Genomic DNA, 144,179 nt, shown 5'->3' with positions numbered 1-144,179 from the left:
GCTTCCAATCCAAACTACTTTACACAGCAAAAGTATCCCTCATAATAGATGGTGAAAGAAAAACTTTCCATGACAAAACTCAGCTTTACAATTATATGAACACAAAACCAAACCTACAGAGAGTATTTCAGGAAATTCTCCACACAGAAGAATCAAATAACCAACCTCAAATACCGACAAGAAGTAGATCACAATAACCAAACTCAGATTAGGCACAAAAAACTTCAAAGCCCATGAAAACACCAACACATATCTACCATCACAATATGGCAGGGATCAAATCAAATCTCACAGTCATTACCCTAAATATTAATGGCCTTAATTCACCCATCAAGAGACACAAGCTAATAGGATGAATCAGAAAATTAGACCCCTCAATCTGTTGTCTTCAAGAAACCCACCTCACCACTAAAGACACACACCTTCTCAGGGTGAAAGGATGGAAAATGATATTCCAAGCAAATGGGAACAAAAAAAACAAGCAGGCATTAATATCAGATAAAGTAGACTTCAAACCAAAAATAATCAAAAAAGACAAAGAAGGCCACTTCCTACTTATCAAGGGAATGATCCATTAAGAGGATATCATAATCATAAACCTTTATGCACCAAACACAGGGGCACCATAGTTCATAAAACCAAACCTACTTGACAATAAAACAGAAATAACCACCAACACTATCATAGTTGGGGACTTCAATACGCCATTATCAGTAATAGGCAGATCATCCAAACATAAATTCAGCAGGGAACAAAACCATAGATCACTTAGACCTAATGGACATCTACAGAACATTCCATCCCAAATCCAAAGACTACACATTCTTCTCAGGAGCCTGTGGAACATTCTCTAAAATAGATCATATGCTCAGTCACAAAGCTTGCCTCCATATATTTAGGAAGATTAACATAATTCCCTGCATGATATCAGATAAAAATGCTATATGGCTAGAAATTTACAACAAAAGACCCACCAAGAGTCCCATCAGCTCCTGGAAACTGAACAGCACACTTTTTAATAATAAATGGGTAGTGGATGAAATAAAAATTGAAATTGCAAAATTTCTAGAAATGAATGACGATGAGAACACATCGTACCAAAACTTATAGGACACAATGAAGGTGGTCCTCAGGAGAAAATTCATAGCACTAAATGCCTTCATAACAATGACAGAGAGATCCTAAATCAATAACATAGCCGTCCACCTAAAGGCACTGGAAAATCAAGGAGAATCCAACCCAAAAAGCTCCAGATGGAAAGAAATAATTAAGATCAGAGCAGAAATTAATGAATTGGAAACTAAGAAAACAATTAAGTAAATTGACATAACAAAGAGATGGTTCTTTGAAAAAATAAACCAGATTGACAAACCCCTGGCCAATTTTATCAAGAAAAAAAAAGAAACACTTTAAATTAACAAAATTTGAAATAAAAAAGGACAGATCACAACAGACATAAGTGAAATTGGGAGAATCAACAGGACGTATTTTAAAAACCTCTACTCAACAAAACTGGATAATATAGGGGAAATGGGCGGGCGTGGTGGAGCACGCCTTTAATCCCAGCACTTGGGAGGCAGAGGTAGGAGGATCGCTGTGAGTTCAAGGCCACCCTGAGACTACAGAGTTAATTCCAGGTCAGCCTGGACCAGAGTGAGACCCTACCTCAAAAAAAAAAAAAAAAATAGAGGAAATGGGTAAATTTCTGGACACATACCATCTACCAAACCTAAACTCGAAGCAGATTAATCTCATAAACAAACCAATCACACTCATCAAGATTGAAAAGGTAATTAAAAAAAACCTCCCCCAAAAGAAGAGTCTAGGACCAGATGACTTCTCAACTGGATTCTATCAAACCTTCATGGACAAACTCAAATCAATCTTTCTCAAACTATCCCACACAATTGGGGAATAGGGAAAGCTCCCCAACTCCTTCTATGAAGCTAGTATCATGCTAATTCCAAAACCAGGCAGAGATGCCACAAGAAAAGAAAACTACTGGCCTATTTCCCTGATGAACTTAGATGCAAAGATCCTAATCAAAATCCTCACAAACTGAATCCAACAACACATCAAAAGCATTATTCACCTTGATCAAATGGGATTCATCCCAGGAACACAGGAGTAGTTCATCATATGGAAATCTGTCAATGTAATATGCCATATAAACAAAGTTAAACGCAAAAACCACACGATCATTTCAATAGATGCAGAAAAGGCCTTTGACAAAATATAACATCACTTCATTATCAAAACATTGGAGAGAATTGGCATGGTTGGTTCATTTCTTAACATAATAAAGGCTATACACAAAGCTCCTAAAGCCCAAATAATATTTAATGGAGAGAGACTGGAAGAATTCCCATTGAGATCAGGAACAAGAGAGGGGTGTCCACCCTCACCTCTGCTCTTCAATATAGTACTGGAAGTCCTAGGTCAAGCAATACGAGAGGAGAAAGAAATAAAAGGGATACAACTTGGAAAGAAAGAAGTTAAGTTAGCTCTATTAGCTGACGAAATAATTCTATATGTGAGAGACCTGAGAGACTCCATCCCAAAACTCTTGAAGGTGATTAACTTCTTTAGCAAATTAGCAGGATACAAAATCAATGCACAAAAATCAGTAGCCTTTCTACATGCAAATGACAAAGATACAAAGAAAGAAATAAAGGACATGGTCCCATTTTCAATAGCAACCACCACCACAACAAAAAATACCTTGGAATAACGTTAACCAAGGAAGTGAAAGATCTATACAATGAAAGCATAAAAACACTCAAAAAAGACATTACATTGAGGAGGACTTGAGAAAATGGAAAGACCTTCCATGTTCCTGGATAGGCAGAAGTAACATTGTGAAAATTGGCAATCCTACCAAAGGCAATATACAGATTTAATGCAATTCAAATAAAAATCCCAACATTGTTCTTCATGGGGATAGAAAAAATGATCTCAAAATTTATATGGAAAGGCAGAAGGCCTCGGATATCCAAGCATACCCTCAGCAAAAGAAATACCTCTGAAGGCATCACCATACATGATCTAAAGCTATATTACAAAGCCATAGTAATAAAAACAGCACGGTGCTGGCATAAAAACAGGAGTATGGAGCCCGGCAGGCCCACGAGGCGGCAGCGGCTTAGGGGGTGCAGCCGCGGGGCTGTGGCGGGGCACTCGGCGGTGGCCCGGAGTGTCCCGTAGGTCTGGACACGGCGAAGACACGCGGGTGCATTTGAGCCGGGACCGGGGTCCCCTGCGCGCTCTCTGCCCACAGAAATGAGCCATCAGACTGCTACAGCATTACCCACTAGCAATTCTCAGTGTCCACCATCCCAGAGGGTGCCTGCTCTGACTGGCACAACTGCATCCAACAATGACTTGGCAAGTCTTTTTGAGTGTCCCGTCTGCTTTGACTATGTGTTGCCACCCATCCTTCAATGTCACAGTGGCCATCTTGTTTGCAGCAACTGTCGCCCCAAAACTCACGTGTTGTCCAACTTTCCCGGGGCCCATTGGGATCCATTCGCAACTTGGCTATGGAGAAAGTGGCTCATTCAGTACTTTTCCCTTGTAAATACTCCTCTTCTGGATGTGAAATAACTCTTACCACACACAGAAAAAGCAGACCACGAAGAGCTGTGTGAGTTTAGGCCTTATTCCTGCCCATGCCCTGGTGCTTCCTGTAAATGGCAAGGCTCTTTGGATGCTGTCATGCCCCACCTGATGCATCAGCACAAATCCATTACCACTCTACAGGGGGAAGACATAGTTTTCCTCGCTACAGACATTAATCTTCCTGGTGCTGTTTACTGGGTGATGATGCAGTCTTGCTTTGGCTTTCATTTCATGTTAGTCTTGGAGAAACAATTAAAGTACTTTGGTCACCAGCAGTTCTTCGCAAGTGTACAGCTGATAGGAACCCGCAAGCAAGCTGAAAATTTTGCTTATGGACCTGAGCTAAATGGTCATAGGCGGCGATTGACTTGGGAAGCGACTCCTCGATCGATTCACGAGGGAATTGCTACAGCCATTATGAATAGTGACTGCCTAGTCTTTGACACCAACATTGCACAGCTCTTTGCAGAAAATGGCAACTTAGGCATCAATGTAACTATTTCCATGTGTTGAAATGGCAATCAAACATTTCTGGCCAGTGTTTAAAACTTGCAGTCAAGGGCTGGAGAGATGGCTTAGCGGTTAAGCGTTTGCCTGTGAAGCCTAAGGACCCTGGTTCGAGGCTTGGTTCCCCAGGTCCCACGTTAGCCAGATGCACAAGGGGGCGCACGCGTCTGGAGTTCGTTTGCAGAGGCTGGAAGCCCTGGCGCGCCCATTCTCTCTCTCTCCCTCTATCTGTCTTTCTCTCTGTGTCTGTCTCTCAAATAAAAAAATGTGATCAATTTCACACAGAATAAAGCACCATCTGCTTGCCAACCTAAAACTCTTGGTAGGTAGAAGCTAGACACATGAAGGTAAAAGAAAAGAAAGGCTGTTAAATACAGGAAACAGTTGCATGTAGTAACACTAATATATTTAAAAATAATTCAACAGTAAACCACTGGAAAAAAAAAATATATATATATACACCCAAGAGGGGCATCTTTTGTATTAAGAAAGGAAGCATTGTAAAATATTTCTGAACTTTGTGTTTGTTGTAGGTTGATTGTATTGTTGGAAATAATTTTTCTTTTTGGCATGTATGCGTGTATATGTGTGTGTTTGGTTTTTTCCCCTTAACTGACAAGCCATCTGCATGGTCGTGGACCACGGCTCTCCCCTTTGTGAGTCCATACTTAGTGCTGCTGTGTTTTTCTCTTGTGTGTATTTGCTAATTTTTATTCTAGTTTTTCATTAAATAAATTTGATTTTCTTTTCTGTAAAAAAACAAAAAACAAACAAACAAAAAAACAAACAGCAAAAAAAAAAAAACAAACAGGAGTATAGACCAATGGAATAGAATTGAGGACTGGGACTTTGGGTCAAGCAACCTCAGCTCCTTGATTTTTTTTTTTTTTTTTTTTTTTGGTTTTTCAAGGTAGGGTCTCACACTAGCTCAGGCTGAACCAGAACTATGTAGTCTCAGGGTGGCCTCAAACTCTCAGTGATCCTCCTACCTCTGCCTCCCAAATGCTGGAATTAAAGGCGTGCACCACCATACCTGGCAGCTACTTGATATTTGACAAAGGCCCTAACAATATGAGCTGGGCAAAAGACAGCATCTTTATCAAATGGTGATGGAGAAACTGGATAGCCATATGCAGGAAATTGAAACTTGATGCACACATCTTGCCATGCACAGCACTCAAGTCCAAATAGTCAAAGACCTCAATATAAGACCAGAAACTCAGCTACTACTGGAAGAAAATATAGGAGGAACTTTCCACGATATAGGAATGGAAAAAGACTTCCTAAACAAAACCCCAGTAACACAGGATGTTAAACAATCAATTAACCAATGGGATCACATGAAGCTGAAGAGTTTCTTAACAGACAAACATACAATAAGCAAAGCCAATTGATTACCCACAGAATGGGAGAAAATATTTGCTGAATATCCAATGGACAGAGGCCTAATCTCTAGAATCTTATCTCTTAAAAAAAATAAAGGTTATCCCATTTATCTGGTGCTAACTTTACTCTCCGTTGGAGAATCTGCTTCTCTTTATCAGATAGATGCAGATCCTAAGAAGAAAACCACCCCATCATACTTTAAAAATCCCCTCCCCCACAGCTGAAACTAAGAATAACTGGTGAAACAAGCAAGGGTGCTGCTTTCTTGGTGAACCTGGTACCAGCACAGGGCTAAAGGAGATAGACACAGAGAACAATAAACTCCTACCAAACCAGATATCCAGAAACACAGAGGCTCCCAAGACCTCATCACTGAAGCAGACCCAAAATGAACCCAGTATGGCTTAGGGAAGTTTGTGGAAGAGGGGGCGGAAAGAATGTCAGAGCCACATGTTGGGTCATGATATGCAGTGACATTTCGTCCTACCCATAACTGAAGGCTAACTCCACAACGCATGACCCATATATCTCAAGAGGGGCGGGGGTGGGGGAAGGACAGGGAGGAGGCGAACAATGGTACCAACTTGACTGTATTCACTGAGTACAAAACTAACCAATAAAAAATTAAAAAAAAAACAAACTATGCTGAGATTCCATTTCACTCATGTCAGATTGGTTGCCATCAAGAAAACAAATGACCATAAATGCTGGCAAGAATGCATAAAAAGAGGAACCCTTCTACACGGTTGGTGGGAATGCAATCTGGTTCAGCCATTGTGGAAATCAGTGTGGAGGTTCTTGAGACAGCTAAAAATAGATCTACCAAATGACCCAGCTATGTCATTCCTAGTCATATATCCTAAGGACTCATCTCACTACCTTAGAGATACTTGCTCAACCCTGTTTGTTGCCACTCTATTCACAATGAAATGTGCAGGAAAATGGAAAAATCTGGAAAGGACTATGCTTAGTGAGGTAACCCAGGTCCAGACAGCCAAACGTCACATGTTCTCTCTCATACATGGATTCTAGCTAGAAATGATTGGACTTCTGTGTGAGTAGTAGCCAGTAAGCTAGAAAGGAGATATAAAGGGAATAGAGAGGGAGGGAGGGGGGACGTAATAGGATGGCATTGCATATATGTAAGTAGAAGAACAGATTAATGGGGGCAAAAAGACCTAAGTGAGGTCAGGGTAAGAGATTGAGTAAAGGAAAGGTAGAGGGAGGGCTAATCAAAATCTAAGAGGATATAAATAAGTCATATGGGGCTGGAGAGATGGCTTAGTGGTTAAGCACTTGCCTGTGAAGCCTAAGGACCCTGGTTTGAAGCTCGATTTCCCAGGACCCACGTTAGCCAGATGCACAAGGGGGCGCATGCATCTGGAGTTCGTTTGCAGTGGCTGGAGGCCCTGGTGCACCCATTCTCTCTCTGTCTCTATCTGCCTCTTTCTCTGTATGTCACTCTCAAATAAATAAATAAAAATAAACAAAAAAAATTTTTTTAAAAATAAGTCATATGAAAACCTACTTTTTTTGACAACTGGACACCCAGGAGCCATAGATTATTACTAGAAAATTTTCAGTGCTAGGAATGGGATACCTTCCACTGAGTTGTTGGCCAGGAAGGTCCATGATACCCCCAAAATATTACTGGACATTGCCAAGGTCCTTGGTTTCCCACCAGGAATAGATCGTAAGACCCTATTGCTGAAGATTTCACGTATTTGGGCTGCAAGGTCACTGAGAAATCCTGCTGGAGCTGAACTGAAAACCTACCTCATGTAGATCAGCTGACAGAAAGCTGAAAAAACCATGCTGCATGCAGTTCAATGGGAGAGAGAGAAATCACCAGTGGAGATACTCAACAGTGGACACTGCAAGTCTTAAATTTGGCCATCCAGGCCAAATGAGCAAATGGGTGCAATATTGGCACGTCTCTTATAGGGGAAACCAACTGCCCTCTACTTTGACTGGAGGCCCACTCTATGGGAGGGAATATATCTGTGATACTGAAAACCTAAAACAGGGGTAGTTATGAGCCCTAGGGGTGTAATGTCTGCTGGTATATGGCTAAATGTATATACTATGCTCATCAAACTGCCCCGTAAGCACTTCTATTAATGTTCATACCCATATATTAATGTTACTCTCACTTTTGTTTAGAGAAGCTTCGCTTTTCAGATAGCAGTCACCTTGGGATGACTCAGAAGCCATCATGGTGCTGAGAAGAAGTGACAGAGGAGTGCTCAGCACTGAATATCTCTATCACACCTTCTAAGGCTCAGGGTCCACTGTGGAAGAGGTGGCAGAAAGAATGTAAGAGCCAAAGGAAGGGTAGGACCTCTTGCAATGTGTTCCTCCAGACACAAAATGGCCTGGATATCCATGACCTCACAGTGCCTGACACTACCTACACAAGACCATCATAATAGGAAGAATAGATCATGACATCAAAATAAAACAGAGACTGATTGAGGGGGGAGGGAATGATGGAGAGTGGAGTTTCAAAGGCAAAATGGGGGGAGGGAGGACATTACCATGGGTGCTTATCTGTAATTATAGAAGTTGTCAATTAAAAAAAGGGAAAAAAAATTTAAAAATGAACAAAAGATTGTAGCTGAATACCTTAAGTGCTTGCTTTTTGCCCAGTGACCAGATAAACTAGAACTATCTGCATTGTCTATGCAGTGTGTTTTTTATAATTTTTTAAATTTTTACCTAAATATATCTCTTTTTGGTAATGAAAAACTTGTATTTTAAAGAAGTCTTGTTTTTCTCAATAAACCTTTAAAGGTTTTAAAATTGTTTCATATCTGACCAAGTTGAGAGTTTTGAGAACTTCATTTTTAATTGGCAATAAAAGTTTACAACTTGCAGCCAGGCATGATGGCACACACCTTCAATCCCAGCACTTGGGAGGCAGAGGTAGGAGGATTGCTGTGAGTGCGAGGTCACCCTGAGACTTTGTAGTGAATTCCTGGTCAGCCTGGGCGACAGCAAGACCCTACCTTGAAAAACCAAAGGGAATAAAAAAGTTTACAACTTGATTTTTTTAAAGAAAAGTCAACAAGCTGCAAGCATCTGTTAATAAAGGTCTTAAATAATGTAGAAAGACAGAGAGGAAGAAAGAAAAAGAAAGACAGAAAGAAAGAAAGAAAGAAAGAAAGAAAGAAAGAAAGAAAGAAAGAAAGAAAGAGAAAGAGAAAGAGAAAGGAAGGAAAAAAGAAGGAAAAAGAAACAATTCCACTCAAGTCTAGCTTAGTGAACCAGTGAGTTTATTGGGGTTACTTATGGGAGCATAAGTGAGGGGTTACTTACATGGTTGACTCAAAGGCAGATACATCATTGAAAAGTCCATGACAACATGAATGACAAATCACGAAAGTTGCATCCCTAATATCTCTGTACAACTTACAGCCAGCCAATAAGAGTCTCCCCTCTCCTTAGCAAGTGTTACTACTTACCTAACCTTAGGACAGAACCTTGTGAATCCAGTAATCTTCAAGAGCTTTCTGGACCTTATAAGCCTTGTTTACTTCTTATGAAAATCTTATGCACCTCCCTTCTCCCTCCAGGAGGGAACATGATACCCTGAAATCTCATGTTTTGAGTGCTCGGTCCCCAAATAGTGATGCTATTTGAGAGTGTGTGAAAAATTTTCAGGAGGTGAAAGGAGGTGATCACTGGGGGCAGGTCCTAGCGGATACAGTAGTATTCCTGGCCTCGCTCTCTGCTTTCTGGCACACCATGACATTGAACGGAGCTGCTCTGCCATGTTGGACTCCAGCCATGATGGACTGAACCCTCTGAACACATGAGCCAAAATAATTCTCCCCTATGTTGTTTCCATCAGGAATTTTGTCAGAAATGAGGAAAAAAAAATCTAATATAACGCTTATGATAGTAAGGAATATGTGTAATATAGCAAGTGAGCCAATGCCTTTTGTTTCCTTGCTCTTATGAAGTTTCTGACTCTCACCAGCCAAATCAATGCCCCACTCAGGAATTTTGCCACTAGTCCGAGTTTCCCCTTCTCATTGCTGAAATTGTCCCTCTTCACATGAAGGGAAAGAAGAGAACCGTGTATTGACCATCTAGTCTGTTTTAGGCCCATTTGAATACACCTTAAATATGGACAGTGATATTTCAGCTAAAGACTTAAGACTGTAAGAAACATGCTTAATGTCACACAGCCCGGTGTGCTAGAGCACTTTATGCCTTACCTTACTGTTTCCCAATACCAGTTACCAGTAACATGCCCTTTAACTTCTCTTCTACAGACCACCAAATGCCCTGATGATTCCTGATATCCTCAGGGTTATTCTTAGAACTCTCCTGAACAACCTTCAGTTTGTCAATGTCTCTCTCAAAATTCAACTTAAGACATGCTCAGCTTGCTGCCCGGCATGCCTTGGACATCATTGTTCCTGCTTAGCACATTTCATTGACTCTAGAGTGCAGAGACCAGTCACACCACTGCCCAGGGCTGATCTTAGTGTAGCTGCAACCCCAGCTCTTCTTCGTATGAGCTGGCTTCCCGTCAGATTCGACCTGTCATTTACCTATGCCATTGGCTCTCTCAAGTCTCCATGGCTAGACTCTTCTTGTGCGGTGGCATATTGGCTGCGTCTTTACCTGCAGACTACCTGGGAAATTTAAGAGTGTGTCTAGTGTTGTCACTGGTTAGAATGTTGAACTTTCTAAGACTGAGAGCAGAACCTTGAGCCAGCGCACCAGGCTGTCCACAGGGGCTTGCTAATCCATGAATTCATTTCCTTGAGATACAATTATCTAACCAGCTGTGGTTCCAATGAGCTATTCTTAACCCCATGTTTCTCTTTATCCTTCACAGCCTATATAATAAAAGACCTTTCAAAACACCTTAACGACATTTGTTTAAAACATTCTATTTCCATATGGGTTTGGTGGAACAGTTTTTCCAGTGGAATAATGTCAAATAGGGTTCTTTGCCATAGGATTTCTCAGAACTTTTAGTGTTCTGATGGGACCTGGGCTCTCTAAGAGATGGTATGTTAGCTGCTCGCACCTGAAGTGGAGTTTTGTGTGTGTTTGGGGGGAGGCTTTATGTATGTTATTTTGTCTTTAATTTTTATTTTTAGTGGGATTTGTACTGAGATTTGCTCATTTATAATATACTTTTTGCCTCCTAATATGATAATACTATATGAAAACGGCACTATATTAGCTTTGCATTACTTTTCATTGTTATTTGAGACAGAATCTCATGTATCCCAAGCTAGCTTTGAACTCACTATGTAACCAATGCTGTGCTTACATTCCTGATCCTCCTGCCTCCATCTCCCAGGTGCTGAAATTACAGGTGTGGCCCCATGCCTCATTCAAGTTACTTGTTCTTAATGAATTAAGCAATGCCAGTGATGAAGTATTTCTTTTGTAAGGATCATTCTAGAGCACCCTTTGATAATCTGCTCTAGAATTCACTGTGGATCAAGGCCAAGCATACTGTTCTACACTTTCCAAAATGTTCTTTGACCCACCTTTCTGCTAATGTAACACTTGTTTCTCTGGACTTAAGCCACATCACCTCTGAGGCATGCCATGACAGTTTCTGCTCAGGAGCCCAAGGAGGTGTTTTCAGTGAGATTAGGTGACAACTCACTTGGTGTCAGTGAAGGGAACAGAGTGTGACAGAGGAGGCCCCAGTGTATTTATAAGGGATTAAAACAGATCAGAATGTCTAGAGGCAGAGATGCTGGGAGAAAATTATAGGAGAATACTCAGGCCTGAGCTTGACACAGGTCCTGTAATGGAGTAGACAGCAGACGGGGGGTGTAGTTCAGTTGCTTGCACACTTACCTACCTGTATGAGGCCCTGGCTCCACTTTTCAGCCCAGAGAAGAAACAAAAAAGCCTGACAGTCACCGGAGGATCTGTGGTAGGAAAGATACCATGGCATTGAAATTCCCTCAAACAGTGGACACCCTTTCTTCTGTTGCCCTTCTTTTTAAAATTTTTTTTTGTTTATTTTTATTTATTTATTTGAGATGACAGACAGAGAAAGAGGCAGAGAGAGACAGAGAGGGAGGGAGGTAGAGATTGGGCATGCAAGGGCTTCTAGCCACTGCAAACGAACTCCAGACACATGCGCCCCCTTGTGCATCTGGCTAACGTGGGACCTGGGGAATCGAGCCTCAAACCGGGGTCCTTAGGCTTCACAGGCAAACGCTTAACCGCTAAGCCATATGGCTCTCCAGCCCTGCTGTCCCTTCTTGACATTATATATATACATACTATCCAAGTACCTTACTTAGCACTTGTGTTTTATGTTCTCCTGTCCTGATTACCCTCTAACTACCATGGATCACCTCATGTTTGGGTAATTTCCAATGCTCTACTTGCCAGAATTTCTGTCATTCTTCTGTATACATCAGTGGTAATTAATCTTCATTATCAACTTCATTAGATTTAGAATCATCATGGAAACATACTTCGAGGAATGTCTATGAGAGTATTTTTCCTGCAAGGTTCAACAGCAGGGTAAATCTGCTCCGATAATGATGGGTGGCACACTATTCTGTGGGCTTGGGTCCTGAACTGAAAAAAGGAGCAAGTGAGCTGAGCACTGGCATTCATGCTCTTCTTACTGACTATGGACACCATGTGACCTGCAGCTACTCTTTCCCTACTGTGGCGGTCAGTACCCTCCCACTGTATGCCAAAACAAGCCCTCAATCCCTTACATTGCTTCCTGTCAAATATTTGGTCAGCAAAAACATAACTAAGATGGCATCTTTAACTGTGTGCGCTACATTTTTGCATATGACCTTTAACGCTCTGAGCTATGAAGGAGAGTGGAACTGGGTTCTGAAGATGAGAAATATGCAGGTTGAGGAAGAGAAAAAGAAGTTTGCTTGAAGGACAGTGTGTTTTCTTGGGGGCAAATAGGTCTAGCCACCAAACTGCCAGCTAAATATGTTTATGTGCAGATCTTATTGCTACTCCCACTTTTAGAGAAGTTTCTCTTATCAGATATAATAGCTACTGGGAAGACTCACAACTCATCGAAGTATTGAGAAGAGACAGTTCCGCAATAAGTGGGACATCTTTATGACACCCTCCAAGGCTCAGGGACCACTGCAGAAGAGGTGGCAGAAAGAATGTAAAAGCCAAAGAAAGAGCGCTTTGGAACACTGTCTTTCAGACATTAAGTGGCCATTGCATTCATGACCTCACAGTAGCTGACACTATGTAAGACCTTCATGAGATGAAGAGGAGAGAAGATATCGAAATAGAAGAGGGATTAGTGGGAAAGAGTTCAGTGGACAGAGAATAAGGGCAGAAGGACAAAAGAAGGTGGAAGGAGAGGTTATGATCCGGGTACACAGTGTATACGAATGGAGGTTGCCAAAAACATTAAAAAACTAAACCAAATTAAAAAAATCAGAAAGGGCAATGTGATAGTTAATATAGTCAACTTGATTGGATTTGAAGTAACCTAGGAGGCAAATCCTTAGGTGTATATGTGAAGGAGTTTCTAGGTTATGATAATCGAGGTGGGAAAACCTGTCCTATTTGTGGGTGGAACCATTCCATGAGTTGAGATCTTAGGTCGAACAAAAGGGGGAGGGATGCGCCCATCAAATTTCCTCCTACACATTTATGTTTATGCCCAGATTAGTCCCGCTCTCAGCTTTGGTCAGAGAAACTTCTATTTGTGTTGGCAATGAATACTGGGAAGACTCAAAACTCATCAAAGTACTTGGAAATAATTAACTGTTGAGTTCTCAGAGCTGACTGAGACATCTCTATCACATCCTCGAATGCTAAGAATGGAAGAGCCAGAGGAATGGGAGGTGTGCTTTGGAATACGGTCTTCTGAACATGAAGCGGCTGGTGCACTTACGACCTCACAGTGATTGTCATTACCTGCACAACATTGGGCACACCAACATTGCATCATGGATGATAGAGGAGGGCAAAAAAAAAAAAAAAAAGACATCAAACTAGAAGACAGACTGGTTGGAAAGAAGAAGGGGCTCACTGGAAAGGTGATAGTAGAGGCAGAAAGGGCAAGAAAACGTAAGGGGGGAGATTAGGATCAAAATCAATTACATACATGTACAAACTTTTCAGTAAAAAGTATTTTTTAAGGAGAGAGCAAGCTGAGCACCAGCAACCTGTTGCTTTCTGCTCCTGCCCCATGCCTTCCCTGCCACGGTGGGCTGTAACCTCAACCTGTGAGCACGAGTCAATGCTTCCTTCACTAGGTTGCTTCTCGTCAGGTCGTAGGAATAAGGAAAGTAAGACAGATAGCGTCCCCATATGCACCAGCAACAGTCATATCTCCTTGAGAGCAAATGTGGTCCACAGGGCAGGAACTCAGAGTAGAGATCAGAGTGGCCTCTGGGGCCCTGGCCAAGTCATTTAACCTCTCTGGACCTCAGCGTCTTGACCTAGGAAATCGAGAGTTTCAACTATAGAGTGACCCCGAGCCCCCTCTTCCTGCAAACTTCTCCACCGATCCTTCTTTCCAATATCCCTGTGAGCTATGACACACAGGGCTTTTTCACCATCTGGGCCACCACCTCCTCCTTAAGCCATCAGTGAGTCAGAAAGTGGACAGCAGGCAGCATCTGGGAGCAACTTGCTCTGGGTGGGAAAGGGGGTGACAATGTGTGATGCTGTTTCATTTCCTCTGCCATCTTTTAATACAGCCTAGCCTTCTGGCTCCCATCAGCAGGAGGGGTTGGGAGGTGATTACAGAGCTGCAGTCTTACCGAATGGAGGACTGGCTTCTCCCTGTGGCCAAATGAGTGGCTTGTGTTTGGCTCCATTAACCCCAGAGAGTGGAGAAGCACAGACACTCACTAATTAAAAGATGCTGCTGCACGTGGCAGGAGCTTTCTATAGGAAGTACATTCCCCACCTCCCCCCCCCCCAATATATTTATTTACAGGAAAATATTCAACTCAATGGTCCATCATTGCCTGTCTAGAAAGCTTGTGGTGAGCAGATGCAAGAGGGAAGAAGAACATTTGCGTTTGAAAGCAAAAATAGCTCCCCAAACTAAACTCGTCCCAGCAGGAGAGAGTTAGCAAGATGAAAGATAATTAGTTCAGTTTGGGGACAACCACCAATGGAAGCGCCTTTTCTTTCTACTTCTTATTAAAGCGGTGAGCAGCCTTGCAAGACATAGGAGACCATCTTCCCTAGATAGGGAGCAGATGGGACCCCCTTGGCAGCCCAGGCCCTGAGGCTTAGCAAAGACTCAGAACTCCCAGCAACACCATCCCCATCTAAAAGCCAGACAGGTTATAGGTGCCACCAGGAAGGAAGGAAGTGCGATGGCAGCAGGAACTCCTTTTTCAACTGCCAGATCTGATGACATGAATCCTACCACTTCCCCAGGGCAAGGACCCATAAAACTGGGGGCTGGAGGCCGGGGAGAGTACACAGTGGCAGAAGACTTCAGCTCTGTGTTAGGAGTGCCTACTGGGCACACGCCTCCGCCAGCAAGGCGTCGACCAGAGATGGAGGCCATGAGCTGCAGGCAGGGACTCAAGGCCCTGCCTCTTTCCTTTGAAGGCAGTCCTTATAGGAATCTCTTGAATGGATCAGGTTGGTCCTGCCAGAGGTGAGTACCAAGACTCCAAAGGAAGGGTCCTCTTGAGAAAAGAGGGTGCTTAGGTGGCAAATTGGGTTCCATAAGCAACAAGGATCCCATTATATTAGCTAGACTGTGCACTTCCCACCTCCCTAGCTGTTTGTGTTTAGAGGGTGACTTGCAGGGATGGTGCCACCTAGCTACCCAACTAAGACACCACCACCGTAGGCTGGGGCTGGCAAAAAAAAGTGCATTGGCAGAATAGACCATCTCTCACTACCCCTGGCTGAATCAGTGATGTGGAGCACCTGAATCAGGGTGTGGCCTGATTTTGATAGACTAGCCAGTTTTCTGGCCCTGGGGGAAATTAATTCTTAGTATCCTTTAGGAAATTCGGGGGGATTAGAGCGCCTGGAGCATGTGTGTGTGTGTTTGGGGGGATGGGGTGCTATATTTCCTCCTGATAATGGCGTCTTGGGACTTGAGCAATTAATTGGAAAAATACGAGATGTGGCTTGCTTGAACTCCCAGGCAGGTGAAGCGAGTTATACTGGTTTACTGGTTATATTAGAGGGGGGGTTTCTGTAAAGTTAATGAAGCCAGCTCTTGAAAGTCTCGTCCCCATGCATGGGCTCTTTCAAGACTCCAAAGGTAGCTTAGCAACCAGGCCACACAGCTTTAGCTTCTTGTGAAATATTAAGCCTAAGAGCTTTTTACACACAATTTTTTAGAAAAGTCCTATAGGATTGTGAACTCCAAATAGAGGCCTCACAAAACTTGGAAGTTTTGAGTTACATCCATGAACTGGCATTGAAGGGAGATAATCAGAGCCTTCTTTAGGATCTTGCAAAAATACCAAAGCAGGTATTGGGGGAGTAGAGTGGAGTCTTTGGGACTTGCCCCCAGCCTGAATGCCTGGGATCTAAAAGTGGTCGTCCATGACACATGGTCATTGCACTCATGAGCTCATGGCAGCTGTGGTTACCTGCACAAGACTGGGCCCACCAGCATCCCAGCATGGATGAGGGAGGGGCTCATCAGGCCTCCATCACTTCCTGAAGAGCTATTGACAGTTAATGGCTACTGGAGGAGCCCCGTCATTTCCTTCCGTGGTGTGGCCAATGGTAAATTGCCCTCAGTAAATAACACCCCACCCATGTTCATGCAAGCAACCCTAATTAAACCCACTGGGTTACTTAAAAAAAAGACATTAAAGTAGAAAGGGAACCACTTGGGAAGTTAGAAAGATGCGGTTCAGAGAAAGGGTACAAGAGAAAGCAGTGAGGGGTGGATATAATCAAAATAGATTACATATGAAATTGTCAAATAAAAATAAAAGTTAAAGAAAGGGGGAAAGTGGCCCTCAGTTATTTTCTTTATAGAATGGACAGTTTGAGAAGCTTAGAAGTATTTTCTGATTAACAATTTAAGTAAAGGGTATCAGGTTCCACTGTTTTGTGGAAACAAAACAGCCCTGTGAAATCCTAGATGTGAGCTCCAGCATGTGGAGGGCAGAGGATACCCTCAAGAATAGGTCCCCAGCTTCCATCTTTTGCTGAGGCAGGCTGTCTCTGGTTTACAGCTGCCTCCCAAGCTTTGGCATTCTGCTGTCTCCACCTCCTCTCTAGGTGAACTGGGATTACAGATGCTTGCTTATGTGTCCAGTTGGATGTGGGTTCTAGGGACCTGCACTCAGGTACTCACAGCTGCACAGCAAACGCTTTGCCCGGAGCCATCTCCCAGGCCTCCAGATGCTCTGAAGATACTTATTACATCTTCTAAATCCCACAAGGTAGGTGTTAATCACTTCCCCTTATAAAAGTGGACACTGAGGCACAGAAGTACAATAACTGACCCCAAGTCCTGTGAGTGATAGAGCAGGAGAGGAGTCAAGGAAGTCTGGTGTGTGAACCAGAATTCTTACACTTCTGTCACCTACCAGATAGAGGGATCAATAGTCACGTTCTAGAATTAATGGCTGAATCACCACTTCAAATCTGCTATTTCTCCATCTGTACTATGGGTCAGCTTCAACTAGGCTTTTTTGAGGAATCAGACGATCCCTGGAAATCAGCTGGATATTCAAGAATTTTTCTAAATCTAGATGCAGTTAACTTTGTAACAATATTTTTCAATCAAGGGCCAGAATAAGATAAACGGGGGAAACCAAGGCAATGAATAATACCAATTTCTGTTTTTTTCCTTGGGCCACATCTATGATATGCACTTTGGGTGAGGGTTCATGATGGTGGGCCTCTCTGAGGAAGAATACCAGGAGTTGCACTGATATCTTTGTATTAAACCTCAAAGGTAATTCTGCTCTTCATAGCAATGTTGTCTGAAAACCCAGGGCCACCACAGGTTTATGTAACAACACATTCTGGAATAGCCATTTTTTTAATGTTTTATATTTATTTGAGAAAAGGGCAGATAAAGAGAGAGGCACATAGAGAAAGAATGGGCATGCCAGGGCCTCCAGCCACTGCAAACGAACTCCAGATGCATGTACCACCTGTGCATCTGGCTTACATGGGTACTAGAGAACGAACCTGGGTCCTTTGGCTTCACAAGCAAGCTCCTTAACCATTGTCACCTCTTCAGCCCTAGGACAGCCATTTCTCCAGAACTTTGATTCTGTCATTTTACTTTCTAAGTTTAATGTACAAACCAAATAACAAGATTGACATATACATTTTCTACTGCTGCCATTGTGGGACTTAACTCTTCCTTCTGTTGAAATGTCTTAGATGAACACAAACAGTATTAACACACAGTATTAAACAAGGGATGCCTAGCTAAGGTGATCTCTGGGCAACTAACAGATGTACAACTACTCTGACATTTTTGGAAACCACAATGCTCCACTCTTTCATGCCTTATGTGGGTCTGGGTTCCCCACACTCAAGCTGAGGCTAACATTTTACGATCCAAATGTGGTCCAAAGAAAACAACAGGAAGACACAAAGAGCAAGTGTGTGAGAGAATAGTTGCTTGTGAGATGTATTTCTGTGGGTGGACACATTTGTGATTTTAAGCATCATATTCACACGCACACCATGCACACCGCCACCCCGTCAGCATACTTACTGACCACACCAAGAAAAACACTTGCCTGCTGACTTTAATAGCTGCTTTGCCCGGCATGGGCTTTTATAACAGTAGCTTGGGAACTTCGAGCCCTGTATGTTTTCTCAGCTTTCCATCACTTTGAACTGGGCTGAGGAGGGGGTGAAGGAGGAAAATGCTCCAGTACAGTGATACCAGCGCTGGCTTCTGTGGTCTGAGGATTCCAGAAGCAGGAATTCAATGGGGTGACCAGTGGCTCCTTCCCCTTCAGCTGGCCAGGGCCTGCTGGTGCCCAGCTTGTGGAAACTGAAGCCAGAGCTGACCCACCACAGGAATGAAAACTTCAGGACAACTTTGTGGCTGTCTTTCCTGCTTACAGCAGCAATAAGTATGCTCCCGAAGCAGAATCCTGCCCAGTAAGAGAGAAGGAAATCCAAAAGTCACCTGTCAAACCTCCTCCTGGGAAGTAGAAATTGGAGGGTGGGTAAGTGTGAACAACTAGAGGTTGCTTTGGAGCAAACAGGCAGGCTGAAGAGTGTGTTGGAATCTCAGTGTCACCTGCTGTCCTGTCCCCCTCTGTGAAGAGTGGTGTTTCAAAGTGTTTGGCTAGTGAGTCATCCCAGAAATGCTATTTTTCATTGTGGCAAAACATTGTATCTCAGCAGGACTTTCTGTTGTTATCTGTTCTCCCTAAAAATATGAGGAGGGGAGCTCCTTAGAAATTAAAGCCATATGCATCCCATATTAAAAAAATAACCCACCCAGGCCATTACATTATTGCTGACCATAGGAATTTGGTATTTATAATTTACATTCTTTCCCATACTTGCTGTTTTTCAGAAGTGAAGAGCAGGACTTTATGGCCTCACCAGATTGTAAATCACATTCCTGAGGGCAGAGGGAGCTGCTACTGGGGGGTGGGGGGGGGTGGCGAAGAGTCGCCTTGGACAGTTTGCAGCATGCATCAACCTTGGAGGAAAAGAACCCTAATGGACAGCCCAGGATGCTGTGTCTAGGGATGGCATCCCATCTCAGTTTAGGCCACAAACACAAAGAAATAGAAAAGTCCAATGACTGAACACTCATCAGCAAGACAGAAAAGACAGCTAACACCCCTCATTCCCTCCATCAAGCACAACCACCCCCCCATGGAGCCAAGATTTGGGGAGTGGCTTGGCAGTCTGGCCATCTCTAATGAAGGTAGCCCCTGAGCTCTGAGTCTCCTTGCAAGGCATAGAGGGAAACAAAAGCATGTGACTCTCTCAAGGAGCTGCTGGCTCGCTCACCATTCAGCTGCACAGGATGTGGGTAGGGACATAAAGACTGTGGCCTTGCCATGGGGATAAGTCCCATGCACAAGCATCAAGTGCAGGAATGTGGAGGAGGCTCAATGAGTACCTAGGGTAAAGTGCTCAGCCTCCCTATACCCCATGATCCTGGAAAATTTGGGACACCATTAAATTCACAAAGCTTAACGAACATGCTTAGGTGCGAGGATCTAGGACTCCTTTTCCCCTCAAATTAAGATGCCACTCAGGCACTTAGCTCACTAGCAAAGCAAGCCTTGTGCTCTGAAGGGTGCTAGAAAGATTATGGTGAGGGTAGGCCAAGTGGGGATTCTGAGAGCCATGTCCTAGGGTATTTCAATGTCATAGCTTCTGAATACGTTTGGAAGACTTGTTCTCTGTGGCCCTAGAAAACTCATGCCCTGGCCCCTAGTCTGGGTATTTTCAGTGAGAGATGGTGGAGGATCCTAAACACTATGAAAGCCAGTGATCTTAATCTGCCATCTACACCCACTCACTACCTCATCTGCCCATGATGTACCTAGCAGTCAGACGGGGGGGGGGGGGGGGTTGGGGGGGTGGGGGGGTGTGAGAGCAAGCCAGGCAGTCCTTTGTTAGGATGGTGGGCCAAGTCAGGGTCACATGCACATTCGCAAGTCTGAAGCACTGTGTCACCCCACCTGCAGCTTGATCCCATCATTAAAGCTATTGTGTGCATACTTCAGATGCGAAGATGCAGTCTTTGGTGTGAGATTTTAAGAAATCATCTTCTTTCAAAGGCAGACAACCCTCATTTCTTGTGGTTTGTAAACCCCCAGAGTTCCTTTGACTCAGCACCCAGAAAGTTGGAGACTCCCTGCTCTGGAACATAGGTGTCTGATCAGAAACATCAGGCTGGGAGGAAACCTTCCTGCCATCCCACGGTACCATCGCCGTTCAAGATAAGTAGGCCCTCAGCAGCTGACATCTTCAGAACGTTCCAGTAACAAAGCAGATGCAGTTACTAGCACAAGCACCCAAGTACAAGCCCAAGTCCAGAACAGCTGCAGAGGCTGGGGAGCTGGCTGACTCAGGGTGTGCAATCAAAGCCCACAGGCAAATTCTATCTTCTGAATGATGGTACTGTCCTTAGTGGGCATTGAAAGGGAGTGGATTTGCCCATGCCCTTCTGTCTGCTCTAAGGGGGCACTGATTCTGGAAACTTAGAAGTCTCCTTTAGCAGGATTCTTGGAAGAAAGCTTGCCTGTTACCCATCTCTTCAGACAACTAGCTGCACTTAACGTAGGGACAGCTTTCAACTACAATACTGAGGTGCCAGAGTGTCACAAGCTATAAGCTGAGCTGAGCCATGGGATGTGTTTGTGGGTCATGATCCTTTTACAAACTTTTGAATGGTGTCAGACTATGGTACCAATTGTCCTCATAGGTCAGGCAGCTTCAGACTTCTACCCACAAGCCAGGTGAGGCGGTATACACCAGAAATCCCAACATGTATGAGGATGACACAGAAGGATTACTATGAGTTCAAGGGCAGTCTGGGATATATAGCATAGTATGTTTAAAAAAAAAAAAAAAGAAATTCTACTCAGTACCCTGCAATATCAAGGTAGATTAAAGTCTCAAATGAAATTTCTGAAATGGAATAAAGGCATTTTTTGTAGTGGACATCAGACACAAGGAAAATTTTTACAACTTAGCATATCTACAAACTAAGCAGTTCAAGTCCAAGTATTTTCCCCTTTCTTTTGTAGATAGCAATAAGACTTCCATCAAATTCGTATGTGGGAAGAACAAGGGGCTAGGCCCCTTGTTTCCTGCAGGAAGGGAGAGAGGGGCATAAAAGGATAATGGGGAAGAGGATATCATCAAAACACATTATACATAGTTATGAAAAAGTCATCATGAAACCCATTACTTTATACAATTAATATATGATAATGAAATTCTTTTAAATTCAGAGGTAGCCAAAGTAAAAAAAGCCATATTTATTTATTGCATCAAATTTCAAAGTCTGACTAAAAAGTATTGCAATCTTTACCTGAGACAGTCCTACCATTGGAGTAGAAATAAGGGAACTGCGAAAATCTAGTAATTCCGGATCAGCAGTAAGACTGCAGCCTACCAGTCTCAATCATTCCAATGCCGCGCTGCAAAGAACCAAACCTCAATATAACTGCAGGAGCGTGCACGCACACAGAAAGAGGGGTTCTACTAGGTGATGGAATGCTATAAACCGAGGTCTTGGCCCTCTTTACATCTTGATTTCCATCAGACAGATGGGAAATACATTGAGCACTCCAACAGTCCACCTGTGGGATTTCTAGTTACTATAACACCCACCTGGTAAATATCACGGTGGAAGTGGGAATTCCACAGCGGTCATGGGACACAATCTAATGCAAGTTCAACCCTCAGTTCAAAATGGTTTTCAAGGACAACATTCTTCTTTTTCACTCTGTGTTAAACCTTCCTTCCTGTGTCCAACCTCCATCCCTCCTGGTGACCCTCTGAATGTGTCTAAATTCAATCCAAAACAGTAGAAGTCAGATTCGAAAAGGTGAGCCTTGACAAAAACAGGCATCATTTCTCAGGATGCTCCGAAGGACGTGGCTTCCAAGGAAGGACCAATATGACTGGATCTGATGCGTTTGTTAACCAATGTCAATTTTCGTGAACTCGACCTCCAAGCTTACCAGGAGCAGTGCCAGCGACGACTGCAGTGTTCAGGATGGCTGCATTATCAACATGCTTAATGCGTCAGTGAAACGTCTGAGCCTGAGTAGGACAGCAGCTTGGCCAAGGCGTCTACGAATGGTAAAAGAGACACAGGAAAAGCGGAGAGGGCCCGCAGCCCCCAAGAATGACAAAAAGGGAAGAGCACCCGACAGTTCAGTGTGACTGAAGGAGAAAAATGCATAAAACACTCATTGTCCTTTATGCCTTAAACAATGCGTCTTTAACGACAGCGATTTGCTGACCCGGGACCTGAGGAAATTTGCAATCAGATCCTTTGCTGAAGGATGACCCTGACACATACATTCTATTTCCATCCACGTGAGGGCCACATCCCTAGCAACAGGCCACGCCCAGCGGTGTGGTTTAGAGGAGGAGCCGCAGCCTTGGGCTCCGGCCAGCTGCATAGAAAGTGCTGGTCTTGTAACCACTGCAGTCAAGAGTGCTTACTCAAAGGGGAAAGAGAAAGCTGGTACGCAAAGGAAGCGCATGGAAAGTGTCTAAGGACTTTTCCTAGCCGTTTCTTAGGAAGCCACAGGGAAAAATTGCCTCACATAAGCTTTGGTTTTTGTACGTGCCACAGTGAAGTCAAATTCACCACAGGGACACATTTCTGGAAAAAGGACACGTGCCTCCTCAAAGGAACTAGGCTATCCATCAGAGGTGTCTGCAGCACCAGGCCCAGCTCTCCTAGAAAACAGAATTGGAAGCCCTCAGTGGCATGCCCCGATGCCCCGGGTGCAAGGAAGGGCAGAAGAGACACATGGGGGGGTACACGTCCTTGGGGGAGGGGTGGTCAGAAAGCAACATGCACACAATGAGACAACAAACTCACCTGCCTAAAAGTAAAGCGGTGTTTATAAAGTGTAACTCTGTTCAAAAAAAGCCTATTGGTAAGATGGTAAATAAATCAAGACAAAGGCTGAAGCTCACTAGTAGAGCTCTTGTCCAACCCGCAATGGGGCCCTGGGTTCAATTCCAGCACTGCAAAAGGAAGGGGGTGGGGAGACAGGCAACCTATGCAGCCTCTTTTCAACATTGTCAAGGGACCCTGCAGTCACTGCTCAGCTTCCCAGACCGTGTGGGAAACTTGGGGCTGTGGCCCGTCCCAGGCCCCCAGCGTGGGCCAGTGGCCACTGGGCTCCCCTGTCCCCGTCCCTACCGGGTCTGGCTGTGGCAGCAAGTCTGTGGGTGGCTCTGAACCAAGTGGTCACCCAGATTGCAAGCAGCAGCGACCCTGACTTTGCATAATTCATTAACCCCTTCACCTGGGATCTCTCACAGAAAAAGAAAGACGTAACCTTCCCATGGTTAAAAGATTTCCTTAAAGGGAACAAAGACACAGAAACCATTGTGCTCTGTGAAATGAGGGGAAGGATTGTTTTCAGATTGGTTATATCTGTAAACTAATCAACCAAGTACAGGCCACTTGTTAGAGAAAGAAAATCTAACTGGGTAACCATGACCACAGTGAAAGATAATGGCTTTATTGTTCATTTCCTGCAGTCCAGCTTCGAAGGTTAAGAACTAGGACATATGTATTCGTAAGCCCTTTAAAAATATTGTTTTCTCTTTTCTCCTCACCATGTAGTATGCACATACACACATATATTATCCTAAAGTTACTTGAAAAGTACAGATTTGCTTGCAAACAATGGAAATACCAATAAAATACAACGAGACAGGCATTCTAACAGAAAGCCTTGATGGGCTTGCATATGAATTGTTTTATTGAAAACGGGAATCCATGAGAGGTGGTGGACTAGGAGAACATTCTAGACGCTAGTGCATGGCACGGGCAGGTGTAAGTTAATACTCACCAGCACCTCGTGTGGCGGAAGGACAGGAGCACACATGTAAAAGGCACCTGGCAGGGGAGGAGCCGCGGAGTCCAGGCCCCTCTACAGGGTTGCTTCTGTGCTCTGTGGATAGGTCTGGACAAATGACATTTAGAATGGAACAAAAAAGGTTCCATCTGAAACCCAGGAGGTTCTGGCGCTGGCAGCCAGCCTTCCCCAAGCTTCTGTTCATCTGCCACAAGGCTGGAGGACCTGAAGAGGGGCTCAGGATGCTAAGTGGAAACACAGAAGTCGCCCTTCCCCACCCTAGTTTTACTAGGGGGAACCCTTCTCCAATTTCAGCAGTGGATTTGGATTCTGGAGACGTTTAAGCTTTCTGCCTTGAAAGCAACGGCAAAGACAGGAGAAGTGGCCTGAACTTAATCACACCAATCAAATGGAAAGACAGATTCATTAAAAAAAAAAAAACCAAAAAAAAAAAAAAAAAAAACCAAAGAAACGATGAGCCATCCGTTGACCATCTGGTTGAGGCCACCAAGACATTTGCGTTGCATCCACAAGACACACAGGCACACAGCTGTAAACAGCTACCTTGTCCTCCCAATATACTGTATTGCTACTGGCAACCACATGCCAAGTGCTGAAGTTAGGAGACACCCCAAGTTGGCAAAGGACCCCAGGCAATGAATGGTCTGCCTGTTGTGACCAGGTCTATGGGAAACAAGACTTATATTCTCAAAATCACCACCCGCCCCAGAGTTCCCTCCGCTCCTTCTGCTTGCACTGCGCATGTGCACACGTGTTCTGTTTCCCTGGCAGCCGTAGGCACACTATGGAACATCTGGGATTAAGTAGGGTCTTTCATTTCTTCCCAACGCCATTGGTGACTTTAGACTTGGAATGTCGGTTCCTTCTTCTGGAAGAATGGCTTTCATTGTTGCTTGAATGCTTGGGTGGGCTGTCTTCAGAACCTGGCCAGAGGAAGTGAAAAGATATCACCTGGGTTCCAGGCTGGCTCCTGGGATCTGTGGCTATCTTCCTTTCCAACCTCCCCAGGCTGCCTGCTAAGCCCGCTCTTCTCTGATACTTGCTCTCCCTCTAGTGGCCCCACTAAGAAATTAAGGCCAGGCGCACAGAAACCCAGACACAAAGACCTCAGGAGCACACACCACAGCCCCTTAAGACTGGGTCCTGAGCTGCCCGACACCTGCATTGTGGAAGGAAAACTGTGGTCATAGTAATGGGGACCACGCATAAGTGGAAGCGCAAATGGGATCAAAGCACAATCGGGGACAAGTGAAACAGAAACCCACGTGTGCATGTCTTATGCTTGCAAGTAGAGTACAGTTTCCCTTTACACACGCTGAGGTGCTATACAGTTGAAGCTATTGACTAAGATTGACAGCTTGATGGGTAAAGCCCCTGCTCCCCATTAAGTGATCGCCCTAAGGTCACACAGCTGCACTGCCTGGCTCTTTCCTCTGATGGAGTCTGGGGAAAATCCACAGCCCAGTGCCTAAGTCAAAGCTTTCTCTGTCACAAAGCTCAGGACCCATGCTGCATGAAGTCTCCACTGAAGGCAGCCACCCGACCCATTCACACAAGAAACCAAGATCCAGAGCTCTGTCTCCACTGTAAGCACCACCTGCCCCTCTCCAAAAGATGCTGTCGGGACTCTGAGGGCCTTTTCCTTTATTATCCCCTATGGTAAATATCTGCACCACTCCCAAACTTATTATCATCAGAGAACCCAGAGGTATCCAGAACTGACCCCTAAGAGGATGGCCCTAAATAAGGCAGGGCTGTCCATGCATGTCAGTCAGCATTCTGCTACAGACTGTCTCCACAGGGGGGTCAGGAACTCAGCAGGCTTCACGGCAGCATCTTCTCAGGGAGATCTCTAAGCACAGCTCCTAGAACAACTCACGTGTTCTCTACACGGCTCAAGCTCTGTCACTCACCGTTTCCTCCCTTCAGCCATGTCTCAGTTGGCTCAAAAGAAATGAAGAGCCCTTAGTGTCAGGACTCCACAAGGATTTTTTTAAATTTATTTTTATTTATTTATTTGAGAGTGACCGACAGAGAGAAAGAGGCAGAGAGCGAGAGAGAGAATATGGACGCGCCAGGGCTTCCAGCCTCTGCAAACGAACTCCAGATGCGTGCACCTCCTTGTGCATCTGGCTAACGTGGGTCCTGGAGAATCGAGCCTCAAACCGGGGTCCCTAGGCTTCACAGGCAAGCGCTTAACCACTAAGCCATCTCTCCAGCCCTTAAATATTTTTTTAAGATTTATTTATTGATTGATTAAAGACAGAGTGAGCAGTGGAAGGGGAAGAGAGAGGGTGAGAATGGGTGCACCAGGGCCTCCAGCCACTGCAAATGAACTCCAGATGTGTGTGCCCCTTGTGCATCTGGCTTACATGGGACTTGGAGAATTGAATCTGGGTCCTTAGACTTCGCAGGCAAGTGCCTTAACTGCTCCAGCCCTAAAATATTTTCACTTATTTATTTATTTATTAAAGTTAGAGAGAGAGAGGGAGGGAGAGAGGGAGAGAATGGGTGTGCCAGGGCTTCTAGCCATTGCAAACAAACTCCATATGCATGTGCCACCTTGTGCATCTGGCTTATATGGGACCTGGAGAATTGAACCTGGATCCTTAGACTTCGCAGGCAAGAACCTTAACTGCTAAGCCATCTCTCCAGCCCTCACAATTTTTAATGATTTCAAATAACCTAGTGGTCTCAAACGGTTCTGGGTTCCCAGAGAGACTGACACAGGGTACCTGTCACATTCCTCTTGCCCCCCAGAATAAATCCATTAAACTGATCCATCTCTTCAAAAAGACTTTCCCTCTGGGCACACGTTGTCTTCACCCCTTTTCATACACAATGAAAGCCAAGAGGGAGCACATTCCTGCAAAGGTGCCATATCACATTCCTGCCTGAGGAAAAGGGGGGCCCTGCCCGGAGCCTCTTGCCACAAAGCCAGGGTCGCGGCTGTTTCTGCAAGCCTGTGTTCCTCAGAAGTGGTGGCAGACACAGTGTGTCTAGGACAATTCTACATCCTCATCACCAATACGGACCCCAAATATCCTCAGTGGGCAGTAAAAAGACAAAGATACCTTTTGTACCTTTTCCATGATGCCAGGAGATCTCTGGGCTGTACGTGCCATCCTCACACTCCGAGTAGGTCTAGGGAGAGAGACAGGTTTAGCTGGGGAACATCAGGCCATTCCTGAAAGGACTGGCAGAACAGACAAAGGATCCCAGACTGAGCTCATCCCCAGTGAGGCCCACAGCCTCATGCCCACGCTTCTCAGCTCGAAAAACCAAGGCTCTTTGGTGAGGCTGTACCAAACCAACCTTCTAGAAAGAACCCTTTAGTTCCTGAGACGAAAAGTGTGAACAGTGCCAGGACTGGGAGGAAGCATGAACAAGGGCCTGGGTTTGACCCCCAGGGCCACCCTGCATCCCCCACCTCAGGCACAAATCAAAAGGCGCCACTATTTTTATTTAAAAACAAGAGTACAACCCATGATCCCAGGACTGCTCTTTTCTCTACCTTCACCCTCCTATTTCCTACTGGGCAGACATCCTGTAGGTGGAGAGCCCAGGCCAGGACACATAAAGAGGTGTAAAACAGGGCTGTAAGGCAGCCTCAAGAATGCATCCAAGGCTTTCCCACTTATAATTTAAAAAAAAAAAAGCAAAAACATGCATTTAAGATTATTTTTACCTCCTTGCAAAGGGAAGATAAAAACACAGACTAGGCTGGGTATAAGCAGAGCCAGTAAGTGAGAGGACATGAGTCCTGGAACAGTTAAGTTCCTACAGGGTCAAGCCTGACAATGTTCCCAGAGGCCACTGAGCCACCTGCCTCCCAGAATGCGCTGGCTACCCCTCCAAGTACGGGCCGTGACTTTGAATGAAGACCATGTCTGCCTCTTTGTCTACCTTTTCCCGATGACCACAGTGCTCTGCGTACCAAACCATGCCATACAGGCACAAGAACGTGGTGAAGGCCTGAAAGACAAAACACACACACAAAGCCATGTTACAAATGATGACGCACAAGAGGACGCTCGGGATTCGGAAGATGGTTCAGCACATTTTCTGTCATCCACCTTCAGGATACAGGTTACCTTTTAAGTGGCTGGGCATGACAGAAATGGGGCAACCTAGAGAGGAACAGTGCTAAGGGGCGGAGCAGAACACACTCAAAGCTTGAGAGACAAGATGGGCTATGGTAGGACCAGAGTTCGTGACTTGTGTGGTTCTACTGTCAGCATGCAAGATCATCCTGGCAGGGTCAGGGGGCGAAGCTCCTCATCAGTTTTACTGGTTCAGTTCAAAAGGACACTTAAGACTGTATATTTCTAACTCTCATGGTCCACCCTCTCCACCCCACCCCCCTTCCCGCAGACAGGCCAACTCAGTGTGGGCAAAAGGATTTCTGAGTGAAAAAAAGTTTCACTCAGCCTGGTGACAATGATACCTGAGAGCTCAGGGGACAAACACCCCTGTGGACTGATGGACCTTGACAGGACACTGGTGTCCTTCCTTGACCTAGCTTTTTAGGACCCCGCCCTGACCCCTGCTCTCGATGATTTTGTAGACAGGGAAACAAAGAGGGAGAAAATACTTTGGAAGACCTTGCATGAAATGTCCAAGTACACCCAGAGAGGCAGGTAACCTCCACTTTGTCCCTGACTGTCCGCCATGTATCATGACGTCCAATTCAAGGAAAGAAGGGGAAATCCAGTCAGCCCTCTCCTCTCCTCTCCTAAGTTTCACATTCTCAGTTACTGAATACATATGCTTTTTATTTCTCATGGTAGTTCCCTAAATAATAGTCTAACAACTATTTATATTTTATTAGGCATATGGATCTACAGATGAGTTAAACTATGCAGGAGGACTACACAGATTGTGTGCATTTACAATTCTTTTTATGGAGGGATTTGAAGATTAGTGGGTTTGGATATCCCAAGGAGGAGGAGGGCTCCTGTAACCTATATATACCCCATAGATTTTGAAGGACTATAGAAGAATCCAAATTCCAAAATGTATTACAACATTGAAATTTAGGCAAAGTTCCTGGTCTCCCAGACTGAGCAGTGAAGGAGAGAGCAAGGGAGGAGAGAGGCAGGTCCAGCCCGAGTCCAGAGTCTCAGGCTTTGGAGACACGTGCGCTGAGCCGTCCCCACCAAACAGGCTCTGTCTCTCTCACGGAGTTTCCTGGGGACACCTGCACGCCCGTCATCTCATCCCACCCACGGGGGCAGGTGTGAAACTGTGGTGGGACCTTCTCTTCCCGAGGAAATACTTTCAGTTCTCCCCGAGAATCCGAGTTGTGGATCATTTCAGGAATGCCCAGGTCACCTTTTGCATTTTACAGAAGAGAAGAGAAGCTCAGAGAGTTGGATGCCTTCCAGGGATGCAGGCAGTGTGAAGTAAAACAGGGGCCAGAACACGAGGCTCTAAATACCTTGGGTCCCAGTTTTGGGGGTGACTATCAACATATACAGTTTTATATCTGTCCATGTTTCTAACTCTGTCTGTCCAAGCACTCCTGTAGCCAAAGAGAAAGAAAAGCATTGGAGCCGCAGGCGATGGCAGCCATGTCTGCTCTGCACAGCACCCAGTCTGGAACGTGAGCAAAGACAGTGTGGCCTGCAGCCTAGCTCTGGTCAGTCCTCTTATGTCGGCATCGTTTGCTAAGTGTCTGCTTGGTGCTCACTGTCCCGCTGAGTTCCCAAACAGAAGAGTCCCACCCAGTGTTTGAGCTGGCCGTGCCTCTCCATACTAAGGAAGTGGGGATAGAGGCATGGTGGAGACAGACATGGAACATAAGAAGTGATGATTAATTTTATATTAAACCCATATGCAAACAAGCGCATGTTTCTACATAAAAGGGTTTTAGAAGGAGAACTTCATAGTCCCTCCCATCAAAAAACTAGGCAGTCAAGCTGGGGGTGTGTGGCGCATGCCTTTAATTCCTGCACTCAGGAGGCAGAGGTAGGAGGATTGCCCTGAGTTCAAGGCCACCCTGAGACTACATAGTGAATTCCCGGTCAGCCTGGGCTAGAGCAAGATCCTACCTTGATGAATGAAGATTTACAGTTTAACACTGAAAATAAATTCTAGCCCCTAGCATATATTCAATACTTTAACATTTTTGTGGCATGGAAAGAGCAGAGACAAGCAGAAATGTGCTGTGTGTAAGCTTCCACACGTGTCAGGTCTTTTACCAAAGCACATGGGTCCATCCGAGCTTAATGCTCCTAAACCAGGCTGGGAAAAAATGAGTGTCTCCAGTAGTCTGTCATTGCAAATTTTAACCACCAGAGGGCAGGCGTGCAGGCTTTCTTTCTTTCCCAGCTCCAAGCCAAGGAGGGCAGGCAGCAAGCAGCTGGGGCTCCCTCCAGCAGCAACAGTAGGCAAAGGGGACAAGCGAAGCTGGCAGGTGGCAGGTGGCAGGCGACAGGTGCTTATCATCATGATTGCCACACAAAGGGCCTGCTGTGGTTGTCAAATCTACCACTTTATCTAGGTACAAGAGGCCTATTTTACACCATCCCAGGAGACAAAGGCTTGTAATTTATGGGTTTGCAATCACGCCAGTGGAAATGCAGGCAAGTACCCACTTAAAATGTCTAGGACTGGACTTAAAATAGCAATGGCACAGATTCTGTTTAAAGAGAATTGGGGGAAGGAGAACACAAACTCTGTGAGATGAGGGCCAGGTGGCCTGCGACCATGGGTGTGGTGGCTGTGAGCAGCCAGCACCCAGCTTGGCCTCTTCAGCATGGTTCAGTACGCATATTAAAATGTACCATGACTGATCGGAGCACTGCATTAGCTGGAACTCGAGAGCCTTGCTTCCACGGTCATCGTAAGCTCTGTGCCCATTCTCGTGCCAAGCAAGAGGAATGATAAGGGGCTTTGTTTCTCTGAGTAGTGTGGGAGGCCCAGTGTACCTTACTGCTCCTCTACCCTACCGAATAATGACAACTTAGGGAGGGTTAGCAGCCTTGCTCTGTAAATATGGGCCATGATATGAAAATGTGAGGATCTTGTTTCCATTCTGTTTTAGTTGGGAAACGTGTGAGGCAGTGGGTTCTTACTATAATCTGGGTCTTTGCTGTCCCTCAGGGATGACTGCTTGTCCTGGTCCTCAGCTTGGCAGGGAGACCTTGGGGAAGGTCCTGGGTTACTGAGGAGGCGATCTTGACGGGGACACATCCTGCCCAGCAAAGTAAACAGGCTTTACCCTATCATGTCCTGACCCCACGGAGGCATACCTCACCGCAGGACATCCAAAAGCCACGATGGTCGCGGCTGAAAGCTCTGAAATTGTAATCCAAAATAAACGTTTTCAATTCACATTGATGACCCCGGGTATTTGTTATAGTAACAGAAAGCCGCTCAATCTAGTGGCCTCTTTAAGACAAGTCCTTTCCTCATCTCTCTTCCCCAGTCATGTTAATCAGGGATTCTGAACAGTTTCTCTCCTCTTGGCACAGCTGCTCCCGTGTCCCCAGACTGTTATTACAACAAACCAGGAGCCCTCGAGATGCCTGCAGGTGAACTTCTTGACAACTGCAGCCAACACTGTTCTGTGGAGTTGACGGCTCACGAACAGGGCGTATTCTAGTCCAAACCTGAGGCGTTCATGCCACGAGCAACTATGAGAAGATGGCATACATCTGCCATACTCCTCCCCAGCCTACTCTTTCTTCTACTCCTACCAGGATGGGAAAATACAACTCTATGTTTTACATAAAAAGGAGGCAATGACTCCCTGTTCTTGTTCAGGATCAAAAAGAATAGAACAGAACCAAGTGTCTTGGTGCCACCGTGATTTCTAACATGTGGTCCTAAAACCAGACACTATGAAAAGCAAGAAGACACCTTAAAAATACAAACTTCAGAGGGGCCAAAAGAGAAGAACCTGAGTTTGATTAAAGCCTCAAGATCCAACCTAAAAAAATCCAGAGAGGAAAGAAATATATTAAATTACAGGACAAGATGAAGTGGAACGATCATATGAAAATTCACGGGACAAAAGCTGGTAGACTGCAAGGAAGGGTGAGGTAGGGGCAGGCGGAAACAAACAAACAAAACCAACTACGTATGAGGAGTGGACAGTGATTCAAACAAATTGTTGTAAATATGAAGTTTAAAGAACAATATAGTAGTTAGGAAGATGCTCATAGACAATCATTGGAAGCCTGCCCACCTGTGGTAGTTCGAACATCTGCCTCCCTCCCCCATAGACTCTGGTGTTTTATTAAAGCTTATAACTTGGGTCTCTAGATGCCTGGCTAGAGGTGGAGTCACTGGTTCTGAGGGTAGAACCAAGCGTCCAACTGAGTGATGTGTTTGGGGACACAAAGGTATGCAGAGAGGTATGAGTTCTGGGGGTCCTGCTTTCTGCTTTTTGGTGCTTGCTGGCTACTGGTGGTTTTTCTCTGCTTGCATCGGTGAAAGGGAGCCAGTTTCTTCTATGATGGGACTTCCTCTGGATCTGTAAGCTTGAAATAAATCCTTTCCTCCCTTAAACTGTGCCTGGTTTGGGTGGTCATCCCAGCAATGTGAAACTGATTGCAACACCACCTTTCTGAGTTCAAAGTCAAAAAGCATAACTTTTCTTTTCTTTTGCTTCTTTGGAGGTGGCTGAAATCCTCATAAGCATGCTTTGTCCTGAAAATTTGAGGCTTTTCACCCTTTTTCTTTGATAATGCTCCTTTGCCTTAAAAAACTTTTAAAATAAAAGCATCCAGATGTGATGGCAAACATCTGTAACCCCAGCACTCAGGAGACACCCAGGCAGGAGGATTCCCGTAAGCCTGAAGACAGCTTGGGCTACATAGTGCGGCCAGATTCTTCAAAACAACAATAACAAAAGAGCAAAAATCTGTAATTTGAGCACGGGTCTCATATTTGATATTAAAGAATTACTGTTAATTCTTTTTCAGATGTGATAATAGAATAGTGACTGGAAAAAAAATAGAATAGTGACTGGATTTTGCATAAATAAATAAAATAGCATTCTTATTTTCTTTCAGAAATGCAACTAAAATATCAAAGGCAGAACTGCTTCAAAATAATCTGGGGTAGGGCTAAAAGAAGCAAGACTGAAGGCCAGGCAGAGTGGCGCATGCCTAAATTAATCCCAGCACTTGGAGACCAAGATACTGGCCAAGATAGGAGAATCACTGTGAATTTGAGGCCATCCTGAGACCATATAGTGAGTTCCAGGTCAGCCTGGGCTACAGTGAGACCCCACCTCAAAAAAAAAAAGAAAAAGAAAAAAAGAGTCCTTGGTTTCTCAGGAGTAACAGATGGTGAGACTCTATTGCTAAAGACTTCATATGTGTGGGCAGCAAGATCATTAAAAAATCAAGCTGGTGCTAAGCTGAAAACCTTCTCCCTGTAGAGTAGCCAGCTGAAAGCTGGACAAAGCTGCACTGTATGCCACCTTATGGGAGACAAATCATCAGTGCTGAAAACAGTGGACACTGGATGCTTCAAGTTTCGCCATACAGGCCAAATAACTGAATGGGTGCAATAGTGTCATGTCTATTCTGTGGCAAACCAACTGCTCTCTAATTGGACTGGAGGCCCGCTCTATGGGAGATAACACATGCCTGGTACTGAAAACCTAATCAAAAGCCTATGGTGGGGGAGATCATGTGCCTTAGGGGTATAAAGCCTGCTCTTGTCTGGCTAAATGCATATATTATTCTCACTAAACTGCCCTGAAAGCACTACACTTAATGTTCATGTTCATATATTAATGCTACTCTCACTTCTGGTTAGAGAAGCTTCTCTTTTCAGATGGCAGTGACCACTAGGCATACATAGTGCTGAGAAGACGTGACAGAGGAGTGTCCAGCACTGAAACATCTCTATCACACCCTCCAAGGCTCAGGGTCCATTGCAGAAGAAGTGGCAGAAAGAATATAAGAGCCAAAGGAAGGGCACCACTCCTTACAATGCAACTGCCCAGACTGAAATTGGCCTTGATATCCATGACCTCGCAGACCTTCATAATAAGAGAAAAAGATAATGACATCAAAATAATAGAGACTAATGTAGAGAGGGAGGGATATGATGGAGAGCTGAGTTGTGAAGGGGAAAGTGGAGGAGGAGAGGGAAATATCATGGTCTGTTGTCTGTAAGTATAGAAGTTGTCAATAAAAAAAATTTTTAAAAAGTTGTGCAAAACAGCTGGGTGTTAGCCGGGTGTGGTGGTGCACGCCTTTATTCCCAGCACTTGGAGGGGGCAGAGGTAGGAGGATCACCATGAGTTCAAGGCCACTCTGAGATTACATAGTGAATTCCAGGTTAGCCTGAACTACAGTGAGACTCTACCTCTGGGGAAAAAACAAACACACAAACAAAAACCTGGGTGTGGTAGCTCATGCCTTTAATCCCAGACTTGGGAGGCAGAGGTAGGCGGATCACTTTGAGTTTAAGGCCACCCTGAGACTACACAGTGAATTCCAGATCAGTCTGGGCTAGAGTGAGACTCTACCTTGAAGAACTAAGAAAGAGAGAGAAAGAGAGAGGGAGGGAGGGAGAAAGAAGAAAAAAAGAACAAAAGAACAAAGGAAGGAAAGAAGGAAGACTGGCTAGGAGATGATCATGCTGAAACTGGATGACAAGTATCAGGCATCATCTATTCTCTCAACTCTTCAATATGGTTAAAACCTTCTATAGTTATTTAGAAAAGCCCAAATTAATTTTCTAGACCAAGTAAAGTGAAGAATCTTGCACTTAAATGTAAAATTAGAATTTTTCCTTAAAACAGGACCTTTCAACCAGATTCAGAAGAGCGGTCACAAAGCGCTTAAACTGGAAAGACCTTATTTCATCTTACGAGGTAAGAGGAAAGGACAAGGTCCAGGGTGTTGGAGCCGTGGAGTTGCATAAGTTTGGCCCATAGGGCAAACTATCCATGGTCTGGTTACTTAAAAATCTATGCTCCCTGTCCGCACCCCCACTCTCTATATTAACCTGCATACAGTAGCACGTGTTACAATGGATAGGGCATGGTGACAGGGTGAAGGAAGAGGGGACAGTGACGGTCGTTGGTGTCCGTTTCTGGTGGTCTTTAAAACACAGACTCCCAGAAGTGAACACGTGCTGGGCACCTGCTGAGGGCAGCTGTCTGGAACCAGCCAAGTGGACCCTTTTCAGATGCTGTTATTGCTTGTGATTTATTCTGGAACTTTTACATTGGTGGTCCAGCTTAGGTTATCATTAGATGCCTGTCCGTGAATTACTAAGGAAAACTTGCACATAACACAATTTCTCTTTTGTGTCTTGGTTTTCTAAGACACAGATGGGGTATCTGGTATTTTTGGGTGTGAGAGTTAACGACTTACCACACAGAGAAGCCACAGTACAACATAGAGTATTTGGGTCTTAGAGAAGAGATCTTGTCCAAATTTTATGCAAACGATAGCTTCCAGAAAACCAATGACCCTAAGGAGAGAGAGTAAGGGGTTACAAGTTAGTTCGTTTTATAAGACAACATAGGGTACCAGAAATATGTATTGACTCAAACAGCTAAATGTCCACAAGATTTCTGCTCTAGACACTGGTAGTAGGTACCCTACAAAATGGCATTGTTCTACCTCAATGCACTTTCTCCGGAAATAATATTTTCCACTTTATCTTTTCTCTCAGTCTAAAAATCTCTCACACAGATTTTCATCACCAACTCAGAGCCTCTCTAACCATCTGGAGTGAATGCTCACAACACCCTCAGGACTCTTTCAGGACAGGAATTCCAGCCCTGGTCCAAGGTGTCTCAGTCTTCGGGTCTGACTGGCTGCTGGCCGACCCCCCCCCCCCCATGACATGACCACAGCCCTCAGTGCGTGTAAAAGCCCTCCAAGGGTGGGCTTCAATTAACTTGAAGGCATCAACTTCATTCCCTCCTAGCCCGTCAAGGATTTCTACATTCAATATCTTGGTTTTATTGATAATATAAATCCTTTATTCCCTCTTAAACTGCAAATAATCTTGCTAGATACAAAAATGGCAACACATAAAAACACTTTGTTTTCCTCCTATAATTAAAATATCAAAGAAAAACTTGACCCTTTGTTAGGTTCTGGGGGTGAAGGTAAGAATGGCAAGAATAGATGAGATGGAGGTTACGCCGTTAGCCCCAGATTCCCAAAGACACCAGAAGAAAACAGATTTCGGATGACTCCACTTCAGAGGTTCCGTGCTCAGGATGGAATCCAGACATTTAGATTTGTGAGCTCCAACAGGTAGTCTTAAAAAAGGCCTCAGTCTCCCTGCCCACTAACAGACACAAGACTCACAGCCACGTTCAAACACAGAGCTGCTTCTAAGCAAAAGAATATGGAATTAGACCCACTTTAACAAAACAGAAAATTGACAGTGTTTCCTTAGTGATCTCTTCATAGAGCTTGGAACTGTCTTTTCCTATGGCTACAACCAAAGTTTAAAGATAGCTAGTTCAACTAACTAAAGACTACTTCTCCCAGGTCCCATCACAAAGCTTATAATGTGTGATCAAGTATCATTTACCCAGGAATTCATAGGTGGCTTTTCCACTCCAGTTCTCAAGTCCAGACAGTGACTCAACACTAGAGAGGAGTTAAACTTTTGTAACCTGAGCTTGCAGAGAACTAGGAAGGGTGAATCTCTGGCTAGGACTTTCTGAACTCCAGCAATGGGGGACCAAGTCCAGACACAAATGTGACTACCTCTATGTAAGCCATGCAGAACATCTTGAGTTTATTATGAAATATCTCTGGCTATTCAATTAGATTTCAGTCTTTTTGCAAATGCAGTGTCATGGTATAGGTGGAAAATGTCCTGTCAGCAGGAGCATGTGTGTAACCCCTTGGTCCCCAGCTGGTGGCGCCATTGCAGGTGCCTGTACAACCTCTAGGAGGCAGGCTTGGGCTAGGGGGAGACCCCTGGGGGCAGGCTTCCCTGTGTACAGAGCCCAGCCACATTCTGGTCTCCAGAGCGGTGAGCAAACAGTCTTGTGCTCTTGCCACCATGACTTCCCGGCCACACCAGTACGAGCTGCATCTTCTAAGCCAAGCCAGAAGAAATCCCTCCTTCCCTAAGTTGTTTTGTTGGACCTCTGGTCGCAGTGACGAGAAAAGTAACTAAACACACGGCAACCGATCAACTATGGATGGTGAGGAAGGCATTTTCCACTGCGACTTAGTACACACCCATACCCACACACGATACCCCCCCACACAATTTACACTGCTTTTTGTGCAGGTACATACACCATTGGAACAGAATCTTCAGAAGATAATTTGCAACTTTTCTTAAAATAAAAATTCCAGGTGGCTATTGTTTTCAACTAAGCTCCAGTCCCAGGTCCCAAGAGACTGTGCTAAAAGTAAAAATGGAATCAGCCATGATAAAGTTCTACATCACCCAATTAAAGCCAAGCTATTTATCTGATCTTAATGTGCCAAACAGGCCAGTTTCAGTTGCATAATGATTTACTTAGTCCTACAGAAAAGGAAACGTGAAGTAACTTGAGGTGAACAATGAAGTATTTTTCTATTGTCCTAGCTCCTTGTCACCATTTGAAAGGAGAGTAACTTTGAAATGACCAATCTGCTTTCTGTTGTTTCCAAGTTCTTCAGCTCTTTAAAACCAATCAATGCTCCTCAGCTTATTGAAACATTTATCCCATTGTACAGAATGAAATGCTTCCCAATTCTAGAAAATAAGGCCAATTAAGATTCTAATGTGATCAGCATTTGCAGTGCTGACCAGACTCCACTCCATTGGCTTCATGACACTGGAAGATTTCTCTTTAGACAGTGCTTCTGAACCAGTAACTTAAGGATGGTTTGCTCCTAGGTGCTTGCGGGTCTTGGCAAGTTGTTGTCTGTGAATGTGGTCAGGTCAGTGAGACCATGACAGCTGAAGACAGACTAGGAGGAGGAAACGGAGCTGGCTGTGGAATCCTCTGGGCATGGAGTGTCAGGTGGAGGTCTTGGCAGGAGCCGGAAGTAAAAGGTGAAGAGTCAAATGGGAGTCAGGGTAATTCGGGTCTTGAGGGCTCGGCTTGTAATGTGAGGGAGCTCTACGGAGTTTGGAGCGCAGGGTTTAACATAATAGAGTTTACATTTTTTTTTTCATATGTGTGTGCACATGTGTCTATGTGTGAGTGCACATGCATGTGGAGACCAGAAGTTCATGGCTGAGTATCTTTCCAGCCTGGTTTTTGAGACAGGATCTTTCACTGAACCTAAAGGTGACTAGCCAGTGAGTCCTAAGGATTTTCTGGTCTGGGCCTCCCTTGTACAGATAGATTACAAGCAAGTTCTACCAAGACTGGCTCTTATGTGGGTGTTGGGAATCTGAACTCACGACCTCATGCTTGCCTGTACAGTAAGCACTTTACCCAGAGCCACTCATCTCTTCAGCCCCTGGGTTACCATTTTTCAAAGGGTCATTCTGGTGGCTGGATCAAACTGTGCTGAGAAGGGAAGAATGGATACCAGGAGGCTACTGCTGCAGTCTAGATGTGAGTGTAATGGGAGTTTTGGGGCTCCCTGCCAATACACCAAATTTATTGTACCCTGAATTCTTGTCTAATGAATTTAAAGAATTAAAATCTGTAGACCAGAGGATAAGACTTAAGAGACTTTATTAGATGAAGAGAAGGAAAGAGAAAGAAAGTACAAGAGCTCATGCCATGTGGAAGGTGGCGGTGGGGGGCGGGTGGAGAGCCCACCTGGAAGTACCCCCTCCCATCTCAGCCCAGCCAGACCAAGATGGGGCGGGGGGCGGGGCGGAGTGGGGGGCTTAGCAAAACAAGGACCTGGAAGTTCAGGAGAGATGAACAGCCACAAAAGAGACCTTGCCCACTGAGTAAGCATCTCTTTATAATTTTATTGTGCTGGGCTTTACCCTCAGATGCAGGTGAGCCTGAGAGAAAAAGAGAGAGAGAGAGAGAGGGAGAGAGAGAGAGAGAGAGAGAGAGAGAGAGGGGGGGGGCGGGCGGGCAGGCGCTGGTCTGGGCTCAGAAAGGGGCTGGCACACCTGGGTGGGGGTGAGAGAGACAGCTGACTGGATCAGACACTGAATTTTCAGGCAGTGTCATATGTTTGTGATTCCCTCTTGTGGGCCCTCTCTCCTGATTCATTTCCCCTAATGAGGCCCTGCAGGAGGTGGTGAGATGGAATGGGTGGGGAGCACAACCACAGGATTCCATTTAAATGCCAGCCACTGTCCCCAACCCACTGGAGGAAATCCTAATTAGCAGCAACCTTCTAGAAGGTTAATATGACTTTCTTACCAAGATCCAAATCGCAGTTAGTTTGGGTTGAACCCAAAAGTTTGGGCACAGTGGGAGCCTGTAAAAAGACAGACAGGGCTTACTTCTACTGACCTCCTCAGCCCCAGGGGGGGAGCCTCCTTCTCTACACAGCTCCAAGACAAGTCCCAGGACTCAGTTTAAATTTAAATATCTGTGATCTTTCCCCAGTTTGGGGGAGGTGGTGGAATTAGAGTCTGATGGATCTCAGCCAGAGGCCCCTTTGATGCCTGCAGCCAGCCTGATCTTGATTTAGCAAGGTTTATAAGGCTCAGGAACACAGGAGCTGCCTGAGACGCTCCGCCTGGGGCAGGCACTAGAGATCCCTCCTCCTCAGTCCTGGTCTGCTGACTCACTCAGCTTGGCCTCTTTCACAGCTAGCAAAGGGGTGAAAAAAATGACAGTTAATGCAGGAGTTCCTCAGCATGAGGTGGTATGCAGGGTTATTACTGAAACTGAGACACAAACACTCTAGGGCTGGGTGGAAGCCAACCCCTGGCAGCAGGCAAGAAGGGGTTTTCAGTGTGCCAACCAAACCTGCTCGTGGAGTCAGGAAAACACAGCAATGCTACAGCCTTCGGGGCCACCTACCTGAGCCTCACAGTGTCCCAGAGGCAAAAGAACCATTCCTCAGAGGACAAGCCCAAAGCCAGCCTCCCATAGTGGAAATGAGATGTGTATTCTGGAAATGCCAGTCAGGGAGTTCCCTGAGGCTCAGAAGCAGGCTTCCAGTTTGGATTGGGATGAGCTGCTTGGAAGAAGTAAAACCTGTGCCGATCCTTACTAGACAGAAAACTCCAAGTGTGCTCCAGAACTCCCTGACACTCCAGGGGACCCCAGGGGAAGAGGGGACTGAGGATCCTGCCTTTATGTATCTGTTAGAGGTTGGAACGAACTGCTCTTTGGGAATGAATTTGCTGCTAAGATCATCTGTGTGACTACGGAGAGTTCTCAAGGTGGTGTGGCGTGTTCTTGAGCCAGCAAGCAGGGAGCGGCAGGTTAAGCAGGATGAACAACCAGAGGGATCTGGGAAGGGAAAGCTGACGGGGTAAAGAGGAAGACAGCACTGAGTGGTTCTTGGGGCCCAGGACAAAGGCAGGGTGGATGGAACCTGGAGGAGAGGCAAGGTTGAGTAAGACCATGGCTGGTCAGCAAGACAGCAGTACAGATTTGATGAGATGATGCCTGCCTGTCTCCCCTTCCCCCATGTCTGTTCCCAGCAGTTTCCGGGAAGGGAGACCACCTCTCTTCCAGCGGCGTCTGTCCCTCAAGTCGTCTGGGGCTATGAATCTGAGAATGTATGAGGGGGAGGTGAGTGGGTGGAATGGGAAGCTAGCAAAGGAAACTGGGAAAAGTAGGAGGTTATCCCAGACAGAGTTCATTGATGGAAAAGAACAGTCTCCATTAGCAGACACCGTGGGGAAGATTCCAGAAAGGAGGGTGGTTTAGAGCCCATTTTGGAGGATCAGCAGCAGGGTAGACATTGATTTATTTATGGTGAGAAGTGGCAAGAGTAGGGTTGGGGTGACATGGTAAGGTAAGGCAGGATCCAGCTCTGGACCTCACGCAGAGAGAAGTGGAGGCTCTCCTAGGGAGAAGGGTCTGTCCTGACAAAGCTCAGCCACTTTCCAGGAGCAAGTGACAACACATGTTTGCTTTTTCAACTGGCCTAACACTCTCTTCTTCTTCTTTTTTTTTTTTTTTTGAGGTAGGGTCTCAATCTGGTCCAGGGTGACCTGGAATTCACTATGTAGTCTCAGGGTGGCCCGAACTCATGGCGATCCTCCTACCTCTGCCTCCCGAGTGCTGGGATTAACGGCGTGCGCCACCACGCCCAGCTCAGCCTGGTCTTTATAATGAGTTCAGGACAACCTGAGTTACATAGTGACACTCTTACTTTTTTTTTTAAAAAAGCTAAGATCTGTTTCAGTTGTTCAGTCATCTGTAGTTAAGTAAGCAAGCAACCAAGAAACATTTGAAGAGTTAATTTCTTTTTTAACCCAACAAAAACAAATTGTTTCTTTCAAGACAAAAATATGGAAAGCAACAGGAAATAAAACTCAGGTGGTGGCCCTGCTTGCCTTTCATCCTACCCCACCCACCTCAGAAAAGACAAAATGTCCCTACACAGTTGATGTTCACACTGTTCCTTTCTCCACACCTTGCAAAGCCTGAGGTCATTCCTAAATGAGTGAAAAGAAAGCCAGACAGCAGTGGTCAGTTATCAAAGAGAGTCAAGTGCTCTTGGCTTTGATCAGAGGGGAGATAACGTTGGGGCAGGTGGGGGGGATAGGGACAGGGCAGGAGAGAAGGGGGAGTCTTGCGGTCGAGGCTTCTGTTTAGGGTAGACGGACCTCATAGGAGATGGCTGTCGCATCCACACACAGGTGTCCTTGCCTCAGACTTCTCAACAAGGATTGGTTCTTTTTCAGCATAGCCCTGTTTTCACAAGACTCACGAATCCGGTATCACTGTTCTGGGAGTTTGCAGTTCTCAACAGCGTAACAGGTAAGCCAAATGTCTCCCCTTTTCCTTTCAATTTATCCTAGTCACTGATTAGGCCCGGCTTTCTAGAACAGTGCTTTCTACCATTCTTAGTCCCAAACTTTACTGGTTCTCCCACAAGAGGATGATACTCTGGGGTGTTCAATTGGAAGTAAGCTGTCACGTTGACCCCCTCTGATCCACATCTCCTTTTCTGAAACTAAGAACTCGATGAGGTTCTGTGAAGCCGATCTGGGGAACAGTAAAGCCTTTCTGAGCACTTTTCAACTTGAAAGAAAAAGCACCATGGAAGGATCCTGTAAGTGAGAGAGAAGCGCTCAAGGCCGGAAAGGGTCTCATTCTTGGACAAACTAAGAACAGGACGCGTCCCTCACTTCTAGGGCATGGAACACATGAGATGGGGGACCTCCTGAATCTGCCCAGTCCATTAGGGAACCAGATCACACATCAAGGACCTCAGGAAATCTCATCCACCTTATCACTCTTGAAGCTGCAATCACCTGGGTAGGAAAACTGGCTTACACCACAGAACTTATGAGAAACAAGGGACAGTGGCCCTTTGTCTTCTGGGGGTGGGGCATGACTTCAGTATCAACATTTTCTGTCCTTAAAAGCCATAGGTAACCCCTCAGAAGCTGGATAAGAGCTCACATATACAGATACACAGAAAAAATGAGATGAAGGAAGGGAATGGAAGACCATCTAATCATGCCCCAGGCCAGCCACGGGGGTGGGTTTTCCTTTCTGAATGTCAGTTTCATCCGTGTATACATTACTTTTTAACCATTGGAAGTAGTTATTTCCCCTCAGCTGTGCGGATTCTTTAAATTTCCTCTATATTGTCATATTCAAATTAGAACCTAGATTAGGTCTTAATTATAGGCTACCTCAGGGATCAGCTTCCTGTACATATTTGCTGGAATTCTGGGTGCAAAATAAGATGGCAAATTGTTGGTGTTTAAGCCAAAGAATGACTTACCTGAAACATTGAAGGGTGGCTCACACACAGTGGGGAGCAGATGAAGGCAAGGGGCCGTGATTTCACATCAGATAAATAACAATTAAGACACAGCATTTGTATCCACAACAGGGCAATAAACTGTAACCATGTGCCTGTGTTAATTCTCTGAATAATAAAATTATTCTTTGATATATAATAAGTTTTTTTTCAAGAGCTCCTCCTGATGTCAAAGTAACATGAAGTGTGGCTAAGCCCATAACATTATGATGTCCCTAAATCAAAAAATGTTCAGAAGACATTTGACTATTCCATATTCTATGTACTTTATTTCATAAAACAAGGTCTAAGAGCTCTGGGTGGGAAATATCTTCTCATTTCTTAATCTTTTTGTTTGTTTGTTTGTTTTTTGAGGTAGGGCCTCACTCTAGTTCAGGCTGACCTGGAATTTACTCTGTAGTCTTAGGGTGGCCTCGAAATTACGGTGATCCTCCTACCTCTGCTTCCCGAGTGCTGGGATTAAAGGCATGCGCCACCATGCCTAGCAATCTCTTTTTTTTTTTTTTTTTTTTTTTAATAAGAGTAGCTGCTATTCCTTCTTTCTATAATCTCCCAAGTAACTTTTCTTAACTTCAATTACAGAAGAGAATGCTAAAAATTAGAGATATGTTAAAACAAACAAAAATGTAGCAAACCACATTCAACTGCTTTTATGGGAAATTACACTGAAAAGCAGTTAATAAGAAATATCCAAAGAAATTTTGGGGTGTGTGTGTATTCATGTGTATGTGGGCATGTGTGTGTGTGCATCTGGAGTCAGAGAATAAGCTCAGGCACCATTCTTAGGAATTTTGCCCTCCTTCTTTGACACAGGTTCTCCTATTGGCCAGGAGCTCATCAATTAGTCTAGACGAGCTGGCCAGCGGGCCAAGGACATCCTCACTCTCATAAAGCAAGCACTTTACCCCCTGAGCCATCTCCCTATCCCCACTAGACATTTTTTAAACCCCTGTAGTAACAGATACTCACCCAAACACCCAGCACTGTGTCCCTACACGTTTGCACTGTGTGTCGGTGAGGTAAGCATAGTATTGTCTGAAAGAACAGAATTGGAAGTCACTGAGTGCTTCTGGAAGATCAACAAGTCCACACGTTATGAAATCACTTAGACGAGGAGAGACAAAAACTGTCCCGCCTTGCTCACTGTACTCCAGCTGCCCAGTCTAGTTCTACTCAAGGGAAGACTAAGCATGTGCTATTGAACATTCCCGAAAGTGATCAGGATTCTGGTGGGATGGGAGTGAGCAGAGCTTTAAGAACTGCCCCTGAGGCCAGGGGGGCCTTGATTCAGTGCTACTCCCATGTTTTTGAGCAAGACAACGGGGGGGGGGGGGGGGGGGGGGGGGGCTGAGCCAGCCTCCAGAAGACGCACTCCAGGCTTCTCCAACTGCCTCCTCTGGCACCCTCAGGACACAGCATGCTCATGGTAATCATGCAAATAATGTACACATTCTTGGCTCTCAGAAACTGGAATGGTACCCCAGCTGCACTCATGGGCGCTGCATGGCGTGGCTTTGAAAGCAGCTGACAAGATCAGCAGAGGGTGTTGAAATGCTGAGCAGTTTGGGCCAAAAGAAATAGAACATGACCATTTACATTTTCCAGTTGCCACAGAAAGATTAAAAAATACAGATAAAGAAACACTTTAATAAGGTGAGCAATATTTAAATTAATATTAAAATGCCAAGATGAGGTCATTTATTTTGCTTTTGCACGGACTCTTTGAAATCTGGATTGGTATGTACTTGTGCAGTACATCTCACAGTGGCCTGCCCACATTTTTACTGCTCAATAGCCACATGTTGTGAGTGGCTGCCAAAGAACATAGTATGGCTTGGAGTCTTAAAATTACCCCTGAACTCAACCCACAGAGGGAACATCTAACATCTGGTCCATTCCAGGGTGCCAGGGTCCCTGGGGGATTTGAGCAAAGCTATGGTAAAGGCAAATAATGTATGCGCACTGATTTTTACATTAAAGTCTGGGGGATTCATGGAAGCCTAAGACTTTTCCGTACGCTATGCTTACCTCAGAGTCCCCAGTGAAGAATCTGAAGCATGCAGGCTTTGCTTTCTCCCCACATACATTTTCACTGCCTGTCTGCTTTTACCAATCAACTATGTGACCTTCTTGCTGCCCTCATCCCCTCAGGTAACACTCTACATTACCAAAACAATGTTTACTCAGTGCCTCTGTAAATCAGATGCATGTGACAGGCTCATCAAAAAGGGAGAAACATCTGGGCGTGGTGGTGCACTACTTTAATCCCAGCACTTGGGAGGCAGAGGTAGGAGGATCTCTGTGAGTTCAAGGCCACCCTGAGTCTACACAGTGAACTTCAGGTCATCAGGGCTAGAGTGAGACCCTACCTTGAAAAACCAAAAACCAAAACCAAACCAAAAAAAAAAAAAGGAGAAACAGAGATGACAGAGATGTGCTGATATATCACAATTTAGCCTGAAGCCTTTTTTGGGGGGTGGGCCTGGCATTTATTAACTGAGATGGTTGAATTAAAATATATGACAGCACATCTATCTTTCCAAGTCTTGTCAAAGAGTGCAAATGCAAAGAAAGTGGCCAATTTTTAAACACCATATCTATCTATATCTCTATCTATCTATCTATCTATCTATCTATCTATCTATCTATATTTTTTCCTAAAGAGGAGAGATAAGGGCTGGAGAGATAACATAGCATTTAAAGCATTTGCTTGCAACACCTAAAGACCCATGTTCAACTCTTTAGATCCCACGTAAGCCAGATACACAAGGAGACAAAAGGTCACACAAGATGGTGCACATGTCTGGAGTTTGATTACAGTGGCTGGAGGTCCTAGCATATATATATATATGTATGTGTGTATATATGTATGTGCGTATACATATATATATATATATATACATATATATATATATATATATATATATATATATATACACATACACACACACACATACATGGCCAGTCTGTTGGGTTTGCCTTAACTCATGGTGATCCTCCCAACTCTGCCTTCTGAGGGCTAGGATTAAAGGTGTGGGCCACCATGCCTGGTTATTGCCTCAAAAAATAAAATGAAATTTAAATAAAATTTAAAAAGAGGAGAGATGAGCACACACCTTCAATCCCAGCACTCGGGAGGCAGAGGTAGGAGTATTGCCATGAGTTTGAGGCCACCCTAAGACTACATAGTGAATTCTAGGTCAGCCTGGACTATGGAGAGATCCTACTTTGAAAAAAAAAAAAAAAAAGACAAGAGTCACTTTGTTATGTCATGTAATCATATGTATGCATTCTTGTATACTGTACAGGAATCCATAGGGTTTGACAAAACTTTGGAGCTCTCTAGAGTGGAAGACATTTACTTCTCCTGGGGCGTCTACTTCTATTCACCCTAGAGAAAGAGAGGGCAACAACAGGCCAAGATAATGATTCCACCTGTCTAAACTGGTGAACCAGTGAGTTTAATGGAGGTGACTGACAAGCGTGGCTTGCTGGGAGAAGGTTACTTATAGGAACCTGGTCTCTGACCAAGGTGAATATCCACTTTCCTTGGGAGAGGAGTCCCTCTACTTATGTGGCTTATATACATAATAAAAATAAGGAGCTGGTGGCCTCTGAAAAGCTAACAACTCCTTCAACCACAAAGTTTATATTTGTCTTCTTGGCAGATCTTTGGTGTGGCTACTAATCTAGGGTTGTACTTCATATGAGTTATAAAACATAAATGTCATTTCTAGGGCTAGAGAGATGGATTAGTGGTTAAAGCACATGCCCATGAAGCCTAAGGACCCAGGTTTGATTCTCCAGGTCCCACGTAAGCCAGATGCATATGGTGGTGCATGCGTCTGGGATTCGTGTGCAGTGGCTACAGGCCCTGGTGCATCCATTCTCTCTCTTTCCCTCTCTGTCTCTAATAAATAAATCTGTAAAAAAAAAAAAATCTTAAAAAAAATCACTTCTAAATAGGTAAACTGAAGCCAGTGACAATGATCCTCTTTGAACTGCCCTAGTGAGCCCCCCCCCCAGTGCAGTGAGTAACAGCCCTCGGCACAAGCTGATGCGGAAGAATGCTGGCATGAACACCCAAACTTACCACCGCTGCCTGGAGGAGGTCTCAGTAAGGTCTCATTTTAATAATAAAGCTGGGCTGGAGAGATGGCCTAGTGGTCAAGGCACTTGCCTGTGAAGCCTAAGGACCTAGGTTTGATTCCCCAGTATCCATGTAAGCCAGATGCACAAAGTGGTACATGTGTCTGGAGCTCATTTGCAATAGCTAGAAGCCCCAGTGTACCCTTCTCTCGCTCTATCTGCCTTTTTCTCTCTCTCTCAAATAAATAAATGAGGGCTGGAGAGATGGCTTAGTGGTTAAGGCACTTTTCTGCAAAGTCAAAAGACCCAGGTTTGATTCCCCAGAACCCAGTAAGCCAGATGTACAAAGTGGAACATACATCTGAAGTTTGTTTGCAGTAGTTGGAGGCCCTAGTGCACCCATTCTCTCTCTTTCTCTGCCTCTTTATCTCTCTCTGTGTCTCTCAAATACATAAATAAAAACAACATAAATAAATGTAATTTTTAATTAATTAATTAATTTTTAAAATTTTAATTTATTATTTTTTTCCGAGGTAGGGTTTTACTGTAGCTCAGGCTGACCTGGAATTCATTATGCAGTCTTAGGGTAGCCTTGACTTCATAGTGATCCTCCTACCCCTGCCTCCCAAGTGCTGGCATTAAAGGCATGCACCACCACGCCTGGCTTAAATAAACTTAATTTTAAAAAGAAATTAATTAATAATAACATCACTCATGATTTCAATTCCACCATAAACTCTCCCATACTTCCTGATAATCTCATTTTAAGAAATCTCAGTGTCACCTATAGTAATTTACTTAAAACAGGATGTGAGAGAAACCAGCAGCAAGACTGTACAGGGGTTTGAAAACACTACACAGCACTGCAGGCACAGGCTGATTTGATTATTCACTGTCTTTTCCTCAGCCCCCCCTACTGTCTCGAGGTCTCTGCATACATAACTCTTTAGGAGCGTATGTTCACAGAACAATCGCTAGCTGCTATGACCGCTCTTGTGCTATGGCTATGGCTCCTTAGGGAAGATGACATGAAGTAGGCTAATGTCCTCATACGGCAGTCAGGCTGTACAGTACCTCACTGTGGGAGCCGTGATGCAACCAATGAAGAGAATTCTACACCAGCTTAAGGGATGGCTGGCCTGGAACACAAAGATGTGCTTCAAGAAGAAGGTATTCAACTCTGTCAGCTAGAAAGAGGAGGAGAGATGAATCACTTTGGCTGTGTGGTGCTAATCATAAGCATACATTCTTTAAATAGGCATTCTAGAGCTAAAAATAACCAGGATGTCAAAGATTCCCAGAAAACACATGAGGTCTCCCAAAGATTGAGTCCCAAACTAGTAACAGTCTGTACAACATGAGCACTGACCAATTGGAGGCTCAGGGGGAGGAGCTGGGGTGGTGGGCGGGCCATGCAAGAATCCCAGTCACCAGCTCTTGGTCACATTTCCTGCTTTGCATTAATGTCCCTTGGCTGATGGACGCGATCTGCTGTGACAGTAGGAAGAGGAATACTTTAAGCACAGCAGAAATCATGGAAATAGGTGCTGGGTGTGTAGAAATCAGGTCGGGTCTAAAGAAAGCACACCTCTACCTAAATTCAGCTTATCCCACAGCAGGTGGGTCCAAATTCTACATGCTGGTGCTATTCCTGAGCTTAGCACCCCGGCCCAGCCTTCAGGCTGAGCCTCTAGTAGCAGCGCTGGGGGAAGACCCCACAATCAGGATTTGACTGCTCTCTGTCCAGAGCCCAGTTCCACATCTCCAGCAGGGAGCAGAGACCATGGGAAGACCACACATCACATGGACTGGCAGGTGCGTTTCACTTACTTTAGGTGTGACTTGAACACACTGTATGTGTAATTGATATAGGAAAGAACGAGCAGTCCACTAATTAAACTATTTATGGGGAGCTGATGCCATGGGAAAGGGTGCTCCAAGCTACCAGGGGCTTTCGATCTAGAAGCTACACCATCTCTCCCTGGCAAATCCAATCATGTTTCCTAATGAAAAAGAAAAAAAAAAAAGGAAAAGGTCTCCCTACTGTCCCAGCAAATCCAGGCAAGGCCAACCCATGCAAAGTCCTATGTTTACAAATAATTATCTCTCAAGCTGGGCGTGGTGGCACACGCCTTTAATCCCAGCACTTGGGAGGCAGAGGTAGGAGGATCACGTGAGTTTGAGGCCACCCTGAGACTACGTGGTGAATTCCAGGTCAGCCTGGGCCAGAGTGAGACCCTACCTCGAAAAAAAAAAATTAAAATTAAAAAATGAATAATTGTTTCTTAGTACCTGAGGGATGGGGTCCAGGGATACCTAAGGACTCCAAAATCGACCAATGCTCAAATGCCTCACATAAAATGGGTCCCTCAAATTAAATAGATATATAGTTATCCTGGTGTATACTTCAGATCTCCTCTAGACTTATGATAACTTAAAATCTCTATATTACTTACAATAGTCATCCCAATGTTATTGCCCTGTAAATAGCTCTTTTTTTTTTCTTTTGAGGTAGGGTCTTACTCTAGCTCAGGCTGACCTGGAATTCACTCTGTAGTCTCAGGGTAGTCTTGAACTCATAGCTCTTACCTCTGCCTTCCAAGAGCTGGGATTAAAGGCGTGCGCCACCATGCCCGGCTTATAAATAGCAAATAGCTCTTCTTCAGTGTTTTAGGGAATAATGACAAGAATAACATCTAGATTCAGGGGGAATAGGTGGTAGGGTCTCACTCCAACCCAGGTTCACATGGCACTAACTCTGAAGTCCCAGGTTAGCGTTGAACTCACAGTGATCCTCCTACCTCTGTCTCCCAACTGCTGGGATTAAAGGTGTACATCACCATGCCAGGCTTTTTTTTTTTTTTTTTTTTTTTTGAGACAGAGTGTGCTTTGTAGCCCAGGCAAGCTTCATAGGAATCCTTGCCTCCGCCACCTGACTATGGGGATTACTGGAATAAGCCATCACATCCAGTTTGCAATTTTTGTATGTTTGATATATGTGTGTATTTGGGCATACATGTGAAAGTAAGAACACAAATTTGGACCACAATCCTTGGTCTCTACTTTGAGGGAGGATCTCTCTCTCTCTTTCTCTTCCTCTTCATTTTCACCAAGCCAGCTGCCCCATAAGCTTCTGTAAGCAGGCTGGAGTCACTGACATTGCTAAGATGTCTGGCTATTTTATATGGGTCCTGGGGATCCAAAATCCAGTCCTCACAATTGCACAGCAAGGCATTATCTACTGAGCCATCTCCCTAGCCTCTAGTTTGCTACTTAAAACAAAACTGTGTGTGTGTGCGTGCATGTGTGTGTGTGCGTGCGTGCGTGTGTGTGTGTGTTGGGGGAGGGGCTATTCTAGCTGAGGTCTAGGCTCAGTGCAAGACACTGACTCAATAAAATTAGGTGCAGAACAGTCGAGGAAGACATCTATCAACCTCTGGTACACAGGCACACGTATGCACATGCACCTGCACATATGCAGAGATGTGCCCACACACATATTGACCCTTGTAGTACAACATACACATACTCAGAAATCCTATTTCATGTGCAACTGGTTGAGTCTTCTGCTGTGGAACTTCAGGTGTGAAGGCTGACTACATTGACTTTTCCAAAGCAAGCTGGTTAGTTACTGATTCACTAACACTTCTAGAAAATTTAAAATAAATTTAAAATAAATTCCATGTATCAAAAAAGTATTATTTTCCAGTTTTCTATGTCTTAAAAGTAATACCTGCTGAGTTTTTCCCACTTTATTGAGTCTTTTGTATTTTAGTGCCCTGATGATTTTGAAAGATTCCTTAGGGCCCAGGCATGTCCTACCTGAGGCCAGGAATAGCTATACATGTGGCCCAACACAAAAACATGACCTGACCTAGAACACGATAAGCTTTTGTAGAGATTCTTGAGTGTAAAATTATGTTGTGACTCAATGACAAAAGGCCAGACATGTCTGGAACCATCAAGCTTAGGTGTCATGTGCTTCAGGACAGCTATAAATATGGCCCAACATTTCTAGATGACAACATTAATGTCACAAAGCCCAAAGGTTGAACACCCTAGGATCTTGCTTTCCCTTGGAGAGTCTGCAAAAGTTGTGAAAACACCTAGGCACAGAAGGCTCAATATAAAAATGCTGTCTTCAGTAAGCAGATGCATGAGAATCCTTGGCAAAGACCCACGGTTGGAGTTCTTCCATGATGTGACCTCCATCCTCAACTAGACTCTTTATGCCCATTCTCCTCAGGACTAACATTACCCAAAGTGGGAGGGTTAAAGTACAATTTGAACACCAAGCAACAAATCAGGAATACAAGAGAAGACTCAGTGGAAGAATACTTTCCTGCTTGCCTCAAATGTGGAAGGCCCTGGGTTCCACTCCCAGCATCACAAAAAAGTTACAGAAATGAAAATTGAACAACAGACAATCCTTCACATTGTTCTTTTGTATTGAAAATAGTTATTCTAAAGGGCAATGGAACATCTAATTCACTGGGTGATGGATGCTAGGCATGACCTTTTCTAAGGAATCTGCTTCTAATATTTAATTCAGAGATTCCTATTTTAAAATGTTCTCATGATGAAGTGAGACCTTAGGCCCAGTAAAAACACCGTGTTTAGTTACAATGTAAGCCAGTGCAGAATATCATATCTTCTACACTACCTAGCTAGTATGCAATGGAAACTATCATCAACTCTGCATCCCTGGAAGGATTACATTGTTTTTCCCCCTTAGAAGAGGCATCAGAGTGGTTACCTGCCAGATGATCATGAAAAGGTACACCCCAGCCACTCTCTGGAAGGAGGACTTGGGATCAAACCACCTCACATAGGTCCAGCGAGCAGGTGTGAACTGCAGCACAGCACGTTTGATCTTCCCCGTGGTGGAATGGATGTCCCTGAAAGAAGAGAACGATTCGGTGAAAACCCCAAGAGGTAAGAAAGGAGGGGAATTTGGAACACATGAAAAAAAATTGCATTAATGATATGCCAGCAAATGCTCCTTACAGAAAGTCCGTAAGTGGTAGCAGAAAGAATGTAAGAGCCAAAGGAAGGGTAGGACTCCTTACAATGTGCTCCCCCCCCCCCACCCGCCAGACACAAAATGGCCTGGATATCCATGACCTCACAGTGCCTGATGCTATCTACACAAGACCATCATAAGAGGAGGAAAAGATCATGACATCAAAATAAAAGAGAGACTAAGATGGGGAGGGGATATGATGGAGAATGGAGTTTCAAAGGGGAAAGTGTGGGGGGGAGGGTATTACCATGGGATTTTTTTTTTATAATCATGGAAGTTGTTAATAAAAATTTGAAAGAAAAAAAGAGTCCTTTCTATTGGGATAGTCAAATGTGTTAGTTTGTCTCTGTGTTGGGTTATATATAGAAAGAAAAAAAAACTTTAAAAAGATCTATTTTAAAATTTTACAAAAAAGATGTTTTAAAAGTGTGTATGTATTTATGTGTATGGGTGTGCTAAGGTCTTTTGCCACTACAAATGAATGCCAGATGTTTGCATCTGGCTTTAAGTGGGTGTTAGGGAACTGAACCTGAGCCATTTCCATAGCCCTAAAAATATCTTTGAGGAGAACACTGAATGCTGAAAAATATGAAAATATGAAAAGTGCTCATATTTTATTACAGAAAATGTTAAAAATTCAAATGTAGTGAAAACTGTTGCTTTTATCATCAACATCATGGCTCCCTTCCTCCTTAGGATCGATGGCACTGTTCCTGCCACAAACTAAGGGGCAAGTTGACCAAAGCAGAGGAGAGCGATGGTGGTGACTGGCATTGCCCTGCCTGGAAGCACAGTGCAGGGGTGACACAAACTAGAGTCAGGGACAGTTTCCTGAAGAAGTGACAAGTCGGCTGAGTCACCAAATAGGAGCAGCAGCAGCCTGGTCTCCAGAGTGAGCCTAGTCCCAGAGGATGGACGGGCGGTGAGGGTGCATGGGCGGTGGGCTGCTCATGCTTGGGAGGGTGTGCGGAGGCCCTCCCCGCCAGGTTGTGGATGTATACTTTGTACTGAAAACCAGGAGGAGTCACAACAGGAGTGTGACATGGTGACCCTTAGGTTCTTTAGTGTATGTGTAACGGGTGCTCACGTGTGTGAGTGTGGGAGCATGTGCGTGAGTGTGTGCAGATCAGAGAATGAGTTTCAAGTGTAGTCCTCATCTTCCACCTCACTGGAGGCAGGGTCTTTTGTTGCTCACAGCTTTATGTGCCAGCTTAGCTGGTCCGCTGGCTTCCAGTGGATTATCCTGACTCTGCCTCCCTTCTCACCTTAGGCATGCTGAGCATACAGACACCCACCGCAGTGTTGGGCTTTATATAGGTGCCAAAGAGCAAGGGCTCTATCCGCTGAGCTACCTCCCCAGCCCAAACCTTCCGTTCTCAAAGAGCTCGCTTCAGCAATGGTACGATAAAGGTTGGAGAGGCCACCCCAGGGGAAGGGAACTAATTAATCCTGAGGTAGAAGTCTGAACTCAGGCTGAGGTATAGGGATGAAAGAAAGGGTGGGGGGACTTTATAATTATTTTGAACCAAGAGGATGCTGGAAATCTTTCAACATGCAAAATCAAAGAGGATAAAAATCATTAATAATGTAGCATTTTTAAGCCCTTTTTGTGGTTTGTTTGTATTTTTGAGATAAGGTCTCCCTCTATGTCTCAGGCAGGCCTCCATCCTCCTGACTCAGCCTACAGAGGCACTGAAATGACAGGTACAAGCCACCTTACCAACAGCATTTACTAGACAAGTGCTGGAAATTGGATTTCAGTGGCTATTGTGGAACTTATCCCTTATCATCAAAGACCAAAGTGAAGATCTCTCCGAGAGAAACCCAAAGCGTGCTGCACACAACAGGGTCTAATGTCCAGAATGAAGTGGACTCACTTGAAGCTTGCCCAGTGGTACGTCCTCATCTCCAAAAACCGGCACACCACCATGCCCAGCCAGATGCCACCGCCATTGCACAGCAGGATGTCCAGAATAACTTGGTCCCACCAGCACTCGGCAAAATTGGGCAGAAGATGCATGAAGAAAAGCTGAGGAAGAGAACAGAGGGTGTCTGATAAAAAGCAAAGCTGGGCTTCCGTGCACACATTCCTGTCCAGAAACAGTGGTCTCCTTCTTTTCTAATGCATACACAAACACAGTAACGAAGTCTGTGTGTAGTAACATTTATCCAAATAGCTTTCTCTCACTTTTCTCAAAACACTGAGTTTTAGGGCTGCAGAGATTGCTTAGCAGTTAAGGTGCTTGCCTGTAAACCCTAAGGACCCAGGTTCAATTCCCCAATGCCCATGTAAGCTAGATGCACAAAGTGGTACATGCATCTGGAGTTCATATGCAGTGGCCCCAGCACTCCCAATTCTGTCTCTTTCTGTTTACAGATAAGTAAAAATATTTTAAAAAACACTGCATTTTAGAGAAACAGTGGAAGCTCTTAAAAATGCATTATCAGTGAGTCACACTGGCTAGTTATAATACAAGAATCTAGGAGGGAAAAAAAGAGAAAAAGTTTTCTGACAACAAAGTGTTGGCATGAATCTCAAAGAAAAGTCAGAATGTGAGCTGTGCAGTTTGGAAATACTCCAACATGTCAGCAAGTGAGCGAGTAAATTGTAAAATGATGAAGGCTGGCCTTTGAGGTTGTGGTGAGGGAGACAGCTTAACAAGACATGTCACACTATCTGACACCCAGTAATGACACTTGTTTTATTAGGCGCCCATGATGTGTATGGCAGTGAGGCTGTTGATCCCCAGGGCAGGAGGACGATGTATTTTCAGATAAACAGAACCACAAAGCAAGCTAGACTGGGGCAAGTGTAAGAATGGTGTCATAAATGGGGAACTATGGTGACAAGACAGACTTATTCTGACTGAGGGCAACCTTCAGGACATTAACAGGCATGGCTGATTTCAAGAGGCAAAGGAGAAAAGGACATTTCACAAAGAGTGAACAGTAAGATCAAGGTGGAAAGCAAATCTCTTTTGAAAACTGTCTTGAGCAAATCAAAGAGTAATTCAGCCATGTTCAGAGCAGAACACCATACTTGGTGCAGACCCACCTTAAGATTGTGCCACAAACAGCTCTGTAAAGATGAGGTTGCCAAGAAATAATGCATGTGATACAATGAGTGCTGCAAAACTAGAACAGTAGCTGCAGAAGTAGTTTGCAAGCAATATGTAATATGCAAACATGACTTTTTCTTCTCAATGTGCCTGCTGTTGAGGGGCCACAGAGAACTACAGCATATGACGGCTGAAGCTGTGTTCTCATGTGGGGGAGGGGTGACACTACCCTTGAGGTGATTCCCAGGTTCCAAGCCACAGGCAGAGCTGGAACACTGCCCCTAAGGGAGAAAAAAGAGAAATCGCCAAAACAAAACTATGCCCACGAGTACTCATGAAGACACCCTTCAACCTGGGGACTTCCCGGAAGGTACCAGACATTGGGACAAGATGGCTCTTGTGGTGGTTTGATTAAGGTGCCCCCCATAAACTTAAGTGTTCTGAACGCTAGGTTCCCAGCTGATGGAGATTTGGGAATTAATGCCTTCTGGAGGGAGTGTATTGTTGTGGGTGGGCTTATGGGTATTATAGCCATATATAGCTTCCCCATGCCAGTGTTTGGCACATTCTCCTGTTGCTATTGTCCACCTTATGTTGGCCAGGAGGTGATGTCCACCCTCTGCTCATGCCATCATTTTCTTTGCCATCCTGGAGCTTCCTCTCAAGCCTATAAGCCAAAATAAACCTCTTTTTTTCCACGAGCTGCTCTTGGTTGGGTGATTTCTACCAGCAATGCGAACCTGACTGCAACAGCAAAGTGGTACCGAGGAGTGGGATTGCTGCTAGACACCTGGCGGTGTGGCTTTGGCCTTTTGGAGCTGATTTTCAAGAGGAACGTGGAAGGATTTGAAATCTTGGCCTAAGAGATGCCTTGCAGCGCTGTAAGTACAGCTCGATGGACTATTTTGGTCAGAGCTGAAAGGCCTGAATGCAGTAAGAACTATGTACTGTGAGGTTTGGCTTATGAGGGTGAGAAAGAGCTTTGCTTGGACTGGGCTAGCAGTTTGTGCGGGAAGCTTTCTGTTATGCGCCTGTCCTGAGAAGTTGTCCTGGGTTGCTTTGCGTAGAAATGAACTGGTATAAGCAGAGGAAAATGGCATAGAAAGAAAAATCATTCAGCTGTAATTGAGAGATTACAGCTTTTGAGATTGGGCTAGCTGACCGGCACGGGGCCAATAGGAAGAATGTAGACTCTTTTTGGAGGGGCCTGAGTGCTCAAGGAGTGTCCTGTTCTTCAAAGTATGCTTATTCCCCCCCTGGATTAACAAGTTGGCACCCTTCCTGGTATTATGGAGTATAAGAAATGCAGGAAAGAAAGGGTCACTGAGTTTGCAATACGGTCTTGTGTTTCAGAAATGGCCATAGGCAGCGTGAAGCAGGTTTGCTGGCTGCCTGCATGGAGACCCCATGGAGCCATGAAGATAAACCGTGGATTGCAATGAAGACTCAGGGGAGATGCTGGGATGACGAGATGGCTGCTAAGGAGAGCTTCTGGTCCCAATGAAGTTTTCCAGAACTGTGAATAGCCTAGCTGGAGCGGCAGAAATGGAATTTCAGAGAACTGTTGCTGGTTAGACTTATCAGACTTGAAGATTTGTCACTGGCTAGAGTTGTTGGACTTGGAGCTACAGAGTTTGGTGTTTGCCCTGTATAAATCATGTATTGCTCGAATATTTCTTTGCTATGCCCAATGGCATCTTTTGCAGTATAAATGTTTATTCTGTGTCATTATGGGTTTTGGGGAAAAGTTTTTTTGGTATTATGGCTCAGTTAAAAAGACCTTGAACTATGGGGATATATGAACATCATTGGGATTGGTAAAAACTATGGGGACTTTTCAAGTTGGACTGAATGCATTGCATTTTACATCATGGATGTTTATCAGTTTATGGGGAACGGGGAGTGGAATGCAGCAATTTGATTAAGGTGTTCCCCGTAAATTAGGTGTTCTGAATGCTAGGTTCCCAGCTGATGGAGGTTTGGGAATTAATGCCTCCTAAAGGGAGTGAGTGTATTGTTGGGGGTGGACTTATGGGTGTTATAGCCAGCTTTCCTATGCCAGTTTTTGGCACATTCTCCTGTTGCTATATGTTGGCCAGGGGGTGATGTCCACTCTCTGCTCATGCCATCATTTTCCCTGCCGTCCTGGAGCTTCCCCACAAACCTGTAAGCCAAAATAAACCCCCTTTTTCCCCATAAGCTGCTCTTGTCAGGTGATTTCTACCAGCAATGTGAACTGGACTGCAATAGCCCTCTATAGTCGAGAACTCCCTTCACTCACTGAAGACAGAACTATAGGCTTTCTGTGGTAAGGCACAGTTCTTGGACCTGGGAAGTGCGGACATGAGTTGTACCTTCTTGAAGCAAAAAAGAGGCATCTATTACATGTCTAAAACATATAAGGGGAACGGCAGGAGTGAAGGGTGTGGCACTCCTAGGTTTAGACATGGAGTATGGCTGGCCGAGGGATGGGCAAAGTGTGTTCCTTCAGAAGCATAGCCCTGGAAACGGGAAGCCAACAGGTGAGAGGCAGAGAAGGGGGAGGGCTGGGCCCATAGCTCTGGTGGGGAGCAACACAAGTTCTTCATAATACAAAGACCAGGCTGGAGAGATGGCTTAGTGGTTAAGGTGCTTGCCTGCGAAGCCTCAGGACCCAGGTTTGACTCCCCAGAATCCACATAAGCCAGATGCATATGGTGATGCATCGAGTCTTGAGTTTGTTTGCAGTGACACACCTATTCTCTCTCTCCCTCTTTCTTTCTCTTGTGTGTGGATAAACTTTTAAAATGTTAAAAAAAAATAAAAATAAAAACAGCAGGAGCAGGGGTGGGGCTCAGTGAAGTCAGCCTGGGGGTGGGGGCAGCAGAATTCCCCTTAGGACTTGCAGGCTGACTCAGAGTCTGGCTTCTGTTCTAAAAGCCATGCACAGACAGTAAAAGCAGAGGGGCTCTTGACCTGCTGCTCGTAAAAAGTACCACTTTGGGGCTGGAGAGATGGCTTAGTGGTTAAGCGCTTGCCTGTGAAGCCTAAGGATCCCGGTTCGAGGCTTGATACCCCAAGACCCACGTTAGCCAGATGCACAAGGTGGTGCATGCGTCTGGAGTTCGTTTGCAGTGGCTGGAAGCCCTAGTGCACCCATTCTCTCTCTCTCTCTGCCTCTTTCACTCTCGCTCTCTGTCACGCTAAAATAAATAAATAAAAATGAACAGAAATATTTTTTTTAAAAAGTACCACTTTGGACATCATGTAAAGATAAACACTTCAGACAAGAGATGATGGTCAACCAGATACAAATGGGTGGAGAAGGGCTGTATAGGTGTTCAGAAGAGAGTTACAGGAACTGGAGACCACAGGATGCTGGGGAGCAGCGAAGGACAACAGAATGTCCCTGCAGGGCAAGTGAGGGGAAGCAAGAGAGGCTAGGTCAGGCCAAGGGCCTTGCACAAAGTCACAGAGCAGTTACAAGAGGATGATTTGTGCTTCTGGAGGTCAAGTGTGGTGCAAGGGCAGGGAGGTGGGCTTCACACCTGGGATGCAATGCTTGAGGAAGTCAAATGGAGCTGATTCCTTGTCTGTGAAATGGGAACAGACACACACTACCTTCCCCAGTCGACTATACTATGATGAAATCAGGTGTCCCGCATAAACTCAGGTGTTCTGAAAGCTGATCCTCAGCTGTGGTAGGCTGGGAGGTGGAGCCTCCTGGAGGAGGTGTGTTGCTGTGGGTGGACCTTGAGGATAGGTTTATTGACGCCAGGTTGCCAGTGTTAGTTTGGCTCACTCTCCTACTGCTATTGTTTACCTATGTTAGCAAGGAGGTGATGTCCAGCCTCTGCTCATGACATGTTTCTCCCTGCCCACTTCTCCTCAAGACTCTAAGCCAAAATAAATACTTTCCTCCCACAAGCTGCTTTGGGTCAGGTGATTCTTCATAGCAAAGAGAAGTCAATGAATGCTCCATCCTCTCAAAGTTCCCATGTTGAAAGAGCGCCAATTCCTCCAAAGGTGAACTTGTTTGCAGAGGTAATTATTTAAGATGAGGTCATGCTGGAGTAGACTGAGCCCCAGTCCATCATGACTCATGTCCTTAAGAAAAGAACCCTAGAAAGGCGCAGACATGGTGAGGGAGAAGGCCATCTGCCCATGAGAGCAGAGACTGAGGTGATGCATCCGCATGTGTCTTCACAGCAGTCCTCAGAAGGAGCCAGCTCCGTCCACACCTTGATCTCAGACTTGCAGCCTCCAGAACTGACGAAGCTCTCTGAACCTGCACACTTCTCTGACTTAGGGTCAAGTCAGGGATGGGCACGGAGAAACAGGCCATACATGAGGCCTAATGCTCTTTGCTGGGAATGATGAGTGATGTACAACTGAGCAGCAATGAAGTTCATTTCCAACAAATTGCATTTTGCTAATGGTTTCTCAAGAGTTGTCTCTCAGTAATTAATCAGATAAAAATTTGTTTTGTTTTATTTTGAGTAGAATCTTACTGTACACCAGGGTGACCTGGAACTCACTCTGTAGTCCCAGACTTGCCTCAAACTCACAGTGACCCTCCTACCTCTGTCCCCAGAGTGCTGAGTGCTGGGATTAAAGGTTTGTGCCACCACATCCAACTGAGACAAACTTTTTAAATTTTAAATATTTTTTATTTGAGAGAAAGAGAGAATGGGCATGCCAGGGCCTCCCCTCTTGCCACTGTAAACAAATTCCAGATGCATGTGCCACTTTGTGAATATAGCTTTACGTGGGTACTGGGGAATTGAACCTAGGCTTTTACAAACCAGTGCCTTTAACCACTGAGCCATCTCCAAAGCCCCACACTTTTGATCACTGAGATAAGAGAACTCTATCAAGAAGTCTTTATCAACAACAAAATATCTTTGGATGCCTTTGGGATCCAGAACACCTAATTCCATTAATCTCAAATGGAAAGCTAGCATGTGTGTAAACTGATTCATTTATTCCTAACAGATGTATCTTCATTACCACTGACTTGTTTCATTTGGGACTTTTATTTCATTCTTTGGCTAGGTTTTGTTTTTCTTTAAGTTAGCAGGGAAGCGTACTTCAGTAAGTACATGAGAGGGCTTGTTCTTTTCTTTTTAAACAAGGTATAAAATATTGCCCTGGGCTGGGGAGATGGTTCAGTGGTTCAAGGCACTTGCATAAGGCTGCTTGCCGAAGTTCAAGTCTCCAGTAGCCATGACAAGCCGGACCAAAGTCATGCATGCCTCTGTGATCCTATAGCAATGGCAGGTGGAACCAATACCTGGAAGCTCGTGGGCCAGCTAGGACAGCACGTGTGAAAGTGAAGGACAGAAGAAAGCTAGCTTAAAAAAAATTTTTTTTGTTGTTCATTTTTTATTTATTTATTTGAGAGTGACAGAGAGAGAAAGAGAGAGAGAGAGAGAGAGAGAGAGAGAGAGAGAAAGAAAGAGAGAGAGATTGACTACGGGCATGCCAAGGCCTCCAGCCACTGCAAACGAACTCCAGATACGTGTGCCCCCTTGTACATCTGAAACATGGGTCCTGGGGAACCGAGCCTCGAATTGGGGTCCTTAGGCTTCACAGGCAAGCACTTAACCATTAAGCCATCTCTCCAGCCCAGAAAGCTAGCTTTTTAAAGGCAGTTTTAGAGATTGAGGGTGGAAGAGAGATCCGGGAGATGTCATCCCACACGACACCTCACCCTGGCACAAGAAAGGAACTCTTGGCAGAAACGGGGCTCAGGTCTGATGGGAGACTGCTCTACAGCGCCCCTCGCTGCTCACAATCCAGCGCATTACTTGGATAGATGGCCCGGAACTTACCTTCTCTACAAACCAACCAGGTCTTCCCCTTGCCTATAAAGGGTCCTGCCTTCTTCCTGTCCTGAACTCTACCCCCATCCCCCCTTTTTTTTCTTGTTATGCTGCTCTGCTCCTCCTCTTTCCCTTGGCCACAGGGACACACATTAGTCTAGTCTCCCCCTCACCCACTTTGGGTAGATGGGGAAGGACGGCATAAGTGTTTCTTGGTGTGGGGGAACTTTTCTGCTTGCCTCTGCTTTATACTTTGGGGTGACTTCTCACTTTGATTACATGATTCTCCTCTGGTCTCTAATCTACCATGTGGGTGTTTTCCTCACACCCAGATCCACCACATGGGTGCTTTCACTAACACTTTCTGTGGGTGCTTCCACTAGCTCTCAGTCTGCTACCTGCGTACCTTCTTTAAACTCCAGGGTACCTGTGAGTGTAACTCTCTTCATTCCTCATTTCTCCTCCGAACCTCCTGCACTCTGCTTTGATATCTGCCCTCGCATTTTTCCTTGAGCCTCACCATTTGCCCTCTAAACTTCCCTACATGGAAAATGCCATGCCAGTTACTCCTAAGTCTTCCCGTACAAGCACCTAGACTCTGACCTTCCACATGCCTACATCCTTACTCTAGTTATTTCCCCCAAACCTCAATTTCTCTTAAATGAACCTTACATGAAGTGTTTCCACATGAAACGTGTTTCCCACGTCCCACTTCCCACGTGTTTATGACGCTGTTCTAGCTTTCTTTCCTAGATCCCAATCTCCCTTACATATATACCACAATTTGTGAGTTCTCCCTAAATATAAACTTAATAATTCACAATGTATCTTTCTTGAGACTGTCTTTATAAATTCTTTATTAAAGGTAGGTCAGAACCCCAAACTTGGGATTCATAAATTCTGGGAGACCCTTCCTGAACCCCAAAATCCTGCACCAAGATGGCCAAAAAAGTCCCCTCAAACCAGACTAACTATGGCTGCTTTGTAACTCTCTTTTCTGTACACACTCCATGCCCATCGTGTGGTAGGGAGCCTGGCGCCCCACCCATGTCTTACCTCGGTCAGCTCCCAGGTGATACTGATTGTCCAGCAGAGACCATAGCTACGGATCAACAAGGCTTTCATGGCCCAGCCCCAGAAATGCCCGAAGGCAAATATATCGAAGTGGCTGATGATGCGCTCCCACGTGATCACATGGCAGTTCACGGCATATTCCTGGTTGACATGAAAAGGGAGACAGTTCATGAAACTCTAGAAAGCCGCCTGCCTCCCGCAGTAAATGAAAGGGCTGACAGCACCCTGGAAGCTAATGCATGTTCCGTCCAGTTATAGTCAAAACTTTAATCACAAGATTCTTGGAGTGAATGGATAAATTCTTAAGGGTTTATAAGTGTGAATTGCTTTACTCTGAATTGCAATGCTGCATTAAGATGGGAAGAAATGATGGGTGTGGTAGTGCACAACTTTAATCCCAGAATTTGGGAGGCAGAGATAGGAGGACTGCTGTGAGTTTGAGGCCACTCGAAGACTACATACTGAATTCCAGGTCAGTCTGAGCTAGTGTTAGACCCTTCCTTGAAAAACAAAACAAAAAAAAAAAAAAAAAAAAAAAAAAGGGTTAAGAAACATAGTTGGAAAAATATATCTTTAAAAGGTGACATCACATAGACCTTGTCAACCTGGCCATTGAGCAACTGAGTAAAAAGCCAGTACAAGAAGAAAACAAAGAAAACAAAGAATCCCTGTAGATTTGGAAATTTAAAAGAAAACACATTTAATCCCAGCACTCAGAAGACAGAGATGGGAGGATGGCCATGAGTTCAAGGTCACCCTGAGACTACACAGTGAATTCCAAGTCAGCCTGGATGACAATGAGACCCTACCTTGAGAAATCAATAATGATGATGATGAAAATATATAGGTGACACAGAAAAATTGACAGCCTGAAATGCTGACTCACTCAACTTCACAAAAGCTCCCACCACAAAATATTTTCAGTATTATATAAACTGGATGCTAAAATTTCTAAAGCTTTGAAGAATTTTGGGTCAATTTCCATTCAACTATTTGTTTTTTTTTTTTTTCTTCTTCTTCTCTTTTTTTGTTTGTTTTGTTTTTCAAGGTAGGATCTCTAGCCCAGGCTGACCTGAAATTCACTATGTAGATCCAGAGTTACCTTGAACTCACAGTGATCCTCTTCTGCCTCCTGAATGCTGGGATTAAAGGTGTGCGCCCAGCTTTCAATTTCTACCTTTTGCTTTGACTATGTTATATGTTCCTAAGTAATTTTAAACCTTGTATTTAAGTGTTATACATGTAGTTATCCTACGGCTACATGACAATATCTCTTGAGAATCTCTATCTCACATCTGTTCTTCCCAGAACTACTAATCTAAGGAGAAGTATTAAGAATTAGAAAACAAGTTTGGGCCTAACCTTGTAGTTTCCGCTCTGCAAGAGATCAGAGAAGAACCTGGCTTCTCCTTATGGACTACTAAAGGAGTTCCCTAGATCTGTTTCTCCAAAAACAACCTGAGAACCTCCCTGGGAAGGAGTATTCTTGGAAGGTTTAAGTCTGATGCCGACATTGTGATTGGTTAAATTCAGTTCCAAACTCTGGTATCATGGCTGGTTACATGCTCAGGCCCTATTCAGAATCTACAAATGACCCCAATTTAGGGCACAGGGTAGGCTTTACCCCCCTCTTTCCTCCCTCATGGAAGGAGCTCTCTGTACTTCTTCCTCTTTCCTTCTCTTAACCCAATAAAGTCTCTCTAACCCTTAAAAAAAACTAGAAAATAGACTGCTGAGTGTTTAGCTCTATAGGCGATATCTCCATCATCTCCTGAGGCTCAGGGAACATCATGAAATCAGGGGCAGGAAGAATATTAGAGCTGGAGGGTACAGAGGAAGATATGGCCATTGCACTCATGAGCTCAAATGAGCTGTGGCTACTGCACTAGATGGGACCAGACACCATTCACTCATGGATAGGGAAGAGCTTTTGAATCCCCACTCCTCCCTGAGGACCTACTGGTAGTAATGATGGCTGGGGGAAGAGAAGTAATTCTCAATGATGTATCCACCAGGAGTTCAGAGGGAGTAGGAGGGAAACAAGAGAGGGTAATGGAGGGTATATATTATCAAATGATAAATATAATACAAATTTTTGTGTGTATATATACATATATATATGAAATTGTCGAAGAACAAAGGAAAAAAGGAAAAAGAATAGCTACCTGTATGAGCCAAATGGAAAAATTCTTAGGAACTCTCATAATTTCAAAACCAAAAGGCTGGAGGGATGGCTTAGTGGCTAAGGTGCTTGCTCCAAAGCCAAAGGACCCAGGTTCGATTCCCCAAGACCCACATAAGCCAGATTTACAAGGTGGTGCATGCACCTGTAGTTCATCTGCAGTGCCTAGAGGTTCTGGTGTGCCCAGCCTCTCTGACTCTCTCAAATAAACAAATAAAAATTATTTAAAAAACAAAACAAAACAAAAACCAGAAACAAGAACTAGGCTGGAGAGATCCTCAGCAATTAAAAGCACTTACTTGCAAGTACTGATGGCCTGGGTTTGATTCCTCAGTACCCATGTAAAGCCAGATGCACAAAGTGACACATGTGTCTGGAGTTCATCTGCAGTGGCAGGAGGCTCTGGTGTGCCCATACTCATTCTGTCTGCCTGCCCCTCTCCCTCTCCCTCTCCCTCCTTCCTTCCCTCCCTCCCTCCCTCCCTCCCTCTCTCTCTCTCTCTCTCTCTCTCTCTCTCTCTCTCTCTCTCTCTGTCTCTGTCTCTCAAAAATAAATAAATAAATAAAAATATTAAAAGCACCAAGAACTGGGATGAGGAAACAGAAATGTAGCCCAGTACTTTCTTTTCCCCACCCCATCCTGCCTCTTCTTGGATACTATACTGAAAGATTATTTCTTTAAAATCATCTTTTTTGAGAAGGGGTGGAATATGATATTACTGTATGTGAGTGGAAAACCTAGAAGGATTCAACAAGGCTAAATGAAGACTTATAAAGGCAGAGGGTCCTGCACTGCATGGAAATTCTCTCCCCAGAACTTCCAGCACTGTGTGTTTGCCACAGTGGCTCCCAGGCTGACAGAGAAACATCCTGGGGGCTAAAGCAGGTTCACATATTGGGTTAAAGAGAGTGACAAGCTGCCACCCACCACAAATTCCTCAATCTTCCTACCCTATTTACTCTGGAACCAGCTGCTTAGAGCTAGGTAAGGAGGAGAGACTGGTGATGTCTTTTTGCAGAGGCCACTCAACATGACCACAGGCTGAAGGTGGCTTTGGGCCTGTGTACAACTATGCTTCTATTACAGGACTGTATGTTAAAAAAAAAAAAAAGTCACAAACAGCCAACTTGCATACACTAGCCTTGGAATTTTAATGAGACGATTTGCCAATTAATCACCTACAGAGCACCCTGGTGCAAGGTATGGAGGCAGAGCAGTTTAGTTGTCCCCTGGGTTCCTTAGATCAGTTCCAGGACACCTTGTGCATACTAATAGTCACGGATGCCTAAGTCCCTCACATAAAATGGCATTGTTGTTGCATAAAACCTATGTGTATCTTCCCACAAACTTTAAATCATTCCTAGTTACTTGTCATACCTAACAGTGTATGTGCTTTGTTTGCAGGTGCAGGGTTCAGGGACTAAGGATGTGAAAATATTCTACACATGGTGCCTGGGGAGATGGCTCAGTCAGTAAAAGTGCTTGTCACATAAGCACCAGGACCTGAGTTCAGATCCCTGGCACCTTTTTATGTTTTGTTTTGTTTTCGAGGTAGGGTCTTACTTTAGCCTAGGCTGACCTGGGATTCACTAACTAGTCTCAGGGCAGCCTGGAACTCATGCAGATCCTCCTACCTCTGCCTCCCAAGTGCTGGGATTAAAGGCATGCAGCACTACTCCTGGCTCCAGATTTTTTTTTTTTTTTTGCCCTGGCACCTTTGTGGGTATGGCAGCAAGTACTGGTAAGTCCCAGTTGCAGGGAGGCAGAGAGAGCAAGAGTGTACCTACCCATGGAGCTTGACTGCTAGCTTGTCTAGCCAGACTGGTGAGCTCCAGGTTAAATGAGAGACCCTGTCACAACTCATAAAAGTGGAGACCAAATAAAGACCTCTGGCTTCTACACACAAGCACACACAGGCATGCACCCATACATGTATGAACACACACATACAAGCAGACACACACACATACAAAATGAATATAGTCTACAGGTGTTCAGTAGAGGCGAGCTTTTCCCCTGGATATTTTCTGTCTGCAGTTGGTTGAAACCCAGGACGCTGAAACCAGATATGGAAGGCTGGGGAGGTGCAGGCAAGCACAAGCCTGGGAGCCAGGAGGAACAGGCTTTAACTGAGGATGGCCCAGAGCCAGAGCCTGGAAAGGGGCCAGTGGGCAGGGGCGTGCTACTGAGTGGCTGATAAGAGAGGATGAATTCTGCCACCTCCCCACCACCTGTCCCAGGGCTGATCTCGGAGCCTCTGCCCCTCCTTTGGTTGCTTAACATGTCACCGAATACCAAGTCCTAGTCACTTCACCTCTTCAGTGTTTTTCCTTTCTTCATCTCACCGCCACTACTAGTTTTTTGCTTAGACTTCTGCAACAGTTTTCCAAAACTGATTCAGGTATGCAGAAAGTACAGATGATGATACTATTTTAAGTTCCTGGATAAGCACTTTGGCTAAAGACTAGGAAGATCTCTACACGGAATTATGCCCAACATCCCTCCCAGTACAGAGGGCTCTCTGCTGCAGGACACTGCCGGCTTCTAGCTCTACTCACTCTCTTTCCTCTTTGCAGTAAGTGCTAAGTCTGTTAGAAGAGCTCACATTTGGGCTGGAGAGATGGCTTAGTGATTAAGCGCTTGCCTGTGAAGCCTAAGGACCCCAGTTCGAGGCTCGGTTCCCCAGGTTCCACGTTAGCCAGATGCACAAGGGGGTGCACGCGTCTGGAGTTCGTTTGCAGTGGCTGGAAGCCCTGGTGTGCCCATTCTCTCTCTCTCCCCCTCTATCTGTCTTTCTCTCTATGTCTGTCGCTCTCAAATAAATAAATAAAAAATGAACAACAACAACAAAAAGAGCTCACATTTCATTTCAGTCCTCTCTTTGGAAATTATTTCCCTGCACATAGCACAAGTTCTTATCTGCTCCTTAAACTATGGAGAATTTTTTAAAAAATATTTATTTTTCTGAGAGAGATAGAATTGATGTGCCAGGGCCTTTAGCTGCTGCTAACGAACACTAGATACATGCACCACCTTGTGCATCTGGCTTATGTGGGTCCTGGGGAATTAAACCTGGGCCCTTTGACTTTGCAGGCAAGCACCTTAACCGCTAAGCCATCTCTCCAGCCCTCATACAGAAACTTTATGAGACAGGCTCTGCCTGATGGAGGAAGTTTGTGGTTGTCCAAAGAGGCGGGGGAGGACCAGCCTGCCTACTTTGTGGCCGAGGGTATTAAGAAACAACTGTGGCCCAAGTCTCTTGTTCCCTGCTGTGTTCGCCAGGCTACCTGGCTTATGAACTTCTGAGATTCTCCTATCTCTGCCTCTCGTTTTGCTGTAGGCATACTGGGATTACAAACATCTGCTGCTACAGCATCTAGTTTTTCTTTGAGGTAGGGTCTCAATCTAACCCAGGCTGACCTGGAATTCATCATGTAGTCTCAGGCTGGCCTTGAACTCACAGTGATCCTCCTACCTCTGCCTCCTGAGTGCTTGGATTTAAAGGTGTGCGACACAACACCCGGTGCATCTAGTTTATTTGAGTTCAAACTAAGGTACTAATGCTTGAACAGCAAGCTGTTTGTCCACCAAACCATCTCCCTAGTCCCCAAATCCTTACTTAAAAATAAGGTTTGTTTTTTTTTGTACTTCCCTACCAATAGTCATACCTAAAACTTGTATATCTTAGAGTTGATGCTGACCTGACTCCATGATCAATCTTCACATTTATTTTATTTATTTATTTATTTTAGTTTTTCGAGGTAAAGTCTCATTCTAGCCCAGGCTGACCTGGAATTCACTATGGAGTCTCACGGTGGCCTCGAACTCATGATAATCCTCCTACGTCTGCCTCCCAAGTGCTGAGATTAAAGGCGTGCGCCACCACGCCCGGCCAATCTTCACATCTTAAAAAGTAATTTTTTATTTATTTGCATGCCAGAGCCTCTTGCCACTACAAACTCCAGGTGCATGCACCACCACTTTGTGCATCTGGCTTTATGTGGTACTGGGGAGTTGAACCTGGGCCAGCAGACTTTGCAAGCAAGTGTTTTTAACCACTAAACCATCTCCTCAGCCCTTACCTTCATGTTTAAAGCAGGATCAGCTGGTACATGGGCTCCTAGGGTGACATTAAGCACCACCTATCATGCAGCCTCACCGTGAGAACTGAAAGGAGAATGCGGAATCCTGTTCAGCCTCTACATCTACTTTCCGTAGCAAATGCAGGGGGACAGAGAGACATCAGCAGTGGTGCCCTACAAACGCAAGCTAAAACACCCAGATGTGAGACACTGGAATTTTTCAGCAAATAAATATAAACAGAATGTGCCTGGGGAAACTACTGACCAAGTGAGATTTAACACGTGATGTGCCAAATGCAGAATAAGGACCTTAAGAGGGCCCTGTCCTGAAGATGTCAGTAATAAAAAATCAATTATTAGGAAACTGGGGAAATGTTAACACTATGAATATATGTTCACTCTGAAATGCTTTTGCAAAGAGAAAGGAGAGCCCATGGATTTTATATTTACTATCAGAGAATTGTTTCAAGGTCATCCAGGAGTGTGGTGGACAACAAGACCAAGCACAAATCAATACCTGAAACTGACTCATCAGTCCGTGAGGATTGCAGTCTTTGTATACTTGTATATGTTTAAAATTTGTACTAACTTGTTGAAATTTCTTGAAAATATGTCTTGTAGAACACCAAATTTTTTAATGTAACCATTTTGTTTTGGTGCTGGGATTTAACCCAGGGCTTCATGTACATTAAGTACACACTTTACCAGTCCAGAATCAATTACATTCAAAAGCTGTAAGCCATCCACAGTAAGAGTTCATACAGCCAGTAGGTCTTATGCCTGGTGGTACAAAACTGCGACCCCATTACTCCCTACTCAGGAGGCAAGATGATAAAAGTTCAAGGTCATCCTCAGCTTCTCAGTGAATTCAAGTCCAGTGTAGGCTATATAAGTCATTGTTTCAAGACATAAGAACAACCAAAAAGATAAGAAATTGCCTCTAACAGAATTGATGACTCCTCCTCCAGCCCTAATGTATAGTAGAAATTATCAAGAAAAAAGTGAGTCTGAGCCGGGCGTGGTGGCGTATGCCTTTAATCCCAGCACTCAGGAGGCAGAGGTAGGAGGATTGTCATGAGTTTGAGGCCACCCTGAGACTCCATAGTGAATTCCAGGTCAGTCTGGGCTAGAGTGAGACCCTACCTCGAAAAACTAAAAAAAAAAAAAAAAAAAGTGAGTCTGAGTTTCAGTGGGTCAGAGGCTATCCGGACCAGAAATGAATGGCAGATGAAGGAATGCACAGAATAGGTGACCCTGAAGACCAGTGATGCACAGACTCTCTGTCTTGCATGAAGGGATTATTTTCAGTGCTGAGGTTTGAACCCAGGGCCTTGGGATGCTAAGCAAGCTTTCTACTGCAACCCAACCTCTTTTTACGTTTTTGTAAAAAAAATATTTTGGGGCTTGAGAAGTGGCTAAGCAGTTAAAGTGCTTGCCTGGGAAGTTTAAGGACCCACGTTAGATTCTCCAGGTCCCACATAAGCCAGGTGTACAGGTGGCACATGCATCTGGAGTTCATTTGCAGTAGCTAGAGGCCCTGGAGCACCCATTTTCTCTCTCTGTCTTAAATAAAAATGAATTTAAAATTCTTAAAGAAATTTATTTATTTGAGAAAGACAAACCAATAAAGAGGCAGGCAGAGAGAGAGAGAGAGAGAGAGAGAGTGTGTGTGTGTGTGTGTGTGTAACTGAGTAAGTATGGGCCCACCAGGGCCTCCTCCCACTGCAAACAAACTCCAGAAGCATGCATCACTTTGTGTACCTGCCTTTACCTGGTGTGGTGGTTTGATTCAGGTGTCCATCCCCCCCAAACTTATATGTTCTGAATGCTAGGTCCCAGCTGGTCACTTTGGGAATTAACACTTTCTGGAGACAGTGTATTGTTGGAGGTGGGCTTATGGATATCATATCCAGCTTCCTCTTGCCAATGTTTGGCACACTCTCCTGTTCCTGTTGTCCATCTGATGTTGGCTAGGAGGTGATGTCCGCCCTCTGCTCATGCCATTGCTTTCCCCTGCCATCACGGAGCTGCCCCTTGAGTTTGTAAGCCAAAGTAAACCCTTTCCTTCCACCTGGCTGCTGGTGCTGCTTGCTGCCTTCCAGCTTAGACTGAAGAGCAGTGGCTCTCTGTGAAGTCCCCAAGCCTTCAGTGCAGGATTGGGATTGCTAAGGCATCTAGCCTCATGACTGAGCAGCTACTGGTTTCCTTGACTCTTGGGCCTATTGTTGATTGCTATTGTTGGGCTGCCATAAGCTAATCCACATGGGTACTGGGGAATCAAACCTGGGCTATCAGGCTTTTGTAAGCAAGTACCTTTAACCACTGAGCCCTCTTTTTACCCAGTTACCCAGGCTGACCTTGAACTCACTTTATATCTCAGGCTGGCCTTAAACTTGCCATCCCCTTGCCTCAGTCTACTCATCCGCCACAGTAGTGGGGTTACAAGCCTTTCTTGCTCAGCCCAGCTCCATAAAGGAACTTCTTCCCATAAATCCTTCAGAGTGGGAAGAATTTCTCTGTAGTTACCAAAGGAACAGGTCCTTAGAACTGCAAAATACTGAAGGAAGTCAAAAGTGATGACATATGGAGAGGATGGGGCCTTTCCTACACCACCTGGATGCCTGCATTCTACAAAGAGCCTTGTGCCTTGCCTGGCTTGGCAAGAAAGAATGAGCCAGTATGGGAAGTAAGATTGTAAATGCCAGTTGCAGATATTTTGGAGTTGTGATTGCGACATTCCAATGTCCTTGTGATGTCAAATGACTCGAGGTCAAGAGCATTATTGGGTTTGCCTTCCTCCCACTGGCAGCCAGACCTGGATTGACGGACTAGCACTCCACCTGCAAGCCGCTCAAAAGCCTAAAATGTTGACAGGGAAACTATTTTATCTCAGATAACTCTCTCCTAATTTCAATTCCTCAAGACCCCTGTGAACATGAAAGTACTTAAGATAACTGTATACTTGAAGGACAGTCAAAATTAGAAGCATAGGATTTTTGAATATTTATTTTTTTAAACTTATTTATGTATTTGAGAGAGAGAGAGAAAGAGGTAGATATATATGAGAGAGAGTGGGTGCGCCAGGGCCTTCAGCCACTGCAAACAAACTTCAGACACATGTGCCACCTTGGGCATCTGGTTTACATGGTTCCTGGGAAATCGAACCTGGGTCTTTTGGCTTTGCAGGCAAGTGCCTTAACCACTAAGCCGTTTCTCTAGCCCAGAAGCATGGATTTTGATTTTTCTTTCTTTTTTAAAAAAATATTTATTTATTTGAGAGACAAAAGGAGGCAGGTAAAGAGAGAGAATGGGCACACCAGGGCTTCTAGCCACTGCAAACAAACTCCAGTGGCTTGACTCCCTTGTGCATCTGGATCACGTGGGCCCTGGAGAAATCCAACCAGGGTACTGTGGCCTTGCAGGCGAACACCTTAACTGCCATCTCTCTAGCCCAAAAGCATGGCTTTTGAAGTTAGGGAGAACTACTAACTTTTGTCTTGAGTGGAATATTTAGAACTAAAGTTCTTCTTTTCGCCATAAGATATGAACACTTAGAATGCATACATGAGGCCAGGAATAAATTCATTTAAAGAACCCAACATAGTGTTTGGCAAATAAATAATCCACAGTCCTTCCTATAACCATCATGTTCATTATTGTTTAAGTTTGGTTCCATAGGTCCTTGCATTAAGGGCTTGGTTCCCTATTTGGTGCTATGAGAAGGTGTTTTTAAGAGATGGGGCCTCGTGGGAGATTTTAGGTCATGGGCAGCACAGCTCAAACTGGGCTGTGGGAAGTCACTCTCTCTCACTGCTCCCTGGGTAAGCAGCTTCCTGCCAAGTACTCTTACCACAATGCACTGTCTCATCACAGGAGCTTAGGAGCAGCAGGGCAGCCAACCAACCATAGACTAAATGTCCACACTGAGCCAATGCAACCTGTCTCCTTTTAAAATTTTTAATGTTTTATCATAGCAACAGAAAGCTGGTTGACAAAATTATCATTATCATTACAAGCTACTTACTTACTAACTTTCCTTTTGCTATTCTTTTCCTTAGACTAAGAAATCCCCCAAACACACTTCACATTCTGAGGACTATAAGTAATTTTCATATTCTTATTTTTGTTTTAATTGTATAGATTAGGAAAATTAAAGTTAGAAATTTAAAACACTATTCCAAGAAGGTCTCACCATTGTCAACTGGGATGAAATGATTACTTCTGGCTAAGCCCCTACATATTATTTCTTAATTGTCAAATCTACTATGTCCAAACCTAAACGCCAGTTCTTTCTCCTGAGCAATGCCAGTGTTTTGCTTCAACTTGAACCAAATAGTAGACACTTAAAAAAAAATTTGAAAGAAACATGACAGTGCAAAACACTATGATATTGATTTTGGTCTTCACCCATGCTTCCTGGCACAGGCTCCATTTTAAAAACCCTTGCTATTTCCTGAGCAAAACTGGTGCTAAGTGCACCTTCTATTCTAATGGTCTTTGGCCTCAGGTCCTGAGAGAGTTCCTAATCCCTAGGAAATCCCTGGTGACTGGAGTATTTCTTGCTCTAATGATACAATTCTTGGTGGCTCCTGGATGGGGGCTGGGCACCCAAAAAACAAAGATGTAATCAGAAGCTTAAAACCTTCAGTCCCACACTCATCCTCCAGGGAGGGGAGGGGAACATAACTGACCATGTCATGTGATGAAACCTAATGAAAGTCCCTGAACTTTGGGGTGTGAAGAGCTCTCAGGTGGATGGCACACCTCAACTCTACAAGGGCCGAAGCTTGTGCACTTGGGGCTCTCCCAGGCCTCTTGCTGGGTAACACTTTATCTGCCTCTTCCTCTTCATCTACATTATGGGTTTATACTATAAACCTAAGTGACTTACTGAGTTCTGTGAGCAAAGGAGGGAAAACTATGCAACACTCCTTCCTATCTGTGTCTGGCTAGTCAGCTGTAGGGCTGACCTCTTCAATTAATTCTTCATGCTGACACTACATCCACCTAGTGTAAGCTGGTGCTATGGAGAACTGACTAGTATCGCAGAAATGATTGCTGTTACAATGGGGGAAAGGTGATCCCCCCCCCCCAAACAAGTAGCCTCTTTAATAAAAGCCAAATTGCAGATTCATCTTAGCCAAGAACAAACGTTTATGTTTGGAGGGAGGAAGGTAACAAATATGACAAATAAAATGGCTCAGGTCATTTAACCGGCCCCTCTGTGGCAAGCAGGCAGAACAGTAGCATTATCTGCAGAGGGCACGAACAGAGATGTGAGGAGGACCCTGACAGGAACAGCAGCGGCTGACTACGGCCAGTGTGTGCCAGGCCTCAGGCAGGCGCTGTGGACCCCACAGACAGCATTACTTTGCTTACAAGACAGCACTCCCTCCCCAGTATGTATGATGATTTCACCTTTCTATAAGGTGACAGGCTTTTACTTTGCCCCAAGTCCTACAACAGACAAATGACAGACAGATTTTAGGTCCAAGGTTATCTGACAACAGTGTTTGTATTCTTCCTCACATCTGCCCTTGCCTCATGAGAGGGCTTTCTTTCCTGAGACTGTAACACTAGTGCAAAACTGTGCAAAGCCACAGGCCCCTCCCAAGATCCCGTTCGGCTATACACACAGGAAATATGGAAGAGGAACAACTTAAAAAATATGAAGCTAGCGCCACATGTTCTCTCTCATATGTGGATCCTAGCTACAGATGACTGGGCTTCTGCGTGAGAAGGAAAATACTCAGTAGCAGAGGCCAGTAAGTTAAAAAGGAGACATAAAGGGAAGAGAAAGGAAGGGAGGAGGGTACTTAATAGGTTGATATTGTATATATGTAAGTACAATGATTGAGATGGGGAGGTAATATGATGGAGAATGGAATTTCAAAGGGGAAAGTGTGGGGGTGGGGAGGGAGGGAATTACCATGGGATATATTTTATAATCATGGAAAATGTTAATAAAAATTAAAAAATTTAAAAAAAATATGAAGGCTACCACCTCTGTCACTTGTGTCTACTGACTGCTGTACATGGACGCTGTCAAATACTTACCATGACATCTGCTTCTCTTGTGGCATATCGAAGGTTGGGATCTAGCCAATACATGAGGGATTTAACCTGTTCGAAGTTCAGGAAGAGGAGGAATACCAGGAACAGGAAGTAGAGCACACTGAGTCCTAACGGAAACAAAACAGAGACAAGTTCAGGAGAGACACACAACGCACATTAGACTCCAATTGCCTACCGTCACAACCCGCATGAATATTAGAACGTAGACTAATATTCTGTCACATCTGGGCATTTCCTCTGGTCTAATACTAAGTCCTACTTCACGTTCAGAGGAGTCAGAAAATTGTCTCTGAGAAAATAATGTTTAAGACGAGCCTTGAGGGATCAACGTCCCAAGGATGTATAGGGTGGGCATGAGGGAGTTCAAACAATGCTCAGGTTGGCCGAGGGCATGTGGGTAGGACTCTGAAGCTGATAGACAGGCTTAGGGGATATGACAAAGATAATCCGACTTTCTCTTTATATCAAGGGGGAAATGAGATGACCCAGGTAAGGCTCATGAAGCAGACTGAGTAGAACTCACCAAAAACCATTCGCCATAAGGCTGGGTGAGGTCGAGTAAATGGACCTGTGGGTTGAAAATGACATGAAGTTAGAACAAACTAGTTTGAACCAGAAAATAAAACAAAAGAAAGCCCTGCTGATCTCTCTCTCTCTCTCTCTCTCTATCTCTATCTGTATCTGTGTGTGTGTCATGTGGTTTGTGTGTGGTATATGCATATGTGTACAGATGTGTATACCACATACACACATACAGAGGCCAGAAGATGTCATCCTCCTCCTCTACTATGCTTTTGTCTTATTTACTTGAGACAGGGCCTCTCACTGAACATGTGGCTCACCATCACTCAGCTAGACTGGCTGAGCAGTGAAGCGCTGTGATACTCCTGTCTCCACCCACCTCAGTGCTGAGATGAAAAGCATGCATGGCTACAACTGGCTTTTTACATGGATGCCAGAGACGACACAGACTAAACTTACTGAACCAGAGAGAGAGAGAGAGAGAGAGAGAGAGAGAGAGAGAGAGAGAGAGAGAGAGAGAATATGAGCGCGCCAGGGCCTCCAGCCACTGCAAACGAATGTGCGCCCCCTTGTGCATCTGGCTAACGTGGGTCCTGGAGAGTCGAACCTGGATCCTTTGGCTTTGCAGGCAAGTGTCTTAACTGCTAAGCCATCCCTCCAGTCCCTTACTCACATTTTAATAACCATTACCACAATTATCATCAGTACCTCTCTGTCTACTATGAGATTTTCTATGAAAGCTCTGGCTTTTGAAGTTAAAACATAATTTCCCATAGAAACAATGCTGTGCATATGAGTATGTCACCAGGCTGGCTACTGAGTGTGTGTACATACTGTGCTTTACAAGTGAAATTTCTCAGCTGCCCCAGAGCCAAGAGAACAGGTTCGGGGTACATATGTATATATGTGTCTATGTATAAATAGAAAGAAAGGAAGGAAGAGAAAGGAAAAGGAGGAGAAAGAAAGGGAGGAGGAGAGGAGAGGTAGTTACCTGACAGAACTACCAAAAGTGAAAGCAAAGAAACACTTTATCTTTGAAGACATGTAGGGTATGGAGTGTGATAAAAACACACTCTATGAGCTCTGGAACACACTAAAACCCTACGAGCTCTGAAACATGCTTTTAAAATCCTGACAGTTAAGCCAGGTGTGGTGGCGCACGCCTTTAATCCCAGCACTTGGGAGGCAGAGGGAGGAGGATTGCTATGAGTTCCAGGCCATCCTGAGACTACATAGTAAATTCCAGGTCAGCCTGGGCTAGAGTGAAACCCTACCTCAAAACCCCACAAAACAACAACAACAAAAAGAAAACCTGACAACTGACCGTGACCTATAGTAACAAAAGACCTCTAACGTAGCATCCTGCTTCAGATACATATTCTACACAACTGCAGTTTCATAGGTAAAACTTACTACAAATGATATGCCAAGACTTTGCCTACTACTGAGGGATGGGGAGGAAGAAGAGGAAAAGGACACAGCTAGCCAGTTGCCTGGGGACCACAAGGCTGTGACACCAATACGAAAAAGCACTGACTTAGCGGGTACCTGTCCTCTGAGAGGCACCACACCGCTTGGGCAGCCTTTCTACACTTGGAGAACTATACAGTTATGAACCCACCTGCACAGGGGGAGATGGCAAAGCTCCCTTCCCAACCTTCGGTGGCTAGCCTCCGTCTTCAGTGACACCTGAACTAGACTAGACCTTGGCGGCCATACAGGGCAGGACACAGCTCACCTCTGTGTTTCTCCAACTCTGGCCAGAAGGGGTGGAAGTGGAGCACTGAGATCCCCATGTGGAAACTCCTGAGAATCAAGTGCGAAACAACAGTTCCTTTAGAGTCCGCTCCAGAAGTGACAGGGGGACAGAGAACAGCCTCTGCTGTTGGGGTGCTCCTTAGACCACTTCCAGGAATGGAGTCTGACCTGAAGCCGGGTTTCTCAACCTTCCTACCCCTGGGAGAAGGTCCTTTTTGTTGTTGTTTTTTTCAAGGTAGGGTCTCTCTCTAGCCCAGGCTGACTTAGAATTCACTATGTAGTCTCAAGCTGGCTTCGAACTCACAGAGATCTTCCAACATCAGCCTCTCAGCCTTCTGAGTGCTGGGATTAAAGGCATGCATCACCACACCCAAGGGAGAGAGAGAGAGAGAGAGAGAATATGAAAACACCAGCGCCTGCAGTCACTGCAAATGAACTCCAGATACATGCACCACTTTGTGCATCTGTCTTTATGAGGATACTGGGAAACTGAACTCGGGTCATTAGGTTTTAATGGGTAAGCCCCTTAAAGACTGAGCCCTCTGTCCACCCACAGAAGGTCCATTTCTTTTGACAAGCTCTTTAATGACTAGTTAGCTTCTGCTACATGCAACTTTTAATCTTGACTGAGGCAAAGATTACATTGTAATTATTATTTTTAAATTCATTCTAAAATCACCCATGTCTGCCTAATAAGACTACAGTGAAGCATGTTTTAACTGCTTCCTTAAGGAATCAATTACAAGTATTCCCCCACAGCCCAAATCTACATAGTTCCTGAGTGTAGACAGTGGAAGCTCAGAGGATGAGTGCAGTTTGTGACAGGCAGAAGTATATTTGTTTCCTGAGTTTGCGATGGCAGGAAGCAGGAGCTTGGAAAGGGGGTGAGGAATTTATTGAAAAGGATACCCACATCTGTTTTATGTCTAAGTTTTGTGTGAAAATTGAGATAAAGAGGGATACCTAGATTTCTTATTAATCAGTTACTTTTTTTTCTCAAAAAATCACATGAGAGCTGGGTGTGGAGGAGGTGCACGCCTTTAATCTCAGCACTCAGGAGGCAGAGGTAGGAGGATCGCCGTGAGTTCAAGGCCACCCTGAGACTATATAGTGAATTCCAGGTCAGCCTGTTCTAAAGTGAGACCCTACTTCAAACGCCCCCCCTCCAGAAAAAAAAAATCACATGAAAACCTATAAACCAAAATCTACTCACAGGTAATAAATAAATCACAGTTACCTGGGAGATCGTGAACTAAAATTGCCTTCCTTTAAGTCATTTCCTCTTCCTTTTTTTTTTTTTTTTAAGATAGGGTCTCACTGTAGCCCAGGCTGACCTGGAATTCACTATATAGTCTCAGGGTGGCCTTGAACTCATGGCGATCCTTCTACCTCTGCCTCCTGAGTGCTGGGAGTAAAAGCATGCACCACCATGCCTGGCTATCCTCTTCCTTTAAAAAAAACAAACATATATACATATATATATAGTTTTAATTTATTTGAGAGAGACAGGGAAAGAGAATGGGGCCCACCAGGGCCTCTAGCCACTGTAAATGAATTACAGACACATGTACCACCACGTGCATCTGGCTTACATAGGTACTGGGGAATTGAACCTGTGTCCTTAGGCTTCGCAGGCAAGTGCCTTAACTGTTAAGCCATCTTTCGAAGCCATCTTTCCAGCCCCACTTCCTCTTCCTAATATTCTTCTTCACTGATATCAGCTGATGGTTTCTGACTTGTCACCCAATGACTTCTTTTTCTTAAAATTTATTTTAGTGTGTGCACACACACGTGTGTCACAGCACATGTGTAGGTCAGATGACAACTTTCTGATTGGTTTTAGCCTTCTACCTCATTTGGAGGCAGGGTCTCTTGTTCACTGCTCCCTTCTCAAATTTTTAAAATCTTCTCCTGCTTTTTGGTACACTGGGGATACAGAAGGCCACCAAAGCTTCTGGTCCTCATGTGGAATCTGGGGATCTGAACTCAGGTACTAAGAGTTGTATCTTATCCACTGATCTTCCCAGCCCACAAATGACCTTACATTATGATTGATCCCTGGCTTGTGAATATTACTTCACTGCCATTAAATTAACCTTCTAGACACAACCTGGGAACATAGTATTCTCTAAGAGACTCAACTCTAAAATATTATGACCTATTATTTGGCTTGCACCAGAATTTTATGCCTAATCAACATTTGAAATCCTATATATGACATTCTCAAGGGTAATCATGATGGTAATTGTCTGCAGTGCGTTCCTGAGCAAACGCCGGTTGTCAGGTTGAGACATGATTGCAAAGTTCTCTTCATGACTCCATGATGAGGATGCCACCATCGCTCCCACTGCAGACAGGGGCACGGCAGCGTGAGAGCATGCCCACAGGGTCCCCTTGCTGTCAGGTGCCAGTCTGTCAGCATGCTAAGTGGTCAGGAGCACTGGGTGCCTCCTGTTACCTCCAGAGCACTGGGTCAGCCTAAGGGAGAGTGTATGAGTGCAAGGGATTCAGCAGGACCAGGGATGAAGGAAGAGAGAGATGAGCTAGGGGTACTGAAAGCTGGGGCTATTGGAGGGAAGGGGGTGTTGGAAGAGATAACACACTTGCTCTAACAACATGGAATCCATTAGCAAGGTCAAGAAATCCTGAGAGAAATGGGGAAAGAAAGGGCAAGGATGCTCTAGAGACATGAGCCAGTGAATTTCTGGAGGGTGTTTTATTGTTTTTGTTAACGTATGAAGGGGGAGTAAAGGCCCTGAGATACAAGATGGACCTTTTAGTAGCAAATGTCAAAATCAAATCCAGGCTGGACATGGTCGCACACATCTTCTATCCCAGCACTAGAGAGGAAGAGGTAGGATCTCTGTGAGTTTAAGACCAGTGTGGCACTACAGAGTGGATTCTAGGTCAGCTTGGGCTAAAGTGGCATACTACCTCAGAAAAAAAAAAAAAAATTCCAATCCAGGACTGACTTCTGGTATCAAACCTGCCTCCTCTAAAGCTATGAGGTTTGTCACAATTGCCTAATACCTCCTGAGAAGAAGCCCTGAAGCATTTTTTAAAATGTATTTATTATTTATTTCCGAGGAGAGAGAGAGAGAGAGAGGGAGGGAGGGAGGGAGGGAGGGAGGGAGGGAGGGAGGGAGGGAGGGAGGAAGGAAGGAAGGGAGGACGGATGGAAGGACAGATGGAAGGACGGATGGAAGAGAAAGAGAGAGAGGCAGAAACTGGACACAAACTCCAGATGCATATGCCACTCTATGTATCTGGCTTTACTGGGGAATCAAACTCAGGCCATCCGGCTTTGCAAGCAAGAATCTTTAACCATTGAGCTATTTCTACAGCCCAGCCCTGAACCTCCTCAGGTAGTATTTAATGAAGCATTCTCATAACGTTACTTACTAAAGTGCCATCTTTACCATCAAAGACAGCAATAATGTTCCTCAGTACCTAGAATCACAAGGTTTCTATACTCAAACAGCCAGGCCATCTCTGAAGAACCCTGTGACTACAGGGGAGACACAATGGAGGGGGTCACACATCTCGATCACTCTCCTGCCCAGGCATACAACCTGTGAACTTCTGCTCTATCTCTGTGCCTTTACCACAAGCCTGACCTCTCAACACTTTTCTCAGCGCCGCAGAGTGGTCTTCATCTCTTTCTAAGTGACCAATTACAGTTCAAGACTCTTAGGAGAGCTCCACCTGATAGTGTGCTTCCAATGGAGAGGCAGTCTGTTGGCCCACCCTTTCCGCCTCCCTCCAAGTAACTCAAGCTAGCCTTGAACTCAATGTTCCTGGCCCAGGCTTCAAGACCAGAGATTACAGGCATGTGCCATTACACTTGGTTCTTTCTTTGAATACAGCTGCATAGTCAAGTGTGGGCTTTCAGTTAGCCTGTTTATTTTATTTTATTTTTAAGAATTTTTGAGATAGGCTCTCCCTCTAGCCCAGGCTGACCTAGAATTCACCATGTAGGCTCAAGGTGGCCTCAAATTCATGGTGATCTTCTGCCTCCCAAGTGCTGGGATTAAAGGCGTGTGCCACCATGCCCAGCTCTCATGTGATTTTTTCTGAGAAAAAAAGTAACTGATTAATAAGAAATCTAGGTATCCCAGCTATGATTATGCCAGAGAAACAGGAAAGGACTTTTCGAGCAATGAAACACACAGTTGCGGTTCTTCTAGAGTATGGCCTTATAAGACACATTTAAAGACACTGCTTTATTTTCTTCATAATCCTTCCAGATATAAGAGAGAAATTTCAGTCACATCTTAAGAGCAACTTTAATTTCAAATGCAGTAGAAACCCAATAATTTTGTCATGAAAAGAGCTAGCATTTAAAAACTAGCTCAATGGAGAGATGGCTTAGTGGTTAAGCACTTGCCTGTGAAGCCTAAGTACCTGGGTTCCAGGCTTGAAGACCCACGTTAGCCAAATGCACACGGTGGTTCATTTACAGTGGCTGGAGGCCCTGGAACATCCATTCTCTCTCTCTCTCTTTCTCTCTCTCTCTGTCACTTTCAAATAAATAAATAAAAATAAACAAAAAATTAAAAACTAGCTCAAAAAACAGGATCACTGGTTGACTCGCTAAAAGTTATACCTATAAATAACGAGTAAGCTGAAGGAACTGAATCTTAGGAAATTCTTTTAACAGAATTAAGAAGTTGCCTGTCCTCAGGCAGCTAAGGCTTCCAGCAAGTCCTCTTAGCCTGTTCTTTATCTTGATGGTAATTGTTTTAAAGTTTAAATTTTTCTAGGAAACTGTACGATAAGAAATGGCTTAGTGGTTAAGGTGCATGCAGGCAAAGCCAAAAGACCTGGGTTCACTTCGCCAGTACCCATATAAAGCCAAATGCACAGGGAGGCAGATGTATTTGGAGTTTGTTTGCAGTGGCTAGAAGCCCTGGCACACCCATTCTCTCTGTATCTATCTGCCTCTCTGAAATAAATAAATAAATAAATAAATAAAATATTTTTTTAAAAAAGTCTCTTAGCAAATTCAAAACTTAAGAAAGAATTATTTGAAAAAGAAAAGACTACTATGTCTGGACTTATGTGAACTTTTGTGTATTTTAGTGTTTGTTTTATGAAATTAAGAAGCTCTGATATTTGATGCATGAATGTTTACAATTATTACATTTTTTATTAATTTTTATTTATTTACTTGCACATATGGAGGTGTAGCCAGAGGCTCACAACACTTTTTTTTTGAGTCTACCTTACTTACATAGGTGGTTTGAGAATTGAACCCAGGCCAGCAGGCTTTGCAAGCAAGCACTTTTAATTGCTAGCCCATTGTCCCAGGACCTTGTTATATTTTCTTGATGAACTTTTCTCTTGATTCATATGCAGTGCCCCCTTTTATTTTTTCTGACTAGTTTTGTTTTGAAGTCTACTTTATTCCTTAGCTGTTTATCCTTAGTTATGGCTTCAAAAAAGAAAAAAAAAAGTTCTGAAATGGGTGACAAGAGAATCGTGAGAAAGGAACTCATCACTTTCAACCATCAAGGAGCTCTGATTAGCAGATTTGGGTTCAAAGAAGCCAAAGGAGGAGGAAGACATGGAGAAGGATAAACTCAGGAAAATCAGGAAATACTAGTATTTCAGTGTCCTCCAGCTACCTTAACCAAGTATGGGATGGTGCTTCTTTTGAATGTCTTTCCTGTGGACGCACTGCCTAATTCAACCTGTCCTTACTGACAGATGGCTGTGGGCCAGGCATTGAAGGGCAGATAAGAGTCTGGGTTGAGAAGGGGGTGGGGCAAAGGCCCACAGCAGCCCTCAGAAGCTAGAAGAGCACACCACAGGTCACCTGCTGAAGTAAGTGTCAGAGCTAACTGCAGACTCAACGGGCTTCTTGGTTTCACTCCTGTGACAGAGTGGTATAGTTAAAATTATACTTTCATTTAAGGGTCATGTGCTCTATTGGGATGGTGGTGGGGCTCGAACACTTTTGTGTCTTAAAGGGACCTGTGATGATTAATTTGAGCTGTCAACTTGATAGGCTCAAAAAGAAAAAAAAAATCTCTGGGCGTGACTGTGGGGGATTTTTGGATTAGATTAACTGAGGTGAAAAGCCTTAGGTGGGGGCTGGCGGGATAGCTCAGCACGGATAGCTCAGCACGTAAGATGCTTGTCTGCAAAGCCAAAGGACTCAGGTTTGATTCCCCAGGGCCCACGTAAGCTGGATGCACAAGATGGCGCATGTGTCTGGAGTTCATTTGCAGTGGCTGGAGGCCCTGGTGCACCCACTCTCTCTCTCTCCCCCCCCCTCTCAAATAAATAAATAATAAAACAGAAAAGACTTAGGTGGCATTCTGGGTGACACCATTCCACGGCCTGGGGTCTTGGACTGCAAGAGAAGGAGAAAGGAAGCTGGGCATCAGCATTCATCACTCCCTGCTTCCAGAGTGTGGATGCAACGTGACCAGCTGCCCCATGTTCCTGCTGCTGTGCCTTCCCTGCCCGATGGACTGTAATCTGGTGCTGTGAGCCAAATAAATCCTTTCTCCTCACATTGCTTTTGTCTGGTATTCTGTCACAGCCACAAGAAGGATGACTAATTCCAAACCAAAGAAGAAAGGAGAACAGAAGGAGACAGGCAAGGAAGCATGGTGTGGACATCATACCCTTTCATTCCATGCCTGGTTCCCCTCAGGGCCATTCCCACTGCACTTCTTTATAGGATATGATTTCTCCTTACAGGATTTAGGAAGATGCCCAGGAACCTAATCCTGCCACACACTGCTGATTCTCAAAGGGAATTTGGTGAGTGTCCATTCCTCTCCAGTTCAGCTCAGGGGTACATTCTAAACACTGGAGGACATCCTCGACCCTTGCTTCTTGTCAGTCAAGATATACCTGTTGAACATGTGTTTTTTTTTTTTGGGGGGGGGGTTCCAAGGTAGAGTTTCACTCTAGCTCAGGCTCTCCTGGAATTCACTATGTACTCTCAAGGTGGCCTTGAACTCACAGCAATCCTCCTACCTCTGCTTCCGGAGTACTGGGATTAAAGGCGTGTGCCACCACACCCGTCCTGAACATGTATTCTTCTAGGCATTATACGTTCTTGTCTTCTGCAATGGCTCACAATAGAACTATACTGCCCAAGCCTAGTCCAAGAGATTTGAAAGCAAGTGTGCTAGAGAGCTTCTAGAAAAAATTTCTTCCAGCCCAACACTGCTTTGCACACTTGTAGGTCCAGCACATGGGAAGCTGAAGCAACAATATTAGGATTTCAAGATCAGCCTGGACTACACAGTAAGACTCTGCCTCAAAAATCAAAACAGAGGGCTGGAGAGATGGCTTAGCAGTTAAGGCATTTGCCTGCGCAGCCTAAGGACTCAAGTTCAATTCCACAGAACCCACGTAAGCCACGTGAATACAGTGACGCAAACACCTAGAGTTTGTTTGCAGTGGATGGAGACCCTATGCGCCCATTCTCTCTCTCTCTCTCTAATCAATAAATAAAAATTTTACAAAAATTAGAAACAAAACAGAATTCTTCACTCTTAAATAAAAGACACAGGAAAGGAGCTAAACCCTTCTTCTGCTGGACACTGCGCACCACTGTATGTTGAGCTAACGAACACGGCAACAGGGAGGCCCAAGCTAGGACCACCATGCTCAGAATGGCAAACAAGGAAGGAGTGGAGAACCTGGGTCTCCACAGGATGCTGAGCTGCTTGCTGCGTTCTCCGGGCAGGGCCAACCTACCTCAGAACTTCTTGTTGTTTAAGAGAGTAAACAGATTCCTCATCACTCAGACATTCTGAAGTGGGCTTTCTATTACTTATAGGGCAAAGCATCCTGGCTGTTACAGAGGAAGGGAAGGGCCTGCTTTGTTACTTAGACACTACAAAAAGAATCACAGGGTCCTTCCCAATGCCGTATCTGAATTCACACATGTAAGATGAGACGTGGTCATGACCAAATGGAGGCTTGTACACAAACATCCAGGGCAGCCTTTACTAGGTCAAGGGTAAATGCCTGTGAAGTTGCCAAAATGGAATCATTCTGGGCAATGCTGTCTGCTGCAGGCACTCCCCCAAAAACTGCTGCGAGGGAAAACACAGGTTTGGGGCCCCATTTCCAACATTTATTTTCATTACTTCATTTCAGAATAAGTGCCAGGGGTTGGGGAGAATAGAAAATAAGGCGACAACATTGGAGCAAGAAGAGACATGCATATACTCCATCCAGAGAAGTGGCCATTCGCCACCTCATCACCATGCTGCCTGAAAAAGCCAGAGGTCTGAAAGCTGGCTCCCAGAGGAGAGCTGTAAGCTCCCTACTTCTGCTGGCACCTCCCAAAACTCTTCCTGATCCATGCTTTCATGGGGGGGGGGGGAGAGGAATGACAGTTTTATTGGCCTTATGTAAACTGTGAATAATTGGATCTTTAGAAAACAAACTATGTAAACCCAACATGTATGCTATGCACACATGGCTTTAAGGAATCCCGCTAAACCTTCCCTTCCCTGATGTCATGGCCTTATATGGTTTGTCCCCTGGCAACTCGTGAAACTCGTGTTGAAATCCGATGTCTACCGTGGTGGTGCCTGGCAGACTGATGTAGCTTTGTAAGGACTGGTTAATTCTCGTGGGTGGGCAGTTCTGCCTCTCCTGCTTTATTGCTTTATGGGAAGGCTCAGATCAATCTGCTAAGGTTCTGCTATTCCCAGGCCTGTGGACAACACAGAATCACTGGATCCGACCTTCACCTGCCTTTTGCAGTATACAAAGCATACTCCGTACAGGTCAACTAGGACCCCTCCCCCCACCCTGAGAAAAGAAAAGCCAGAGACCAACAGGGAAAAACAGGAGAGCAGAAGCCTATTACACGGGAAGACAGAGGTAACCCTGGTAAAGGGCACCTCGTATGAGGCGTAGCCAGAGCAAAAAGCAAGGCTGCGGGAGGAAGATGCAGACCAGGGCCTTAAACCTGACAGACGGTGAGCAGCAGTGACCTCAGAGGATGACCCGGGCTGTGAGTCCCCGCTGTCGCATTTGCAAACCGAGCATGCTGGACTAGAAGAGCCCCAGCCAGGCCCTGCCTCCTTTGTGCGCGTGTCACGGTCTGCACAGCTTGGCTAAGCAGAAGACAACGGCACAAGACCAGCACGTAGCCTTATCCTCCCGATTTCAAGACAAAAGCACAGTCCCACGATGAGAGGCCAAACAGGTTAAGAAAACTCTGAAGACTGGTGGACTTCACTGGAGAACGGAGGAGGAGTCAGCAGAAGTAAGTCACACCAAGCGTGACTTCAAACCAACTTAGCCCCCCCACCTCCAGGGCCCTTGAATAGCAAGCACCTTGAGAAAAGCAAGGGGAAGTGAAGCCCCAGGACTGGTTGCTGCTGAAGCATAATGAAAGGCGTGGTTGTAAGATGAGGGCTAATGAGAGACTTGCTGCATTGGTGACTTTCTCCTTGTTGTGAACAAATAACCTGACCAGAAGCAACTACAAGGAAGGAAAGCATTTATTCTGACTTTCAATTTGAGGAGGATACATTCCCTTAGAGCACTGGAAACATGGCAGCAGGAACGGGAGGCCGAGCTGGTCACATCAGCAGGCAGGAAGGAAGTAGAGGACAAACAGGAAATGAGGCCAAGCTTTAAAACCTCAGGGTCCTCCCCAGTGACCCACTTCCTCCAGCAAGGCTTCACCTCTGCAAGATTCTACAACCTTTGCAAAATGTCACTAGCTGGGAACTAAGTGTTCAAACACATGCGTCTACGGGGGTATTTTACATTCAAACTCTAACACCTGCCTTTTAGAATTCTCATACTTCCAAATAACTCTGGACTTAGAAATAGCCAGAAAATAAATAAATCAGAAAAAAGGAAACCTTCAAGCCATGAAGAAGTGACCACTGAGAGCTAAAGCAACAGATGGACACGCCGAGGAAAGCACAGACCATTGGAATAGAAGTGATCAGGATTAGCCAGTTTTTGAGCACATACATATGTACTGTGCTCTGATATGGAAAAGGAGAGGACAAGGGTCAGTAAAAAAGAAGAAAAAGCAAGAATAAACGCATAGATCAATGCTGATGTGCCACGAACCAATGACAGAGAAGCCTGCGGCAGACTCTCACGGGGTTGCAATCGTAGAATTACTAAGGGGCACCACCACCACCTGCTTACATTCTTGAGGACCCAAAGCTTTTTCTTGAGGCTTTGGTGGTAGTCAGCCTTATGCTGGTGTCTGACCTGAGATTGAGTTCACCAACTTCTTGCCTTGAGATGTATTCTGATACCACCTTTGTATGAAAAGGTCAGTCTCAGAGGTCAGGAGAGCCACTCACAGCAGGCTATTTCAGTAATACTTTAACATATGCCTTTGAACAAGAGGATATGCTGTATAAAATATCCAAGTTCTGCCAAGCCCAAAACTCTAAGTCTTTTCATGTTGTGGATAGGTAGAAAAAGACAGTTGGGACTAGAGAGATGGTTCAGCAATTAAGGCACTTTCCTGCAAAGCCCAAGGACCCAGGTTCAGTTCTCCAGGTCCCACAGAAGCCAGATGCATATGGTGGTGCACACATGTGGAATTTATTTTACAGTGGTTTAAATCCCTGGTATACCCATTCTCTCTCTCTCTGTCTGTCTCTAATAAACAAATAAAAATAAAATCTTTGAAAAACAGAAAAAGACAGTTGGCAACAAGCCATGCATATATATTTGACAGCAGGAATGCTACTTAGTAAATTCTACAGCATGATCAGTATTGAACATCTTGTCTTCATTTATCAATAACTGAGTCATCAGAAACATCAGTCATCATGAAAAAGCCAAAGTAAATTTGCTGTACTGGCCTAAGGTACGTAGGTCTTCATATAGTGAACATAAATTTAATTTAAAAGCTGGAGTGACAGGGATGGTCAGTTCAGCTCCCAAATTTGAAGCTGTGGTTTTACTGGCTCAATTGTGTTCTTATAAACATAGAGATACATACAAGAAGCAAAACAGGGCTGGATGGGCATGATGGTACATGCCTTTAATCCCAGGAGGTAGAGGTAGGAGGATCACCATGAGTTCAAGGCCACTCTGAGGCTGCATAGTGAATTCTAGGTTAGCCTGAGCACCAAAACAGTAATAAATAAATAAATAGATGGAAAGAAAAACAGGGCTGGAGAGAGGGCTCAGTATTTAAGGCACTTCCCTTCCAAGACAAATGATCTAGGTTCATTTCCCCAGTACTCACATAAAGCCAGATGCACAAAGTGGTGCATGTGTCTAGAGTTTGTTTGCAATGGCTGGAGTGCCCATTCTCAATCTCTCTCTGCCCCTCCCTTACTCCCTGTCTCTCTCTCTCTCTCTCTCTCCTTGCAAATAAGTAATTTATTTCTCTTTCTTTCTTTCTTTTTGTAAAAAGAAGCAAAACAGTCAAACAAAACTCCACTGCCACCATTCTGGGAAGCCTGAAAGACTTGCCAAGAGTAGCATTCAGAATGAGCCTCCTATACTACACACTCTGGTCCACTGAGAAGTATGAGAAGGCATAGAGGAAAGACATCTTAAAACATGTTACTTAAAACCTGAGTAGAGTTTAATGCTGCCTTTCAGACAAAAAAAAAAAAGGTCTTGATATTCGTGACCTCATAGTGCCTGACACTACCTACATAAGACCTTCATAATAAGGGGAAACAGCCAGGCATGGTGGCACACGCCTTTAATCCCAGCCCTGGGGAGGCAGAGTAGGAGGATCACTGTGAGTTCAAGGTCAGCCTGGGCTAGAGTGAGACCCAACCTCGAAAAACAAAACAAAAGAAGAAAGGAAACTGATGACATCAAAATAGAAGAAAGACTAACTGGAAAGAAGAGAGGATTCAGTGGACAGTGGATTTGGGAGGAGAAAACAGGAGTGAGGCCATAATTATCATGTTTGATTGTTTATATTTATGGAAGCTGTCAATAAAAAGTAAAAAAGAAAAGCCTGAGTAGAGAGATGGAGAGGTGGTTCAGTGGTTAAGTACACTTCCTGTGAAAGCACAAGGGCCTGAGACTACCCAAGTTTAAAACAGCCAAGAGTGTCTGTAACCCCGTCCTATAGGGGAACACAATTCTGGGAATCACAAGAGCTCAAGAAAAACAAAACAAACAAACAAACAGTAAACTCCAGGATTCTGGCTCAAACAAGAATGGACAAAAGAGCAATTGAGCAGGACACTCAGCTTGCACTCTGGCTTCCACATGGGCACAGACACAAACATACACTATACACACTCATACCACATGGCATACACATATGGCAACAAACAAACAAAAAATCTTGGTATAGTGGTGTCTTTAATCCCAGACAAGGTAGGAGGATCGCTGCAAGTTCAAGGCCACCCTGAGACTATATAGTGAACTTCATGTCAGCCCGGGCTACAGCAAGACCCAATTTCAAAATTAAAAAACAAAAAAAAAACAAAAAAAAAAAGGAAAGAAATTAACACACACACACACACACACACACACACACACACACGTGTACATAAACCCTGAGTAGAACCATGGAATATAAACTACAAGAAAGACTGGAATCATTTTGAAATCCCAGAGGTGTAAGAAAAACAGGATGCAGGACTGAGCGTTTTAAAAAAGTTATGCAGAACAAGTACAGAATATTTGAGGGAGGAAGAATAGGAAGAGATAAAACAAGAAATAAAACATCTTATAAAAGGCAATCAGAGGAAAGGTATGAATCAACTTGAAGCATGCCTCAGTCTCTCTGTAATCATGATGCCATGGAGTCACAGGAATAATCTTCCTTCCTGCTGATTAAAAATCCATATCCCAGGGCTGGAGAGATGGCTTAGCAGTTAAGCGCTTGCCTGTGAAGCCTAAGGACCCCAGTTCGAAGCTCTATTCCCCAGGACCCAAGTTAGCCAGATGCACAAGGGGGTGCACATGTCTGGAGTTCGTTTGCAGTGGCTGGAGGCCCTGGTGCACCCATTCTTTCTCTCTCTCTGCCTCTTCCTCTGTCTGTCAGTTGCTCTTAAATAAATAAATAAATAAATAAATAAATAAATAAATAAATAAATAAATAAAATAAAAATGCATACCCCAACTGCATGAGAAGCAGCTATGATAAGAATACCTGGGATGGCACATTATGCAAGTAATATGCAATTACCATTATTACACTGGCACTATTGTTTTTATTGGGGGGGGTCTGTCTTTAAGCACAAAGAAGAATAACAGTAATTGGGTATTGTGTAAGTCAGCTAAACATAATAAAATTAAAAAAAATAGCAAAAACATCATCTGAGCTGGGTGGTGCATGCTTAGAATCCTAGCACTGAAGGCTGAGGCAGAAAGTTGAAAGTTTAATACCATCAAGAAGAGTTCTGCTGAGGGCTGAAGAGATGGCTTAGTGGTTGAGGAGCTTGTATATGAAGCCTAAGGACCCCGGTTTGATTCTCCAGTACCTGCAGAAGGTGGCACATGTTTCTGGAGTTTGTTTGCAGTGGCTAGAGGCCCTGGTGTGCCCATTCTCTCTCCCTCAAACAAATAAATAAAATATTTTATAAAGTTGTTAAAGAGGGGCTGGGGAAATGGCTTAGTGGTTAAGGCGTTTGCCTGCAAAGCCAAAGGACCCAGGTTTGATTACCCAGGACCCACGTTAGCCAGATGCACAAGGGAGAAACATGCATCTGGAGTTCGTTTGCAATGGCTGGAGGCCCTGGCACGACCATTCTCTCTCTCTCTCTCTCTTTCTATTCAAATGAATAAATAAATAAATAAATAAATAAATAAATAAATAAATAAATAAATAAAAATATTTTTTAAAATGTTGTTAACGAGTTCTGCTGAACAACATCTAAGAGTTCAGGTTCCAGATCAGCCTTGGATTAATAAACAGATGCTGCAGCCTCCCCCCTCCCCCTCTGCCCTACCAAAAAAAGAGCTGACACTTATAGAGAGCGTACAATCTGCCAGTCATGCTCGTGGTCTGCAGCGGTTGGGTCGTTTGAGTCCTGAGAGTTCGTGTACTGGAAGCTTGGCCTTGGTGTGGAGATGCAAAGAGGTGTTGGAAGCTCTAAGAAGTGGGGACTAAAGGGAGGTCACTGGGAGTGTTGCCTTGAAAAGAAGATTTACGTAGTTCTGTTGAGATCCTGGTGAGTTATTATAAAACATCACACTTAGCTTTTCTCCCCTAATCTCTCTGATCTAGTCTCACCCTTTCCACAGTTCCACCATGAGGCCATCTACCATATGACGCAAAGCCAAGAGCTCCTGCCAGAGACGGAATGAGCTCTTCAGACTTTTAGCATCCAAACTGTAAGCTCTGGAACCTCTCCCTCTCCCTCATGAGGTAGGGTCTCACTCTATCTCAGGCTGACCTAAAATTCACTATGGAGTCTCAGGGTGGCCTCAAACTCATGGTGATCCTCCTACCTCTGCCTCCTGAGTGCTGGGATTAAAGGCATGCGTCACCATGCCCGGCTGGAACCTCTTTTCTATATAAAGTATACCTCAGGTATTTTGTTGTATATAGCAACGGAAAACCAATTAATGCACAGTGTTTAATACTATGAATTTAACCAGTTGTCTTAACACTTCCTTGTTCTATTTTGTAGAAAAGAAAGTGAAACACTCCTAAGAGACCAGAAGTGACATAATGGGCAGTCTGCCTATAGAGCTGTGTCCATGACTGCTGCATCAAAACCAGATTAAGGTTTTATTTCTTTCTTACTTCATCTTCCAAATGACCTACACCTCAAAAGTTCAGAAACAAGGCTGGAGAGATGGTTCAAGGTGCTTGCTTGCGAAGTCTGTTAGCCTGGGTTTAATTCCCTAGCACCCACCTAAAGCCAGATGCAAAATGGTACACATGTGGCATTAACACCTCTCTACACACACACACACACACACACACACACACACACAAATAAATGAATTTTTTTTTTTTATTAAAAAGGTCACAACACACAGGAGAAGCACAATAGCTTAGGACATCACTTACCATTGGGGAAGGCTAACACGCTGATGATAAGAAAGAAGAAGATAACAGAGAGGATTCCTCTCCAGATGTTGTCTTCTGGAACAGAGTCATCCCTGAAAACAGAGAAAACAACATGGAGAACTCACTTTCAGACCTAAACAGTTAACCAAAAAGGAGGCAGCCTTCCACAATCTAATCACTAGGAGAACGTGAATTTTATTTTGCTGAGCAAAGTCATTACACATGCCGTCTACTATTTGCTTTCATTTTCTAAAGTAAAAAATAATATCTCATAAAAAGTCCAATTCTCACAAGGAAGACAACTGGGGGGCTCTGAGCATACTTCAGTGCTACCAAGCGTGCTTAACATGCACAAAGCTTTGGGTTCCAGCGGCACCTCCAAACATAAATGAATAAACATACAACTGATAACATGACATAACAACTGATAACCTTATCCACCAGCACACATTCGCCTTAGACATAGATGTGAGAGTCATTGTTCTTCAAAACCAAATGTAAAACCCCATGATGTCAAAATATAAGGTTTACATAGAAAAAGAATGTTTCTTGGTCTTAAGAATACAAAAGGTGACCTTAATACAGGATGTGGCAAAAAAAAAATTCTTTTTTAAAAACAAGAAAAGGAGCCTAAGACTATCAGGAAGAAGGCAATGTAAAGAGTCTCTACTATCTATTCTTAAAAATGAGCAGTTGAAGCCAGGCGTGGTGGTGCACGTCTTTAATCCCAGCACTTGGGAGGCAGAGGTAGGATGGGAGCCATGAGTTCAAGGTCATCTTGAGACTATGTAGTGAATTCCAGATCAGCCTGGGCTAGAGTGAGACCCTACCACACACACACACACACACACACACACACACAAAGTCAGGCTTGTAAAGGTGCTTGCTTGCAAAGCCTGGTGGCCCAGGTTCAATCTCCCAGTATCAACATAGAGTCAGATGCACAAAGTGGCAGCAATTACATCTGGAATTCACTTGCAGTGGTAGGAGGTTCTGTCACACCCATTTTCTCTCTCTCAAATAAATAAATATGTTAAAAAATAAAATTATACTAATTATTATAATAATTATACTAATAATTATACTAATAATAATATACTAATAATTATAATAATAATTATACTAATAACTGGGGGCTAACTCCACAATGCACGACCCATTTTCAATAACAAGGAGGGGCTAATGGGAGGGGGTAGATCACAGATGAGCCTAAATAATGGTACCAAACTGCCTATATTTACTGAAAAGAAAACTAATAAATTAAATTTAAAAAAAAAATAAAAATAAAATAAAATTAAAAATTAATAAAGCATAATCAAGGGAAAATAGATCATAACAAATCAGATCAAAAGCAAGAAGGGACTGTGCTTAATATATTAATGTATTTATTACCCCATCACTCCTGTGACAGGACTGAATCCATTTGCTGGTTTGTGTTTCCCATTGACTGTGCAAGATGAAGCTTGTGAAGCGGGGAATTCTTCACGTCTATTCTCAGGTTCTGCCACATACTGAATGCTTAGCAGATATTCATGAACCAACTGTTGATTAGGGAGAGCATCTATTGTGCGTAACCAAGAATAGTTTACCAAACAAAAGTTTTCTTAACACCAGCACTGGGGAAGAACTAGATTTTGATAGTTTTACATAAACTTAAGAGTCTAGTGGTACATTTGAGGCTCAAGAAAAGCAATTTTTAAAAGGGAAAACAGAAACGTAAGACAAGGAGATTTTCTGAATTATTGATAATTTCCAAGAAGCCTGGGAAGAAGATATAGTATTTCAGTGACAAAAAAGCAGGATGAGTGAGCAGAAAATACGATACAAAACAGAATGGAAAGACATATTTTAGAGACAATGAGGTGAATAACATGAAATTAAAACTGGCCAAGGAAGTTGAGCTTATATAGTTAAAAAAAAAAAAAAATCTTTAAGCGGCTGGAGAGATGGCTCAGCAGTTAAGGAACTTGTCTGCAAAGCTGACGGCCTGGGTTCTGTTCCCCAGTACCAACGTAAAGCCAGGTGCACAAAGTGACACATGTGTCTGGAGTTTGTTTGCAGTGGCAAGACACCCTGGCATGCCCATTCTCTATCACTTTCTTTCCCTCTTCTTCCTTTCCTTGCAAATAAGTAAATAAAATTTAAAAAAATCTTTAAAGACAAATTTTTAGTTTAAGCATTACTGATAGAAAAGTAAAAGATTAAAAAATTTTAGATGAAAACTAGGTTTTTACCCCAAGGCAAATCTAGGTCATCAAAATACACGAAGAGATGTGGAATAAGACAATAATGAATTACCAACTACAAAACAGAGTATTATCAACCACATTTTCAAAATGAAGCAATAGCTCAGAAGGTTTAAGTCACCTGCCCAAGACTACACAGGTTAAGAAACTGCAGACCTGGTATTCCAAACAAGGACTGCAGAGTTCCCCTATGCCACGCTGCCAGGAGAAAGGTGTACCTGACGCTGGAAGTCAGAGTGAGTCATAGAGGAGGCAAAGGGCTGGCAGGAGACTTTGACAGGACACAAGATACACATCAGAGCCAGGCATGGTGGAGCCTGCCTTTAATTCCAGTACTCACTCGGGAGGCACAGGTAGGAGGATATGCAGTGAGTTGGAGACTACATAGTGAATTCCAGGTCAGTCTTCAGCCTGGGCTAGAGTGAGACCCTACCTCGAATACACACACACACACACACACACACACACACGTATACACACACATTAAGAATTTAAAGGGCTGGGGCTGGAGAGATGGCTTAGCGGTTAAGCGCTTGCCTGTGAAGCCTAAGGACCCTGGTTCGAGGCTCGGTTCCCCAGGTCCCACGTTAGCCAGATGCACAAGGGGGCGCACGCTTCTGGAGTTAGTTTGCAGAAGCTGGAAGCCCTGGCGCGCCCATTCTCTCTCTCTCCCTCTATCTGTCTTTCTCTCTGTGTCTGTCGCTCTCAAATAAATAAATAAATAAATAAATAAATAAATAAATAAATAAATAAAAATTAAAAAAAAAGAATTTAAAGGGCTGGAGTAATGGCTTAGTGGTTAAAGGCATTTGCCTGCAAAGCCAAAGGACCCAGGTTCAATTCCCCAGGACCCATGTTAGCCAGATGCACAAGGGGGTGCACGCATCTGGAGTTCGTTTACAGTGGCTGAAGGCCCTGGCACTCTCATTCTCTCTCCCTCCACCCCATCAAGTAAATAAATAAATTAATTAAAATATTTTAAAAAATAAGTTAAAGAAAGGTAAACATGAACAACTATTGAGCGTGGAAAAGAAGGGGATTCTATAATCCATATTTTATACCAAAATGATTGGAAGAATTAAAGGCAACATATATGAAGTAGAAAAATTGATAGAACATTAAAAACCAAAAAAAAAATAAATAAATAAAAAAAGCCAACAATCTCGAAATGGGAAAACCAAAAGGAATTAACAAATCTGCACAGAAAAAAATATTCAGTTATAAAAATCCAAGAAGGATTGAGGAAAATATCTGTGGTTTCTATCAAGACAAAGAGCTAAATGTTCTAATATGCAAAACATTCCCTCCAAAGCTGATCAGCAGAAAGCATAGCCAAATCAACGGGAAAATGAGCAAAGGCTATGGAGAGATTGTTCACAGGATGGGAAATGATGCTTGTGGCAAGGGACGGGCACGTTAAAGTGAACTAAAGAGACCACGGCTATCTCCCTGCACACAAAGGTAAACAATGACTAAGCTGGTGAGGCTATTGAGACACAGGTGAGCCCTGATCTGTACACAATGCTGCTGGATGTATTAACATAAACCTTTTATGAAGGGCAATGGGGCCACATACTATGCTTACAAATGCATACACCTCATGACTCAGCCATTCCATTCTGGCAATCTCTCCATCAGACATACTCTCATTTATGCAAAAGTGACATATATACCAGGTTGTTCATTGCAAAATTATATATATATGTGTGTGTATGTATGTATGTGTGTGTATATATGTGTGTGTATGTGTGTGTATATGTTTTTTTTTCACAAAACACTGGAAAGCAGCTAAGCATTCACCACAGAACCCTGTTTGTAGTATAGTCTCACAATAGAAAGCAAAGCAAACATAAAAAAAAAAAAAGAATGGTTTTTATGAGGTAACTATCTCTGAGTAACTTAAATGATATGAAATAAAGAAAACAGCAGAGCAGGAGGCAAAACAAGCAACTACTTGCATATATAAGGGGAAATATAGATAAGTAGGAAATATAAGTAAGTCTTTATTTGTGCTTACAGTCACAGACTGAACTGTCTTGACAGGAAAACTGATTTTCTACAAAGCAGGGAAGTGCGGGGCTGGGAGACAGGCATAGGAGGATGACTCCCTGCACAGGCCTTTGTTGAGCTTGTGCTGACTAATCAAAACCCTTGAAAACACCATCAACACTGAATGTATAAGAATGTAGGATCAATAATAAATGAGGAAATAAAATCAAAGTTGGGCAATGGAGCACACCTATAATCCCAGCACTTAAGAGGCAGAGGCAGGAGGATCAGGAGTTTGGGTCCAGTCTAAGCTATGTAGCAAAACTTTGTCTCAGAAATAAAAGAAAAGAGGGGGCTGGAGAGATGGCTTAGCAGTTAAGGCACTTGCCTGTAAAGTCTAAGGACCCAGGTTTAATTCCCCAATGTCCACTTAAGCCAGATACAAATGGTGGCACATGCATCTGATGCTCTTTTGCAGTGGCTAGAGGCCCTGGCATGCCCATAATTCTCTGTCTCTCAAATAAATAAATACATAAATAAATGAATGAGAAGAGAAGGAGAAAAGAAAAAAAAAAGAGTACTCTTATAAATTTGGGACAATTTTATTGGATAGGATCAAATGGATGGTCAAGTTTCAGAGAGAGGAAAGAAAGAAGGGTGATAAAGCCACCTTACTCCTCATTTTTTATAGCCATCTCCCTGGAGGAGTTTCTCAGGCTCCCAGCGAGAGCAGCACTCATGTTTAAATCACCACTTCCTCTGTAATGTCTCCTGATACCACTACCCCACTTAGGAGGGCTGTCAGTGGAATGGGGGTGGGGGAAGAGGGAACCTAAGAGTATATCCTGATGGGAATATGATCAATATGCAATATGTTCATCAATAAAGTTCACAATTAACTTTTAAAAAGCCGTGTTACTAACTGAAAACCTGGTAGTTTCAGATCTGTTTAATTAGAAAAAGAGCGTAGCAAAGACTTTGGGTGAGTTGGAAAATACTGCACAGGAAGATCATACGTCTGCGGTGAAGGATGAAAAATGGACCGTGAAGCTTAGGAAGAAATTTGAGTCCTCTTACACAGCACAGCCTCCCCTCCAACTCTAGTATGCTTCTGGAACATGGAGCAGGGCATCGGCTGCACCCAGCATAGCTGTCACAGGCAGTGGGTGCATAAAAGAAACTGAATGCATGGCAACGCTGTCCAACACCAGTGCTGGCTTCAGGGCAACCTGAGCCCACAGGCCAAACTGCAAAGCCTGGTGTGAGTCTGTGTTCTCCTAGCAATACAGAAACTTTTTTAACCTCACACTGAGGTGCACAGACATTTTCCAGTTAGTCATGTAAGGAACTTGGCTGCAAGAGCCTTACTTTGGACTCCAGCGACTCTTAGAACAGGTATACCAAGGCCTATTGTTACTGCAAAGAAACTCCACATGCATGTGCCACTTTGTGCATTTGGCTTTACATGGGTACTATTTAACCTGTCTATGCCCATGTCTTCCTCACTTAATAGAGATTAATCATAGTTCTGCATTATGAAGTTCCATATATATATATAAAATTTATTTGAGAGAAAGACACAGAGAGTGAGTATGGATGTGCCAGGGCCTAATTCCGGTACAAACAAACTCCAGATGACCGTGGCACTTTGAGCATCTGGCTTTATGTGGGTATTGGGGAACTGAACCCAGGCTGTCAAGCTTTACAAGCAAGTATCTTTAACTACTGAGCCATCTCTCCAGTCCCCATTATGGGGTTCTTAACAAGTACTTAGAACAGTGCCTGGCACAGAAGTGCCCATTATTAGTTCACATGGTCTAAATGCTGTTCATTTATGTCCACTCGCCCCTTCATCTAGTCCCTGCATCCCACTGGATAGGGACTTTGTTTTGGGCTGATAGGAGCTTCATGGCCCAATTCTTGGGAGTACCAAGGTGAAAAAGACAATGAAACAGAATCCTAGGATACTTTTGCATAAAGACACTTCAGGGTATTGACATGTGACCAGCCTCTTTCATGGAGGTTTTGCCAGGAGCAATGTAGTTTTTTTCTTCTCAAGAAAGCTCATGAACTGTGGTCTGGCCTGCCTGGTCCTCACCTCATCTTTTCCTGGCTTCAAGAATCTTATTCTACTAAGACATGTTCAGTTTACAGCAACAAGACAGAAAGCTATTCTAAGTTTCCATTCAAGCTTTCCAAAGTCCCTTGGTAGTGGGGATGTTGTTTCTCCTGCCCTACAGAAATGGGGGGCAGTCCAGGCTGGGCAAGTGCTACCTTTGCTTGGAAGATGGCTGGGTTCACATCCTGCCTCAGACACAAGTGGAAGTCAGGGTCAGGAACATTGGAATGCTGGTTCTAAGTCAAGGTTGCTCATTCACCAACACAAACACACAGACACAGACAGGCAAAGTCCTCTTCCCTCCCTGATAAATCTCTGGGTGCTCTTGACTGGGTCAGGAAGCACTGACTGACATGTCTGAAAGTAAGACTGTTGTGTAAGTCCACTCCCCTGCCCCCAGGTGCACAGGTCTCATCTGGTTCCCCACCCCTAGTGCTCAGCTCAATGCTTGGCAAACAGAAGGTACCTGTAATATAGTGGGTGGCAGAAATGTGCCACATGAGATTGCAGAGTGGGCCACGTGACTCAAATAACATGAGGAAGGGAGGTCCAAGCCTGACCCACACAGTCCACTGACAAAGATTTTTCTGTCTCCTGCAGGGATCTGCTGAGACCACAGCTAGTACTGAGAGCCAGATAGGGTTTTCAAGTACTTCTGCTCCCTCGGAACATGGTTCTAAGGGAACTATTCAAAGAGTGGTTCCTAAAAGTAGGGAAGGTGCAAAGCAGGCAAGTTTAAAATAACAATGCATTCAGAACTGTAATTGGTATCAGATGAGGGGCAGTGGAGTGGGGAGTTTGAAGCCAAGGTGACTCCATTCCTTCATGATCTCTGGACAGGGCCTTCTGCCTGGCATCAGGAAAATAAGACAATTTAGGCTTTACCACGACCTCAAAGACTTCTAGGCTACTTGTGCCTCCTCCCTTCTAATTTCCTTTAATATGAGCTCCGAGGTAGGCCAACAGTGTCATGTCTAAGTCTGTCTGTTCTTTACCAATGGAAAATGTAATCCCAGATTGCAAGATAGACCAATGTCAACCAACTTTGATACTACCTTTAATTCTACATTAAATCTGTTTAAAGGAAAACTGTGGTCTTGGTCAGGAATTATTGTGATGCCAGCTAGTGAAGAAGAATTCCCTTTCTTTTTTTTTCAGAGGTGGAATTTTTACTTGTATTATTTAAAACCAAGCCTGGGTTGCTGCTTTGCACCAGGTCAGGAGGAGGGTTGGAGGCAGGCGAGGCACAAGTCTCCGCTGCTCCCACCAGAGCAACGGTATTAACCTCTGCCCACCACTCACCTTCTGCCAGTCCAGTGCGTGGGGGCTGAGCACCCCGCCCGGCAGATGGACAGACTCAGGCTGTGTTGTGGCTCTGGTTTTGACGACACACAGCATGGGCAGGAGGGCAGAGTGACGGCAGGTACACATTTGCTTAAATTATTCCCACAGCTGATGCGATCACATGCACAGAAATGAGCTCACTGCAGCCCATGCTCAATTTCACCAAAATCAAGTTTCCCAGATGGTATAAACACCCTCAGGCCTGACCAACACACTCAAGGGTTAATTAAATCACATTACCTCTTGCAGGTCGGAGACAGGCCCAGGTGTCTCTGGAGGGCAGGTACAGGGCAGACACCTCGAGGGGGCATCCAAACACCATGGGAAGGAGGTGAGTGTGGGGTTCCTGGAGGACTGTGACTCAGGCAAGCACATCACCACCTCATGAGCTGCTAATGAAGTCTGCATACATGGGACTCCCCAGACACAGGCCTCCATCACTGCTGAGTCAAAGTGCTTTATTCATTCACTCATTCACTCACGTTTTGTTGTTGTTTACTTATTGTACATGTGCATGCATGTGTGTGTGTGTATGTGTGAGTGTACACGTGTGCATGTGCACATGTGGAGGTCAGAGCAGTGACCTCCGACATTGTCCTCTGCTTCCCTCATTGAGGCATGGTCTCTTGCTTGAACCTGGAGTTCCTGCATGGGGCAGTCCAGCTGAGAGCTTGTCCTGGGATGTTCTGTCTCCCTTCCCAAGCACACCTGGATATGTGGACTCAGCTCCTCAGGCTCAGGCAGCGAACTCTTGACCAACTGAGCCACCTCCAGGTCTAACTGCTCTTCCTTAAATTCCTGCATCAGGTGCAGAGCCCAGAAGCTTGGGTGTGGTCTTACCTGGAAATGAGGTCTGCACAGAAGTAAGTCATCAGATTACAGTGGCCCTGACCCTGTGTCCTTAGCAAAGAGATCATTTGGATGCAGGGGCAAAGAATTCCCTTTCTTTCAAGTTCTTAGAAACAACACCTGTCTTCCATTTATGTCGCATTTACTGGAGGTCTATCCTAGGATAATGAAAAATATCTGGCCTCAAGAAATTGACATAGAAACAAATACTATGTGAGAGACAATAATAAAAGGCACTTAGGAGTCCCGCATGGTGGCGCACGCCTTCAATCCCAGCACTCGGTAGGCAGAGGTATGAGGATCTCCTTGAGCTCGAGGCCACCCTGAGACTCGATAGTGAATTCCAGGTCAGTCAGGGCTAGAGTGAGACCCTACCTCGAAAAGCCAAAAAAATAAAAAGGCACTTAGAAGCACATAAGTGTATCTTCCTCTGTGAATCTTAGAACAACATGAAGGGTGTCCCAGGAGGGGGGTCAACCAAATGGGCTGTGAAGGGTACTGTGGGCTTGTGGGTGGGCAGGAGGCACCGGACAGAGGAAGTGGTACTGGTGTTGGGCCAAGGTCCCTGCACCTATGGGGTATGTTATGTGCAAACAGAGAGCAATGAAGGCAGAAAATAATCCTACCCTAGGAAGAGAGGCGTCCAAATCCAGCTTGCACTTCCCTACTGGTGGTGGGCAGCCAAGGAATGATTGATTAGTCAGGGGACAAAAGGGATCACAGTTTTGTCCTAGATCAGGAGTCTAGAGGACAAATGGATGGGAGATGGCCTGCAAGGACATGTCAGGCTGTTTGGGCTGCTGAGCCAAGGTTTGCAACAACCAAGGACCCACGAGACCTGATGAAGACAAGACAAGCAGTGAACCCCAGAATGGCAGACAGCAAGGAGCAGAGACTGCTGAACTCTTGAGCTACATCCATCAGGGAGCCAGGGCTGAGGGAGCAGAGCAGGCTGACTGGACCAGATCTGCTCTTTGGGCTAGCTGAGATTGAAAAAGGGCTGACTTTCCTATAGTGATCTGAGGTTTAAAGGATTATAGCACAAGATAAAATGTGTTTTGTGTTAGGTAAGAATTATACCCAAGATGCTAAAAACAATTATTTGAAGAAACCAACCTAGATTAACATGTTTACTAAATAGGAGTGTGATAAAAGGCAGCAATCCCTAGATGAACAATCTCTTCGAAACAGCATACCATTTTAGCCAAATAAATAGCTCAGTCATCCAAGTACCTATTCAGTACAACTGACCCCAAAGAAACATAGACACATTTTCCATTTAATACATTTATGATATTATTAAGGACATAAAACACCAGAAATGAGCATAAGAACAGACAAAAAGAGCTGGGCATGGTGACACATGACTTTAATTCCAGCACTCAGAAGGCTGAGGTGGGAGGACTGCCGTGAGTTTGAGGCCAGCCTGAGACTTGAGACTACATAGTGAATCCCAGGTCAGCCTGGGCTAGAGCAAGACCCTACCTCAAACAAACAACAAATGCAAAAAAAGATGCTTATGCTATTTCCAATTTGAAAATGATTCAAATGACTGGGGAAGAGAAAATCGTGAAGGTTAACGTAAACTGGACTTTGATACTAACAGAGGCTATCCTAGGGTGCTCCACATCCACCTGTACACAGCTACTACCAGTGACCAATAATACTGCTGGTGTCAGGGAACAATGACATCAGGGCTTCGGTTATGGGGAAAGAACATTATTCCATAGGGGAAACAGGACCAGGACAACAGAATCAGCAGTATAAGGAGTCATTTTCTATTGGGTATTTATATGGCCATAAGGAAAAAACCCCGAAGGCTGGCAAGGACCCATGAGAGAACTATACAGAAGATCAGAAATATGGTCCAATGGCAAACTGTAGTTCCAAAGCCAATAAGGGAAATTAAGTTTAAAAAACACACATTATGAACAAATACAAACAAATGGGGGGGTTGGGGAGATGGCTCAGTGGTTAAAGGTGCTTGCTTGCAAAGCCTAACACCTAAAGTTTGATTCCCAGTATCCATGTAAAGTTAGGCGCAGCCCTGGCACACTTATACTCACTCTCTGTGTGAGGCCTCTTTCTCTCTCTAAACTAAATAAAATTATTTTTAAAAATCAGGGCAGAGGGGTGCTGAAGAGATGGCTTAGCAGTTAAGGCACTTGCCTGTGGAGCCTAAGAACTCATGTTTGAATTTCTAGGTCCCACACAGCCAGACACACAGTGATGCAGGTGTGCAATACTGCTCATGTGTACAAGCAGGCGCAAGCATCTGGAGTTTGTTCGCAGCAGCTGAAGGCCCTGATGCACCCATTCTCCCTCTCTCTGTACCCATTCTCTCTCTTTTTCAAAATAAGTAATTAATAATAATAATAATAATAAACCAGGGCTGGGGACATGGCTCAGGGATTAAAGGCGCTTGCTTGCCAAGACTGCCAGTGACCCCAGTTCAATTCCGTAGTACCCATGTAGAGCCAGATGCACAAAGTGATCCGGGCATTCAGAGTTCATTTGTAATAGCAAGAAGCCCTAGTGGGCCCGTACTCTTCTTCTCTCCTCCCCTCTCCCAAATAAGTAAATAAATCTAAAAATGAAACAATTGTTCATTTCCCCACCCTTGTCTATATTCTTAGTTCCATATCCAGGAGAAACTGGAGCATAAATCAATAATCATACAGGCATAGCAATCTATAAGAAACAACTTTTGTAGGCCAAGGGCCAACAAGACTGGTTCTACAATTTTAGTGGTAGATACTTCTTTACAAAAAGAGGATCCTAAGAATATGACTTAGTTTATTTTCCTTCTTTTCTTTTTAATAAAATTTTTATTAGTATTTTCCATGATTATAAAAAAATCCCGTGTTAATTCCCTCCCCCCCCCACTTTCCCTTTTGAAATTCCATTCTCCATCATATTACCTCCCCATAACAATCATTGTACTTACATATATACAATATCAACCTATTAAGTACCCTCCTCCTTTCCTTTCTTTTCTTTTCTTTTTTTTAAAAAAAGTATTTTTATTTATTTATTTTTGTAAGCAGAGAGAGATATATAGAGAGAAGAGACAAACACAAGAGATACTGGGCGCACTGGTACCTCTAGACGCTGCAAGTGAACTCCAGATGCATGTGACACTTTGTGCATCTGGCTTTTATGTGGGTACTGGGGACTTGAACCTGGGTCTTTAGGCTTTGCAGACAAGTGCCTTAACCACTGAGCCATCTCTCAAGCCCCTTTCTCTCTCTCTCTTTTTTTTTTGAGACAAGGTCTCATGTAGATCAGACTAGCCTCAAACTTGCTATTTAGCAGAGGATGGCCCTAACTCCTGCCTCTACCTTTCAAATACTATTTTCAAATCTAAAAGCTTAAATTTTGTAACATTATTTAGTAATATTTCCAAATTTACCCATTTTTGAAAGGAAAGTAAATATGAGTGCATTCAGCAATTGGACACAAAGATTGTCCTTTTTTTTTTTTTTTTTTTTCCCGAGGGAGAGTTTTGCCCTAGCCCAAGCTGACCTGGAATTCACTATGTAGTCTCAGGGTGGCCTCGAATTCATGGTGATCCTCCTACCTCTGCCTCCCAAGTGCTGGGATTAAAGGCATGTGCCACCACCTTATCTTACTTTGGGTAAGCCCACTTTTATAAGATTATTACTGGGCTAAGGAGATGGCTCAGTAAGTGCTTACTTGTAAAGCCTGTCCTCTTAGGTTCAACTCCCCAGAAGCAAGATGAAGCAAGAGACCCTAGAGTGCCCATATTTTCTCTTTCTCTCTCTCTGTTTCCTTCTCTTTCTCTCTCTCATTGTCTCTCCCATAAACAAATAAAGATAGTTTTATAAAACATATTAAAATAAAAGAGTATTAGTGAGTGACTTGTAGAAACACTTGATCCTAAAATGTGGCAAAACAAGTTGCCCCTCCCCTTGTTTTTGAGGCCCATAACTTACTATGAAGTTAATCTGGAATTCCTTTCCTAGACCATCCTGTAAACTATAGTCCTGTGCCACCACCATGCCCAGCTCTGAACTGACTTGACTGTCAGGGAAATAATCAGGCAATGAGCACCTGGCACCTTTAATGTTGATGACAGGGATGGAAGGTTTGTGCACTATGGTTTACCAGTGAGTTGGTCTACTTGCCATCTGCACTGGTCAGCCTTTGCATTTATATACTTGACATAGGCTACTTATGAAGAAAGGGTTTATTTAGCTCATAGTGTGTGGGGTTCAGAGGTTCTATGGTGAAGGTTGCTCCTTCACTGCATCTCTTTATGTCATGGATAACAATGATGGGAATATATGATTGAATTTCATACTACAGACAGAACAGGAAGGGACAGGCTTGCTCCATTTGTAAGAATCCTCTAGTAAGGGTTGTTGGAGAGAGATGTGCTTAAGAGCTACTTTCTAAAAGCATGGCCCCCTAAAATCTAAGCATCTCCCACTAGGTGACACTCTGGAAGATTTCACCACCTTCCAATAGCAATAGCAACCCTGGACCAGTGACACCCAAAGCAGAGAACTGTCCACGCAAAAGAACTCCTGGGCAAATCCAAGCTCATCTCTGACTGCTGCTCCAGGTATCTGATCTTCTACAATCCAAAATCCTTGCTGGTCTCCATAGCATGTGACCTTGTCCAGGCACTGTTTTTCATACACATGTGACACCCTCAAAGTATTCTATTTTCTTAGACAACCAGTCCTTGCAAAACAAACTTTAAGGCATGTTTAAAAGGTTTTTATGAAAGAATTCACTAAATTTAAAAATCCTTAAAGGTCCTATAATCATTATAAATGAACACAGTATGAAAACAATTTTCATTTAAGAAGTCATTACTTTAAATCTTTACAGAGATAAAGCTATCTGCAGAATAGCCCACTTAGAAATGCCACAAATTATTACAAAAATCAGACACTAATAACTGCTAATCCTATTAATTATGCTCATGATTTTATATAAGGTGAAGCTTATTATTAACTCAGTGTTCATTATATGATTTGTCTCCTTATTAAATCAGCATAAGAAATAAAATTGTTATCATTTCTGGAAAATTCCATAGCCTGAGGTTCAGATTCTGGGTTTGTCTTTTTCATTACTTTTGACAAGCTGTTAAAATTCATACTCATTTCTCACATTTCCACTGCTGCAATGTCTCAACTGGACAGAATGTGGCATAAAATATTCCCGAAGAATATGACTTGCTGTATTAGAAAGGAAGAAGAAAATCTATTTTGCAAGGACCTACAATAATATTAAGGGTTTAATAGTGACACAAACTGCTCACTCATGCTCACTTTTTATTAGTTAACACAGTATAATAACTTTTTTCATTTCCAAAGAAACTCCCTCACTAATTTCATCTTTCAAACCCACATATAAGATGAAATTAAACAGAAGTTAATGTGAAACAGGCATGCATGTTCTCCAATGTACATTTTCCCAATGCCTTCATCCTTTCTCCTCAATTCCAGAGCATTCTATATTCTAGTCAGTAACACGTATCATTTAGAAGGTACTAAAAAATAATGAAATGTCTCTTAATCACTTGATATTTGATATATACGTAGCTAAAGCAGACTATAAGAAGGGTGAATTTAATCCAGGCTGTACAATCCTGTGACATATTAGTACTAGGATTTTCATTTTCCACACAGATAAGGAAACCGAAGCGTAGCAAAATTAGGTGACCACACCTCTATTAAGTGGTAAAATCAGAGGACACAATGAAGTAGTTGGAGGTGACTATAATTAATTTCAAGACTGATTTCTCTCCAACTGGTTAAGTACCATGGAAAGGAAGATCTGGTGTGCCAAGCATTAGCTGACTTTACAAGAATGGTGGTAATTCCTCTTAGTAATTAAAGCATGACTAATTGTTACCTATGCTTTGTACCTTTAGGTGATTCATGTAAATAAACCCTTGCAATTTATGCTTTGTTGTACAATGTTATCCCATGTAGCATAACATATTTTTGTCCTCCCCTCCACCAAGTATCAGAAATTTCTTCAACATTTGTGTTTAGCCCTGATACCTCTACACAATGCACCCCCCCACACACAACTGTTAGAGAAAAAGAGTCTGGGTATGGAGGTACATGCCCGTCATCTCAGCACTGGGTTGAGGGAAAGATTGAGAGTTCAAGGCCAGCCTTCAATGCACAGTCTTCATAATCCCATTATGGGGTAAATAAAACTTTAGCTTTATCCCTGTTTTACAGATAATGGACCTTTAGAGCTCAAAATTTAAGTAATTTAATAACACGAATGCAGAAGTCTTTTAAGCCATAATGGAGTGGTAGGCATGATTCCCTTTTCTTTAAAAAGTTTCATTCAGAAAATATAAATTGTAAGGCAAAACCAGGGTCTAGATGCCACTGTGAACCAAGATTCTGTTAGCTCCCTGGCTGGGCCTGAAGGGCCACAGGTGCAGTATGTGTTCTCAAGTTGGGCTGGACAGCTCCTGCGAAGAGAAATCTTTTAGATGTGCTCTGAACATGTATGTATATTTTTAGGGGAAGAAAGAGCTATGTTATGTTGTGTGAGGCTTATGAGTTTTGTCTAACCATGTTTAATGTCATTAGGCACCAAGCACTATCTCATTTCAGCACGTATGCCAGGATATGACAGGGCAAGATGTGCTCTGTGGAATGTGTTAAGCTGGTAACCTGTACAGCACAGTGCATAGGAACTAGTGTGTATCAGGCTGTGTGTGTGTGTGTGTGTTTTCACAGCAACTTTCCTGTTGTGCCACAGACGGTACTGTTGAGGCTGGAGGACGGGTTATGCTTGACGATTTGCGTACAATGCACGCGGGAGGTGTCACACGTGAAAGCTAGTGTGGTTGCACCTGACATGTGCACTTGTATGTATGTATGTGTGTGTGTGTGTGTGTGTGTACAGAAGTGCCTTATACTGAGGGGAGGGGAAGCAGAAAGGGAGCTAGGCTGTGTTCCAGGGTCTGTTCATGGTGCGTGTATTATGTGTGTAGTGATATGTGCTAGAAGCAGTGCAGTCATGAGATGATTCATGCGGAGCGCTGGGAACCGAGCAGGGATGGAGGGGCCTGCAGAGGAGGACGTCTGTGTAATGACGTGTGGAGCGATGCAGTGCGAGGGGTGTGGGCGACGGAGCGAGGTGACCCGCATGTGTTCCTGAGGTAGCAGGAGGCGCTGTATAGGAGAGATCATATCTATAGGGGTGGGGTGGGGGCTGGGGGAGTAGGCAGGGCGTACTGTAAGACACTGAGGGAGGGGGGGTGCACGACCTGCGTGGGCAGAGTGTCTGCAAGTGTGCGCGCGTGGAGCAGCTCTCCACTTCGCTTCCTCGTCCCCCAAGCCACACCGGGCCACCCTCCCCGCCACTGTTTCCCTCCTCTTCCCTCGGCCGTCGCCCCCCGCGCGCGCGCGCGCGCGTGTGTGTGTGTGTGTGTGTGTGTGAGTGTGTGTGTGTCCCCGCCCCAAACCTCACCTGGTGAAGGCGAAGTACATGAGGCTGACGATGGTGAAGCTGAGCAGGGTGATGGTGTGGGGACGGTAGAAAAAGTCTATGGTGATGTCTTCCACTTGCTGCTCGTTGATCATCCGGAAATGCATCTTATAGTTCACATCATCCTTGCTCAGGGTCCGGCTTCCCACGCAGGACGCCATGGCCCGCCTCCCCGTCCTGCCGCGGCGCCTGCGGTCCCGGCCGGTGAAGGCTGGGACCGGATCCCCCGGTGGGGTGCGGAGGTGGGGAGGGGCGGTGGGGATGACGAGCCGGCGAGGTGAAGCGGCCGGCGGACGGCGGGGCCGGGTCTGGCGCCCAGCGCAGGCTGCGAGCCGAGGGAAGGACAGGCGCGGGAGGGCGGGGTCGCGGCGCCACCAACGCCGCCTCTGGCGGGGGGGGGGTAGGAGCCGCCGCATGGCCACCGCCGACCACCGCGCGGACAGACGCAGGGCGAGGCGTTGGGCGGCCCTTCGGATGCCCGGAGTGGAAGAGGTCCGGGGGATGCAGAGGCAGCCGGAAGAGCATCCGCGGCCCTGAGGACTGGCTCCTCCCCAGCGATGGCCCGGCCTTCCACCCCCCGGGCTCAGCCGCCAGGTGGTCTCGTCCACTCGGAGCGCCGCGCGCACGTGGGCGGGGAGCGCGGCGGCGGCGGCGGCGCGGGGCCTGGCTGGCTGTGTGCGGGGCGTGCGGGGCGGCGGCTGGCGGGGTGTCCACGGGGTGACCCTCTGCGAAGCCCGCGCCTCGCCACAGGTAAAGCAGGAGTCCCCGAGCGTGAGGGCTGCGTCTCCGGAGGGGCTTCGGGATCCGGGCCGCCTGCACCCGGGATGCCCCGGGCCCGGTCGGCGGGGAGGGGTCGCGGGGAGGGGGCGGGGAGGCGGGGTGGGCCTGCCCTGCCCTGGGCCACCGGGCACTGTGAGGACCTCGCCGCCGCGCTCGTTGGGTGGCGGCGTGCGGTGGACGCGGGTGGCTTCCTGCGGAAGTTCGGTGTGGGCAGCTGGAGGGCGGGCGGGGGCGAGCGCGGCGCTGGAGAGGCCCTTTTATTACCGAGCCGCCTTCCGTCCGGAATCCACCATCGGTGACCGAGCGAGGTAGAGATCGGGAACCCGGAGAGACATCGGTTCCAGTGCCTGCTCCCTTCCTAAACTGCACTGAGCTACTTGAATGGACTTTAGAGTTTGCAAACGTGTTTGCTTTCATTTGCCGGATGAAAGGGCCGTGCTGGAAGAAGAATCGCTGTCCCGCCGTGCGCGGTGGGGGAGGTTATTTCCACCCATCTGAAAGTAATGCACCGGCTTTCGGGTGCTGTGCATGCAAGGAGTTACTGCACTTGCCCTGGGGTCATGTCCATTCCACCCCGACAGAGCTGTGGATTTGGTGGAGGAGAGTCCCTGGGTGAACAGGCCCAGGGCCCAGAGCTGCCCTGCTCTCCGGACACAACAGTTCATTCGTTTTTAAGATGTATACTGAAATGGTGATTTTAAAGGTAGTACATAGCGAGTAAAACTGGAAGGCTAAACAGTTGAATGTACTAAGATCTTAGAATGCATGGTGATGGAGTTTAAAGTGAAAGAGATGTGGGAGGGGTATGCATTTGATCCCAGAGATACTCCAGGGTGAACTTGGGGTTTCAGGAGCTGGTTTGCAAGTGCTTATACAAACTCTGAAGCCTAAAATGTTAACGTTGACAGAGACCTGAAAATTGTTTTATTGAACCCTTCCCCATTACAAGAATAGTTTGAAGCTCAGAGTGTGGCTCTGGGTTCCATCTCCAGCACCGCACATAGAGAATTACACGAAGAGTGGTTATTGGGCCAGCATCATGGGCTAGGCAACGTGCTGGAGTTCCACAAGCGCCTTCTCCTGTAAGGTTAGCATAAGTGAGGTCTCCCGACTCCCACTTTGATGTTCTTAAGCCTACTGTGCGGAGCAGAGGCAGTTTGAAGGAAAATTTGACAGGGTTAGCTCGTTTCCCACCAAAATCTTAACAGCAACCTCAAGGTTATTGTGACACTTAATTTCCTAACTCAGGTCACGTCAGAATGAAAGTGATACTTTCACTTGTATGACCCTTAGCACACTTTTCCAAACTGCAGCTCTTAAAGTGGAGATTACGCTATCAGGTATTTGGTCTAATTCAAGGCATGGAACACGCTGAATTCCACTATGTAGGAAGCAAAACACAAGGTGTGAGCAAAAAATAGCTTATACTTGTCAGTAATACAGATAACATTTATTGAATATTTCCCATTTTGTTAGGCTCTACGCTGATATTTTTTATTTATTTATTTATTTATTTATTTATTTATTTATTTATTTATTTATTTATTGGGGGGCGGGGACGGGATCTCACAGTGTAGCTCAGGCAAGCCTTGAACTTTTGGCAGTCTTCCTGCCTTTACTGAGTGCTGGGTTTACAGGTAGAACCACCATACCAGGCTCCATAAGACTAGTTTATTGGGATTATTGACATTAAATGTATATAATTCTCTCATATTCCTGGAGCTTAACAAATATTTCTGGCCAAAATATCTATGTAGCTGCCGGGCAGGGTGGCACATGCCTTTGGTCCCAGCATTCAGGAGGCAGAGGTAGGAGGATCACTGTGAGTTTGAGGCCACCCTGAAACTACTTGGTGAATTCCAGGTTAGCCTGGGCTAGAGTGAGACCCTACCTCGAAAAAAAAAGAAAATCTCTGTATTGTTGGTGGTTTGTTTATGTGATTTTGTTTTGTTTGAGAGTTTTTTTTGTTGTTTTTTTTTTTTTGGTAAGCGTTGACTTTTTTTTTTTAATTGAGGCAGTCTCAATGTGTATCTCTGGCTGGCCTTAAATTTTTCAGTGCTCCTGCCTCTGCCTCCCAAGTGCAGAGATTACAGGAGTCATGTACTACCATGCCCAGCTTCTTAGTGTTTTGACTTTTCTTTTTTAAAATATATTTATATGAGAGAGAGAGAGAACGGATATACCAGAGCCTCTAGGCACTGCAAATAAACTAGATATATGTGCCACCTTGTGCATCTAGCTTACGTGGGTACTGGGGAATGGAACCTGGATCCTTACAAATGAAACAAAATTTTTAAAGGGCTGGAGGGATGTCTGGTTGCACATGCATCTGGAGTTTCTTTGCAGTGGCTAAAGGCCCTGGTGTGCCCATTCTCTCTATCTGCCTCCCCCTCCCCCAACAATAAATAAAAATAAAACAGAAAACAGAGCCTGCGTACTTAGTCTTTGCAGGCAAGTGCCTTAATCACTGAGTCATCTATGTAGCCTGACCTTTTCTTTTTGAAAACTGTTCTTTTTCTTGTTTCCTATGGTGAAACGGGATTTAACAAAACTAGTTATTTTTTTTCTAATATTTTGTTTTTCATGGTAGGGTCTTGCTCTAACTCAGGCTGACTTGGAATTCACTGTGTAGTCTCTTGGCTGGCCTCAACTCATGGCAGTCCTCCTACCTCAACCTCCTGAGTGCAGGGATTAAAGGCGTGCACCAGCATGCCCAGCAACAAAACTGGTTTTGTTCCTCTTTTGAAGAGCAGCTGTATCTGTGAAAGAATCAGCCATTTCAGCTCTAAGGATGAAACCACTCTCACTGTTCAATATAGCAATGATAATACTATGACTGTTAAAGGCAGTGGATTTCTTTCTGTGTTGCTTCTAATTCACATACATAAACATATTTGGATAACTCATTTTTTGCTCCTCAGTACACTTGAACATCCTTCAATTCTAAAGACATTTAATTCCGTCACTCTCTGCTACTAAAAAGAGTAAATTCAGGGGCTGAGGAGATGGTTTCATGTTTAAAGGCCCTTGTTTGCAAAGCCTGCCTGCCTGGGTTCAGTTCCCCAGCCATACTGTGCTCACGTACACACATGGCAGATGAATAAAAATTTTTTTAATTAGTAAATTCATTGTAATTGGAACATTTATAGAATTTTAAAATACATTTCTGACCCTATAGATTTTATTTTTTGCGATAAAATTGTATATGTATTATTTTTGCAATTCTGAAGTTCCTGTTTTATGATTTGTAGCTGAAACTGCTTTTGCAGTTCTTACTTTAGTCATATTTAAACTCCTTTCATTTAGAAAAGATAATTTCCAGTTTATTTTTGTGTTTGAATCCTGTTTTAAATATTTTAAGTAAATAAATCTGTTATATTTTGGTGATTGTGTTTTCCCTTTATAGGTTACCTTAAGAAAAATGGCCCTGTCAGCTCAACAGATACCCAGGTGGTTCAACTCTATTAAATTGAGTAGCTTCATTAATTCTGTACAACTCACGAAACGTTTTCCAAGAGCAGGACAAACACTGTCACATGGTTTTTCTGCTCCAACTCAGTCGTCCTCTGACAATTGCTGTCTCCGGTGGGGGTTTAAGACTTACTGGACTTCCTCCTCACGGAATAGCTCCCAGGATGCTGACTCCAGTAGGCAGGAGAGCAGTGCTGCCCACCATACTCTGCTTCCGTGTGGGAGTGAGCACTCGGGGAGGATGCCCAGCGGGGATTCTGAGCTGCCTCTGGAAGGTAATTCTGTATTTCAGAAAAGTCCTCCTTTCCAGCCTTGGTGGTTTGAACAAACTACTTGTTTACTTGCTGCCAGCGCATTTCAGGTCAGATACCTGTACCTATACCAGACAAAGGAGACATGAGGGCCAGATCTGTTTAGTTCTATTATACTCTTGTTACCTAAATTTGTGGGTTAATATGTATAAGATCATTTCATAGCTTTATACATAAAACATTTGTTTTCTAAATCTTTCATTATTTAGCTTTTGAAAAACTTTCTAATGTTAATTATTAGGGTATAATGTCAAGTGCATCTTTTGGGACATACAGTTCTATGAATTTTTGTGTGTTTTTAAAAATTTTTATTTATTTGAGAGAGAGTGAATACAGGTGTGCCGGGGCTTCCTGCCACTGCATACAAACTCCAGATACATATGCCACTTAGTGCATCTGGCTTTAAATGGGTACTGAGGAAACGAACTCTGGTCCTTAGGCTTTGCAGGCAAGCTCCTTAACTGCTGAGCCACCTCTCCAGCCCTGTTTTTTGTTTTTCAAGGTAGGGTCTCACTGTAGCTCAGGCTGGCCTGGAATAAATGATGTAATCACAGGCTATCCTCAAACTCATAGCAATCTTCCTATTTCTGCCTCCTGAGTGCTAGGATTAAAGGAGTGTGGTACCACACCAGCCTACTTTTATTTTAATAGTTAGTTCTATGAATTTTAACATATGCATTTAACTGTTTAACAATCATGAAATGGAAATAGATCACCTCCCCAGAATTCCCTTGAGTTGGTTTTTAATGAACCTTCTCCCTTCTGTGGTTTCTGTCCTAGGAATCAGTATTACATCCAGTACCCATGTACATTAGTAAGGGAATTGAACCTGGGCTATCAGGCTTTCCAAAAAAAGCACCTTTAACCACTGAACTATCTCTCCAGTGCAGAAAATATAATAAGATGTTGGAGAATAACCTATAGAAGAGGGCTTTAATTCAGAATGAAGAATTTTAGGATGTCATAACTAAACTGTAGATTTTGACTATTAAAATATGTTATACTTTTGCCAGGTTTATCATCTATGGTGGCCCAGTCTCAGAATGTGTTTTATAGGCAGTTAGTTAATATATCAATGAAAAGTGAAGAAAAACAATTGTGTGCTGTAGCTGGACAATGTGACTAATGTTTGTAATCCCAGCACTTGGATGAGTGAAGCAGGAGGATTGTAAATTCAAGGCTAGCCTGAGCTATATTCATTGTCTCAAAAAATATTTGTATGCCTTGGAGCTTTCCAGTGCATTTCTTATCTTGGAGGAACAATGGTTCTTCTCTCTAAATAATTCACTTCTGAGAAGGTAGGATACTTTTGGATTTCTTTTTTGAGGCAGGCAGTGTCCCACTGTTAGTCTGTGCTAACTTCAAACATGGCGGCAATTCTCTTACCTTGGGCCCCTGCCGAGTGTACTGCTGGAATTGGATTGTATGCCACCATGCCAGGACTTCTTAAATCTCAGTATTCATCCAGTGAAGACACAGACTGAGGGAAGATAAAATGTTTGTAGAACTAGGGTTAAGTGTTACGTGACAATGCTAACTTGCTTTCTGTCCACATGGCTGGCTTTGAAGAAATGGATGACTTGTTTCCAGTGTCTCCACTGCAGCCAGTATCTGAGGAGGAGGCTGCTCTGATCAGTGCTCACGCTTCCCTGCCTGCAGCCTCATTCACACTGCGAGACTACGTTGATCACTCTGAGACTCTGCAACAGCTGGTGCTTCTTGGTATGTTCCTAACCTACCAGTACTTTGCCAGGGCATTCTTTATTTTACTGCCTTACATTTTAGTTAGCATTGGGTTTGAGTTTTATTTTGCTTTTTTATTTGACTTGATTGTTTTTTGAGACAGTGTCTCATATAGGTTGGCCTGGAACTTGTTATATAGCTCAGACTATCCTTGAACTCCTGATCTTCCTCTACCTACTTACCAGGTTCTGAGATTACAGGCAAGCACCGCCATCCCCAATTTCAATCAGCATTTTTGTGTATGGGGGTGGTGTGTGTGTGTGTGTGTGTAGGCCAACATCAGGTATCTTCCTAGATCGCTCTCCACTTTAGTAACTATGGCATTGTCTTGCACTTGAACCCAGAGCTCACTTATTTCCTAGTGTTGCTAGACAGCTTGCCCCAAGGGACCCTCTGTTTCTACCTCCCAAGCACTGGAATTACAACTGGGCAACCACACATGCCTAGTATTTATGTGGGCATTAGAGATCTAAATTTTGATCCTTACCTTGGCATGGCAAACGCTGTACCCACTCTGAGCCATTTCCCTAGCCCCTAAGTGAAAGTTGAACTCTTTATGAAAGTAGTAGATACAAGTGAGCCATGGCTCTCTGAAAAGGCCTTCAGGGAAAAACTGTATTTCCTGCTTCATCGTTCCTGAGCTTGCATCTCATTCCTCAGAAGTGTCTACTTAACCTTTTTTTTTTTTTTTTTTCGAGGTAGGGTCTCACTCTGGCTCAGGCTGACCTGGAATTCACTATGTAGTCTCAGGGTGGCCTTGAACTCACAGCGATCCTCCTACCTCTGCCTCCTGAGTGCTGGGATTAAAGGCGTGCGCCACCACGCCCGGCTTCTACTTAACCTTTTTGACTCAGTTTTTAAAGCAGTCATTTATAACACTGCTGCCTATTATGTCATTCAGGTTCTCTAGAGGAAGAGCCGATAGAATGAGTAGGCATTATAAAGGGGATTTATTGGATTAGTTTCAGGATTTGAGCTGGATAATCCAACAGTAGCTATCTGCAGGTTGGAGAGTTGGAGAACCCAGTAACTGCTCTGTCCACAAGGCTGATGCCTCAGCAGTCCCCATCTGGCACTGGAGGCCTGGAGGATTCCTTGAGAGCTGCTGAACTCTAATCCACACTGGAAGGCTGGTGAAGCTGAGTTCCAGTGTCCATGAAGGATGGCTGCAGCAGGGTAGATGCACATACCAGCAAGCTTCGTGGGCAGCCTGGCAAAGGGCTCTGAGTTGTCAGTGCTGTAAACCACCACTAGAAGGGCCATCCACTTTGGGAGGCCGTCATCAATCCTTCCTGGAAATGCCCTCACAGGCCTGCCAAAGAGGTGTGTCTCTCAGTTGATTTCCAATCTGATCAAGTTGATACAGGACTTAACCATCACACCTCTTTCATCAGTTTTAGACATTAGTTGATCTCATACTTACAAAGTGTTCTACATTCTCTTCAGTTCTTCCATGACAGTGGGAACATTTTAGACCTGCATTCAATTCCTAATTTGCCATTGTAAATGCTGGTGTAGAAGTGCAGGTCTATAATCCCAGTACTGGGACGACAGACAGAGACAGAATCTAGCCTAATTGGTGAGCTCCAGGCCAGTAAGCGATACTATCAGAAAGATGACTGAGGATGACACTTGAATTGTCCACTGGCTTCCACATGCACACATGTACACCCATACATATCTGGCCTCTGGCCACTGCAATCAAACTTCAGGTGCACGTGCTACCTTTTGCACATGCATCACCTTGTGCATCTGGTTTATATGGGTTCTGGGGAGTCTTAGGGGCTTCATAGGCAAGTGTCTTCACTGGTAAGCCATCTCTCCAGAAATATTCTTAAGATTAGAAAATCTGAATCTAAACCTAAAGGTTTTATGTTGTATATATTGTATATATATGTATATTTTAAAGATTCTGTATAAACCTTTCTTTTTTTGAGGCAGGGTCTCTAGCTCTAGCAGCCTTGGACCTCACTCTGTAGTCCAGGCAGGCCTCGAAGTCACCATGATCCTCCTACCTCAGGCTCCCAAGTGCTTTTTATTTTAATAAGATTAAAGGGGAGAAATAAGAGAATAACATGGTCCATTTTAGTGATAATTTTGAATTCTAGGTTACTTTTATGCCCTGCCTGATTAAGGCTGAAATCTATGCCTGAAACAAAGGAAGTTTTAAAGAAGACTTGGTGACGGCTACTGAAGGAGGGCAGATGATTTGGTGCTTTCTGCCATGTTGGGAGCTTAAGGGCTGTTTGTCTGCTCTTTTGCAGACATGGGTACACTTGTACAGTTATTATGTCTGTACTAAAGCCCTGGAAACGCCAAGGATGTGTAAAGCACAGGGTCATACTTATTTCCTCTCCCCATGAAGGGGATCAATAATGCTTTTAAATGATTTAAAACTGAAAACAAACAGAAAAAAAAAGGTAGATTTTGTACCCTGCAGAATGGCCAGTGGCGTGGTTGCTGTGGGGATCATTTGGGGCTCACAGCATCTTACACATCCAAGAAGCCATAGAAAAGATGATTCTCTGGTGTCAAAATGACTTGGTGAATTTGTCTTTGGGGGAAATTTAACTTTAAATGCCCATTTTTTCTGTAACACTTGTCTTTGAAATAAATACTATAATTCATTTTAATTTATTTCTGTAACCAGTTTAGTTTAAATTTTGAAGTTTCTCTGCCTCAGTTCTCCTTTGAATAGATTGCTCTTCAGCAATCTCTTGTGCTTACATATAAGAATTTTGTGGCTGAATGAGAATTTGTCTTCAATTTGTACTTATAATTTATTATAGGAGTGGATTTGTCCAAGATAGAAAAACATCCAGATGCAGCCAACCTCCTCCTAAGACTGGATTTTGAAAAAGACATTAAGCAGACTCTCTTGTTCCTCAAGGATTTGGGTTTAGAAGATAACCAACTGGGAGCATTCCTGACTAAAAATTATGCTATTTTCTCTGAAGACCTTGAAAATCTTCAGATAAGGTAGAGCTTTTAGAATGAAGCTTATATACCCTAAGAGGAACTTACGGAAGAAATGTATTGTAAGAAAAAATTATTAATTTATTATTTTGAGAGAGAGAAAGGCAGATAGGAAAAATGGGCCCTCCACAGCTTCCAGCTGCTGCGAACAAACTCCAGATGTATGTACCACCTTGTCTATCTGGCTTATGTCAGTACTGAGGAATCGAACGTAGGTCTCTAGGCTTTGCAGTCAAGTGCCTTAACTGCTAAGCTATCTCTCCAGCCACAGTGAAAGAAAAGTTTTAAGTCTCTCTTATATAAAGATCTACTGAGATAATGAGTGTGAATACTGCCTTTTGGTGTGAACTTTTTTAGACCTAAATTAAAGAGTTAAAATTCTTCTTTTGTTCAATTATTTATTATTTTTATCTTTTCAGTTTATTGCTGAGTTAATATTGAGTTATTTCTTCAGAAATTGAAGGGGTTGTTATTTGTTCTAATCGCTATTGACAAATAGCTAAATTACCTGAGAGTATACTAAAAATGAGGAAGTTATGATTTTTCCTTTTTTTTGGAGATAGGGTCTTCTCCTTCCTGCCTGAACTTTCCTAATGCTGGGATTATAGCCATGAGCCACCACACCAACATTTCCAACTTTGATGGTAGACATTTGACATTCCCTTGGAAAAGTATTGTTTAATATAGTTAATATTTTCCATAAATTGACTATTCTGGTTTTTCCCCTTTTTTTCATTTGTGTATCTGTGTTTATGTGCAGATGCACATATGCATGTCGGTACAAGTGCATATAGTGTGTATGTAAAGGTCATAGGATAATTTTGTGTGCCATTCCTCAGATACTGTCCACTTTTTTATGACACAAGAACTTTCATTGGCCTGGAAATCACCAGTTAGGCTAGACCCAGAGCAAGATGAAGTCTCTATCCTTAATCAAACATTTTGAATTCATCATTCCATCACACATATTCAACTCTGGTCTATATTCCCAGAGGTACTAAGTGGGAATTCTTTTGGCTTTATTTCTGCCCAAATCAGAAATATTGCTACTAGTTTTGACTTCTCTTTTGATAACCACATCTAGTAAATCTCCAAGACCATCAGTTCTGGTTTACTCATCTGTCAGATTAGTCAGTCCATTTCTTTTAGTTGACAACTGACGAATATCTTCCAATGTAGATCATGTGGCCTGTTCTTCTGAAACCTGGCTGTCAGATTGAACTGATTTTAATACTCATGACTAATTAATATTGATTCTGAGTCCAGTTATTTAGAGATTTTGTATAAGTGCATTTGTGTGGTATGCATGTTTATTTGTGTGGGCACACCTATATGTGTGCATTTAGAGGCCAGAGGTCAGTATCTGGCTTTTTTTTTTTTTTTTTCTTTTTTGAGACAGGTCTTTTACTGAACCTGGAGTTTACTGACTTGGATACACTAGCAAGCTAGCAAGTCCCTTCTAACATTTCTGCCTTGGTACTGGGATTGCAGGTACATGCTGCCATGTTCAATTTCTGTATGGGAGCTGAGAATTCAAGCTGAGGTCTTCATGTTTGCAGGACAAGCATTTGACCAACTGAATCATCTTCCCAGCCCCCATAGATTTTTTTACATAGGTATTGCATCCATGGGTACTCAAAAAGACTCCCCCCCGCCCCCGCCCCAGGTAAGGTCTACCTCTAACCTAGGCTGACCTAGAAGTTATTCTGTAACCCCAAGCTGGCCTTGAACTCACTGATCCTCCTATCTCAGCCTCCCAGTGCTGAGATTAAAGGTGTGTACCATCATGCCTAGCTTCAAAAGGATTTACAGTGAGAAATGTATCTACAAGCACAAGAATATGATAATATTTAAAATTAGTTTCTGACTTTACTATATATAGCAGTCTTCTTTTCTAGAATCAATTTCATTTATTTATTTTCTTTGAAATGAAAAAAATGTAATCCTTTGTAGAATTTTCAAATTAATAAAGTACACATAGGTTATATTGTATAAGTACATCTTAGCCAGGCATGGGAGTGTGTACCTGTGATCAGTACTTGGATAGTAGAGGCAGGAGGATGAAGAATCCAAGGTTAGACCGGACTGCATAGTAAATCCTGTCCCAAAGCCAAGTGTCTGACTGTTAGTGTGTTTGTATTCGTGAAATTGTTTTCTGTTTGTAAAGAAATGGAAGCCATTCAAATGTGGTAGGTACTTGTCAATTTGCCCATATTTGGGCTGTTATTATAGAGTATCTTTATCTTATTTATTTATTTATCATTTTTGTTTGTGAGCCTTTTAAAAAACAAATGTTACTTTGGGGGCTGGAAGGATGACTCAGTGGTTCAGGGTACTTTCTTGCAAGGCCTGAAGGCCTGAGTTCAATTCTCCAGTGCCTGCATGTAAAGCCAGACACAGAGTGACACATGGATTAAGAGTTCACTTGCAATAGCAGGAGGCCCTGGTGTGCCCATTTCTCTCTCTCTCTGCTTGCAGATAAATTATAATAATAATAAAATTTAAGTTGCTTTGGAAAATAGCATGATATCGATAAATGTTAGTCATATGTATATTTTCATCGATTTCTCTTGTTAATTATTGTCAAGTGTACATGTTTGTTTTTCATTTTTCCAGGGTGGCTTATCTACAGTCAAAAAATTTCAGTAAGGCAGATATTACACAGATGGTCAGAAATGCACCATTTTTGTTGAACTTTTCCGTGGAAAGACTGGATAACAGATTGGGATTTTTTCAGAAAGAACTTCAACTTAGTGTTAAGAAGGTAATAAAATGTGGCAAGAAATACAAATGCATACTTAATAACCACTAAATCTCATGTTTCTAATGAATGCCTGGCTACGTAAATGTAACAAGAGGACCTCGCGGCACAACAGTAGTGCGTCTGGCTCCATAAGTACTATAAGTTCTTGATACCTTTTGTATAAAAACGAATGACCCTGCTAGGCTAAACATAGATTGCATCATTTTATAACGTACCCTCAAATTGTTCCCTTTAATCATGTATTAAATGCTTTTCTTGTATTAAATCTTTGTTTTCTTGTCAATGTTAAGGTTCATATCATCTCTCTGATGGGGGTCATAATTTAAATTTTACCTTTATATTCCTTGTAATGTGTAAGTTTTCAAAACTAAGTTAAATGTGCATACATAGTAATGTTCACTATTATGTTTGTTTCTGTAGACGAGAGATCTGGTTGTTCGTCTTCCGAGACTACTCACTGGAAGTCTGGAGCCCGTGAAAGAAAATATGAAGGTATGACATAATTAAGTTTTTTGGGGAAAACTTTTTTTTTTAAGTGTTTTAAGTTCTCTGAAGACAATCAACTTTGTGTTGTCATCATAAAGGAGAGTAGATTTTAGGGCTGGAGAGATGGCTTAGCAGTTAAGGCACTTGCCTGTGAAGCCTAAGGACTCATGTTTGACTCCCCAGATCCCACATAAGCCAGATGCACAAGGTGGCACACATGGCAGGAGTTAAATTACAGTGGCTAGAGGCCCTGGTGCACCAATTCTCCTCTTCTCTCTCTTGCTCTCTTTCATTAAAAAAGAAAAAGGCCAGTCTGTTGGGCTTGCCTCACAACAAACAAACAAACAAAAAAAAAAAACACGCACACACAAAATTAAGGTTATTTCTAAATTGGGCATTGTATCAGACAGATTCAGGTTTGCTGATATGAACTTCCAGACCAGGCACAGTTATGGAGGAAGGGATTCATTGAAGCTTACAGATCCAGGGGAAGTTCCATAATGGCAGAAAAAGTTGACCTGCCTTCACAGGCCCAAGCAGAGAGAAAGAGAAGCACAAGCCAAAAGCCACAAGCACAGCACACTTCAGCAACTCCAGCTAGGCACACTTTGCATATCTTTAGATTGAAATCTGAAACCCACCACCACACCTTAAGATCCACCCAGTGACATTGCCTCCAGCCAGGTGGCTACAGAAGCAAACTACAAACAATAACTGAATATATTGGGGGCCATCTATTCAAACCACCACAGGCATGGTAGTACATGCTGTTAATCCCAACACTCAGAAGGCAGAGGTAGGAAAATCACCATGAGGTCAAAGCCAGCCTAGGACTATAAAGTGAGTTCTAGTCTGTATGTTCGGGGGAGTTTTGAAGGCTGTTGTCAGAAGACTTCTGGGAGAACAGCCAGAGTATCACTTTGCATGGCTCCTGTGACAATTGCCGGCTCTGATATCACAGAACACACTTTACTGTCCTTCCTCCAAGAGAATACTGTGGAGTCAAAGGCAACCAAGTTACTAACGCAATGTTGCAGTAAGATTTACAAACACTTATGTCACTTTAGTTAATGTTAATCATCCTTCACTTCCGACTGCCCCACCGTTATCCCCTTGTGCCCCTCTTGCTAGTCCCCTGCTTCTCCCCAAATAGACCCCATGTGCTTGCTTACCGTAGGCATTCTATTACTCTCTTTTCCTCTCCCTTTAGATCTCTTCCAAGATCCCTTTCAGCCCCACACAGTTCCCTTTCTACTTTCATGACCGGCACCCCCCCAACACACATTTAGATAGATACATACATACATACATACATATATAGATTTAGATAGATAGATAGACAGACAGACAGACACAGAGAGATGGATGGAGAGGGGGTAGGAAGGACGGAGTATGTTTTCTTCATTGTCATGATTTCATTTTTCTTTTTTTTTTTTTAATTTTTATTTATTTATTTATTTTATTTGAGAGCGACAGACAGAGAGAGAAAGACAGATAGAGGGAGAGAGAGAGAATGGGCGCGCCAGGGCCTCCAGCCTCTGCAAACGAACTCCAGACGCGTGCGCCCCTTGTGCATCTGGCTAACGTGGGACCTGGGGAACTGAGCCTCAAACCGGGGTCCTTAGGCTTCACAGGCAAGCGCTTAACCGCTAAGCCATCTCTCCAGCCCGATTTCATTTTCTTTATGACTGAAATAAATTACATTGTATTAGTGTGTTTGCACATATACATGTCATATTTTCTTTATTCATCCATCTCATAATGGGCATCTAGTTTGGTTCTTACGTATTATGAATAGTGGAGCAATAAAAATGAATATACAAGTATCTCTGTTAGGTTGATTTAAGTCAAGTCATTAGGACCTTTCAGACCTTTTATGCACACTATGTGCATGTAATTGGGACCCCCAATAGTCATTGCATATATATTTACTGGTGGTATGTCTTCTTGATGAATTGGTTCCTTAATTAGTATGTAGTGTTTTTTTTGTTTGTTTGTTTGTTTTATCTCTTCTAAACTTGCTTTGGAGTCTACTTTACCTAATACCAGAATGCTGATACCTCAGTGCTGACATAGCTGTGATTGTTTTCAGTTTCCATTCCCTTGATTGATTGACTTCTGTCCTTTGATTCGGTTTGTTGATTTCTTTACCTGTGAAGTGTGTTTCTTGGAGACAGCAGACAGTTAGATCTAGATTTTTTTTTGTTTTTTTTTAATCTAGTCTCAGTTGTAGAAAAGGGACTCATGGTGTTTACCTGGAAGAAATTTATGGAAGTGACACAAGAAATAGGATCCTGTACAAGCAGAGGTCATAACTGAGCAACTTCACAGAATGAACTCTGGAGAAGTGCACAGGTGAAAGAGGAACTTGCCTTTCTTTCAGTAGGAGGGAAAGTACATAGGTTTTTCTCAACATAGAGGTTAAAAAGTTCAATGAGCAGGTAACTAATTAAGGAAGTTAAAAGAGCACATCTGGGGATTGTTTTTATCAGACTATCATCAAGAGTTTGCACTTGAGAGTATAGGACTTAATCTACTAGATAAAGGGGAGAGGAGTTAGAATTGCTGTTTCAGCATGAGAAGGTGGCAGAGTGATTTCTTAATGATAGGGCAGCTGACATGTCAGTTTTAAAAGGAAACAGCAGCAGATAATATATGGAGACAGCGTGTATTATTAATTAAGGTATCTATTGCTGGAAATGAGCACCATGCCAGCAAGGCAGGTACAGAATAGGTTAAAAGTTCCACTTTGAGTCTCAACAAACAGTCTTGGACTTTACTGGTAAGTTCGGGAGATTTATGTTTAAAGTTATTAAATGACATTTATTAATTACTCTGATTCTTTTTTGGGGGGGGTCTGGATTTCTTTTTTTTTTCCCCCAATTTTTATTAACATTTTCCATGATTATAAAAAATATCCCATGGTAATACCCTCCCTCCCCGCCACTTTCCCCTTTGAAACTCCATTCTCTATCATATCCCCTCCCCATCTCAATCAGTCTCTCTTTTATTTTGATGTCATGTCTTTTCCTCCTCTTATGATGGTCTTGTGTAGGTAGTGTCAGGCACTGTGAGGTCATGGATATCCAGGCCATTTTATGTCTGGAGGGAGCACATTGTAAGGAGTCCTACCCTTCCTTTGGCTCTTACATTCTTTCTGCCACCTCTTCTGCATTAGACCCTGAGCCTTGGAAGGTGTGATCGAGATGTTACTCAGTACTCTAGTCACTTCTTTCCAGCACTGTGATACCTTCTGAGTCATCCCAAAGTCACTGCCATCTGAAAAGAGAAGATTCTCTACCCAAAGTGAGAGGAGCATTAATATAAGGGTATGAATATTAAGAGAAGTCCTTATTGTGCCATTTGATAAGCATAGTATGTATATTTTTCCAGACATCAGGACATGTTACACCCCTAGGGCTCATGACTACCCCTGTTTTAAGTTTTCAGTATCAGGGATGTATTCCCTCCCATGGAGCGGGCCTCCAGTCCAATTAGAGGGCAGTTGGTTTCCACCATGACAGACCTGCCACTATTGCACCCGTTGGCTCATTTGGCCTGGCTGGCCAGTTATAAGGCTTGCAGTGTCCACTATTTGAGTTTCTTCACTGGTGGTATCTCTTTCTCCCATTGAACTACATGTAGAATGGCTTCTTCCAGCTGTCTGTCAGCTGCTCTACATGGTACTCTGATTCTTTTTAAAGATATTTTTATTTATTTGAGAGAAAGAGAGAATGTGAGGGCTTCCAGTTGCTGCAAATGAACTCTAGATGCATGTACCTCTTTGTGCATTTGGCTTACATGGGACTTGGGGAATTGAACATGGATCCTTAGGCTTTACAGGCAAGCACCTTAACTGCTAAGCTATCTCTCCTTTCCCATAGTTATTCTAATTCTTACTTGGATTATTGTGTCCTTTCTCCTCCATTAGTATTAGAGGATTGCTGGTTTACTGTTTTCAGGGAGACTCCTTCCTAGCTCTCCTTTCTTTGTTCATCTCTCTCATGACTTCTCCTATGCTTTCATGGTTGAGACTTTGTTTCTTCCTTAGACCACATTCCTTTTGCAGTGCTGGCTTGGTGGTCATGAACTGCCTTGATTTGTTCTTATCCTATTTTCACCATCAATTTTTCTTTTCTTTTCTTTTTTTCTTTTTCTTTTTTTTTTTTTTTTAAGTTTTTCAAGGTAGGGTCTTGCTCTTTATCCCAGGCTGTCCTTTTCACTGTGTAGTCTCAGTCTGGTATCACACTCACTGTGATCCTCCTACCTCTGCCTTCCGAGTGCTGGAATTAAAGGCATGCACCACCACACCAGGCTTTCATCAATTTTAAAAGTTAGCTTTCCTAGATATGGCAAATAGTTGGCAGTTAGGTACTTAAAGGTTTGAAAATAACATTACTTGCTTTTATGGCATTTGAGTTGCTGGTGAGACATGTGATGTTATTCTAATATTTCAGTTGTATTTCTTTGTATTTTTAACACCTTAAAATTTTTTTTCATTAATGTATGTGCACACATTTGTGTATCCACCTCTATTGCTTCTCCATCTTATTTCCCTGAGACAGTGACTCACTGAACTAGACCTCTGCATTTTTCATCTAAACTGATTGATCAGGGAACCCCAGTGATTGACCAGACTGTCTCTTGGGGCTACAGGAATACACAATGAGGCCATCTTTTTGAATGGATACTAGGGATCAAACTCAGGTCCCCATGCTTGCACAAGTGCTCTTTACCTGCTGAGCCATCTCCCCAGTTCCCAGGTTTTTAACATCTAGATCATGTCATGGACAGCTGCTTTTATAGTCATTTCTATTTGGGATCAAAATGCCTCTTTTTTTTTTTTTTGAGTTAAGGTCTTACTCTAGTCCAAGTGGAAAAGTGTTCCTGTAACTGCATTGAATAGCTTCTCTGCGCATTCCCCTTGTATCTCAGCTCCCCGCCTGTGGATTCTTGGGCTTTGTCACTTAATTGCATCTCAGAGTTCCTAGACCTTGTAGGTCATGTTTGTTTTTGTTTTTATTTTCTTGGTGTTTGGAGGTAATGTTAACCTTGCCCTTGTCCTCCATCCCTGTGCTTTCTTCTTGGTCAAGTCTTTTAGTGATGCTTTCTACTGTGGTTCTCTTTTTATTTTTTAATTTGCTCAGTTGAGTTTGTTATTTCTAACATTTCTCTTTTTTCCCCCCAAAAATCTCATTTTGCTTGCCAATATTCTCCACTTTGGTACTTTTCATCCATATTGCTTACTTTTTTTTTCACCCATTTTTTTTGACATTTTCTGCAGGTCCTAGATTGAATTCTAATGCTTATTTGTATCCTCTTTGAGGTCATTAATCATTTTCAATAGTAAAATTTTCACCTGGCATTTTAGGTATTATATTACCTCTTAATTTAGTAGTGGAGTCATTACGGGTTTGGATGAGTCATGTGGCCTTGGTTTTCATATTTCCTGTGCTTCTGTGGTGAAATTTGCACATCTGTTGGTTTAGCTATTTCATCTGTCTTTGTTTTGGGATCTTAGTGAAAATCTTATGCTAGAGGGCTTAACTCCCCAGTACTACTCAATAAGGAAAAACAAGCTTACAGTAGCTACAGCATCAAACTGTATGAGATTCAGAAATAAGCTTCAAAACCCATCAAAGCTTATTAATACATGACCACTGACCATATATAAAACAATGAAAACTGGGCTTGAGTGATTGCTCAGTAGTTAAAGTACTTGGCTACAAACCCTAATGACCTTGGTTCTATTCCCCAGAACCCACATAAAGCCAGATGCACAATGTGGCATATGCATCTGGGATTCATTTGCAGCTGTTAGGGGCCCAGGTATTCCCATTCTCTCTGTCTTTTCTTTCTTCCTCCCTCCCTCCGTGTGTGTGTGTGTGTGTGTGTGTGTGTGTGTGTGTGAGCGCGCGCGTGTCTTCTCTGTCTACTTCTGCTTGCAAATAAATAAAAATTAAATAAATAAATAAAAATAGGAAATACTAAATTAATGAGACAAAAGGAGACAAGAAAAAGAGAAAAGTTGAAAAGAATGGAGGCAAACGTTAAGGAAGGGAAAAGAAAGATTAGAAAACATACAGGAAAAAATACAAAATACTTTCCAATATTGAGAAGATTTGAAACAAAATTAGATAAATATAAAAAGGGTGATTTTAAAAAAGGGGGGATTAAAATTAAGGGCTGGAAAGAAGGCTCACTGGTTTAAAAGTGCTTATGCTTAACCTGCGAGCCAGAGAGGGCCTGAGACTGTTCAAGTTCAAGTACCCAGAACCCATATAAAAAACTGGGCATGGACTGGAGAGATGGCTTAGCAGTTAAGGTACTTGGCTACAAAGCCAAAGGACCCAAGTTCAATTTCCCAGTCCCCACGTTAACCATTTGCACAAGGTGACACATGAGTCTGGCATTTGTTTGCAGCAGCTGGAGGCCCTGCCATGTTCATTCTCCCTTTTTTTGTCTCTGTCTGCCCCTCTGTCTCTCTTTCTCTCAAATATATAAGTAACAAATCAATATATTTTTTAAAGCTGTGCATTGGGCTTTTTCAGTGGTTAACAGGACTTGCTTGCAAGATTATTTTTAATATTTTTATTTATTGATTGATTTGACAGAGAGAATGGGCATGCCAGGGCCTCCAGCCACTGCAAACAAACTGGCTAATGATAAGTGTATGAACAATAATTAAAAAAAAAAAAAAATCCTGGGATCCTGGGCTGGAGAGATTGTTCAGTGGTTAAGGTACTTGCCTAGAAAGCCCAGTGACCTGGATTTGATTCCCCATTGCCTACATAAGCCAGATATAGAGAGTGGCACATGCATCTCAAGTTTGTTAGCAGTGGCTAGAAGCTCTGGTATGCCCATACTCATTCTGTCTGTATCTCTGCTTGCAAATAAATAACAATTTTTTAAATACTCTGTGTGTGTATGTATATGTATATATATACATATACACACACACACACATATATATATATATATATATATATATATATATATATATATATATATATATATTCCACCCCCCCCCCCCCGAGGTAGGGTCTCACTCTAACTCAGGCTGACCTGGAATTCACTGTGTAGAATTCAGAGTGAATTCCAGGTCACCCTGGGCTAGAGTGAGACCCTACCTCGAAAAAAAAACCCAAAAAACAAGCAAACAAACAACAAATACTGCTAAAAGCATAATAAAAAAGGAGAAAGCATAAGGGACAAAGAAATAAAGATGTAATACTAGAGCAGCTTTTTTCTGGGCCATTGAAAATTGAAGGCCAATGGTAATTGCAGGGATGAGAGGATGTTCTTTTATACTTGTAGGTTCAGTCTTTTCTATGGCTTAACCTGGTGTTGAACCTGTATTGGACAAGTGTTTCATGCCTGCCAGAGCTCGCTTCGCTTTAGTACTTGCCCTTCTTTGTGCTACATACCAGGGGCCTCTGCTAACCACATGTAGCTTTGGGATCCGTGAGCCGGGCACCCTCCCATGACTCCTGTCTCGTACCCGCTGTGGTGGCTGCCCTTGTAGTTGGGAGTGTGGGAAGCAAGCACAGCACTGAGATATACAGATAGAGGTCCGGCATTCCTGCTCTGAAAACCTCCTAAGTATTGGCCACCCAGATGGAGGGATGCTGCTGTGGGTGTCAGGTTCCCTGAGAGAACTTCAGAAGTTCTTGTCTCTACAGCAGTGAATGGGAGCTGGGCCCAGAAGTGGATCTGCCTGCCCTGCTCGGTGACCTCAGGCTCAGAGCTATCAAACTCCAGGGTTGTTCTCAGTGAATGGAATCTGATCCTGGCAAGGGAGGGCAGAGTTACTTTTACCTGGACACTTTGTCGTGTGCACCTCTCAACTTGTCGGCGCTTGGCCCTGCTGCCTCCCAGGGCTCTTTCTCCTCCTGGGGCTCTGGCAGATTTAATTCAGCCTCCATGTTGGTGATGTTCCCCATTCTCAGACACTCAATATGGCTCAGTTTCAAACAATAGGTTCTCTCGAGGTGGCACTAGGTCTCTGCATACAGATTGATGAAATGGGATTCCTATCCACTGCTCACCTAGCAATCCATCTTACCAAAAGCTGCAACTGGTTTTGAGGTGTGTGCTGGCTATAGGCTCATGCTGAGGGTAGGAATGCCATTCCTCTTGCATCAGGACTGTTGAGAAGTGTGATCTCTCTTCCCCCATTAGGGAGCTGGAGCTGTGTTCAGCAGGCTTCTTTTCTGTGTGTTTGCCACCTTATTCTCTGCACATTTCAGGGGTTTGTGAATTTCTGAAGCTCTTCTTCTCATTCTCTCTTTGCAGTGGAGTCTGTTTTCTTGTTGTGACTCCTCTTCACTGATCCATTCTATTGATGGTGTTTTCCATTGCTTGGGTGTATCTTTCATTTCATTTCTGTTGTTTTTTATTTTTTTTCCGGGATTTCTGCCTCTTTATTGAGTTGCATTTTCATATCCTGGTTCTACATCTTCATTTCATCTAGTTATTTGTATTCTCTTAGAATTCAATTTGGCATTTATCTTTGTCTTCTTTGTACTCTTTATACAACTGTAATCATTCTTTTGAAATCTTGTGTAGAGGTTTCTCTAAACAGCTCTTCTCTTGGTCCTCTTCTATGGGCTTGGTATTTCTTTTTTTTTTTTTTTTTTTTGGTTTTTCGAGGTAGGGTCTCACTCTAGCCCAGGCTGACCTGGAATTCACTATGGAGTCTCAGGGTGGCCTTGAACTCACAGCGATCCTCCTACCTCTGCCTCCCGAGTGCTGGGATTAAAGGCGTGCGCCACCACGCCCGGCTTGGCTTGGTATTTCTTGAGGAAGCTATATAGCCTTAGTTTTGTGTTAGTCATTTTATGGTGAGACGTGCCTATCTGGAGGTCGTGTGTTAGCTAGGCCTCTCTGGCACACCTGTGTTAAGTATTTGAAACAGTGCTTGCTGCTGCTTTGTGGTTTTTTGTCTTTTCTGTGCTTTGCGCTGCTGAGAGTCAGTCCTGGACATACTTGGTGCCGCTTCATGGGTGGAGTAGGTGAGGCGATCTCAGTTTGTTTGCAGCTGTGTCCTGGCTCTTACAGGGGTCCCAGTCTCAGTACCATGGTTAGCTGCTCCTGGGGAACAGACAGAGTGCCAGGGAGAAGCTGGCACCTGAACTCCATAATGGCCAATAGGTGGCAGTCTAGGACAACAGAGGGTGCTGGGAAAAGCTGGCTCCTGAACTTACTGAACTTACCAGTATCCAGTCAGCTGCAGCCTAAGATGACTTGTTGCGCTAGTCCAGCATCTTGAGTCTAGCACTTCAAAAATGCAGGCCTCCTTTGTACACCATTATTCCATTGCATAATTCATTCTGTTGCCTTTCCTGGTCACTCTGGTGATCACTAAGCTGTGAGAAACTCTTACTCAAGAGAGGGGCTTGAAATTCAGATGACCCTAGAACCAGAGAGCTATAATTCCAGAAGAGCTTTGGTATAGCCATCCTAAGATTTTAAAATGGCATCAATGTGTCCTCAGGCATAGTGCTGAAATAAATATTTCTATTCATGAAGAATGGCAAATTTTCTTTCTTATAGGTTTATCGTCTTGAATTTGGTTTCAAATGTAATGAAGTCCAACATATGATCACTAGAATCCCAAAGATGCTAACTGCAAATAAAAAGAAACTTACAGAGACCTTTGATTATGTTCACAATGTGATGAGCATTCCCCACCACATCATCGTCAGGTTCCCACAGGTAAGGCAGCTGAGAGTGTGCAGTGCTCTCTGTGAGAGCTGCCCTTGCCCTGCGCTTGGGGCTGCTGTCTAGGTGCATGCTGTGTACCTGTAGGACATTCACAGCTGCAGGCACCCACCTGCAGCTCCTGAGGAGACTGTGTTTGAGGAAGACACTGTCAGTGTCCCTGTACCTTCTGCCTACCCATTTCTGCCTGGTGGAATGAGGCAGAAGAGTCACCCTAAGTCTCTCTCGTAAGTCCTCCATTCAAATTTGAAAAGGTTTCTTGCCTTAAATTTTTCTGTGCTACATGTACTTTTCACAGTCTACCTGAGTCCATGAATTAACTAGCCAGATTATAAGGCTCTTAACCAAGGCATAAAGCAGTTTGAGTTTGCCATTGTGTCAAAGTCATCAGTATATTTTCTAAGCTAATTAGATTTTCCTGTTCTTTCTCAATGGCATATCTGCTGTGACACGAATATTGACTATGAAAGTAGAGATTGACACATGGCTGAATCCCCCATGCCCGGACTGTGTCTGGCACTCAGGCATGAAATAAATGTGTGCTGAACAAATAAATGACTGGGTTTCATCAAAGCAGTCCTATCAGGTTTGCCTTCTGAGTAAGCATTCCGTATTTAATAAATGGCAGATTGAACTTCTCTAAAGTGACCCCTAACTCTTTATTCTGTTCCTGTTCATGACACAAAGATGAATAAAAGATACACCACTTGAACACAGCTAGATTGTGTTTTGTCCAGTTCCTTCACATACAGTGATGTTCATTTGTCTATCATACTTTGAATGGCCCTTAAGATTGGATGTTCCTAGCATGTTATAAAAGTGATAGAAATCTATAATTTTGTGAATTTGGGTTATGAAGCAATTGTGAAGTAAGTAATCTTCTAATAAAAAGCAATAGCAAGTTTTTCCCTAGATGGATCATGTAGCCTGGGCCAAGAGCACCAAGTATACAGAAATCAATCAGCCATGGCCTTTGTTCCTGAATAACTTGTAATCTAGTGTGGTAGACAGAGTTTTAAAAATAAGATAATGGGCTGGAGAGATGGATTAGTGGTTAAGGTGCATGCCTGAGAAGCCTAAGGACCCTGGTTCTAATTCTCTAGGTCCTGCATGGTGGTGCATGCGTCTGGAGTTCGTTTACAGTGGCTAGAGGCCTGGTGTGCCCATTCTCACTCTCTCTGTCTCAAATAAGTAAAAAAAATAAAAATTTTAGAATAAAGATACAAGATGGTAGAATTTTAACCAGAGGGTTTACAAACAGGGTGATTAATTCAATGTAGAGGAGACTGGAAAGTCATAGGAAGAATAATTACTGAGTAAGCACTGCATCCCAGCTTCCTTTCCTGCTCATTATACTAGTTCTCCCAACAGCATAGCAGGTACTTTTGTCCCTGTTTTCAGAAGAAGAAAATAATTTTAAAGGGCTTGTATAACAAACTTTCCAAGTAGCAAAGGACAAAACCAGGTTTAGAACTCTGACAGTTGGAGTTTAAAAATACACCTACTTTCTTTACTAGATAATGCTGCCACTCAGGAAAAGACAGCCATTGTTGTAATAAATAGAACTAAGATGATGGAGAGAAGCCTTCCAATTGCAGGAAACTGAGCAGACAGATGTGTCACAAGCCCCTGTTTATAGGTATGCCAATAGGGCTACAGCTTCCACACTGGGATTTTCAGACTTGTAAGTTTCTGGGTATTATCATTGAAAAGCAAAACAAAAAAAAGGAAAAAGCTGTTGGTGGGAAAAATATGTTAATTGACAATCTCATGAGGGAACTAATACAAACTTTGTATTTTTTGGCAAGCATTTTATTTTACTGATTGAAAACTAGATTTCTCATTCAGTGACAGTTCTGGTTGGTATATACAGTTTGAGATTAAGAACTGTAACTTAAGTGGAGAGATCATGGAAACTAAAGAAGGCAGAAACAGTTCCAGGCTGGTGAGCATGAGGAAATCACTAGTCTGAGGAAGGAGGTTGTATTCAGCATCTCCTAAAATTTTGTTTTTCCCTCCTGTGGTGCCTTCCTGTGAAGGTGAAGCTGGAGTCCACATGTAGCAGTTAACTTCCTGTTGCTGGGACAAAACACTCAAGTAGAAGCAACAAGAGGAAAGGGTGTATTTTGTCTTACAATTTCAAGGGGGAATTTCATCATGGCAGGGAAAGCATGGCAAACAGAGGCTGGGCGTCACCTCTTGTCACATCAGCTAGACTAATACAATCCTCATGATCCGTCCCCAGGGACGCTCCTCTTCCAGCAGGGCTCCACCTCCCCATTGCTCCACCGGCTTAAACACAGGACATCAAGCTGTAGCAAACATTTCACATACAAACCATCACTCCACCTTAGGGGAAGAGAGGACCAGTAATTCTTTGGGTCTTTTTCTTCTTTTTTTTTAATCCTTGAGTCTAATGCATCATTAAGGTGACATTTAGTTAAAGTGGCAAAGTAGTCTTTGCTGCTCAACAAGCAGTCTCACTCCAGTTTTGTTTTTTTGGTGGGGTTTTTTTTTTTTTTTTTTTCGAGGTAGGGTCTCACTCTGGTCCAGGCTGACCTGGAATTAACTCTGTAGTCTCAGGGTGGCCTTGAACTCTTGGCGATCCTCCTACCTCTGCCTCCCGAGTGCTGGGATTAAAGGCGTGCACCACCACGCACGGCTCTCACTCCAGTTTTTTTTTTTTTTTTTTAAACACACAGCTGGAGAGATGGCTTAGTGGTTAAAGTGCTTGCTAGAGGACCCAGGTTTGATTCCCCAGGACCCACGGAAGCCAGATGTGCTAGGTGGCACATGTCTCTGAAGTTTGTTTGTAGCAGCTGAAGGCCCCAGCGTGCTCTTTCTCTCTAAATAAAAAAATTTTTAAAGAGAGGGAAAAAAAAGGGGGGGGGAGAACATTCTTAAGCTGTAGCTTTTGGATGTAAAAGAGCAAACAAGTTTCTAACGGTGGAGGAACTGTGAGGGCCAAGTGTGGTGGTGTACACCTGTAACCCAGAACTTGAAGAGTGAAAAAGGTGGGTCTGGATCAGATCAGACCTGGCTAGACAGTGAATCCCAGCCCAGCCTGAGCTCTAGGGAAATGCTGTCTCATAAAAAGTAATGAATAAACAGTGGCTTGAGTCACAGAGGTAAACATACTGACTGGTCATAAACTGTGTAAATGCTTCAGTGTTCCTGTGTTTAAGAACTAGTCATGGTTTGGGAGCCTGAGTCACTTGTGATTTCTCCTCTTGTATGTAAGTCAAGAGTCACTCACTAGTCATTATCTAGTCACTATCTTGCCATATTTTCAAAAACAAATTAAGACCATCTTAAGCTATAAGACCTTACAGCTTCATTAGCAGTAGTAATGTGGTAAGGGAATTTAGTCACTGTTCAAATTTTCAGCAGTTGTTTTTCCTATTGTCCGTTCCAAGGGCAGTTGCTACTTTGTTTCCACTTGGCCCCTGGGAAAGAGGCCTGGAGATTACAGACCCTGATGAGTGTCCCACATCTGCACTGCAGCCCAGAGAAGAGGGTGAGGCCACACAAGAGGGCATCGTCCACATCTCTTCAGGACCCCTTCAGGTTGTGGGTGCTTGCTTCAGCATGGCCCCCTCCTCTATTCTCTCTTACCACAGGCTCTACGGACTGACTGTGCTTTTGATCCCTGCCACTTTGCCTACTCCTTGGGAGTTTTAATCCTGGACTAATAAGACATGTTTTCCCTAGTTTATCTTCATAGGGGCCAGCTTCATTTTATTTTGACTCTAGTTGAAGACAGCAGGAATTTATTAGGAAAAAAAAAAGGTACTTCACAGATTATGAAATTTTAGAACTCTTTTGCTGACATAGATCTCAAACTTGGCAGATAATGAGAATCTAGACACAAAGGATTTCTGGGCCCCACTCTCAAGTTTCTGACAAAGCTTTCTTGGATATGGATTGGCTATTTGCTTTTCTACCATGTTCTCCTGTCTCTGGAGAAGTCAGGGTTCTTTGCTCATCATAGCCTGTGTTTCATTGTTCTGTGTGTTGGTGCTCACTTTTTTATTTTTATTTTTGTTGTTTTGTGGGTTATTTTTTTTTTCTTGTTGTTATTGTTTTTTTTCTTTTTTGTTTCCGAGGTAGGGTCTCACTCTAGCTCAAGCTGACCTGGAATTCATTATGGAGTCTCAGGGTGGCCTCGAACTCATGGCATTCCTCCTAACTCTGCTTCCCGAATGCTGGGATTAAAGGCGTGCGCCACTACGCCTGGCTTTGTTTTGTTTTTTTTGAGGTAGGGTCTTGCTCTAGCCCAGGGTGGCTTCAAACTCACAGCAGTCCTTTTACCTCTGCCTCGCAAGTGCTGCAATTAAAGGTGTGCACAACCATGCCCAGCCCCCTTTTTTTTTATTGACAGCCTCCATTCATATAGGTAATATATTGTCCTCTTATTATCCTCCCCTTTTCTCTCTTTCCTGAATCCTTTCTTTGTAAGTCATCTCTCTTCTATTTTGATGTCATTCCCCCCCCCCTTACTATGCATGTCTTGTGTAGGTAGCATCAGCATTGTTTGATCATGAACATCAAGGCCACTTTGTATATGGAAGACAGCATTGTAAGCAGTCCTCCCTTTTCTTTGGCTCTTACATTCCATCACCCCTTCCACAGTGGTGCTTGCACCTTGGAGGGCATGATAAAGAATGTTTTACTTAGTTTGGAACCTTTCTCTGTCTCCTCAGCACTTAGATGAACTTTGAGTCTCCCCAGTGAACAGAGAATAGCTTCAACATATGGGCATAAAGTGTTTAGAGGGAAGTTTGATGGGCATAGATACTATATCCCCTTAGCCAAACACTAGTAATTTGCCCTTTTGAGTTCCCATGTAATCACAATTTTTTTTTTTTTTTTTTTAGACAAAGTCTTGCCCCTGTGTATATAACCCAGGTCTGCAACTCACTACATAGATCAGCCTGGAATCAAACTTGAGATCCTCCTGCTTCACCTTCCCAAGTGTTGTGGTTACAGGCAGACATTACTATGCACAATAATTTCCTGTTTAACAACTTTTAAGGGACTAAACCCAGGACCTTGCTCATGCTAGGCATATATTTCATCACTGAGCTAACCCAAGCCCCTTTAATTTTGTAACAAAAACTAGGATTTAAATCCTGTGTATTGGTCCTAATGTGGTTAGTTATATTTGTTAATTTATTAAATTTAGTCAGGTAAACTTACTAGTCTTTCAGCTTTCATTCTACAGTATTTGTTTCTTTTTTCAATGTAAAACTTTTTTTCTTTTCCAGGTATTCAATACAAGATTGTTTAAAATTAAGGAAAGACACCAGTTTCTCACCTATTTAGGAAGAGCTCAGTATGATCCAGCAAAGCCCAACTACATCTCTTTGGACAAATTAGTATCTATTCCTGATAGAGTCTTCTGCAGAGAGATTGCCAAGGCATCAGAAAAGGATTTTGAAAAGTTCTTAAAAACTCTTTAGTCTTTAATGAATGCTAAAATGTAATCTTGAAGCTAGAGAGATGGCTGAGCCGTTGTAGCAGACAGATTCAGGTTTGCCGAGATGAACTTTCAGACCAGACACAGTTATGGAAGAAGGGATTTATTGAAGCTTACAGATCCAGGGGAAGTTCCATAATGGCAGAAGAAACTGTCCTGCTTTCACAGGACCAAGCAGAGAAAAAGAAGTACAAGCCAAAAGCCAAAAAGCCACACAGCACTGGACACTTCAGCAACTCCACCTATGCACACTTTGCACATCTTTAGATTGAAATCTGAAACCCACCACCACACCTTATTAAGATCACCCAGTGACATTGCCTCCAGCCAGGTGGCTACAGATGCAAACTACAAACAAACAAACAACTGAATATATTGGGGGCCAGCTATTCTATTCAAACCACCACAGTGGTTAAAGTACTTGCCTGCAAAGTCTAATAACCCAGGTTCAATTCCTTGGTACCCACATAAAGCCAGATGCACAAAGTGGTGCATGCATGTGGATTTTGTTTGCAGCAGCTGGAGGTCCTGGCATGCCAATTCTCTGTGTCTCTTTTCTCTCTAATTGTAAATAAATAAAAAGTTTTTTTTAAAAAAAAAAACACCTTGTACAATAAATGTGTATATGAATAAATGAATATAATTAAATTCTCATGTTGTGGTCTCAATTAATATTAGAAATAATTTTTTACAATTCTCTATTTCAGCATTTTTTTTAAAAATGCTTTATAACTTCATTTTACAAAGTGATATGTTTCATTGGAAATGATTTATTGATATTGTATATTGGGTACATACATTCTGGTAGAGCTTTCTTACAAGTGCCTGGTGACTTAGTTCCTGTTTAGTTCATCCATATTCTACCTCCTTAGGAAAACTGTCAGTCTTGCCAACTCCCCAATTTCTGTCCCTAGATTTTTATGCCTTCATATGCTGAGCATTGGACTTTGCAAGTGGACAAAGCTGTGTAGTTGGCCCTTGTTTAAAATTAAATGCAGGTTTTGAAATACTTGTTAAGATTTAATATTTTCAGTTTTTGAAAAAGTCTCACTTTGTAGTCTAGACTGGCTCCAAATTCACATCAATCCTTCTGCCTCAGCCTCCCAAGTGCTACCACAACACCCAGCTTAGACTTAATGTTTTTACATCGTTTCTGGTCGAATCTCCCATTAAAATAGTCTGATACAGATCTTCAGTTGGATAATGTGAATTGTGTAGCATATGGTCCTATGTTCTGCAAAAATATGGATTCTCCTTAGACAAGTGAGTCAATCATTCTTTTTTGTTTTTCAAGGCAGGGTCTCACTAGAGCAGGCTGACCTATAGCCCCAGGCTGGCCTCAGATGCCAGAGTACACAGTACTTCACCTGACTAAATTAGTCAATTTTTCTGAAGCTCAACTTCCTCTTATAGTTCCTGTTAACTATAGTACTTACATCATTGATTTAGAATTAAATGAGAATACACCTTCCATATTTGAAGAAATGCATTTCTATCAAATATGCATACTTATTTTTAAAATAATACAGTATAACAGCTATTTGTATATTGCACTTTTTTTTTTTTTTTTTTGATTTTTGAGGTAGGGTCTCACTCTGGTCCAGGCTGGCCTGGAATTAACTCTGTAGTCTCAGGGTGGCCTCAAACTCATGGCATCCTCCTACCACCTCTGCCTCTCAAGTGCTGGGATTAAAGGCGTGCGCCACCACGCCCGGCTTGTATATTGCACTTTATACTAGATATTAAAATAATCTAGAGGTAATTTAAAGTATGCACAAAATGTGTGTAGATCATATAGCAATGGCACACCATTTTATACAAGGAATTTGAATATCCAAGGATATCCAATGGGTTCTAGAACCAACCTCCCCTACCTACCCTGTTTCCATACTGAGGAGCGGTGTGCCTGAAAAGTGTGTAGCCTAATTGCCCGCCTTCAACCAATGGCTCCATTAGTACCGTCCAAGCTCTCTTGGACAGTGACTCACAGGACCTTGTCTCCTAATCTGTCACTATTTTCCCCACTGTCATGGAGAAACCCATTTGCAACAGGGCTTGCAAAATGCGGCCCACTCTTGCTGCCTTGGCCTCTTCCAGGTAAATGGAGACTGGCGTCAGAGCTGCGCCTGCGCGGAAGCCCTCCCGACGGGACGCAAAGCGCCTGCGCATGACCCTGCGCGTCCTCTAGGACTTACCCAGAAGGCCCCGCTTCTCCTTCGGGTCAAAATGGCTGGCAGGTCTGCTGGTGAGTAACGGGGTCCTCCCCGGTGGACATCGCGGCGCGGGTCTGTTTTCGCAGCGGCTTGCTCCCTTTCTGCCCTCACTAAGTGACCGGATTCTCGCGGAGGGGAAAGTGGCGGCCAGTCCTTCGAGAAGGACGGGGCTCGTGGGCCCAGGACCTGGGCGGTGAAGGTGCCCGCGGTGGCCTGCCAGAAAGCCCTGGGCGCCGGCGGCCGGGGCTCCGCAACCTTCCCTCCTCCCCGAGGACGAGGCGCGGGGATGACTTCCTGCGAGCAGGGCTGCCCTCGGCCTTGGCTGGACGGGTCCTGCGTGAGGTTTCTCCTGCCCGCTGTGACAGGCCAGGTGGTGTGCAGAACTGGGACCTGAGCCCTCATTCCGCACCCCGCTCTGCTCTCATCTATAGGCAGCCAGCCAGCGGACGGGCCTCTGGAACATGAACAACTTCTGTAGATCGGGCGGGGGGGGGCTGTGTTTATTATGGGCACTGCGATGAACAGTTATCATGGAATAAATAGAATGCCAGAATATTTTAAACAAAACGTGCATCTCTCCTAGTGTTCCCCTTGACGTCTGTATAGAGCGTCTGCCCTCTGGCGGTATAAATTGGAATAGCTTTTCTAAAAATCCAGGTTTCCTCCCTTCCAGGTCCCCACCAACTGAAACCATTAGGAAACAGTATTAATTGCCAGATAAATCTGCTAACCTAAGTGACATTTGAGGAGTGAGCAAGACATTTTAGATTTCATTATTTTTCAGCCTGTCACGATGGTGCACGCGTATAGCCCCACTTGGTAACCTGAAGCAGGAGGTTTAAGAGTTAGGCAGAGAGAAGACTCAGTTGTTTCACTAGTTGAAAAATATTCAGATGTTACCGTACTTTGGGGGCCAGAGACGCCTATCTTAGTGACTCTGGATTGGATCACTTCTGGAAGCTTGCAATATAATTGTAGCAATCGATATATTGCAGGTAAACTAATGTGGGTAAAGCAAACCAGTATAGTGCTTGGCATCTTCTGAAGTGAATGACTGTTATTATCATAATCAATGTAAATGTGAACAACTTGACCCCTACAAGTATGTGTCTAGGTTCTTGAATATTCATTTGTTTATCACCTTAAAGCTTTTTTTTTTTTTTTTTTTTTTTTGCTTGTTTGTGTTTTTTCGAGGTAGGGTTTCACTCCAGCCCAGGCTGACCTGGAATTCACTATGTAGTCTCAGGGTGGCCTCGAACTTATGGCGATCCTCCTACCTCAGCCTCCCAAGTGTTGGGATTAAAGATGTGCACCACCACACCTGGTTCTTAAAAGCAATTTTATACATGGTTCTTAATTTCTAAAATTAGTCAGTCTGTACTCTACCAGGGTATAGGACTCAGAAGGAGTAAGAGTGAGAGGCAAGTTTGCTTTTCTTCCTTGATGAAGAACTAGCTCTAGACAGAATGTTAATAGAAAACTTAAAATTGCTTCACCTTTTTGAGGGTAGCACATGACTCCTGTAAATGCCAGGCACTGCCATGCTATCCTTAGCCCCTGCTGGGTTACCCATCAGGCTCAACTTTGTTCCCCAAAGAGTTGTGGGAATTTGTTGTGTGTTGTCTTGTGTGGAGCCTTGTGTATGTTAGGCATGAGTTCTACCAGAGAGCTATCCCCTTGTGTTTCAGGGTTTATTTAGTTATTGTGCAGTGCTGGGAATTATACTCAGAGCCTTAGGCATGCACTCTACTACTGAGCACCCTTCCCCGCCCCTAGAGTTTTTAACACAGGGCCTGGAACTCACAATCATACTGCCTCCGACTGCTGAGTTTTGGGATTAGAGTTATGGCCCACTATACCTGGTCCCTTAAAGATTTTTAACATGGCCTATTTCTCCTTATCCATGTCCAAATATTCCTTTGGAGAATTTCTGCTTGGAAGGAGGAAAATGGTATCTTTTACTAATATTTACAGATTCATAACTGATGGTATAAAATCTTCTCAAATATATTTTTTTGAGGATGATGAAGTAAAATTATGATAATGCAGACTAAAAGTTCCCTAAAATGGGGTTGTCAGTTCTCACCACCCTCGTTTTCATACACCTTTTTTTTTTTCTCAATTAAACATGATAGAAATGTTCCAAGTCCCTTTCCTGTATTCTGTCCCTTCAGTTCTGATGGCAGCAGGTGACATAAAGTCATGAGATGTTAGGCTTTGAGATCGTGATGTGGCAGGAATGACACCTGAGGGATCTTGGGGCTCACCTTTTTCTCCTATGACTTGTCACATGATGTTTTAGCTCCACCGACTTTTGTAACTATCTGAAGTGTAGAGAGCAGAGTTTTTAAACGGAAAAATCTTTCCTAATTTTATAAAAAGGTAACTATAAGAGTACTAGTTGCCTTCCTGTCATTGTGTAACAATGAGCTGTGTGATTATCACCAGTTTCAGCATCAGGCCGGTGGCTGGACGGTATTCGAAAATGGTACTACAATGCTGCAGGATTCAATAAACTGGGTGAGTGTGCCTTCTGTTTGCCCTTCTCCCTCTTCTCTTCCTTCTTCCTTATATCCCTCCCCCTTATTGTCCTCCTGAGTGGCATCATGGTTCCAAAAATACTTTGTTTCAGTATATGTCAGATTTAAAAGTACACTACCTTTTAAAATATTTATTTATTTGCGAGCAGAGAGATAGAAGAGAGACAGAGAGAATGGGTATACCAGGGCCTGTAGCCATTGCAAACAAACTTTAGATGCATGTGCTACTTTGTACATCTGGCTTTATGTGAGTACTGGGGAATCAAACCAAGATGTTAGGCCCACTGAGCCATCTCTCTGCCCACACACACACATCACTTTTTTTTGGAGCAGGGTCTCACTCAACGCAGGCTGGCCTGAAACCCACCTGGTAGCTCGGTGTGATACTTCTGCCTCAGCCTCCCAAGTGCCGAGATTATAGGTGTGAGCCACCAAACCCAGCATTTATTATTAGGTTTTTATCTTTTTGAGAAAAGGGATTAACTCCACTGAATATTTGATCTCACATATTTATAGTGATATGATTTATGAATTTATTTAGAACATTGTACTTTGCCATAAACTTCATCTTTCAGTATTGAAACCTAATGAAAGCATCATTAAGTGTATAGTTCCTTAGTATACTGTCATTTCAAGATCTTTACTATCTTGATCTCAGATTGGAAATATAGATATGGTCTGTTCATGTGTGTTCAAGGCTAAGATAAACATTTTAAATACTTTTTTAAACTGATTTAGATGAAATGTGAATTTTGTAGTAGTGGTTTTAAGAGACCTGTATGTATTTTTTCAAGAAATAACTCATGGGTGAAATGATTTTGGTTTCTATCATAGCTAATGATTTAAACTCTTGCTGTTTCACCCAGGTCTTTTTAAAAATGTATTTTATTTATTTATAAGCAGAGAGAGAGAATGGGTGTGCCAGGGCCTCCTGCCACTGCAAACAAAGTCATGTACATGTGCCACTTTGTGCATGTGGCTTTACCTGGGTACTAGAGAATCAAAGTGGAACTTTCAGGCTTTGCACACAGGCGCTTTTAGCCACTGAGCCATCTTTCACCTGAGTCTTAAAAGACATTTTCCTTTTGTAAAGTCTCAGGTTATGGTAGCCATGCCTATAATTTCAACATTGGGGAGGCTGAGGCAGGAGAATGGCCAACATGTACTATATAGCCAAACCCTGTCAAAAGCAAAACAGACAAAAAGCCTGTAGTTCTTGAAATCCATGTTCAAACTATTTCTCTTACTTTCTGTCACAGGGTTAATGCGAGATGATACAATATATGAGGATGAAGATGTGAAAGAAGCCATAAGGCGGCTTCCTGAGAAGCTGTATAATGACAGGATGTTTCGCATTAAGAGGGCACTGGACCTGTCACTGAGGCATCAGATTTTGCCTCGGGAGCAGTGGACAAAATATGAGGAGGTAGAACTGCTTTTGTGTGTCTGACAGTGTTGGCCATTAATATTAGAACAGGAGAGATAACACATCCATTTGTGGAGTACTTTAGAGTTCTCAGAGTTATGTCAGCATTGTTTTAGAGAAAACCATATTCAGACTTAGAGGTGAAGTGACTTCCAGAATCATTAAGTAAGTTTCTGATATACAAGACCAGGACTAGAATGCAGGTCTTCTGCCTCTTTAGCCATTGTTCTCCCTATACTCTGCTTCCTGCCCAGATGGAAAGATTTTTACGCATGTGAAGCCCACTTAGAGGTCCTCTACTCCTGGGAAGGACTTCTATAGTAAACTGCATTGAAACCACGCAAAAGCCTGTAGTAGTTTGTTTCTCCCCTGAGAGCTCCCTCTCAAAACCTGCCAAGGTAACTTAGCCAATATCTTTGTGCACTTTTAACATTTAAAAAGAACATAGTATATTGAATATATTTTCTTTTTATATGTTTTTTCTTTATTAAAAAAATTAAATCATCCCCTCACCACTCTCCCTTGTTCCCCCTCCTTCCCTAGAGAGAATACATTTTCTTAAGTTGCAAACAAAAGTAATTCATTACAATTCTTTTGTGATTTAAGACCTAGTATTCTTTTCTTTATTCTTTAGGATAAATTCTACCTTGAACCATATCTGAAAGAGGTTATTCAGGAAAGAAAAGAGAGAGAAGAATGGGCAAAGAAGTAATCTTGTAATTGAGATTTACAGGTGCATCTGTATTTTTATGAAGTTGGTTAAATCTGAACCACAATAAATGTCTATTGTAATCATTGTTGGAATTTTTGAATTCTAAATCTAATTCTGATTACTGAATTCACTTGTTTGTCAAAATGTTTTTCAAACTTACGGGATATTTTTAGTTGATTCTTAACTGCTTCTTGGAGATCAGAGAGGCCACTTTGTTCTTTTCCCATTGGCTGGATAACCTGTCAGCTTTCTAAAGGATATAGCATTACACTACACTGGATAGTCACCTTTAGATTGCCTTTGGAGGTTAGCAAGACACTAGGAAGTTGCATCAAGGCCTAACCTGCAGGTGTGAGAGGAGGTAAGAAGTTAGTGCCAGTGGCTACTTTGCTAGTAGTGAGCACTAATCAAAGAGCCTTCAGCATCAAGGTTGCTCATTGCCTCCCACCTACATTTATTGTGCAGCCCGCCATTTAGAAAAATCTTGTGCAGGGATCCTGGTCTGTGCCCATGTGCTAATGCTTAGGTTAGGAATCAAAAAATGCACCGTGGGAATATAGGCAAAAATACAAAGACAAATTAACATTTTAAAGTGTTACTTTATGGTTTGGATACTAGACAGTAAGAAGTTCTAAGATTGTAGGCTATTTTTTAAAATACAAGTTAGAATCATTCAACATCAGTTCTACTCATGAATTGTGAAGTGCTTTCTTCGGTTGGGAGAGCTAGAACTGCAGTGGTCAGGGCAGGTGCAGTATGCCTACTGTGTGCAGTGTCCACGCCTCTGCTGTGTGCAGGAAGAATGTCTACTTGGGATCATGCTTTGAAGGACAAAATGAAAGAGTGTGAACAAGTTTTGTATTCACAGGACAATCACAATGTATTGGTATGTGTTTTGTTTTCCTTTTACAGTGTTGGCCTTTGCAACATCCCTAATGCCTCTTTCATAGCCAGACTGCTAGCATGGTGACACACACCTTAATTCTGATACTTAGGAAGCAGAGGCAGGAAGACTGAATTTGAGTCCAGCTTAGACTGTATAAGTGAAACCCCATTAAAAGCTACAGTGTCATATTAATAACTGTTGCTAAAATATGAGAAAGTTTATTAAAGTTCCTGGGAAATCATCATTATTTTCTTTTTTTAAATATTTTTATTAATTGGAGAGAGAGTTATGGGCATGCCTGGGCCTTTTGCCACTACAAGCCAAATCCAAATGCATGTGCTACTTGTAGCCTGCAGGCTTTGCAAGCAAGCATCTTTAACTGCTGAGCCAACTCCTCAGCCCTCTATATTTTTAAGCACCCATCCTAAAAAATACTTCTTATTGGTTCCCTTCAGTCTAAGCAACTTAGATCCTTCTTTAAAGGGTGGTTTTGCTCATGTTTCTAAAAGGAATTCTCTAACGTCCATCATATCTTAAGTGCTATTGACTTAAAGCCAGACTAAGGGCAGTGCTGACAGATGGGCTGCAGCGTATCTCACAGAGGGTGAGGCTTAATAGGAACAGGAGCTTCCAGACAGGCCACCTGCTGGAACAAACATTCCAGTGATTATTTGATGCTTATAAGAAACCATTAAAAGTCCTTACAACTAAAAAAATTGGGGCTGGAGAGGTGGCTCTGCAAAGCCAAAGGACCCAGGTTTGATTCCCCAGTACCTGCTTAAAACCAGATGCACAAAGTGGCACATGTGTCTGGCATTTGCAACAGCTGGAGGCCTTGCAACGCCTATTCTCTGTCTTCTTTTTTATCTCTCTGTTTGCAAATAAATAAGTAAACTTTAAAAAAAAACCAACTAAGCCGGGCGTGGTGGCGCATGCCTTTAATCCCAGCACTCAGGAGGCAGAGGTAGGAGGATTGCTGTTAGTTCAAGGCCACCCTGAGACTATAGAGTTAATTCCAGGTCAGCCTGGACTAGAGTGAGACCCTACCTCGAAAAACCAAAAAAAAAAAACAAAAAAACCAACTAGATGCTATTAAACTAGTTGTGGCCTAAATATTGAACTTGTCAACCCCTTTTCTGCTC

The 144,179-nt window shown here is 43.7% G+C and overlaps 3 protein-coding genes and 1 pseudogene across 10 annotated transcripts; 3 read left to right on the top strand and 1 right to left on the bottom strand.

Moving 5' to 3' along the window:
- Positions 1-3,273: 3,273 nt before the first annotated feature.
- On the top strand, positions 3,274-4,141 carry LOC123458822 (annotated as a pseudogene).
- A 20,432-nt stretch (positions 4,142-24,573) lies between these two features.
- Positions 24,574-107,765, bottom strand: Ptdss1 (phosphatidylserine synthase 1). 2 transcript variants are annotated; one of them, XM_004656948.2, is made up of 13 exons: positions 107,510-107,765; positions 91,487-91,578; positions 74,765-74,809; positions 74,224-74,348; positions 61,885-62,043; positions 53,843-53,994; positions 51,699-51,840; positions 48,017-48,129; positions 43,823-43,888; positions 35,378-35,477; positions 27,936-28,004; positions 27,104-27,173; positions 24,574-24,952 (listed from the first exon to the last, which is right to left on the bottom strand). In XM_004656948.2, exons 1-13 carry the CDS (start codon positions 107,686-107,688, stop codon positions 24,843-24,845), a joined length of 1,422 nt encoding a protein of 473 aa, XP_004657005.1. In that variant the 5' UTR covers positions 107,689-107,765; the 3' UTR covers positions 24,574-24,842. The 2 variants fall into 2 exon arrangements, with proteins under 2 accessions (XP_004657005.1, XP_045000328.1); XM_045144393.1 differs by having other exon boundaries at positions 27,113-27,173; positions 107,510-107,764.
- A 439-nt stretch (positions 107,766-108,204) lies between these two features.
- Positions 108,205-135,634, top strand: Mterf3 (mitochondrial transcription termination factor 3). Of its 7 annotated transcripts, none has more exons than XM_045143655.1 (9): positions 108,205-108,277; positions 111,714-112,053; positions 113,659-113,811; positions 116,622-116,811; positions 119,425-119,572; positions 119,993-120,064; positions 129,614-129,775; positions 133,203-133,298; positions 135,049-135,634. In XM_045143655.1, the coding sequence occupies exons 2-9, from the start codon at positions 111,729-111,731 to the stop codon at positions 135,241-135,243; spliced, it is 1,341 nt and encodes a 446-aa protein (XP_044999590.1). In that variant the 5' UTR covers positions 108,205-108,277; positions 111,714-111,728; the 3' UTR covers positions 135,244-135,634. The 7 variants fall into 7 exon arrangements, 6 of the variants coding, with proteins under 6 accessions (XP_044999590.1, XP_044999589.1, XP_044999588.1 ...); XM_045143654.1 differs by lacking the exon at positions 108,205-108,277 and adding an exon at positions 108,992-109,010 and having other exon boundaries at positions 113,680-113,811; XM_045143653.1 differs by lacking the exon at positions 108,205-108,277 and adding an exon at positions 108,993-109,010.
- Positions 135,635-137,421: 1,787 nt separating this feature from the next.
- Positions 137,422-142,235, top strand: LOC101601530 (cytochrome b-c1 complex subunit 7). The gene is made up of 4 exons (XM_004656946.2): positions 137,422-137,505; positions 139,922-139,993; positions 141,273-141,439; positions 142,074-142,235. The coding sequence occupies exons 1-4, from the start codon at positions 137,487-137,489 to the stop codon at positions 142,149-142,151; spliced, it is 336 nt and encodes a 111-aa protein (XP_004657003.1). The 5' UTR covers positions 137,422-137,486; the 3' UTR covers positions 142,152-142,235.
- Positions 142,236-144,179: the final 1,944 nt, after the last annotated feature.

Source organism: Jaculus jaculus, chromosome 2 (genome assembly GCF_020740685.1).
Source record: "Jaculus jaculus isolate mJacJac1 chromosome 2, mJacJac1.mat.Y.cur, whole genome shotgun sequence".
Taxonomy (NCBI): Eukaryota; Metazoa; Chordata; class Mammalia; order Rodentia; family Dipodidae; genus Jaculus; species Jaculus jaculus.
The sequence above is the reverse complement of the archived record's forward strand: the minus strand, read 5'-3'. Positions and strand labels throughout refer to the sequence as shown.

Bases quoted from the DNA above. Each gene is read 5' to 3' on its own strand.
- Ptdss1 (XM_004656948.2), bottom strand. From the start codon at position 107,688: ATGGCGTCCTGCGTGGGAAGCCGGACCCTGAGCAAGGATGATGTGAAC. The intron at 51,841-53,842 runs GTGAGTCCACTT...CTCTTCTTTCAG, and splicing joins TACCACTGGGCAAGCTTCAA to GGACATCCATTCCACCACGG. The intron at 27,174-27,935 runs GTAGACAAAGAG...CTCTCTCCCTAG, and splicing joins ACTGTGGTCATCGGGAAAAG to ACCTACTCGGAGTGTGAGGA.
- Mterf3 (XM_045143653.1), top strand. The intron at 112,054-113,658 runs GTAATTCTGTAT...CTGGCTTTGAAG, and splicing joins TTCTGAGCTGCCTCTGGAAG to AAATGGATGACTTGTTTCCA. The intron at 133,299-135,048 runs GTGAGGCCACAC...TTTCTTTTCCAG, and splicing joins ACTGCAGCCCAGAGAAGAGG to GTATTCAATACAAGATTGTT.
- LOC101601530 (XM_004656946.2), top strand. The intron at 139,994-141,272 runs GTGAGTGTGCCT...TTTCTGTCACAG, and splicing joins TGCAGGATTCAATAAACTGG to GGTTAATGCGAGATGATACA. The intron at 141,440-142,073 runs GTAGAACTGCTT...TTTATTCTTTAG, and splicing joins AGTGGACAAAATATGAGGAG to GATAAATTCTACCTTGAACC.